This window comes from Dasypus novemcinctus, chromosome 6, assembly GCF_030445035.2.
Source record: "Dasypus novemcinctus isolate mDasNov1 chromosome 6, mDasNov1.1.hap2, whole genome shotgun sequence".
Classification (NCBI taxonomy): domain Eukaryota; kingdom Metazoa; phylum Chordata; class Mammalia; order Cingulata; family Dasypodidae; genus Dasypus; species Dasypus novemcinctus.
The window spans coordinates 110612854-110755975 of record NC_080678.1 but is presented as its reverse complement, the minus strand read 5'-3'; the positions used below and the strand labels follow the sequence as shown (position 1 = coordinate 110755975).

General features: G+C 52.4%; 1 protein-coding gene across 1 annotated transcript; it reads right to left on the bottom strand.

Annotated features, from left to right (window-relative positions):
* Positions 1–51360: 51360 nt before the first annotated feature.
* LOC131278787 (disks large homolog 5-like) lies at positions 51361–142287 on the bottom strand. Its single transcript, XM_058299247.2, is given in 33 exon segments — positions 51361–52001; positions 53481–53590; positions 54242–54351; positions 55363–55490; positions 55780–55926; positions 62801–62997; positions 63640–63810; positions 64624–64772; positions 65347–65530; positions 66095–66241; positions 66926–67059; positions 67430–67592; positions 71061–71211; positions 71515–71604; positions 72265–72377; positions 73631–73667; positions 73670–73771; positions 74169–74292; positions 75010–76023; positions 76829–76921; positions 80532–80635; positions 80952–81127; positions 83040–83167; positions 83469–83601; positions 86842–86967; positions 87798–87979; positions 92523–92844; positions 94151–94410; positions 106200–106383; positions 106945–107088; positions 109415–109574; positions 124462–124530; positions 142273–142287. Coding segments are annotated over 32 exon segments (5430 nt in total). The 5' UTR covers positions 124505–124530; positions 142273–142287; the 3' UTR covers positions 51361–51897.
* Positions 142288–143122: the final 835 nt, after the last annotated feature.

Below are 143122 nucleotides of genomic sequence, written 5' to 3'. Positions count from 1 at the left end.
AATCAGGTTTTATATCCTTGATTTTGTTCCCTTTTTTATTTCAGTAACTTTTGTTACTATCTTTATTATTTCCTTTAATATGCTTTCTTTGTTATTTCCTACTTTTATTACTTTCTGCTTGCTTTTGCTCTTCCTTTTCTAGTTTTTCAAGATGAAATCTTAGATCATTGATTTAAGATCTTCTTTTCTAATTAAATATTTAGTGCTATAATTTTCCTCTAAGCCCTCTAATAGAAGCTATAAATGCCCTCTGAACATTGCTTTAGCTGCATAGAGAAATTTTGATATTTGCATTCAATTTAAAATATTTTCTAAATTTCCTTGTGACTTCCTCTATGATACTTGGGTCATTTAGAAGTTTGTTCCTTAATTTTCAAATATTTGCGTATTTTCCTCATATCTTTTCCTTATTCATGTCTAGTTTAATTCTGTTGTGGTTAGAACATACTTCACATGCTTTTAATTCTTCTTACTTTGTTGAAGTTTGTTTTATGGTCTGGAATATGGTCCGTCTTAGTGAATGCACCATTGGCACTTGAAACAAATGTGTCTTCTTCTGTAATTGGGTGCTATGTTCTCTGTCAGGCCAGGTGAATTCACAGAATTGTTCATGTCTTCTACATCCTTATGAGGTTCTATGTAATTCTTTCAATCAGCAAGAGAAGAGTGTTGAGGTTCCAGCTACAATTTTGGATTGGTCTATTTCTTCTTTGCATTCTGTCACTTTTTGTTTCATATATTTTAAGTTTGTTCATTCCTGGAGTGTCTGGGCCTTTAACAGTCCTCCCTAAATTGGGTTGTTTTTGTTTCCCATCTGTTCTACTTTAATCACCCAAGAAGCACCCTTGAGTGTCACTTGCATTCCAGTCACACTTGTCCTTCATACTCCCCATTGTGCAGCAGCACCCTAATTTCCCCTTGATAATTAGAATCAGTTACATCAGGCAGCACAGAAATCCCCTTCATTGCCTGTCAGTTTAGTAGCATGAGGAGCCCAAAATGGCCTGGTGATATTCTCAACTTCCAGTTCAGTGTTGTCTCCTCTGATGGAAGCATTCTTCATTCTTCTTAGTTCTGCTTTGATTTCTTTCAACAGTGCTTATTTGTTTTGTAGTTTAAAAATGTAGTTCTTCAGAATGAATGATATAAGATATGAATGGATATGAAAGAAGTAGAAGGTTTGTGAAAGCTTCTTTAAGGTAGTGTCTTTTGTCCTATGATAAGATGGCCGGTGTTCATAAAATCAGGATGGAAAAATGTAGGACAAGAATTAAATGCATATGGAAAGTTGTAGATGGGTTAGCAGAAGGGAATTTTGCTTATTGCTAACTGTAATTCAATAAGCTTATTTAAAGGTGAAATTTGTCTTGAATTAATTAGTCTATGTGGTTATGGATGGTTATGGGAAGTTTGTAAAAGCATTTTCCAAACTAAAAGATTACAATGTAAAGGACTGATTTCAGGAAATCATTATTAAGTAGAAATCTAAGAGTTGATATTGATAGCAAAAATTAACTTTATAGCAAAAAACCTATCCTCAGTCTGTTCTAATATATGCTAAGATTTGTTTCCTAAGTGGTGTACTGATGCAAAACTAAAATTTGACTTTCTCTCTCTGTTAAAGTAACACAGTTTTCTTAAATGTCTGGTCTGTTTTGAGTGGATGGATATAAAACTCCTTTTGAGACTATCAGTGTATATATAACAAAGAATCGGTGCCTTATCAGAATGTCTTCATCGTATCCTTATTGGTTTTAAAATAGAGAGCCACTACTATTTTAGAAGTGGTCTTTTCTTACTATTTGATTAACTTATTTGTTACTGTGATAAGTAGAGGCCTGTTCGAATATAATGTTCTAAAACCCTTAAGGACTTCTTTAATTGCAAATTGTTATAGAAGAATTTGTTTTTCGCCTTGTAAAAAGTGAGGTGCTAAAATATAAACACGTAATAATGTGTAAAAACCCATACTACATTTACCACTCTGAAGTTTAGGGAATCACCCACATTGTTAAAAGTAATATATTCTTTTTTTAAAAATTTTTATTTTATTGAATTATATCATTCATACATGAACACACATAAACAATAAGTATATAGTAAAGATTGTGAACTTAAAAATAAACATACATAACATCACACAGGGTTCTCATATATCACCCCTCTACCAACTCCTTGCATTGGTGTGAAATGTTTGTTACAAACTATGCAAGAGCATTGTCAAAATATTACTACCAACTATATTCCTTATCTTACATTTGATGTATTTTTCCCCCAACCCATACTATTTTTCAAATGTACTTTTGTTACAGATATTGTGAACTTGCCAAACAATCATACAAATGTATAGATTTCCCATACAACTCCAAAACTTGGTGGAACATTTGTTACAGATTATGAGATAATATCAGACTATTACCACCAATCATGGTCCATAGCATACATTTGGCACACTTTTTCCATACACCTCTGTTATCAACACAGTATAGCTTGGCATTAATGTAAGAATATTATAGTATTGCTGTTAACCAGAGTCTATAGGTCACACCAATTGTAGTTTTCCCATGTTTCTCCATATTCCCCTCACCCTGCAATGGTGATGTACATCTTCTCTTGCTCACAGAAAAAGTAATATATTCTTATGGTGGGGATATTAATGTTCCAAAAAATTGGTAATATATTAAGTTGGTGGTAGCGAGAATATGATCTTGATTCCATAGGGCATCTTAAGTTTTCATAAATTTACAAAAATAAATTTCTTCCAGCACTTCTGAAGTTTCTTTGTGGTAAACAGTATCTTTCTAAAAGAGAAAACATGAAGAAGGAATTAAATGTGTAATTTCCTTGTATATTTGGGGAATATATAAAAAAACTCTTAAAGAATTTCAAAGTTCAAGCTGTCTGTTCTATCCTAATACTGATCTGTATGATATGATTTTTGGTTATACTTTTAGTTATTCTTAGAAAAATGTGATGCTGTGAGAACAACCAAAATCTCTTATCAGCTACACTCTTTTGCTATGATGCTTCTCGAATAGATCATGCAGTCACCCCGTCATAAACAAAAAGACCTTAATGGAAAAAGCAAGGCAGAAGTTTGTTATGTTTTTCCTATTGATTAACATAATCTTGGTAAAAGAGTAAAAGCAAGGTGAAACAAAACATCTACTATAAGTTGTAGTTTATGAAATCTAGAAATAGCTCAATTTAAGGATATTAAGGCCTAGATTGTAAGCTTTTATAGCAGTCACATTTATTCTTGAGCTCTGGTCTATGATTGGTATTTCTAAATCCTGAGATGTTTTGTTCTTTATGTATAACCTAATAGCTCCCCCAATTTTTTTAGCACCCATATGACATCAGGAACCCAGAGTTAAAGTTCACCAGCTCTAGAAGTGATAAAGAAGTAGCCCCATGGGTACATATACAAAAAGCACAGCATAGAGGAGCTGCCACAGGGTGGGCCTGGCTGAGGTATTAGGCATCCCTATTAATACCATACAAGTTCATATCGTACAAGATTGTGAGGCCTGTTCAATGTCAGCCACAAACAGTGCCTTACAGCAGGGGACATAGGGACATAGCCAGAAAGCCACACACTAAGAGGATGTTGTTGGGCTCTCTTGTACATTTAAACCAGGTCCCAGTGCCATGTACAGTGTCTCTCCATTTGAGTTATTGGCTAGATTGGTCACTAAGACCCCCAAAACAATAAAGGTATCTGCCACATTTGGTCATGCTCTGAAGTAGGTGGAAATATGTTGCTGCCTCAGGCTTCTGTGCCTCTGCCAGCCAGTGATGGCTTGATATCGCTAGAGTTACAATGGATACTTGTCTCCAGGTTGGCTCTGTTCATCGTGCCACAGGGTGCTGTGTGGCAGGCCAGTGGATCTGCAGACCAACAGTGCTGCACTGTGCTGGCTGTGTAAAGGATACACCTAGTGGAGCAATAATTGCCAGAGTAAATGGGTAGAACCTAAACAAATACAATTGGCATTATGGCCTGCTTCCATGGAGGGACAACATGTATAGTATTGCAAACCTGGAGCTTAGATCTATTAACTGCCACTCAGAGAAAAGCTTGTGCATTGATTAGTATTAAGTGCTGTACCTGGTGAATATGATAATAATAATATCTCCAATACTGGATCATATGCAAAATGATATTGAACATGTTAAAAATCTCAGAAAACTTGATTCATTTTGTGAGTGGTTGATGAACTTGCCTATGAGATGGAGAGTGGCTCTTTCAAGAACTGCCTTCGTTCTGCTTGCCGTGTGCTTGTCTTGCTGCTGTTTATGTTGTCTTTGTGGGTTTATGTCAAGAGCATCCTCTAAATTAATATGGATATTTTCTTCACCCATGCTCAGCAGGAAGTAACTACTGAAGATGGACCTTTGCCCATTCCCCTCAAATGGGGAATGCTTACAAATATTTCTTCTTAAGAATAAGAAGAGTATAATCACAAGACGGGACTTGATAGCTGGAACATGTGCTTATTGAAAATTTCTTTTCTTAGGCAGTAATGAAAAATTCCAAGACCCTCTCCAGATCTAGTTGAACTAGTTTTCTATTAACCTAATCATAGTAGTTTACATTTTGGTCTTAGTTCCTAGAAGGACAATAACCAGAACTTCCCAGTTCTACTTCCAGGAATGTCAGTAGTAAGATAACATCTCCGCAAAACCACAGAATGGTACCAGGAGCAACTTATTGCCCAGAAAATCTGCAACTGATGTGGGTTATGGGTGGGAGGCTCTTTGTCTCTTCTGAGATAACCTTAACCTGAGCTGTCTGTCCTGACCTGTGTGTGTGGGATGGTGAGAGGCTGCAGCCCTGCCCTTGGTAACCATGGCACTGACTCCAGTCCCAGGAAACAGTTTATCAATGCAAACTCTATAAACTTTAAATATTCAGGGAAAATGCAAACCAAATGTGCTAAAAGCTTATCTAGAATGTATGAAGTCCATGCTAAAAGCTTACCTAGGATGTGGAAGATACATATGCTAATTCAAACCTATTGAGCACTGAAACAAAGAATGATTTAGCCCTTCCTCTGTATAAAAGGAACTCAAAATTCTTGTTTGGGGCTTGGGTTTGAAACAGAAAGCTCCTGAATCTGGCTGGCCATCAATAAGTCATTTTTCCTTCTCAAAATCATTCCTGAGTCCTGGCCTTTCTGTACACAAATAATTGAACCTCTCACAACTGCTACAATACATCTTCCCTGGGATAAAAGGCTACAAACTAGGCATCAAACAGGAGATTTGCGTATAGGACATAACACAGGAGACCCTGCAAGCAAAATTCCAGAATCTTCACCCACATGGCAGGAATATATCATGTAATCATCGCTTGATGTCCCCTATTCCCCCTATAAAAACCCTAGACCCTTTCTCACTTTGAACTGGTTTTGGGCAGATCCCTTAATTCCTTGCTTGTGCATTTGGAATAAATCATCTCAGTGAGAAAAAAAATTATATATATTGTTCTTATACATATTTTGTTAGATTTATAGCTAAGTATTTTGTGATTTTTATGCTGTTGCAAATGGTACTTTAAAAAATTCAACTTTCAATTGTTCATTGCTAGTGTATAGAAATACATGATTGATATTGATGTGGGCTATGGGTGGGAAGCTGTGTCTCTTCGGAGATCAGCTGTCTGTCCTGACTTGTGGGTGTGGGACATAAGAGGCTGCAATCCTGCCCTTGGTAACCATGGCAATGACTCCAGTCCTGGGAGGCCATTTAGCAATGCAAACTCTATATACATACCAGTCAGTACAGGGAAACTCTGATGGCGGTGATGCCGAAACTTAAGGGAACTTGGACTTGGCCTCAAATGGGCAATATAATATAGCCTGTGCATAAATTCAGAATCATCTAATTCTGTATTCAAGTATGCCTAGTCTCTAGAAATCCAGTTAAGTGATATGGGCTTTGAATGTTCAGAAAGGATGTAAGACTGAATGTGTATTCAAGGTTGCATCTACACAGAATGTGGGCAAGATGCTAATTCAAGCTTACCTGAGGTGTGGGTGATATGTTAATTTGCCTGGTACTCAGGCAAAGACTTAGCTAACAAAGAAAGTAGTTTTCTTTGATAAAAGCACCGTTTGACTCCCCACCCTGTATAAAAGGAACTTGAAAATCTTGTTCAGGGCTCCGGTTTGAAACAGAAATGTCCCGAGTCCTGCTGGCAGTCAATAAATCATTTTTCCTTCTCAAAATCATTCCTGAGTCCTGGCCTTTCTATATGCAAATAATTGAACATCTCTCAACTTCTACAAGAGTATTGCATATTGTTCTTGTAACTTCAACTTTGTAAACTCATTCATTAATTCTAGGAATATTTTTGTATAATTTTTAGGATTTTCTAAGTAGGCACTCATGTTGTCTGTGATTAGAAATAATTTTATGTTTTTTCCTTTCCAGTATGTATACCTTTTATTTCTTGTTCTTGACTTAGTATGCTGTTGAATAGGAGTGGTGAGAATAAGTATTCCTTATTCCTGATTTTATAGGGAAAGCATTCCATTTTCATCATTGTCTGTTAGCTGTAGGCATTTTGTGAATGCCTTTTTGCATTGCTGCAAGTTTTATAAAGTGTGGCTGTTGAATTTTGTCAAATGCTTTTTTCTGTATCTATTGACATGATCATATATATTGACATGGTGATTTACTTTGATTTCAAATGTTGATACCCCACTTGGTCTTCAAAGATTACTATCATTTTTACATATTGCATGGCTTGACTTGCTAGTATTTGTTGAGGATTTTTGCATTTTTGATCATAATGGCTGTTGATCTGTAGTCTTCTTGTTTTTGTTAATATCTTTGCATTTTTTGTCAGGGTAATGTTGCCTCATAAAATTATTTGGGAAGTGTTCCTCCTATCTTCTGGAAGAGTTTGTATTATATTGAAATTATTTTTCCCTTAAATGTTTGGTAGAATTCACCAGTGAAGCCTTCTGGGTCTGGAGTTTGCTTGTGAGAAGAATTTAAAATACATATTCAGATGTATGCCTGTGGGTGTATAGATGTACATACTTATATATGTAAAGGCATGTTTATATATACACTTGTATTAATAAAATCTCCTATGGGTTCTGTTTCTCTGGAGAACTGTGGCTATACATTATGTGATTACCGTCTTCTTCACAACATGCCAAGGTAATACATGATGTTAGAAGTTAGCACAGAGGTTAACCATGATGTGTGTAGCAACTCAAGGGAATTATGAGGGGAGGGGCTTTTAGGGTACAAGTTATATATTGTTTTTTGATCTGGGTGCAGAATTGGTGAAAATTCATCAATGTAAACACTTATGTGTACTTTTCAAGTTTATTTATTTAGACAAATAAAATGTTTTTTTAAAATAAAAATTGCAGATTCAGTGTCTTTAATTCATATAGGACTATTCAAGTTATCTCTTCTTTAATGAGCTTTGCCAGTATACATCTTTACTTGAATTTTCTTATTAATGAAAGTTTTCAAATTTATGGGCATAGAACTGTTCATAATATTCCCTTGTTAATCTTTTAATTTCTGTAAGATCTGCATTCATGCTCTCTCTTTCATTCCTGACTTGGTAAAATATATCTTCTGTTTCTTGATTAATCTGGCTAGAGATTTATCACTTTTATTGATCTTTTCCAATTTTAGCTTCATTTATTTTTTTCTATTGTTTCAACTTTTTTGATTTCTGCACTTATTTTTATGATTTTCTTCCTTCTTACTTTGGGTTATATTTACTCTTTTCTTAATTTCTTAAGGTGAAAGCTTAGATCATTGATTCGAGTTCTTTCTTCTTTACTAACATAAGCATTTAATACAATGTCTTCCTCTAAGCACTCTTACCTGCAGCATCCTACAGATGTTGATGTTTTATTTTCATTCAATTAAAAATCTTTTCACACTTGCAATGATCAAAGTCAGAACAGTGTGAGCAACAAATTAAAGTAGTAGTGGATATTTATATAATAAGTATCCATGAATCCATAGTAATTAAGTAAATGACAGAATAAATTGATAAATGAAAAGACATATCTCCCATGCAGAAGAATTCCAAATAAATGATGTAGATACTCCACCATGGGAGGACAGATAGCATAACCCCCTTCCCTTAAGGGTGGGCTGTGCATGAAGACTTCCTCTCAGAGCACGTGTGAATGGGGGAGTAATGGAAACAAGAAAATGGTACTTCAAGCCAGGTGTTCAAGGTCAGCTCGACTGTCATAAATCATGCTGATAGTACATGCCCTGGATGTGATGTCTTGAAAATGGACTTTTTAACTCTGCAGTCTTCCTCTCCACAACCCATAATTCTAGTCTAATCATAAGAAAATCATCAGACAAATTCCATAGAGGGCCATCCTGCGATAAAACTGACCGGGACTCATCAGAACTGTCAAGGTTGTCGAAAACAAGGAAAGTCTGAGAAATTGTCAAAACCGAGAGGAGCCTATGGAGACACCAAAACTAAATGTAATGTTGGATCCTGGGTGGGATTCTGGGACAGATAAAAGGTAGTTGGTATAAAACTTAAGGAAATCTGAATAAAGAATGGATGTTAGTTAATAATAATGTGTCAGTGTTGGTTGACTAATTGTAACAAATATACCATACTAATGTAAGGTGTTCATTATAGTAGAAACCATGTGCATGTATGTGGTGGGACTCTCTGTACTGTGTGCTTAATTTTTCTGTATATGTAAAACTGTTCTAAAAAATAAAGTATGAATTTTAAAAATCTGTGTCTAATTCCTCTTGTGACTTTCTCTTTGATCCATGGGTTACTGAGAAGTATGTTTTTGCTTTCTGAATGCTTGAGGATTTTCTTTCAGTTATTGATTTTTATCTTAATTCCATATTGCCCGGGACCGTACTACGTTGCGACGGTTTGCTCGGTCGGTAGAGGTGGGGTCTGGCTGTGGACGAGGGGTCGGTCCAGCTTGGGACGAGGGGTCAGTCCCGCTTGGGATGAGGGGTCAGTCCCACTTGGGACGAGGGGTTGGCCCGGCAGCAGACGAGGGGTCGGTCTCACAGGGGTTGCGTGGTTCAGCTGATAGGGTCGCCTGGCGAAGCCGGCAACGAGGGGGTCGCCCGGCGAAGCCGGCGACGAACTGGGGACAAGGGAGGCCAGGCCCTTGTCGGGGGCTCTCAGGACTGGAGGGCGCACCGCAGAAGAACTACCGCGGAGACAAGGTAAACACGCAAGTCCACTTTATTGAGGGAGAGGCAACAGTTTTATAGGGGCTGGGGAAGGCTGATTGGTCGAAGCCATGCCCTGTTCTGATTGGTTGCCAGAGAAAGGTCAGTGGGCGGTACTGGATTGGGGAGGGGTGGTGATTAGGGATTGGCTGTTGCTGTTGCTGGGGGAAGTGGCAGGGTTTAGTGATTGGTGGCTGCTGTTGCTGGGGTAGAGGGCAGACTGGAGTTTCCCACCCACGCCTGGCTGTTGCTGCTGTCGGGGGGAGGGAAAAGGGCAGACTGGAATTTTCCGCCCTGTGCCTGTGCAGGGAGAAAGAAGAAGAAGGGTGCTGCCCCACAAGGCATCGTGTGGCGCCATCTGGGAGGAGGGGTGGCCGTGGAAGCATGGCTGCCGAGAAGGGGAGACCTGAGGGCACTCTGCGCCCATGCCGAGCTTCCTTCAGGGGTGGCGGTGGGCCTGACCAATCACCCTATTATGGGGGCAGCGGTTTGGAATAGGCCTACCGTGGCCGCCGCCCCTCGCCAGGCCAGCAAACCACACTTCAGCCCGAGGGGTGACCGCACTACGTGTTATTCTAGTACTTTCCAATTTGTTAAGGTTTGATTTTTGGCCAGAATATGGTCTATCTTGGTGATGGTTCTACATACACTTGTAAAAGAAATGTTATTCTACTGTTTTTGGAAGCAGTATTTTATAAGGATCAATTTATTCAAGTTGTTTGATAGTGTTGCTTAGTTGTTCTATATTCTTACTGATTTTCTTTGTACTTCTATTGGTTCCTGAAAGAAGAATATTGAAATCTTTAATTACAATTGTGTATTTTTTTGTTTCCTCTTTCAGATCTGTTTTTTGCTTCTGCATTTTCACACTCTGTTGCATGCTTACTCATTTAGGTTTGCTACATCTTTTTGTAACTTGATCTCTTTATCAGTATATAATGACCCTTTTATCCTCTTAATGTTCTTGTTCTGAAGTCTGCTTTTTCAGATATTAATGTAGCCACTCTGCTTTGGATTAATGTTAGCATGCTATATAGTCCCCGTCTCCTTCCCGCCCAGTATTGGCACCCGGTGCTGCCCCTCCTTCTCCCCTTCTCCGTCTTCCGCCTAGCCGTTATCTAGACAGCCCACACTTTCCCCTTCCCCTCCCTTGCTCCTAACCCCTTAGCCAGCTTACTGTCCAGTAACCGCCTACTGTCCAGTAACCGCCTACTGTCCAGTAACCGTCTACGCAAGCAACAGCACCCGCCGGCACCAATCAAGTCCCTTTACGTATCCCTAGACCCTATAAAACCATGTCCCCTTCTACAATAAAGACAGACTTGTGCCCAGACCTTGTCTCCGTGGTGTTCTTGCTTGCACCGCGCGTCCTCCGTGCCTGAGTGGAGAGAGCGAGGGCCCAACGGCTTTGTGCCGACCCCCCTCCTCTCCTTTGACCGTGAGGCAGCCCCCGTCCGGAGAGCCTGCCCGGCCATCCACGTCGACCCTCCCGGAGGCCCGCTGCTGCCCACATTTGGCACCCAACGTGGGTGGGGCCCACTCTGACGCCTACCCCCCACCCTTCGCTTAAGGTAGGGACTCTTCGGCGCCTTCCATTCAAACCAGAATGGGTGCTTCGCTCTCCTCCCATCAGGTCCCACAGGTTCGGGCCCTGGCTGCCCTCCTGGAAACTAACCAGGTTAGAGTTTCCGTCCACCAGCTTCAGCGCTACTGGGACTTACTTCTCCCGTTCAATCCCTGGCTCATCACCTGCCCGCTCTGGAGTCCTCAGACTTATGCCCGGCTAATCGAACGAGTAGCCTCAGCCATGGAACATGAGGGCCGGGTCTTTCCCCCCGGCCTCCTCCCTGCTCTTGTGGCCATTCGCGCTTGTTTGCAAGGCGTGCCCGCTCCCGAGGCCAAGGCCTTCCCGTGCGATACTGTGGATGAGTCAGGGGAAGGGCGCGGCCACCAAGACGGCGCTCCCGGTAACAACTCCGATGCCGAATTGCTCTCGGCTCAGTTGGAGGCCGTGCTTGAGCTTGACCCCCCTTGCGCCGCTGATTCTGACTCCGACCAGGATGGCGCACTTCCGCCTTCTTCCTCACAAAACAAAGAAAAGCCCACCCAAGAGGGCGCGCTCCCTCCTTCTTCCTCCCAAAAGAGGAAGAAGCCGCACTCCCCGCCCCTTCCTGCTTCTTCACGGAAGGACTATCCGCCGTTGTACCCTCCCTTTCCTGCCTCGGTGCCATCTTGCCCCTACCCGGAACCGGCATCATCTTGCCCTTACCCGGAACCGGAAGCGCTTCATCCGCCATCTTCTGATGACGACCTAGATGATGCGTACGAGCGCCCGCCATCTTATGTGCCGCCGAATAGACACCCCCTCCCGCGCTCTAATAATCTTCTCTTCGAGTGCCCCACTGCTCCAATCACTGATATGCATCCGCTAAATCCCAATCGTTCTCGAGCGAACCCCCAAATATGGGTTCCCTTCTCCCCAAAAGACGTGCAAACCCTCTGCAGCGCTATCCGAGAGGATGGTCTCACCAGCCCCCATGCTCAAGACCTCCTTGAACGTATGACCTTTGCCCGCTGTCTCCCCAATGACTGGATATCCCTCGCGAGAGGCATACTTCCCTCAGGGTAGTTTATTGACTGGTGCACACATTTTGCTGCCGAGAACGAAAAACAAATCGCCGAGAACGCCCGCGACAGCACCCGATATCCTGCCAACGCGTTCCTCGGACTGGGGCGCTACGCCATGCCACAGAGCTACGTCACCCTCCCTCAAGGCTTCTACATCCAGCTAAGGCAGTGTGCCCTCCGTGCCTTCTGCAACTGTGCCGCCTCCACGCCCGAGCCACTCACCAGACTTTTCCAGAAACCAGAGGAACCATTCTCCGACTTCATGGTGTGTGTCCAGGCTGCGGCCGAGCGCAAGGTCGTCGGCACGCAGGCCCAGACCTCCTTCATCAAGGACATTGTTCAGGAGGGCACAAACCCAATTTGCAAGGCGATCATCAGGCCGCTGAGAGACAAGTCCCTCCACGACTGGGTCCTCGCCTGCTCCGGAGTCAATGCCCAGGCCTCCGCCATGGCCCAGGCTGTCCTCGCTGCCGTCTCGGCCTCCAACGAATGCTTCCACTGTGGCAAACTCGGCCACATCGCTCGAGACTGCCCCAACAAGCCACGGCCGCCGCCGGACGTGCCCAACATAGGCCATCCACCACGGCCTCCTTCCACTCCGTGCCCGCGGTGCGGAAAAGGATACCACTGGGCCCGTGACTGCCGCGTCCCTAACTCCAGCCGCAAGCCTTTAAACGGCCATGGGGGCAGGCCTCAAGCCCGCAACAAAGAGGCCGCAACGACTCAGCACCCCTGCCCATGAAAGTACTCTGGTGTATTCCCATCGCACCCTCCACCAGGCCTCTTCTCTCTATTCAAGTCTCCGGCTGCTGGCTCACAGGGCTACTCGACACAGGAGCAGAAATTTCCTGCATCCCACTCGACCAGGCTGGGCACCTCCCTCTGACCAATGGCCCCCTAGTGGTGGGAGCCACCGGCCAAGCGCCCTCCCAGCAAGTTGCCCAGGACGTCGTCTGGAGAGACGCAGAAGGTCGACAGGGAACCTTCCGCCCCCTCGTTCTGAAGGAAATCTCGCAAGTTCTTTGGGGCCGTGATATCCTGCATCAGTCGGGAGCCATTCTCACTGCCACGCCACCGCAGCTGCCCCCCCAATAGTTTTGGCCATTGCTCACAATCAACCTCCAGCACCCGTTCCTCTGCAATGGGATACAGAGGAGCCCATTTGGGTGGAGCAATGGCCTTTCCCAATCCCTAAACTGGACATTCTTAAGGGGCTTGTCGATGAGCAGCTTCACGCGGGCCACATCGAGCCCTCCACCAGCCCATACAACTCGCCAATTTTCTTCATTCAAAAGAAGAACGGGAAGTCCCGTCTACTTCAAGACTTAAGAGAAATCAACAAACACATCAAGCCTATGGGATCGCCACAGCCCGGCCTCCCCCACCCTACCGCGGTTTGTTGCACCCTACCACCGGCATTGGTTTGTTGCAGTGAGAGATATTAAAGACTGCTTTTTCTCCATCCCGTTGCACCCGGACGACCGACCGAAATTCGCCTTCACGGTTCCTCAGACCAACCATCGGGAACCGGCACTGCGATACCACTGGCGCGTTCTGCCTCAGGGCATGCGAAACAGCCCTGCCATTTGCCAGATGTATGTACGCGAAGCCATCCAGCCACTCGTGAAGTACGCTAACATCATCCACTATATGGACGACTTGCTCGTGGCCCATCCCTCAGAGTCAGGCTTGCATGCAGTCCTGGAGCAACTGCTGCGCCACCTTCGAGACCTAGATCTCAAAGTCAATACACAGAAGCTAACGGTTCATCCACCCTACCAGTTCCTAGGGTTCTCCATCACTTCCACCGTTGCGCCCCAAACGCCACACATCAGAATTCCTGACCTGCTTACACTGCTCGAATTACAACTCTGCGGACAGATCAATTGGTTGCGCCCAGCGCTGCCGCTTACCACAGAGCAACTCCAGCCCCTGTACCGGCTACTCTGCTCCAACGCTCTGCCATCATCCGCACCCAGAAAGAGGATTTGCCTCACCAACGAGGCCAAAAATGCCCTGGCCCGGGTAAATAGAGCCATCGAACAGTGCCAACTCCAGCAACATGAGCCTGGGAAACCGTTGTTAGGCCTAGTCTTACCTACTCGGGGAACACCTACTGGCCTTCTTTGGCAAGACAGACCGCTCCTCTGGGTCCATATGGCAAAGAGCAAGCTCCGAAAGATTGGACCTCAAACCACCCTACTCGTTCAGCTCGCCACCGCCCTAGTCACACAAGCCACCCATCATTATGGGTGCCCACTTGACACCATTGTGTGGCCCTTCACTGCCGGGCAAGTCACCACCCTGCTACGCAGCTCCATTGATATGCAGACTCTTATGGAGCTTTATCATGGCAACTTCGATAACCACTTTCCACAGCATCGGTTACTGCAGGGCCTTCCCCTGCTAGAAATCACCGCCCCCGGCCATTTCCCTTTTCCGTCCAGCAAGCCTCTTCCAGATACCACCATCATCTTCACAGATGCCTCCAAGACTAAGTTTGCCGCCGTTGTCTTCGCACCCGGCGAGCACCAGCCACGTTCACATGTGCGCCTCCATCAATCCTCTGTGCAAGTGGCCGAACTGCGTGCTGTCATCTTAGCACTCCAAACCCATCCCCACTGTCCACTGAACATCTTTACAGACAGCCTCTACTGCCTACAAGTCTGCCAAGTCATCGCCTTTTCTGCGTTTTTTCTGCCCGACAACTCAGCGAGTGAAAGCATCAACGTTGCTCTCCTGGAACTTCAAGAGCTCATAGAGAACCGCCGACAGCCTTGGTTCATCGCTCACATCCACAGCCATTCCAGCCTTCCCGGGCCCCTGGCCCATGGCAACCACCTTGCTGATCAGGCCGTTCACCTGCTTCCAGCCGAGACCACCGTCGCAGTCGGAGACCTCATCAATCAGGCCAAGCTGCTGCACGCCAGATTTCACTTCTCAGCAGCTGGCCTCCACAAACTCTTTCCAGACCTCCCAATCCATACCTGCAAACACCTTGTGCGGTCATGCCGAACATGCGCTCCATTGCTGCCCTTGGGGCCGCTCCAACCGCAGGGAGTTAACCCTCGTGGGCTCCGCCCCAATTCCAGATGGCAACTGGACGTCACTCATGTCCCCCAGTTTGGCCGATGGAAATACCTCCACGTGGCCATCGACACCTTCTCCCATCTCTGCTACGCAACCGCGCTCACCGGAGAAACGGCCAAGCATGCCATCCAAGCGCTCAGAGAATCTATTCTTTTCATGGGCGTTCCATAGGACATCAAGACAGACAACGGACCTGCCTACCGGAGCGCCTCCTTTGCCGAATTCCTCAAACTCTACGACATCACCCATCACTTCGGCATTCCCTACAACCCGCAGGGACAAGGCCTAGTAGAGCGTGCTCACCAGTCTCTCAAAACCCTCATTCTCAAGACATCTGCCGACCAGCCGCGTCGCACCCCTCGCGACGTCGTCACAGAGGCCCTGATCCGACACAACCTGATGAACTTCAATGCCCAAGGCTTTTCACCGGTCCACATGCACTGGGGGCCTATCTTCTGGCCCACCCCTGCACCGCTTGTCCTCTGGCATGACCCACAGAACACCCAATGGCATGGACCTGCCCCTCTCTTAGCCCAAGGACGGGGATTCGCCTGCGTTTTCCCTGAATCAGAGCCGCAGCCCATCTGGGTCCCAGGATGTCTCATCAAGCCCCACACCACCAAGGCTTCCGCTAACGCTGACACCAATGATCCTCCTAAGGAGTTGCCTACCTAACTTGCCTCCTTCCCATCGCTGTTTTCTTTGTAGTTTTCTCTCTCTCTTTTGTCTCCACAGATGATTCGCCGCAACGCGGGTAGTTCCATTCTTCCCATTGCTCTCATCGTCATGCTTCCCTTCATCTCCCCGGCCATTGTTAACTCGGCCCATCAATGCTCCAATTGGACCCTCCAGTGCTGGCAAGAGGAAGCCTTCCTCATCATCAGAAAACTACTGCCCATGCCTGAATCCCCACCCCTCGCCGTTGGCCCCAATAAAGTCCTCAATCCCCCCGCCTTCCCCCCCTTCTAGCGGCACCCCCCCCTCGTCCATCACTCCCCAGCTATGGCCCCCCCTACCAAGTATTCCAGTCCCCTTCTCCCGTTAATCTATGCATCCTACTTATCTCTAAATACTTCTCAACCCAACCTCACCAAGAACTGTTGGCTCTGCCTCTCCCCCTCCCTTCCTATCTATGAGCCTGTCGCCGTTAACTTCACGTTCAACGAATCCACTTCAGTAGCCCCAGCCGAGTGCAACTGGAACACTTCCTCCGTCCCCCTAACCCTTCAATCTGTTTCCTCCACAGGACGCTGTGTTCATTCTCATCAAGGTTCCCACCCCTCCCTTAGTGCTTGCTCTAACTACTACTCTCCCAGCGCTTGGGCCAAGTTCTTAATCCCCCTTAACACCTCCCAATGGCTTTGCACCTCCACCGGGCTAACCCCCTGCCTCAATGTCGCCACCCTCAATGCTACCCATGAGACTTGCCTGCTCATCCTTCTCGCTCCTCGAGTCGTTTACCATTCTGACCACGAATTTTTCCGCTGCGTGCTGAGCAGACAAACCTCCCTCCACTTACAAAGGAGAGAGCCTGTCACCGCAGTCCTGACAGTCGCTACCCTTCTAGGTCTTACAGGGGCAGGCACAGGTATCGCCGCCCTCGCCACACAGTCCTCTGCCCTCTCCTCTCTCAGACAGGCCGTCGATGAAGATATCACCTACCTTCAAAATGCTGTAAAACATCTAAAAAAATTCTCTCAATTCTCTCTCTGAGGTAGTCCTCCAGAACCGCCGTGGCCTCGACCTCCTCCTCCTTAAGGAACGGGGTCTCTGTGCCGCCCTTGGAGAGGAGTGCTGCGTATACGCCAACTCCACCGGCTTAGTCAAGGACAACCTGAGAAAGGTCCAGGAGGGATTGTATAAGTGCCGCAAAGAGCGAGAAAATGCGAACTATTTTTCCAGTGTTCTCCATACCCTCCTCCCATACCTCCTTCCATTTTTAGGCCCACTCATCATCATCATCTTAGCCCTCACTGTAGGACCCTGGGCCGTCAAAAAAATAGTCCGCCTCGCCAAAGACCAAGCCAACGCAGTATTCAGCTCCTTTGTGCAGGTTCATTATCAACGCCTCGCCACTAAAGAGCCACCACCAAGCCACCCACCGTGCTCCTCCTGCCCCCACTGCAAACACCGAACCGCATGCCTGTAACCTCCTGTCTCCCTTTCCTCACTCATCTCCCTCCTTCTCCCCCAATCGGGCGAGGGGTTCAGGAACATCACGACCCTGTTTTGCTGGCAGAGCTCGGCGCGCGCCAGGTGCCGGCGTGCGCCGACCCCAGCAGCAGGCACATGCGTCCTGGCCAGACGCTGTGTCCTCTGCAGCTGAGAGCAGCTGGGAGGGCCCTCTGCTTCTCGCCGCCAGCCGGTCCTCATGGTCTCCCTCCTCCCCTCGTCTTACCCCAGTACCCCGCCCCATACTGCCCCTGCTGCCACCAGTTCACCTCCCCCGAAGCACATACTTTTAAACAAAAGGGAGCAATTGTCCCCGTCTCCTTCCCTCCCAGTATTGGCAGCCAGCGCTGCCCCTCCTTCTCCCCTTCTCCGTCTTCCACCTAGCCGTTATCTAGACAGCCCACACTTTCCCCTTCCCCTCCCTTGCTCCTAACCCCTTAGCCAGCTTACTGTCCAGTAACTGCCTACTGTCCAGTAACCGTCTAGGCAAGCAACAGCACCCGCCGGCACCAATCAAGTCCCTTTACGTATCCCTAGACCCTATAAAACCATGTCCCCTTCTACAATAAAGCAGACTTGTGCCCAGACCTTGTCTCCGTGGTGTTCTTGCTTGCACCGCGTGTCCCCCGTGCCTGAGCGGAGAGAGCGAGGGCCCAATGGCTTCATGCCGAACCCCCTCCTCTCCTTCAACCGTGAGGCAGCCCCTGTCCGGAGAGCCCGCCCGGCCATCCGCGTCGACCCTCCCAGAGGCCCGCCGCTGCCCACAGTTTATTTTCTGATTTTAGTATAGCCACCCTAACTCTCTTGGTTACTATATACATGGATTTTTTTTTCATCCTTTTATGTTCAACTTATTTGTGTCTTTGAAATTTAAGGTGTATTTCTTCTAAACAACATATAGTTCTATCTTGCTCTTGTATCCATTCTGCTAATCTCTGTTGACTGGAGAGTTTAATCCATTTGCATTCAAAGTAATGGCTGATAATGCAGGATGTAGTAAAGCCATTTTGTCATTTTTTTCTTGTACATCTTATACCTTTTTTGTCCCTCATTTCCCTGCTTCCTCTTTTGTGTATAGTTGATCTTTTGTATTGAAACTGCTTTTGTGTTGAAATTCTCTTCACATTACCTTTTTTGTATATTTAAAAAATATTTTCTTAGTGGTTACTATGAGTTTTATATTTACCATCCTAAGAATATAACAATGTAGTTTGAACTGATAAAAACTTCAAAACCATATGCAATCTCTGCTTCTCTACCCCTCTGTTCCCTCTTTTTAGTTCTTTTCACAAATTAGCTCTTTATATTATGTATTTCCAGTAACCTGAAATAGGATTATTTTTATGCCTTTGTAGTTTAGATTATGTGAGAAAAAAAAAGTAGAGTTACATAGCAAGAGTGTAGTAATCCATTATTGTTACCTTTGCTGGAGAACCTTTATTGGAGAACTTCGTTTCTTCCTAAGGCTTCAAGCTACTGCCTACCTTTCCTTTCAACCTGAAGACCTCCTTTTAAGATTTTTGCAGAGCAGATTTAGTAGTTTTTGAAATTCCTCAGCTTTTGTTTATCTGGGAATGTCTTACAGTAAGACTCATTTTTAAAGGTCAGTTTTGCTGGATATACATTTTGGGGCTTTATTTTTTTCTTTCAGCACTTCAAATCCTGCTTGCTCTTTCCCCTCATTTCTGATGGGAATTAGGTGCTAAATCTTATTGAGGATTCCCATGTATGTGATGAGTCACACCTCTCTTGCTACTTTCTGGATTTTCTCTTTCTCTTTGCCCTTGGACAGTTTAATAATAATGGGTCTCTGTGTGGATCTCTTTAAGTTTACCCTATTTGGAATTTATTGGTCTACTTGGATGTGTATATTCATGTCTTTCATCAAATTTGAGAAGCTTTTGGTTATTGTATTAGTCAGCCAAAGGGGTGCTTGCGGCGGCTTGCTCGGTCGGCAGAGGTGGGGTCTGGCTGCGGACGAGGGGTCGGTCCAGCTCTGGATGAGGGGTCGGTCCCGCTTGGGACGAGGGGTCGGTCAGGCAGGAGATGAGGGATCGGTCTCACAGGGGTCGCGCGGCTCGGCCGACGGGGTCGCCCGGCGAACCCGGCGACAAAGGGGTCACCCAGAGAAGCAGGCGACGAAGGGGTCGCCCGGAGAAGCAGGCGACGAACCGGGGACAAGGGAGGCCAGGCCCCGCCGGGGGCCCCCAGGACTGGAGGGCGCACGGCAGAAAAACCACCGCGGAGACAAGGCAAACACGCAAGTCCAACTTTATTGAGGGAAAGGCAACAGTTTTATAGGGGCTGGGGAAGGCTGATTGGTCGAAGCCACGCCCTGTTCTGATTGGTTGCCGGTGAAAGGTCAGTGGGCGGTACTGGATGGGGGAGGGGTGGTGGTTGGGGATTGGCTGTTGCTATTGCTGGGGGAAGGGGCAGGGTTTAGGGAATGGTGGCTGCTGTTGCTGGGGTGGAGGGCAGACTTGAGTTTTCCGCCCACCCTGGCTGTTGCTGCTGTCGGGGGAGGGGAAAAGGGCAGACTGGATTTTTCCACCCATGCCTGGCTGTTGTTGCTGTCGGGGGAGGGGAAAAGGGCAGACTGGAATTTTCCGCCCTGCGCCTGCGCAGGGAGAAAGAAGAAGAAGGGTGCTGCCCCACAGGCATCGTGTGGCGCCATCCGGGAGGAGGGGCAGCCGTGGAAGCATGGCTGCCGAGAAGGGGAGACCCGAGGGCACTCTGCGCCCATGCCGAGCTCCCTTCAGGGGTGGCGGTGAGTCCGACCAGCCACCCTATTATGGGGGCAGCGGCTTGGCCTGCCACGGCCGCTCCCCCGCCAGGCCAGCAAACCACACTTCAGCCCGAGGGGTGACCGCACCCAGGCAACAGAGGCACAAACCCACTTGCCTCTGACTCCCTCCCCACCACTGTCCAGGTTGAAGGCGTCCAGGGATGTGCAGGGCCGGCCTCCCTCGGCATCTTCGAGCCGTTTTACTTTGTTTTACTTTGTTTTACTTTGTTCCTCTCAATGGACCATCTCTTCTGTTTCTTTGTATGCTTTGTGATCTTTTGTCAAAGTCTGGGCTTTTAATTCCTTTGGCTTCTTGACTCTGGAATTCTACCAGATGTTAGGGTATATTGGCTGTGTGTTGAGATTCTTCTTCAATATCCAGCCCAGTTTATACTGAATCTACAGATCAGCTTATGGTGAAAAGTTAGATTCTTCACAGGGTTTCTAAGCATGCATCTTGCCCTGGCATGTTTGGGACCTTTCAAGAATTTTTCAGTATGTGCAACTGTTTTCTCTCTACAAAAGGATTTTCTCTTCTCCGGTTCTCCTCTTTGGGCCCTGGATTGTGCTGTTTGTATCAATTACAGTCTTTCACCCCAGGCACTGCAGTCATCTCAGCTCTGTTCCCCTGCTCTGCTCCTCCTTTCTGCACTGTTTCTCCATCCTTGGCAAATTCCATGTTAGGCAAAACAAACATGTGCTTTAAGTCAGTCTTCGAAGAAGCAGATTGGAGCTGATGTACAAAGACATATAATGTGTGTGTTTGGGTAAGAGAATCACCAGGCATCAGGGACCAGAACTTCAAGATGTGCAGGCTGCCAAACCATCAAGCCTAAGATGCTGGGCCAAGCCAACAGCTGGGGAGGGGCTCACAAGTGAAGGTGTTCTGCAGCTTTCCAACCAATTTTAGGCTTTCTTTTTCCTGATTCATTGTTTATTGAAAAGTTATCTATTGCCAGTCAATTTCCAGAATTCTGGGAAAGTTGTTTCTGACAGAGTCTGCCAGGTTTCCACTATTCTAGGAAGAGCCATTCACCAGGAACATCTTATTCCATTTTGCTGATGTCACCACCTCAAGTTTTGGGTTCTTATAAATAATTACTTTTTTTAAAGTTTATTATTATCTTTAATAATTTGGCATATTTCATGGATCTGACTCTACAGTTGATATTCAAAAGGATTTGGCAGTTGATAAATCATGCAGAAGTGAACAAAAATTTGATATTGTAGAGGAGCATCGTAGCGTGTTGAAAAAAAGAATTTTTTCACTCTAGCTCAAAGAATGTCAGAAGAAATCATAGTTTTATATGAGGAGCTTTGATTTAGGAGACTTATTTTTTTGGATTGAAGAGTTAAATTGCCTTTTAAATCATTAACCAATTTATCATAATATTGGGGGGTGAAATGCATGCTTTCAAAGGATCTAGAATTGTCATGTCTGCTTTGTTTAACAGAATATTTCCTCAGAAATACCAGAGGTGGCATTAAAAACAGGTAATCAGACCAATTTTTAAATATAAACCTAATTCTTGAGCTGCAATGCTTTTAAACTTCTCTTCCTTCACTAAGTAGGTTATGTCTCTTTTTAGAGCATAGTGTCCTTCTTTCTAGTAGATGAGGCCATTGTTGGCCTGTGGGAGGGTCTGGCTGAGTAGACTGATGTATGAACCCTGGACTTTCCCTTGCCAGCATGCGCAATTAAGGAACCCATGCTCCCATCAGTAAGAGGAGGCTGGAGGGACACACTGGGTATGCCTATGACCAGAACCACATGCATGCTGTCCATTCCCTTTCATTTATGGTTCCATAAGCATTTAGATGTCACTTTCAGGAGATAAGTTCAATAATATTGCAAAATGCAGATAAAATGAGGATGAGATTAGTTTTTGATTCAGAGAGATATTCAAAACAGGAATTACAAATAGACTCAGGTCTCCTGAGTACGGGGTCCTACACCTGAGCCATCCAATATGGGAGCCTCGAGCCACGTGTGGCTGCTGAGCACATGGCTGGCCCAAACTGAACTGTGAGTGCAAAGAATACACTGGGTAGGAAGGTTTGGTATGAACAAAACAATATAAACATCCCATTCACTTTTATATTGACTGTGTGGTGGTTTGCAGCTGTCTGTACACCCGGAAACATGTTCTTAAATCTGACCCCGTGGGTGTGGACCCAGTGTAATAGGGCTCTTTGATGAGGCTTCTTCAGTTGAGGTGTGGCCCAGCTCCCTCAGGACAGTCCTTAATCCTATTACTGGAGTTCAGAGAGGGAGCAAGAAGCTGAAATCAATGAAACCCAGAAGAGATGGGTGCCACCATGTGCCTTGCCATGTGACAGAGGTGCCAAGGATCACGGGCAGCTGGTCTTTTGGCGAAGAAAGTTTCACCCTGATGAGCCTTGGGTTGGACATCATCTTGGCTTCAAAACCATGAAGCAAAAATTCCCATTGTTCAAACTATGAGCCACTTCTTGAAATTTGCTTTGAGCAGCATAGGAAACTAAGACTGCATTTTGAAGGGAACGTATTTTGGACACAGTGGGTTAAATAAAACATTATTAAAAGTAATATCTGTTACTTTTAATAATAGAAAACTTAAATGCTGTGGCGGCTTGCATACGTGGCTCACATTCTATTACTGTTGGGTCATATGCAGTCCTGGGGGGTTGCAGACCCCCAGGGTGTCCCCACCACCCAGGCTGCCCTCCCCTCGAGTACCCCACCCTTTTGACATGCTGGATCCAATCACAGCCACCACCCACACTGCGCTGCATTTGCCATGCTTCTCACCGACCTTCTCCACCTGCCAAACACCCATGTGCTCCCAGGCTCAGAGGCCACGTGCTTGGGGAAGCCCCCAGCTCCATCTGGCCCCTCCCTGAGCCCTTTTTGACCCCCGCTGAATCACGCCTGACACCTCCTGACCTCTCACCTCCTCCCTGGCCTCTGTCCCCTCCTGACCTCTCAGCTCTTCCCTATCCTCAGGCACCCCATTCCTCTCTCCACATTATCAGCCCCACCTCCTCCCAGTCCTCAGGGGTGGACACTGTCCTGGGCATGTCCCCTTCCATCCCCAACCCCTGCCGGGCACACAGGACAGGGGACGGCTCAGCTCAGACAGCCTGAGGGAAGGCAGGGCCCAGTTCCCAGGAAGGGCGAGGCTGAGGGGGATTTGCCTGGCCCTCTGGGGGGCTGCAGGGAGTGAGGCTCAGCAGGATTGCAGGAGCCTGAGGCCTCCCTGTCCAGGTGGGCAGGGACAGGGGTCCCGGGAGGCCCGGCTGGGGCGTGGGTGGGAGCATGGAAGATGAAGGGACTGGAAAGGCCCCGAGTGCTCGGGCCTCACCCAGGCAGGGCCTCAGCCGGCTGTCTGGGCAGGGCCCTCAGGGGTCCATCCTGGGACCGCAGGATGGAGGAGGGGTCTGGGGAATGAGGGGCCATCTCCCCAGAGGTCGTCCCCAGGGAAGGGGAGGAGCAGGGGGGCTGCAGAGAGGACCCAGGGACATGTGAGACAGAGGAGAGCCGGGCCCTGCACCAGGATACTGCGGGCAAGGGCAGGGTGACCAGACGGCGACGACCACCCGGGACCCGGGTGTGACGGGTCTGGGACTGGGGCTGGGCGCTGAGCCGCATCCAGGGAGTCTCCGTGGGGAACAGGCCACGTCTCTGCTGGACAGCGCATGGACAGAAGGACAGAGCACCTCACCTTCAGGGCCTGGGGGCTCAGCCCAGCCCCGAGGCAGGGGGCCTGGAGAGCTGGGGAGCGCAGCACCCAGAAAGGCCATGATGTCCCCGGCACCTGCACCCCACCTCGCCCGGGGTGCGCTGCGGGAGGAGCCCGTGGGCCCCCAGCCCTGCTCCCCTCCTGCTGGGCGCACCTCTGCAGCCGCCTCCCGTGGGCCCGGGCCCAGGACGGCCGGGTCAGCTGTGGTGAGGTCCCCGCTGCCCACGCGGCCTCAGGCCCGAGAGGAGTGGCCGAGGGGAGGCGCGCGGCCCCGCAAGCTCCTGGGGAAACCTGCCCCCGCACGCCCCCCGCCTGGGCTGCCCTGGTGGGAGCCCCTGGCCACGGCCCTGAAGGCAGAGCCTCCTCCAGGCAGCCAGGGCAGCGGGGCGAGGCCCACAGCGTCCTGCCGGGTGACTCGGGGGGAGCGGAAGGCAGGCGTCGCCTCGTCCCTGCTCCTCCCACCCGCCCTGCCCCCTGTCGGGGTGTTTCCAGTCCTCTCTGCTCAGAGCTGCGCCAGCTCAAACATCGGAGAAGGAGGTTTTCAAGGAAAGGGTTCCTCTAGGGATTTTGCATCTTGCTGCATGGTCTTTAGGCCTCCCAGCCTGCATCCTGAAAACTGAACCAAAATTACGCGAGTCACCCATCACCTCCCCTCCTGGAGAAGCAGCCTGCAGGGGGCCTGCCGCCCCCGGGGGCGCCGCCATTTCCAAGGCCAGGGAGGTCCCGGGCGCCCTGGGAAGGGCCTTGCTGATGCCTCACCCCTAAGCCGGGTCTCCTGCTCCCGGGGGAGCAGGGTGCTCTGCGCGAGTTCAGAAGCCCCCGGCGCAGCTGGGCCTGCTGAAGGCTGGGGCAGAACAGAGTTGGGGTCCATGCCCTCCCCCAGCAGTCCACAGCCGCCTCCCCCTAAAGGCCTCATTTCCGGCCTCCCCCAGCCTGCCATCTGCCGGTGCCGGGAGCTGCTGCCCCGTCTCCCAGGACACGGCACAGGCGCCAAGGGCCCACCCCCAAGCAGGGGGCTCCTCGCACCTTCACCAACCTGTGGGATAGTCGTCTGGTGGTCAGAACCCCGGCCGGAAGGTTCTGGAATTGGCAGGTAGTCAAAATCTGGAATCCTGGCCTCGTGGTGTTTTATTTCTCTCCCACATAAAGATGGAAAGAAAGCCAGTTCTTGACTAAAATGGATCACTAAAATTCATCTGAAATCAAAATGTCTTATTCTAGTCTCATTGGCTCATTGTGGCAAATTTCAACATCTTAATTTAGCCGCTCATGCTGGAAGATAACTTATTGAGATGTGATTTCATTTTTCCAGGTACATATTTTCCCTCCTCTGTTCTGTGAAGTGAGCCACGCCCTCAGTTCTGCTCAGTACAGGCCTGCAGACAGCTTTGCAGAGACCACCACCACCAAGGCCTCGACCCTCTGGGAGGGGGAGGGGCAGGACAGAGGGCTCTGGGGACAGGGACAAAGAAGAGGAAGCCCAGGAGCTGCCTGCAGGTAGGAGAGTGTATTAGTCAGCCCAAGAGGTGCTGCCGCAAAATACCAGAAATGGGTTGGTTTATATAAAGGGTATTTATTTGGGGTAGGAGCTTGCAGATACCAGGCCATAAAGCCTAAGTTACTTCCCTCACCAAAGTATTTCCATGTGTGGGAGCAAGATGGCTGCTGACGTCTGCGAGGGCTCAGGCTTCCTGGGTTCCTCTGGGCTCAGCTCTTCTGTTTTCTCCACAAGGTCAGCTGTAGACCACGAGGCTCTCTAGACTTTGCCTCTCTCCACAAGGTCAGCTGTAGACTCTCAGGAAAATAGCTCAGTCTCTCTCCCTGGGGCTCCAGCTTCAGCATCAAACTCCAACATCAAAACTCCAATATTAAAAGGCCCCCCAACTCTGTCCTTTGCCACACCTTTTATCTGTGAGTCTCCACCCACCAAGGTTGCGGAGACTCAACACCCTAAAGACATGGCAAAATTAAAGCCCTAATCAAAACCCAATCATGCCCAAGTACAGATCAGACTACAAACGTAATCCAATATCTATTTTCAGAATTCATGACCATATCAAAGTGCTACAGAGAGGATGGGGTGGGGGGCTGCCTGAGGGTAGCAGAGGATGGGGAGTCCATCCGAGGCTCAGAGTTAGGTTAAATCCTTGGGGTGGGGCTGCTGGAGAACTTTCCAGGCACCAGAGAGACAGGGAAAAATTCAGTGATGATATGGTCCCACTGGAACCATAGGATTGGGATTCAGAGTGATTCAATTGGATAGAAGGGATTTATGGGATGTGAGCAGCGTATCCCAGAATTGGATTACAATTCACGCCTGCTGACGCGAGGCTTTGTGACAGTCTCACCTGCCGTCACTTAGCTGGGTGTGAAGGTGGCAAGGGCCCTCTGGTGCCGACAGGAGGGCAGGAGCCCCAGGCCCAGCGCCTGGTCCATAGCCACGGGGTGTGGGCATCGGTCACCCACAGTCTCCACAGCACCACGGGGCTGTCGCTGGCTGAGCAGCGTGGCCTGATTGTCCTCACGTGACGGTCACGGGGAGCAAACCCAGGCTTTGGCCGAGGGATGGGAGGGGGAGCAGGTGCCGTGGAAGGTGGAGGATGTGGGTTCCAGGCGTGAGGCAGGCACTCCGGAGGGTGTCGTGGGGGGACGTGGGCTGTGAGGAGAGCATGGGGGAGCTGGTTGGGAAAGGGGGACTGCGGGGACAGGGGAACAGGAAAGCAGAGAACCCGAGGGCTTGGGCGATGACGGGACCAGCTGGCCTGTGCGGCTTCCAGGACTCAGCTCCGCACGTCGCCTGTGGTCCTGCATGTCCCTGGAACTAGGGTGGCTGCAGGGGGCTTGGGAGCGGGGGCTGGGGCCTGGGGCTGCTTCCCATGGCCTGTGCGGTGAGCTCATGTGTGAGGAGCCTCACGAGGGAGCCTGGGGTTCAGCAAAGAATGTGGAGTCAGGCCCTGGGTCCCCAGGCAGGCACTGACCCCCTGGCCTGACCTTGGGCATGGGGACCTGCAGAGGGGCTGGGCCCACCTGGGGGCTCAGGGTCGGGCTTGCTGATCCCAGCAGAGGCTGAGCTTTGGCAAAGGGGCGCCATAAGCCTGGCGCCTGCCTGCAGAAAGGGGAAAATCAGCCTAACCATGGAAACGTGGTGAAATGTGTGACACGACGGTCGGTCAGGAAACCACCTCTAGGTGAGACAGAAGTCCTAGTCCTGTGTGTCCCCTGACTGCAAACACTGCGGTTTTGAGATCTGCTCTTTAAAAGGGCAAGGGATGACTGCAAGCCATGAGCGCCATCTTCTGGAGCCAACTGCACATCACAGGGGACTCCCCAACCCCCAGCCCCCACCTGGGCACCTGGGCATCTGGTGCTGAGGCAGGAAGGCGCTGGGGGGTGACCCTCAGCCCCAGGCCTTCTGGCCCTGCACCCTGGCTCAGGCTTCCCAGGCAATCTCTGAGACAACCCCCATCCAGGGCAGGGTCCCCCATCCCCAGTCTCCTGCCTCTTGTTGGTTTCCGGGTCCCAGGGAACACCTCCCAGGGCCGGTGCTACAGGAGCCAGAATCGGCTTCCTGTGGAGGCCCCACCCAGTGGGGTGGTGAGGTGGGGGGGCCAGTGGGGGGGTCCCAGACACAAGGAATCCTGTCCCTCGGGCTTGAGGGCCCCAGGTCACCTTTGGGCTCAGGAGCTGCCCTGCTGGTCATTCTTCCACAGGACGTCACTGGGGCCCCACCCCATCCCACCCACTCTCCTGCTCCCACCTGAGCCACCTGAGCCACCTGAGCTGAGCAGCGGGGTCCCCGTCCAGCCCCGCCCCCGGGCCCCTCATCTGGGGGTTGCTGGGAGCTGTGCAGAGCCTCGTCCACCCTCAGGACCACCGGGCTCCACTCCCCCCTCCTGGTGGTGGCTGCACAACGTGCCTGGGGCCACGGGGTCAAGCCTTACCGTTGCCAAAGCTCGGGGGTCTTTTCAGAGGTCACCTTTACCCCCAGTACCTCCCACTTCCTGAGGGGCTCCTGAGGTGTGGGCTGAGCGCTGACCCCCACTTCCTGCACGTGAGGGACAAACCGCCCTCGCCTCCCAGGCAGCACAGCCCTGTGGAGGCTGGGGCAGCAGGGGGGACTGCGGGGGGGCAGGTGCTGGGCAGGGGGCAGAGAGGAGCTCAGCGTGACCCCAGGGCTCAGCTTGCCATGAGGAGGCGCAGCTGTGGGAAGAGAAGCAGGAGGGGGAAGGGCACCCCAAGAGGACAGAGGCAGAGGCTCCCCAACATGTGCAGAGAACTCCGGGAGCGCCTGACAGTCCCCGGCGCCCCCTCCTAACTGCCCCTCCGCCTGTCTGGGCCCTGACAGCAGCTCTGTTGGAGTCACGTGACCAACAGGTCACCAGGAGGGACCCTGATGAGTAGGGGCACCGGGCAGCTGCCTGGGAGCCCCTCAGTCCTCCGTGCAGGGGTTGTGGTGGGGGGAAAGGGGTGCGGGCAGCACCCAGAGGGCAAGAGCCTGCAGGAGGAAACGCTGCTGGTTCCCAAGGCTTTCCAGCTTCTGGAGCCCTGGGCCTGGCTGCTGCCACGGCCTGGCCCTCAGGCCCCAGGCCTTCAGCCCCCAGGCCCTGCTGCCGGTCTCCGCCTGGCCCCCCAGGTCCCGCCCTTCAGCTCCACCCAGGACCCGCCCCCAGGCCAGAGACCCTGCCCCAGGCCCCGCCCCTCGGTTCAGTTCTAGGCCCGCCTAGGCCCCACCTCCAGTTCACTCCAGGCCACGCCCCTCGGTTCAGCCCCAGGCCCCGCCCCCTCAGCCCTGTCCTCTGCTCTGAGGTCGCTGCCTCTGCGCAGCCTGAGGCAGGTCAGTCCTGTGCTGCTAGAAGCGGCCTTTGGCAGGGCTGCTTTGATGTTTCCATGGAAACGCCCCTTGGACAGAGGCACTGAGGGACACCGCAGGCTGGGGGCATCTGGAAGTGGCCTGTGGAAAGTTGTGCAGGTTTCATGGTTCCCTGGAAGCTTCCATGTTAGGCGATAGAAACCCCCACATTCAAGATGCAGCCTTCCAAGCTCCTGAAGCCCCCCTCCCATGATGGGGGTTCCCCCTCCCCAGGCTGGTGTCAAAGTCCAGAGGGGCCTGGCCCTGCTCCCGTCCTTGGGGCTGCCCGGCTCACCTGGTTGTGGCCTGCTTGGGCCTCAGGCCCTGGGGCCTCTGGGAGGGCAAGTCCTGGTCACCACACAGCCCTGGGACCAGTGACCTGCTCAGGGTTCAGCCCTGGAGCCTCAGGCTGGTTCCCTCTGACACCTGACCTTGACCTCTGCCCTCTGTCCCTGTTGACCCTGCCCGTGTTTAGAGACACAGTGTCCCTTGGGATGAGCATCAACCTTGGTCCATGCTGGGAGGGGATGCTGACCCTAGGCCTCTCATTCCCCTGCCAGCCTGGGCCACCTGCCTGTCCCATGGATCAGAAGACAGAGGACAGCAGTGGCCCAGCTGCCACTGCCTCGCCTGGCCCAGGCTGCCCAGCATGGCACAGGCAGAAGCATCTGTGCACATTTGAGAAAAGCAGTTTCCTCTGCGAGTCCTGACCCCCACTCCATCTCCATTCTGGGCTAGGCCTCGATTTGGACATTTTCTCAGCCTCAAGCTGTAAGCTGACAAACTTCCATTGTCTAGGCCACCTGATTTCATGGTATCTGCTTTTTAGCAGCCTAGGAACCCAGAACAGATGTGGGTACCAGGAGAGAGGGGTGCCTCTATTGCAAATGCAAAAGAGTGGAAAGGGCTTTGGAATTGGGTTGGGCAGAGGTTGCAGGAATTGTGAGGTGCTTGAAAGATAAGCCTTAAATTTATTTGAAGAGCCTGTTGGTAGGAATATGAATGCAAAAGGTATTTCTGATGAGTCCTTAGAAAGAATGCATGTGTTATTGAAAATTGGAAGAAAGGTAGTTGTAGCAGTTTGATATGTTTATGAATTCCAATAATAGATATTGGATTATGTTTGTAATCTGGTCTGTACCTGGGTGTTATTGAGTTATGATAAGGGCTTTGATTGGGCCATGTCATTAGGGCTTTGTGTCCCCACCCATTGGTGGGTGGGGACTCACAGATAAAAGGCATGGCAAAGGACAGAGTTGAAGTTTTGATGTTAGAGTTTGATGCTGAAATCTTAAGCTGGAGTCCCAGGGAAAGAGACAGAACCCTCCACTTGATATTCTGCAGTTGACCTTGTGGAGAAAACAGAGGAGCTGAGCCCAGAGGAACCCAGGAAGCCTGAGCCCTCGCAGACATCGGCAGCCATCTTGCTCCCACATGTGGAAATAGACTTTGGTGAGGGAAGTAACTTATGCTTTATGGCCTGGTATCTGTAAGCTCCTACCCCAAATAAATATCCTTTATAAAAACCAACCAATTTCTTGTATTTTGCATCAGCAGCCCTTTGGCTGACTAATACAGCAGTCTTTGTTTTAAAATGGGAGAGAACTTGGCAATATTGAGTCCTGATGACAGACGGGAGAACTTAAGAGCTATGAACTTGAGGATATTTCCAAGCTAAGTGTGGGTGGAAGGTGCAGCCTGCTTCTCCTTGAACCTTATAATAAAACGTGAGAGGAAAGGGATAACTGGAAACTGAACTCTTGGGTACAGGAAAAAAAAAAAGAAATTGATGATTGGGAAAATTCTGAGCTTTGAGAAAGCAAGTCCCAGAAAATAGCGCTCCCTGTGAGGGTTTAGCTGAGCATGGAACCGGGCAGTGGTTTCCTTCCAAGTCAGGACTGGAAATGCGGCTCTCCAGGTCGGAGCTGGGAACGCCCTGCTGCCTGATGGCTGGGACCCCTGTGCAGCACGTGAAAACCAACAAGCTTCTGTGAGATCCCTATGAAAGGAACCCCTGCCAGCCTGGGCTGGAAGGGACAGAAAAGGACAGATGGAAGGAAAACCCCTTCAAGGGCAGAACATGGGAGGCTGAGGTCTGGACCACAGGCATCCACTGGGGCCCAGAGAAGGGGCCACCTGTGCATGTGGGAAGGGCGAGTGTGCCCACAGCTGGAGGCTGCGCCTTCCCCCCGTCGCTCAACCAGCGCTGCTGCCCCCAGTTGCTCAACCAGTGCTGCTCCTAACTCCTGAGTGGGCGGAGCCCCCACCCAGGATTGCGGAGGGTCTGGCCCCCAGCCCAGGGCTTGAGGGGGGGGACAGTGAATGGGCACTGCAGGAGCCCGGCCAGGCCAGCGCCTGAAGAGGAGGAGGCAGTCGGCGAGCCCGAGGCCCTGGCTCTGGAAGGCGGGGGTTCTCAGGGTGCAGGGGACCCCGGGCTGCGAGGCCACTGGGGCCCATGGCTCCAACCCCATCACCGCCCCTCCCTGGGCTGGTCTCGCCCCTGCCTGTGGAGGCCTCAGCAGGGAAGGCCCTGCGGGTAGGGTGGGCGTGGGTGGGGGACCCTCAGGACTCACCTTGCCACCAAGCCCTCAGGTTCCAATCCCCTGCTGCCCTCCCCATGGGGGCTGTTGGGCTGACAGGTGCAGTGCAGGGCCCAGGAGAAGCCCCTTCATCCGCGTTTCCACACAGGGCAGCCCCCGTCCCCCACCACCCCTTCCCTGGCAGGTGATTTGGGACGACAGCCACGTCACATCCTGCCGCCACCTCTCCACGGGGTCTGGCTCCAACTGTGCCTCCCCTCAGCATTGTTCCCAGAGCACATCCTGACACACTAATCACCCCCTGGCCTGCCTGCATCCCCGGGTCTCCTCTAGCTCAGGTAAGCCACCTGGAAGAGGTCAGCTAGCACAGGTGTGCTGACCTGGTCCACCAGGCCCCGTGGGTGTCACTGCCATAGCCCCTCCGCGTGGATGCCAGGGTGACACCAGGAGGCCGGCTCTGAGGTCCTCCTGCTCATGAGGGGTCTGTGCCAGAGCCTGGGGACTCTCCACGTGTCCCTCCTCCCTACCTGGGCTCACGGCTGGACTGAACCCCAGGGCCTGTGGTCAGGTGGGGCCACATCTGAGCTCACGTCAGGGCACGTGGCCAGGCAGGCCCCTGCCAGCCTCTCCAGCTCTTCCCCCTCCTGGGTGACGTTCCAATTGGCAGGGCCGCCACTGTCATTGGCCTCGAGTGATCGTGTGGTGGCTCAGCACCCACCGTGGCCAGGAGCCCCTCTGTCCTGTCGGGGTGAGGGAGTCCTCCCACATGGCATTTCATGAGTGGGGCTATTTGTTCCCACACCCATTCCAGCTCATTCTGACTCTGCAGGGTCTGCTTCATTTCTGCCTCTTGGGAAATGTGCATTTATTGCTCTGATTTAAAATAAGGAGGAAGAATTCCCCAGGAGAGTCCCCCTTTCACTCCTCTCAGACGTGGGCAGCTCAGAGGGAGGGCTTGGTTTCTCCAGCCCCGAGGACTCAGGCAGGGGGGGTCACAGAGGGCTGCACCCCTCCTCCCCCCACTAGGGTTGAGGGGCCCCCAATCAAGGCCCCAGCCAAGGGTCAGCTGAGGGGAGGGAGGGTGGGAGAGGGCCAGGGAGGGACTGTCCATGAAATCCTATTTTTCTGAAGCCTCATGTTCAGTTCTCAGCAGAAGCCGAGGTCTGAAGTCCCAGGTGTGGCCATCAGGGGGCCCGGTGACCTCACAGATGACCTCTGACCTAAGCCTGATGCTGCCGCTGTGTCCTCGTGTGCAGGGACAGGGAAGGCATGAGGGGCCACACCAAGCTCGTGTTGGTTATACTAAGAGCGCCCTCAGCCTCCACTGTAGGAGGACGTGGTGGCTTCAGCGGGACTGCGTGGAGTCTTTAGGAGGGACAGATCCATTTCTCCAGAGTCCAGAGCTCCAGGCATGGGCAGGGGTCTGCTCGGTTCACACAGGGTCAGGGGAGCACAGCAGCCAGCTGAGGCACACCAAGCCTTCGGGCACAGCCAGCTGAGGCACACCGAGCCTCGGGGACAGCCAGCTGAGGCACACCGAGCCTCGGGGCACAGCGAGCTCTGAGGCACACTGAGCCTTGGGGCACAGCCAGCACTGAGGCACACCGAGCCTCGGGGCACAGCCAGCTGAGGCACACCAGGCCTCAGGGCACCAATTATGGTCGATCCAATGTGTCTGCCAGAGAAGGAAGAGAGGTCTCTACGCTTCCAGGTGATTGCAACCCCCTTGCTATACTTTTCTTTTTTCAGTGCAAGTAGTTTGGGGGCTGATCCCAGGAACCACCTCAGGAAGGGGGGGTGGAGACGGGGATGAGAAGGAGGCAGAGAGCACAAGGCAGTGGGTCTCAGCGGATGACTGCTGTGGGTAGGACTGAGCCCAGGGGCTCTTAGGAGACAGTGTAGACCACTCGACCGAGTTTTCCCTGCAGAAGTGGATAGGACTGGGGCAGTGGCCCACCAGCTCCTGTGTCCCGTGTGTCTCACTGCAAGGGGCACTGACTCCCTGACATTTCCAGCACGCCCAGTGTGTGGACAGGGCAGGCTCAGGTGACTTGAAAAGCCCCCAGGTGAGACCTGCAGGTGCTGGCAGGTGGAAGTCTTGTTTTGGGGTTTGGGTACACAGTGGGGTGCTGAGGGGACATGGGGGGCAAAGCTACAGCATCTGCCACATCTTTACTGAGTGCTTACTGTGCGACGAGGCATCATCACGGTATAGCTCCCAATCCAGAAGATTAGAACCTAGTAAATTAGAGGCAGCGGGACACCCAGTGAAGCAGGAAGGGGACAGTTTAGTTACAGCGGGTTAGAGCAGGCTTCCGGAGGAAATGGCATCTGAATCTGAATGTTGAGAAGATCCAAAATCCAGACAACTTGGGGAGCAGCATTTTAGGTGCAGGACAACCAGCAAGGAAGGCCTGAGAGGACGGAGGCAATTGTAAAGATGAAAGGAGCTGATACCTTAGAGGACTCTCGGCTTTCCATACTTTTGATCCTAGTTCTGCCCCAGTCCCCCAGAGCCATAAATCCAAAGTCAGTCCTTGAGAGGCATCTGGAAGGGTTTGGACTCCCCCATCCAATTACCCCCACTCCTCAGAAGCCCTTTCACCTTAGACAAGGCCTTCAGCTCCGAGCCTTATTTTCCTCCTCTGCAAAATGGCAGGGACAACTGTGTCTACCTTGTAGGATTGGGATGCAGGTTGGGAGGCTCCCTTTCTCCCAGGCAGAGGAGAAGGGTTCCCAGTGCATGTTACTCTTGTACCCAGGTTGTTGAATTTGTTATTGGCTCTATTACTTTTTTTGTGAATTCTTTGGGATTGTCTATATAAAGGATCCTGTCATCTTGAACAGAGTTTTACTTCTTCCTTTTCTATTTGGATGACTTTTATTTCTTATTCTTGTCTAATTGCTCTGGCTAGAACTTCCAGTACAATGTTGAAGAACAGTAATGAATGCAGAAACCATTATCTTATTCCTGATCTCAGAGGGAAAGCTTTCTGTCTTTCATCATTGAGTAAGATATTAGCTATGGCATTTTCATAAATGCCCTTTAGAATGCCAAGGAAGTTCCCCTCTCTTATTTTTTTCTGAATGTCTTCATCACAAGCAGGTGTTGGATATTTTCAAATGTCTTTACTGTGTCAATTGAGATGACTGTGTATGTTTTTTTCTTTCATTCTATTAATGTGGTGAATTTGTTTGATTGTCTTCTGTTGAACTAGCCTTGTATTCCTGGGATAAATCCTACTTGGTCTTGGTGCAAAATAATTTTAATATGCTATTGGATTCATTTACTAATGTTTTGTTGATGGTTTTTGCATCCACATAAGGAAAATTAGCTCAGGGTGCCCCCACCTCCCACCTACTCCCCAGGCACTGAAGCCCCTCCCCGATGCTTCACGCTGCAGGCTGCAGGGACAGAGCACAGGACGCAGGCGCTGTGACCAAGGGCTGGCTCCACTGAAGCTCTCACCGGGTTAACTACTCCCCCCAGAACCTGGGTCCCTCCAAGTTCAGCCCCACAGTCTCGGGGTGGAGGCAGGACCCAGAGCCCTGATGGAAATTCAAGCTCCAGCTCCCACTCGTTAGCCCCCCAGCTCCCAGAGACAAGGCCAGACACCCCCAAATCCACCGTTGCCAGGCCTCGAGCCAGACCTGGCAGGGGGTGTTGGGGTCCTGGGTTGAAGGCAAAACCGCTGCTCCCACTCCCGTGCCTGAGCTCCGCTGCACCCGTGTGAGCCCCCGCCCTGCTGCCACCGGCCCTGCCGCCTGCTGAGCCCCCACGCTGCCCCTTGCAGGTGCCAGCTGTTGCGAGGGGAAGCCTGCTGCCCTTTCTCTCCAGCAGCTTCCAGGTGACAGGCCTGGCGACGGGAGGGGCCCCCACACTCGCAGACCCGCCACCAAAAGTCACTGCCGAGCAGGTCCCCGCTGGCCGCGCTCAGCAGGGGCCCACGGAGGTGGCCGGGGAGAGGGCTCCTGCCCAGTTCCCGGGTGGGCGCAGGGCTCAGGATTCCACCTCGGGGAGGAGGCAGCTGCCGGCTGATGAGCGGGCACACCTGCCAGGCTGGGAGGCCCTTCTCCCCCTGCGCTGAGCTGGGGCATCTGGACGTCGGGCTTGGCCATGTCTTTCCTCCACGCCTGAGCCACGCTTGTCGGGCTCCCCGTCCTCTGACGCTGTGACTTGCTGGTTTCAAATGGCCGCTCAGTTTGTTTTTTTTTTTTTTTTTAATATTTATTTATTATTATTTTTTTAATTACATTAAAAAAAATATATGAGGTCCCATTCAACCCCACCGCCCCCGCCCCCCACTCCCCCCACAGCAACACTCTCTCCCATCATCGTGATACATCCATTGCACCTGGTAAGTTCATCTCTGAGCATCACTGCACCCCATAGTCAATGGTCCACATCATAGCCCAGACTCTCTCACGTTCCATCCAGTGGGCCCTGGGGAGATGAGATGTGGAGGCGTTTTCGGGACGTGGAGTTGTCCTGGATAGTGCTTCACGGACAATTATGGCCGCTCAGTTTTGCGCGGCGGGGATGATGGCTATTTGCTTCTGTGTGACTTCCGTCTCGTGTGTTCCTGTAGTCCTCCCAGAGGTACCTGGCACAGAGTAAGGGCCATATAACTGTTATTATTCCTGCTGCTTCCTCAGGCCTCAGAGCTCTGCAGCCTCTCTCTTGCAACTCGAGAATCTCTGATGACGTGCTGTGCTTCAGCACCTGAAGACCAGAGACGCCCCTCCCCTCCCTTCATCCTCTTTTTTTTTTTAATTAATTTTTTATTGACTTTGTAATAATGTTACATTAAAAATTTATATGTGAGGTCCCATTCATCCCCATCCCCCCACCCCCCCTCTCCCCCCCCCAACAACACTCGTTTCCATCATCATGACACATCCATTGGATTTGGTAAGTACATCTTTGGGCACCTCTGCACCTCATAGACAATGGTCCACATCATGGCCCCCACTCTCCTCCATTCCATCCAGTGGGCCCTGTGAGGATTTACAATGTCCGGTGATTGCCCCTGAAGCACCATCCAGGGCAGCTCCATGTCCCAAAGACGCCTTCACCTCTCATCTCTTCCTGCCTTTCCCCATACCCATCAGCCATCATGTCCACTTTTCCCAATTCCGTGCCACCTCTTCTATGTGGACATTGGATTGGTTGTGTCCATTGCACCTCTATGTCAAGAGGAGGCTCAGATTCCACATGGATGCTGGATGCAATCCTCCCATTTTCAGTTGTAATCACTCTAGGCTCCATGGTGTGGTGATTGTCCTTCTTCAACTCCATCTTAGCTGAGTGTGGTAAGTCCAATAAATCAGATTGTAGGTGCTGGAGTCTGTTGAGGCTCAGGACCTGGCTATCACATTGTCGGTCCAGAGATTTAAATCCCCTAAATATATCTTAAACCCCAACGTTAACTGCACCTCCAGCACATTAGCATGAAAGACTTATGAAGGGAGATCCCATCTGAGTCCAGATTCATCACACATAAACACCATTTCCAAAGAGGGGCCATCTGCCCTGATAGTTAACCCCATCGGCCATGACCATAACTCTCATGGGTCTCTTTAGCCTTCAAAGGAACCATTATCTGGGGGTTGTATCTGCTTTATCTATCCTTTAAACCCATCGCTATATGCCATTCCCTAGTAAGGGACCATGACATTATATTGGGCCTCAAATTTCGGGGAGTTCTGGATCACAGAGTGTTTCAACAATGGCAAAGGAGGAATACTGGTATGGGATACCAATTACAGGTGATATATGGCTGACAGGGAGCTATGCAGAACATATGTCCAGGGTGCATGGTAATGATTGGATATACTCATGGTGGCAACAATTGGAAACCACAGCAGGGGGGGTACTGGGTTCCTGGCCAGTGGTGCTCTGTTGTGGTCCCTAGGGGAGCAGCGACAGTCTCCCAGGTACAGCGGTGGGGACCGGGAGGGAGTGAGGGTTCAACGGTGAGCCCCTGATGCTAATGACTATGCTTGTGAGCTGATAAACCTAAAATAAGAACAAGGCCTAGAGCAACATTGTGCCTGGGAATTTCCTCCTGTCAGCCTTCATGTTACTCAAATGTGGCCAGTCTCGAAGCCAAACTCAGCATGTAAATGCAATGCCTTCCCTCCAGCGTGGGGCATGACACCCGTGGATGAGCCTCCCTGGCAACGAGGGACCACTATTAAATACCAACTGATGATGCAACTGGAAAAGGACCTTATACGGAAGGTTCAATGCGGATCAGCAGAATATCCATGTCTACATAAAATACCATGACTTTAAAATGCTGTTTGACCTAAAGTAAGGGGGAAATGGAAAGGAGAAATGAGTTTATATGGCTACGAGTTTCTAAAAAAGAGTCTGGAGGCTGGCAGAAGGATTGCCCTCATGCACAACTGAGCAGAGTCAGAGAGACAGATAAAGCAGATACAACCCTTCATCCTCTTGTTTGCGCTGGGGTGAAAAGGTGGCGAGGGATGGGGGGCTGTGTCCTCTGGCCTCGAGAGGCTCAGGCTGGCCCTACGAACCCCGCAGGCCCCCTGGAAGTCGGGGAGGCAGGGAGACAACTTCTAAACAGATGCAGAAGCCCCTCAAGGGGCTCTGAGTCCTTGGGCCAACTCCCTTGGTCTCTGTAAGTCTCATTTTTTTTATCCCTACCTCGGAAGGCTGGAAGCATATAATCTCCCGTTTTCATCCCTTTAAGCTCTCACATTTTAGGATCTGCCTTATGCTGAAAGGTCTCTGAGTAACCTGTGGATTTTAGAATCCACAGAACCTAAATTCAGGGACTGTGGAAGATACCCGATAGATATGGGTTACTGTGGGAAGGCAAAATCTGAGTTAATCAAAATCAGCATCATAAAAGGGCTGGTTTTCCAGATAGCTAACCTTCACTTTTCTAAAGCACCAAAACTTGGAACTCATTACAAAGGAAGACAGCTTGAATGTTTTCAGCATCTACTCTCTCTCATCTAAACCCCCCTTAAGGGAAATTTTCAGAAAAACCAAGTTACAAACTGAATTTTAAAAAGCTGTAAGTGGAGAGAGAATACTGAGGTGCATATGGAAGGGGCTTGTGCGGGGCTGCTTGACACAACCCTGGGTACCCTGGTGCGGTCACCCCTCGGGCTGAAGAGTGGTTTGCTGGCCCGGCGGGGGAGCGGCCGTGGCAGGCCAAGCCGCTGCCCCCATAATAGGGTGGCTGGTCGGACCCACCGCCACCCCTGAAGGAAGCTCGGCATGGGCGCAGAGTGCCCTCAGGTCTCCCCTTCTCGGCAGCCATGCTTCCCCGGCCGCCCCTCCTCCCGGATGGCGCCACACGATGCCTGTGGGGCAGCACCCTTCTTCTTCTTTCTCCCTGCGCAGGCGCAGGGCAGAAAATTCCAGTCTGCCCTTTTCCCCTCCCCCGACAGCAGCAACAGCCAGGCGTGGGCGGGAAACTCCAGTCTGCCCTCTACCCCAGCAACAGCAGCCACCAATCCCTAAACCCTGCCCCTTCCCCCAGCAACAGCGACAGCCAATCCCTAATCACCACCCCTCCCCCATCCAGTACCGCCCACTGACCTTTCTCCAGCAACCAATCAGAACAGGGCGTGGCTTCGACCAATCAGCCTTCCCCAGCCCCTATAAAACTGTTGCCTCTCCCTCAATAAAGGGGACTTGCATGTTTACCTTGTCTCTGCGGTAGTTCTTCTGCCGTGCGCCCTCCAGTCCTGAGAGCCCCCGACAAGGGCCTGGCCTCCCTTGCCCCCAGTTCATCGCCTGCTTCCCCGGACGACCCCTTTGTCGCTGGCTTTGCCGGGCGACCCCGTCAGCCGAACCGCGCAACCCCTTGTGAGACCGATCCCTCGTCTGCTGCCGGACCGACCCCTCGTCCCAAGTGGGACCGACCCCTCGTCCCAAGCGGGACCGACCCCTTGTCCAGAGCTGAGCCGACCCCTCGTCCGCAGCCAGACCCCACTTCTACCGACCGAGCAAACCGTTGCAGCCTGGTATGCTCACTTCATGATTTATTGGTTGTACAGTTGTATTCCCTCCACCTCCATGGTTCCTTCATCTGTCTGCTCGCTGTGCCTGCTTTTGTCTGTTCTTTTTTTTTTTTGTCCCTGCTCCATGTGCCCACTTATCTTCTTTAGGAGACACTGGGAACTGAACCCGGGACCTCCCATGTGGGAGGCAGGTGCCCAACTGTTTGTGCCACATCCGCTCCCTACAGTTGTATTTCTATACATTACTATGCATATAATTCTTCCCAGTTATTAAAAGACTCAAAAGAGCAGCAAATAGGTTACTTGGGCAGTTTTGATAGCCATTGTTTGGTATAAAATACTTGGTGTGTGCAAAGTAGCACTGCTTGAAAGCCACTGACCTGGCCCCACCCTCGTTTAGCCAGCATGTCGTGGTGGACAGGCCTTCTTCAAGAGCACAGATGGACAGCCCCCAGCTCCTGCCCCAGTTGTGTCCAGGCAATGACTGGGCACTCGGAGGTAGCAGCACCGGCCGCTTCCTGCCGGACACCAGACTCTTCTAAAGAGCTATTTGTGCTCGTGGCCTCCCCATTGGCCTGGGTGCCATTTTCTCAGAACTGCGCTGCAATCGAGGCTCTTCCTAGTCTGTCTGTCCTTCCCTCTCTCTCCCTTTGCAGGAGCCTGATGTGGCTCCAGTGTCAAGCCTTCCTGGCTGTCTCTACCATTCACAGGCCATGCTCCCAATAAACCTCTCATATGTCTAATCCCATCTTGGCATCTTCTTCTCAGAGGACCTGAATGGACTCCTTTGTGAATATCAAGGTTTTTTCCTTATGCATATTTTTTTAAATTGAGACCATCCTGGTGTGTATTTTCATATAACATTTTGAGCATTTTCCATACTATTAAACATTCTTCAATATAGGCTTATAAAACTGGCTTAATATATGTTATGAATGCACCATTATTTATTCTTCCTATTTGGGACATTTAGATTTGTGGTGTACACATGTGCTTGAAGCTGCCCAGCATCCTCTGAACATGTTCCTCCATTTGGGAAGTTTCCCAAATTAACAGGCCTTGCCTCCCTACCTAGCAGCCCAAATTTGCTTTCCCAGACTCCCTTGCAGCTAGAGTGCAGAAACACGACTCTGCCAGACATGCCTGCAGGGACCCTGAGTAAGAAGGAGAGCAGTGAGCTGGGAGTGGGGTGGGGGTGGCTTTTGTTGATGATGGCAAACAGAGATGCGTGGCTTTCCAGGGCAGCAGTCCCTGTTTGTTCTTCATCCTTCAAAGTCACCATCTTATTGGTTGTCAGAAAGTAGCAGCCCCCTTTATAAAAAAAGAAAGTAAAATTTGAGGAGATAATTAAGGGTTCAAAGTGACCCAACCATTGTGAGCGAATCCAAACCAGTACTGAAGTCCTCTGACTCCTGACCAAGTGTCCTAAAATTATACACAAGGTGACTGATTAGTCTCTGGGAGGCTAAAAAGGCCAAAGAGGGGACACTAGAGGAGGCATCGGGTTTATGAGAATGGTTTGGCAACATGGTATTAAAAAAAAAGATCCCAGGGTTCTAGAAGCAACACGGTGCAGGCTTCAGACCTGTCTCTTCTCTTGGCTGTCTTTGGTCGAGGCACTGGCTCAGTTCCCTTTACCACCTCTCCATGGTTTCTTTGAGAATAAAATTAGATTATGCTTCTCATAGCAGAAAAGCTAAAAACCAACCAACCAACAAAAGCTAAGTCATTAATATAGAACTGACTAATGACAAATTCATCCAAACAAGAACCGTGCACAGTTGTTTAAAAGAAAGAGGTAGAGCCACATGCTCTGACACAGGAAAACCTCCATGGCTTTGGGTGGGGACGAAATTATCAAGTAGGTTAACTATGATTTTGGTAGGCAAAAATATGAGGGGAGGCGTTACATAAGTTTGTTTTTTTTCCCTTGCGTAGGCATAAAACTATAACAGTGATTACTTCACAATTGGAGCACAATAGACTCTTCCCTGAGCTTTACTATAAAACAGTCTAGTCTGATATTTTTTTGAAATGGAAACCTAGATCGAAAACTGACATTTTGCCAAGTCATATTTCCATTTTTGGCTGACCCATTTCAAAGGAAATGGCATTAGCCAGTCCATCTCTGAAGAGTTGAGCACGCATCACCACAACGTATTCCCCTACACAATTCCATAAGCACCCGAACATAGCAACCCCCTAGTATAACACCTAGTGTAGTACATAGTCAACTTCCCCCTCTTGTCCCCCGAACATCCTCTGCAACTTTTCTCTTGTATTTGGTTATTAGTCTTTCAGGACTTTTCCAGTCAGGTGCCACTGGTGAAGAGCTTGCGCCTGCACCCGCGTGCCCTCCAAGGGCCCACTGCATTCTGGGCGGGTCTCAGGAGGCAAGGAGACAGCTGCACTCGTGGCACCCTGCACACGGGGCAAAAGCTTCCTTCCACTCGACACACTCCATTTTTTTTATCCATACCACTGAAGAGACCAGGTCACTGGTTTGTAGAACCTGTATTTTAGATTTGCCTGATTGTTTCTTCATGGCATCTGTAGTATCCTGTTCTTCTATTTCCTTAATTTCCTGTAAACTGGCAGTTGGACTTAAAGGTCTGGTGAGGGCCAGGTGATGGATTTTTTGCGGGAACACATTGCCTCATCTGATGCCACCCCCCCCCCAGTGATTTCGTTATTACTGATGCGGGATGATCACAGGCAGGTGGAAAGCGCCAGACCGCTCACATTGTCAAAGATTAGGGCCTCCTTTACTTTTCATTTCAAACTCTGCTATACTGTTTGTGTTTTTGCCATGTGCCTATATTAATATTTGCCGTAAAAGGATGATTTCCTTTTTAATCAGAAGTTATTTTAATCTAGAATTTATTTTAACCTGAAATAAGTGCTCCCAAGGATGTAATTTTAAGTCGCGTTTTGAATACCTGGCTTGATAGATCAAAACAACCTTGTTTTAAAATGACAAGGTTTGGCCTTCTTCTCATTGTTCATTACATTTTGGTTGAATAAAAGAATAGTATAAATGAATACTGATCATTAAAAAATTTTTTAACCATGGGGAGATTTCTAGTATATGAAAGTCACCTAGTATGTGGCACACAGTAGGCGTCTTACAAACTAGAGTCCATTCCCTTGGCAGTGCATACCCCACAAGACGGCCACTCAGGTTACATTTGGTTACGACCAGGTGTCCTAACGCCACCCCCCACACACACACAGCCGTGGCGTTGCTGAGCTGCCGTCAACTTGTCCCAGTCCTCGGTGGCATCGGCGCCACCATCGTCCTCCTTTTGCGGCCATCATACAGCCTTTCCCTTTGAGAAGGAACACTTGGCGTCCCTTTCTCCAAGCCTCTTCCTGTCTCGAGGTCTCTCTGGCAGCTCCAGGTGCCAGCACAGCAGTGAACACAATGCTGGGGCAAAAGCCACCCCCAATATTTTGGGATTTTGTGTTATTGTGAAAAAATTAAAACACAGAACACCGAATGCTACCTCCGGGGTGGGAATTCATATTTGACTTGGCTTTGTACACACCAAGCAGCAAGAGGAGTGAAGAAACTGATTTTAAAATGTGTAACTTTCTGGGCTGCAGGGTGGAAGAGAATCCTCTTTCACTGCTCATTTTTCCACATCTTTTTTCACTTTTGCCGCAACCTCTGCCCCTTCCCCCACCTACCCCCCCCCAAACCCTTCAGGGAGGTCTGACCACGAAATCCTTCCAGAGAGAGGTGTCCTAAGCCAAGGCGCAAGCCCCTCTCAGCTTGCCTGCTGAAATCGTGAGGGCCTCGATTCACCTCGCCACCGCCCCCCCTGCCCGTGGCCGAGGGTGAAGAGAGACAGGACGGAGAAGGCCGCCCGCATGCCTGGGCCTGGGGAACCAGCGAGGCCTGCCGTGGAGAAGCCATGACAAAGAACTCCAGAAGCCTTTCCTCCCAGCACCTCCCACAGGGGCCACGGGCTGCCCCGGGACCCCCACAAGGGGACACGCACCTCCCCGCGGTCCCCTCCAGCTCTCCCTCATCTCTGCATTTTTAAGGACCAATTTCCCGAAGTAAGGAACCTGGCTTCTCATCTTCGAGGGTAGGCGCAAGAACACATACCTTCTAGATTCAACTCTGAGCGTTCTGGTTTAAAACAAATGAAGAGCCCCTCAAGCAGCAGCCTGCTGGAGGGTCCTGGGCATGGCCCGCGCAGTCCAAAGATTTAATACACTCACGGGAAAGTTACAAAAAAATGCAATTTTCAGGGAAAGTTACAAAAAATGCAATTTTCAAAAACGCACTGGTTTTATGAACAAGGAAATTGTTCAGAAGGCATCAACTATGTTGGTGAAAGTAAATGGTTAATATATACTTCAAACACAAAAATGTAAAACCATGTCACTGAACCTCAAGTTAAATAAATGTAAACTGGGGCAGAGGACTTGGCCCAGCAGTTAGGGCGTCCGTCTACCACATGGGAGGTCCGCGGTTCAAACCCCGGGCCTCCTTGACCCATGTGGAGCTGGCCCATGCGCAGTGCTGATGTGCAGGGGTGTCCCCCACGTAGGGGAGACCCACATGCAAGGAATGTGCCCCATAAGGAGAGCCGCCAGCACGAAAGAAAGTGCAGCCCCCCCAGGAATGGCGCCGCCCACACGGAGAGCTGACACAACAAGATGATGCAACAAAAAGCAACACAGATTCCTGGTGCCACTGATAAGGATAGAAGTGGTCACAGAGGCACACACGGCGAATGGACAAGGAGAACAGACAACCGGGGTGAGGAGGGGAAGGGGAGAGAAATAAATAAATCTTAAAAAAAAAATGTAAGCTTGCAAAATGCAAAAGTTAAACAATATTCTCTTTGTTCTAATTATTGAAGGTAATTTTCCAAAAAAGTTAGTTAAAAAACACACTGTCCCTTCCAGTCAAACATCTGACAATTTTAGTTTTATCATTTTTATATTTCCGTGGAGAACCAATACCAGCACACATTGTTGCTCAACTCAAAGCCGCTCTGGTTCTGTTCTTTAAAGAAAAAAAACTAAAAAGATCATTCCATGCTCACAGGGGCAGATGGACGTCAGCCGTGACTCCAGATGTGCTGGGGGAAGGAGGGACCCGGGCCCTTCATCCCACTGCTTGACGGCAGTCACAGAGTTCCCAGCATCTCTGTGCACCTTTACTTGTCTTAAATGGTGTGCATAAAAATAGCTAAGGTGGTTTACTTCCTCAGAGCAGCTGATGACTGCTGCTACGATTTTCTTGCAAGGATCAGCATCTGAGAGGGGCCAAAGAGGCCCACTCCAAAGCAAGCACATGTTTTCTCTCCTCCCTAAAGGTGCCAGGACATCACGAAAAGGGCTTAGGCAATCTACCCTGACTGCTCAAAGCCTTGGCGTGCTTGTCTGTGAACTCCTCACAGAAGCTTCTATGAGGATAAATTTAAATAAGTCCATCAACACAAAAACCACTTGATCCCAGTGCCTGTTTGTTGGGAACAGTGAAGTTGTTAAACCCAGGTGATGGCTGCTGGACATGGGCCTTGCCAGGATCCAGTGCCCAGGTCCTCAGGCGCCACGCTAGGGGGTGGTGGGGAGGCGCTGCGCAGTGTCGCTGGAGCCCCTCATCAGCAGACTCGGGGTAAGCGAGCATCCTGGATAACCTCGGTGAGCCCGATGCAACCAGGCAAAAGGCCTTCCACGCAGCAGAGGGATCCCCGGGAGGAAGAAATTCCACCCGGGGACAACGGCCTCGGCTGTGCTTGTGGGGCCCCACGTGGCTTGTGATCTTCCTTTTCTGACATCCTGCAGACAACAGCTTCGGCCAGCGCCCGAGAGCGCCACCCTGCCCGTGACCCTCCTCGCCTTGCCCGCCAACCCTCGGGGCTTAGGAGCAGCTTAGCCAGCACCCGCACTCACGCAGGCCAAGTCCTCGCAAGAAATCCACACGCATAGCTTATCTATGCTGTACAGGTTCTTACTGGTTCTCCTCCTCTGGTTGAACCTGACAGACACACCTTCCAACTGCAACAGGATGCTGCTGTTAAAAGAATGAGGCGTGCCTTCCAGCTCTGTCCAAGACCCCAGTAAACGATGAGCAAAGTAAATAATAAAGGAATATAAAGAAATACAAAACTTACTTCTGGGTTAAGGAAGCAGATTGATACATAAACTTAATTTTGTGCCTCCTAAAACTCTAAGAAAACACAGAAATACAGTAAAAGAACTGCTTTTAAAAAGACAAACCTAGAAATATGAAGACGGCTGGGGAGGCAATGACTGCAAAATCATTTCAGAAACTGAAAAGTAGATGGGCCAGTGATGAATTACTCAGCAGATCGGAGAATGCCAAATCCCAAGTCTGCAGAGGGCAAGGAACTGTTGCGTGGTTACTTCTAGAACTTGGGGGAAGAAATGAGGAAGAGCTGGGTGGGAAACAGACCCAGATTCCAAGCTACAGGGCTCCTGGCTCCCCCTCAACTGAGCAGAAGCATGGAGGGTTCTCCTTGGAGTGAGAGAGGCTTTCTGCAGTAGGGCGCCAGGCACAGCTGGCAGCGTGGGTACCACACTGAACAACAGGACTGTGACCGCACGCGCCCCACTGAGCGCTGACTGCAAAGCGCCCACTGGGCTCACAGAACGCTGCCAGCCTTATCCTCCAGTCAGGAGCGGAAAGACTCCTCTAGGGAATCTGACAAACTCCAGAAGAAAAACCTAGAAAGACCTTCACTGAGATTCCCCAACAAACAGTGCAGCCAGGTCCTTAGCGTGAAAGGCAGAGATGACAATCCTACCGTGCGTTCTGGAGCTTCCCTCTCTCATGCTTATCAACCAAGGCAACCCAGGAGTACCAGATACCTGAGGTTAAAGCTTCTAATAAAGAAACGAGCAATTAAGAAAGAAAACAACCTCGGAGGAATTAGAAATATGGTGGGAAGAGGAAGGAAACTAAACTATGCTCAGATGAGAACACGTCATAATTGAAACAATTACAAGATGCTAGAAAAATGGATATTCAGAAAATGAAAGAGTTCTTGGAAAATAAAAACGATAGCAAAACCAAAAAACCAACTGAAGGATTCAAAAGATGAAAAGTTGAGGGAATCTCTCTGAAAGAATACCGTAAAGACAAAACCTAGGGGACGGGAAAATGCGGGGACCAGTCCAGGGTCTCCAACACGAGCAATCAAAGCTCCAGATCCAGGGGCAGCTCCCCAGGGGTCGGTACCGAGGCCCTCGGGAGCCCGGGGGGGCCTGTGCGTCCTCTCCAGGGCTTCCCAATGCCCACGTACATATGTAGGCAATGGGAAACACTCGGCGCTGCCTTCTTCTCGGCCCAGAGCTTTCCCAGAAAACAGTCCTGGGAGTAATCACCTTTCCGTGGAGAAGGAATTTGGATCTGCGTTAACCTTTTGTCTTCACACATGATGCAGGCAACAGGAGTGTGACAAAGAAGAGCAAGAAGGGAAAATCAGAAATAGATGGTGAAAATTCCCAGTAAATTCTCAGGAAGTGGGGAGAAGTACCAGGCTGACAGCTGGCACCAAACCCGGAAGACAAACTAGCCAGTTTGGGGCAGGGCCTCAAGCCAGGATGTCCCGAGCTGCCTGCACCGTGGCCCCTGCAGCCTGGGTGTCTGCTTAGCACCAACGGTGAGGCGGTCGCAGCCCAGTTCTGGACTTCTATCACGTTGGCCTTGACAATGGGCTGATGAACTCCCTGCTCTCTAAATAAATCAGCTGCAGGTCCTCCTCTCCTCCCACAGGAGAAACCTACAGGGCAGTTGTAGCGGGTGTAAAAACAAACAAAAGCAGCCCACTCCCTCTGACCATCTTTCTGCCAGACAACCAGTACCTGGTCTGGGGACTGTGCTGGTACCCGCCCCAACAGTGGTGGCCTTTTGTTCCCAGGGCCCACTCAATCCCCCGCTCACTGACTTCTCCGTTAGCAGCTCTTGTCAATTACCAGGGAAGCTGAAGTCCACTGTGACCCCGAGATCCCCTCGCCTTCTCTGGCAGACTTCATCCAATGGTGCCAACTAGGGCATTGTCCCCACATAGCTGGGTTTGTGCCTGAAGCTCAGTTTTCAAAACTGAGCAATATACTGTTCCAAGATAGCTCCACAGGGGCGTAGATGATACCCCTAAGTCAGGGCGGGGCTTGCTTTGGTGGAGAAGGCGGGAGGGCTCCCGAGGCAGTGACAGTGTTCCACCCCCTCACCTAAGGTGTTGGGTGCCCCGTTTGTTTCCTTCTTCGTGCAACTGCCCATTTGGATTGTAAATGCTCTTCTGCACGCATGAGAATATCATTTGGGGGGGGATTCAGATCAAAAGGCATAGACCCATACTAGCAAGAACTGAAGGGGAAGGTCTGACAGCAAGAGGCCAGAGAGGAAATCCCAGAGGGTGCGAGCAGGTGAGCGAGCACGTGGACTAAATACGCTGAGGAAACCCGCGGGGAGCCAGGGCCAGCAAGCAGCAACACGGGTCCACCCTGCTCCCAGGATCCTCTTCGCATGCCCCTGCCCCGAGAGGACCGTCATTCCAGCGCCAGGCCCTGCTCCGACTTTGAATCCATGCTTGCTCTGGCCCCACCCTGCCCTGCCTACCTCTCTCCAGCCTTGACTCCCCTGGCCCAGGTGGCCCCCTGCCCTGTCAACCCCCAAGGAGGCGCAGCTCGGCTTCCCAGTGCCGATCTCCGGGCTGGTCGGTTGCCGTTTGGCCTCAGTCAGGCCTTCATCTTAGTGGCCGCTCCTCAGCGTTAGGTATGTGGGCGTCTCCTCCACCTCACAAGAAAAAGTCAGGTGAGTCAAGGCTGCCGGGGTTTTCCTCAGCCTCTGCAAGTCCACTGCTGCCTCCCCGTACCACAGAGTCATAGGTGTCTGCTCTGATCAGCAGAAGGCAGAGATGCGGAGGCGCCGTTCGTCCAAGGCCTCGTGGTTAGAGCCGATCATCAGCTCTGTCTCTCCGACTTCTTGGCTGGGCCCTTCTAGAATGATCTAGAATGACGGTGTTCACATGAGACACACACCAACTTGGGGCAGGGCCCATCTGGCTGTGGAACCAGCACCCACCAAGTGCAGTGTCTGGGGGGTTCAGAGACGAGCCTCTCACATGGGTGAGGTGAACCCCTCCTCTCAGCACTACCCGGCAGGGCCCCCGGCAAGGCCTCAGCGGGCCCAGGTGAACGACCTGTGATCTCAGTGATGTAACGGGCCCTCCATTTTAAACAGCTGAGCATCTTTCCCCTTGCAATTATAAAATAAAACCAAGTTCACTGCAGAAAATTTGGAAAATACAGAAGTCTAAATAAAATAAAATCTCATCCGCTGCTAAGGTTTTGGCATTGTAACCGAGCCCTTCCTAAACAAGTAGCCATGCCCCCTCCCCCTGCACTACCCCCCACCCCCTAGCCCCATTTGCTGGTGGGGGGGGGCTTAAAATCCGTGGAGCAGCTGCCCGCTCTGAGGTTGGCCCTGGGTCATGGCAGTGCAGGGCCAGGCCCCACGGCCGAGGACACCCGGGCAAATGCAGGGGCTGAGGATTTGCCCCAGCTCCCACCCACTCAAGAGCAGAGCCCAGCTCAGTTCTGTAGCTCCCGTAGCCCCCAGGGGGCCAAGGCTGCAGGTCCACAGCGGAGGGAGGGACGAGGGAGGTGCCAAAACCAAATCTTCCCCCATGGGCCCAGCCACCACGCCAGCAGTTGGTTTTTCTAGAACATTCTGCCCTCAAGCCCCTCCAAGCCCAAAGAGCAGGGAAGGCGGCCTCTGCTCTGCCTCAGGCCTCTGTCCATCTGAGGCCAGTGCTGGCCTCCCAGGGGCCTCCCCACCACCCCGGCGCAGGGGCTTTTGGGGCCAGGCGGCTGGAAGCCCTGCTGACCCTGCCTGGCAGGCTGGGCGTGGCCTGGGCCTGGTCCCCTGCAGATGAAGCGCTGACTGGACAGCAGGACCTTGGCATCCTGCAGGGCCCCCGAGCACTCAGCTTCACTGCCCCCTTTCCATTTTGCCCCCCCCGCCCCCCCAAGCCCACACCTGCAGGCCAGAGGGCAGGCTCTAAGGCCCCAAATCCGTTGCCTGGGGCAACGGTGGCCTCGGCCACCATGCCTATTCAATGCTGGACAGAGGGGAAGGATGACACAGGCTGAGGACGCAGGTCCGAGGGCCTCCTGATCGTCCTGAGCTGGGAAGAACGTCGCCCAGCAGCCACGCTCTGCAGAGGAAGGAAGCTGTGGCAAGTTTTAGGAAACCGGCGAAGCTGAGGGCGCAGGAAGGCACGAAACCAAGGGAAACACAGGTGTCTGCACACACAAGTTATAGAAATTGACCTTTATTTGTCGTACTAAAGTCTGTTTAACTTTTGATACAAAGTAACATTTTAGTACAGAAAATCCCAGTCTGCCAGAACAGTACCTGTCTGCTCCCACGTACCACCCTCAGCCCGAGGCAGCCCGAGGCTCCGAGAAACCACCCCCGAGGGGCCTGAAGGTAACACGGCGAGACCTAGTCTACAGTTTTTCTTAATTGTGTGAGCTAGAAAACTTGTACCTATAAAACAAAGGACAGCATTGAGGACTGAAACTTCTTTTTGAACAACTGTGCAAGAAAATATATCCCTTTAAAAAAAAAAAGTCAGTAATGGTTAAACTACAATCTAATGTCTAGAATTACAAAGAATAAAATGAAATCGGATTTCTTGCTAGGAAAATGAAATGTTAGGAACAGGATGAAAAGGCAGGGCACGCTCCCACAGAGCCCCGTACAGTACCTGGGAAAAGGACGCACAGCTTTAGGAGGACACCTCAACCCTTCCGCCCAAGACGCCCGGCATGGGCAGTGCAAGCCAGCCCCAAATGGAGACACCTCCATGGGGCCCGGTGCAGGCAGGGACGGCTGCCACCTAGACTGGAGAGGCCCTTGTTTCAGTTTTAGTTTCAGCATAGAATGCGCCAATGCACTCGCCACACTCTAGAATGTAATAGCTTATGAGGCACCCCGCAAAATCTCCACTGGTCAAGGCTGTCGCCAACTACAGAACCTAAAAAGGACCCTGCGGTCACCCCTCGGGCTGAAGTGTGCTTTGCTGGTCTGGCAGGGGAGCGGCCGTGGCAGGCCAAGCCGCTGCCACCATAATAGGGTGGCTGGTCGGACCCACCGCCACCCCTGAAGGGAGCTCGGCATGGGCGCAGAGTGCCCTCAGGTCTCCCCTTCTCGGCAGCCATGCTTCCGCAGCCGCCCCTCCTCCCAGATGGCGCCACACGATGCCTTGTGGGGCGGCACCCTTCTTCTTCCTTCTCCCTGCGCAGGCGCAGGGCAGAAAATTCCAGTCTGCCCTTTTCCCCTCCCCCGACAGCAGCAACAGCCAGGCGTGGGCAGAAAATTCCAGTCTGCCCTTTTCCCCTCCCCCAACAGCAGCAACAGCCAGGCGTGGGCGGAGAAATCCAGTCTGCCCTTTTCCCCTCCCCCGACAGCAGCAACAGCCAGGTGTGGGCGGAAAAATCCAGCCCGCCCTTTTCCCTTCCCCCGACAGCAGCAACAGCCAGGCGTGGGTGGAGAAATCCAGTCTGCCCTCCACCCCAGCAACAGCAGCCACCAATCCCTAAACCCTGCCCCTTCCCCCAGCAACAGCGACAGCCAATCCCTAACCACCAGCCCTCCCCCGTCCAGTACCGCCCACTGACCTTTCGCCGGCAACCAATCAGAACAGGGCGTGGCTTCGACCAATCAGCCTTCCCCAGCCCCTATAAAACTGTTGCCTCTCCCTCAGTAAAGTGGACTTGCGTGTTTACCTTGTCTCCACGGTGGTTCTTCTGCCGTGCGCCCTCCAGTCCTGAGAGCCCCCGACAAGGGCCTGGCCTCCCTTGTCCCCAGTTCGTCGCCTGCTTCTCCGGGCGACCCCTTCGTCGCCGGCTTCGCCGGGCGACCCCGTCAGCTGAACCGCGCAACCCCTTGTGAGACCGATCCCTCGTCTGCTGCCGGACCGACCCCTCGTCCCAAGTGGGACTGACCCCTCGTCCAGAGCTGGACCGACCCCTCGTCCGCAGCCAGACCCCACCTCTACCGACCGAGCAAGCCGCCGCAGGACCCAACGGTACACAGTGGCCCTAGCTGAACAGAACCTGTCACCGGGAGTCTACGAAGCTCCAAGGGACCAAATGCTTAAAGGATAAACCCAGATGGAGGAAAAAACGAGAGGCTGTGGAAGGCAGGAGAGGAGGAGAGAGGCGAGTTTACTGGACTGCTAAAGCAGTCTTCCCTCCCCAGGGGGGGACGCTGCCGCTGGCGAGGCGACTCCACAAAGGCACTGGATCTGCCACCTCAAATGGCCTGAGCACCTGCGGTCACGGGGCCCTCCCTGACAGGAGGAAGGCTGCCACAGCTCTGGTCCCACCGAGAACCTCCCGGAGCAAAGCAGCCGCTAGTGAGGTTCCAGAGTCGTTTCGCTGAAAGCAGGAAAAGAAACAGATGGGGCAGAAAGATGGAGGGGAGGCGGGGCAGGGGCTTGGCACCAACAACGTGAAGCCGTTCAAGTAAACAGAAACCGCCAAATACTTAGAAAAGGCTTGTAAACTTGTGATCTGGAAGGTTCTCTTTGCAGCATCTCTGATTGGCTGGAGAAAGAAAGGTTGGTGTTGAACCCCTCTGTCGAAAGTCTTTTGTGTGTTTTTGTTCAGTCGAGTCTTAAGCACACAGGTGCGAGGAGCGCGGTCCGCTGCCCAGGCCTGGATCCATTTGGCCGCCACCCTCCGTCACCTGGGCGGGAGCTTCCGGATCCTGTGCTCGTGGGAGCCTCCCCTTCACGCTCCCGTGCAGTTTTCTGGTTTTAGTCGCTAAAGAGAGCTGAGCCACGGGTTCACGCAGGCAGAACATGTGCAGTCTCTTCACAGGACGAGGTTTCCCTACAACGGGCAGGCTGGGATCCACAGGACTTTATTTTGTTCTTGATTGACCGTTGCCAGGATTTGCGTGCAGATGCTTGAGAGGGCTCCTCCCTGGACGACCCCTGCAAAAGAGCCCCCCAAACACACATTCAGCTCAGAGGGAGGGCCTGGGGTCTTAAGGCCCCTTTTGCTGCCTGCTCTGAGCTTCTGTGGCACCCCTGCCCCCCGCCCACCCCACTCTCCTCCACCAGGCAAGAAGGTGGGGAGGAGAAAGAATCATGAAAAAATAAATAAAAAGATAGAAGACAAAAAATAGAAGAGTGGAGCGCACATCAGTTCCGCATCCCCCCTGTCCCTCCAGCGGCATCTGGTCGGCTCTTCAGCAGGTGGCTGGAAACACAGGCTCCAACAAGGCTGGGCTGGGCTCCGGTTTATCCTGCAACCCAGGCGGCCAGGGCCTGGCCCCGCGCACACACTGCCCACCGCCCCAATAACTCCCCGGGCTGGGGGATCCCAGCACATGGAAAGCCGCTTAGGGGAGGAAGGGTGGGTGTTGTGTGGCCCAGTCGGTAGAGGGATTCTAAAGGGAACTAGGATGAGTTTAAGGGGTCAGGCTTCCAGGCCCAGAGAAGATTCCAGCAAAGCCAATGAAATGCATTCCACTCTGGCCCAGCTCTGCCCTGCAGGCTTCAACCACAGGTTCGGTGGACGTGGATCGGGGCGACGCACCTCCAAGCTGCGCAGAACAGCGCTGGCCACAAGCAGGCCCCGGCTGCCAGAGGTGAGAGTGGAAGCAGACAGTGTGCAGAAGCCGCCAGAGACGGGCAGGATAACTTTGTGTCAGTTGAATGCAATAAAAAAGAGAGCTCGCATTTTCCAAGTCTGGGGGATTTTTAAGGTTTGTCTCTAGTAATTTGCTTTTAACGTGTTTGACAAAAGGACTGGTCTGTGATGGACTATGGACTGGAAATTAAAACACACGGATGCACCCCTGACCACGGGGGGGGCAAAAGAAGGAAGCCCTGTTCTAGATCACAACCCACTCCACGATTCAAGTTCACTGCCCCTTTCTTCCCACGACCAAAACGTTAACCCCCTACGAGTGTCTGATTTTACTGAAGAGGCTGAAAACCAGGAAGGAAAAAGGCAGCAGGTAAGTTGGAGCCATGGTTTTTTTGTTTTGTTTCAGAGCCCAGAGATGGGTTTTCTTCACACAACCCCGTGGCCGAAACTGACCACTGGGGGGACAGACGACCACGGCGCACACGCTGCCTGCTCGCCAGGGAGTGCTCGGATCCGGGGCCGCAGGGACCCAGGAGCTGCGCTACGTGGTTCCCAGGCCCCGAGACGGACCCACGGCTGCCCACTAAGAAGGTGGGTGAGAAAGACCAGCTGGCGACCAGGTGCGCAGCTCAGAGAACTTTACATTTCCATCTTAAAACGCCCAGTGTCGCCCAGCGACGGAAACTCCAACACCTCAGCTGCGGTGAGAGGTGCCTGCAACCAGGCCCGGGAGGCGGCCCGTGAGCCCGGACTCCTCCTGCTCTCAGGAAAGACGCCCTGGAAGCCTCCGGCTCCTCCTCGCCGTGCCTGGCACCTACCTGTGAAGTACCTGCCATACTCCTGCTCGATCTTCTGCACCGTCTCAAACTGCTCTTTGGAATGCCTCTGAGTCACCTTGTCCCTCAGGTAGATGGGGTCCCTCTGCTCCCTGGTGGGACACTCAGCATAGGCTGAGCCTCTCCCCTCCAAGGCCCTCTTTTTCCTCTCCTCGTCCAGGGGAAGGGGCATCCCCCAGGCTGTGGGGCGCCCCAGGAGCACCTCAGAAAGCAGAGCAACAGCCCGCGGGTCCTGTCGGGGCTCTAGGCAGAGGGAACAGTGGGGGGCCCAGTGTGTGCACAGAGAGTGACAGCCAGCTGGCCCCCAATGCGTGGGAGCCCAGGAAGGTAAAAGGAGAAGCAGCCTTGGCGGGCTGAGGACACCCCGAGGAAACGGCACCTCAGCGAGAGCAGAGCCGGCCTGAGGCCGATCCGGGTCGGCCTGGCTCTGCCGGCCCTTTGTGTCCTCTGAGCCCCAAAGTGAGCAGAAGAGGAAAGGGGGGCGGAGAGGTGGGAAGGGGCTGTGCAGACAAAGCTGGGTGTGCGAAGGAACCGTGTGGCCCCTGAGCAGGGCTGAGGGGCTGCCTGGAGGAGGGGACACAGTTAAAGCGGCCTGGCTGAAATGGAACAGGGCCCACGAGGGGCACGGCCCCTCCCTTCCTCCTCCAAGCACCTCCTGCCTCTCCTTCGCTGCCCCCCGCAACCAGGGCCACCGGCCCCCAGCCCTCACCGTCCAGGCCGAGCCCTGGGGCAGCGGCACCTACTTGATCTGCTTTGCGCTCTTGTAGTGGGTGAAGATGACGATGGGGTAGATGTGCATGTTGTGCAGCCGCTCGATGGCGTGGGGCGCGACGTCCAGGAGGCAGTGCCAGTTCTGGGGGAGGAGGGAGCGTGAGTGCCACAGGCAGGGGCGAGGAGAGGGCGGCGCAGCCCAAATCCAGACTTCCTTCCCTGCCTTCGCCCAGGTGTGGGGAACTTCTGGGATCCCAACCACACCCCCAGCCCGGAGGCCTTATTTCTGCCAGACCCAACAAATGAAGAGCTGGAGCGTCCTGGAGGGGAGTGTGGCTTTGCATGGCTGTGACTGACATACGTTCCCTGGGTCCCCTGAGCCTCCAGGCTGAATGGGGGACAATGAAAGGCCACAGGCTTGTGCCTGGGCCGCCCGCCCCAAACACCCCTGAAGCTGCACCAAACACCCCTGAAGCTGCACCGGGGAGTCCCTTCTTCCGCCCCCACAGGGCAGTGTGCACTTAGAGCCGCAAGAGGCCAACTCCTTCAACAGGAGGAACCAACCCAAAGAGGTGGACTGGCCAGCCCCAGTCGCAGAGACTGAGAAGGACAAGTCCTAAGGGGACCCCGAGTCCCCTGCTCTGCCGGGGTCTTTCCAACACGCCTTGCAGAGCCACCAGTCTTTTTCTCGGGCTTCCCGACAAATGGACCTGAGGGCGTTCAAATGCATACAGAGCTAGATAGCAACGGTATGGAGGCAGGGCCCCCCAGGCGGCCGTGCTGGAAGCTGCGCACTGGCCTCCAGACGAGGCACACAAACCTAAGAGTCTGCTCACAGGTTCAGCAGAATCTGTTTCAGAATTCCCTGCAGGAGGCTCTTCCCTGGAGTTCAAAGCTCTCATCTACCTCCTCGGAGGGGGAGCGGCCACAAGCTTGCCCTGGCGCCAAGAGCCAACGAGGGCAGGCCGCAGGCAGGTGGATTCTGCCAGAGAGCATGTGGATGAGCTCCGTGAAGCTGTGGGAAGAGCTGGGGGTGGGGGCTCTAGAGACACGCAGGGCAGGGATGCACAGGCAAAGGGCCCTGACGCAGCCAGGGGCGCCCAATCCCGACACACAGTCAGGCCTCTTCCCCGCGGCCTAACGTGGGGGATACCTTTTCTGTGATTTCTTTTATTGAAGCCACCGTGGTGACGTCGAAATGCCCGCTTCTCCGCTTGTAGTCGACAAACAGGCAGTCTTTGACGCCCCGCTCGATGGCCTGCTGGGAGGCCTTCATCACCTCTGCAAGGCAGGCACGTGGCATCAGGACTCTGCACCCCAAGGCCCCTTCCAGGTACTGGGCACTGTTAGCCCTCACAGCCTCCCCCGGCCCCGAAGGGGCAACGAAGCCCGCTGTGCACCAGCGCTTCAGGGACACGCCACTGCCCTCACCCCGGGGGAGGCAGGGCCGGGGCCGCACACTGATCTGACCCAGTCTGTGGTCGCCTGTCCTCTAGGGAAGGCTCCGGAACAGCCTGCTCTGGCTGACTCAGGGACAGACGTGCCCGGCAGGCGAGGGGGCACCCCTTACCAAGGGGGCATCTGCAGAACTTACTGGGCGCCTCGTTCACCAGCATCTCCTTCACCACGTCCAGCAGAGGCCCCAGAACCAGGACGGGCCGCAGGGATGTGCACTCGACCTTCTGCACCCGCTGATAGGCCAGGCTGCTCGCCGGATCTGAAGGAGAGAAGGCGGGGGCATCACCAGGCTCCATCACTCCCCGATGGATCTGTGGGGTCCGTCACACGGATCCACAGCCCGGCTGGGGACCAACTCGTCCCTGCTGCCTGGGACTCTCCTGCAGGCAGGGGCAATGGGGCCCCTCTGTTGTTCCTGGAGACCAACACAGTTCTCTCCCCCACATGAACAGCCAAGTGTCCCCCGGTCCTTCAGCTCTCACATGCTTCCTTGTGTGCCCCGTGCCTGCTTTCCTTCCACCCAGTATCCAAGCTCCTCTTGAGATAAAGTCTGAGCTTAGCCAGGCCTGGTCATCGGGGTGTGAGCAGCTGCAGCTGCCACTTCCCAGCTCCCTCCCCATCGGCTGGGATGAAGGGTGCTGGAGCCAGCCCTGGCCAGAGCCAGCCCTGACCACCAAGGTGAAGACAGGCCTTTGGAAACGGCCGCAAGACAGAAGGGAACTGGGCCCCTGGACGGACCCCACAACACAGCGCCTCCCCCAGGCAACCCACCAGCTTGGACAGTTAGAGGTGACAGAAACAAGCTTCTCATCAAGTTTAAGACACGGTTGTTCGGTCTCAGTGAAGGCAGTTGAAGCAGCATACACTGCACCCTGCGTCCCACATAATGGACATAAAAGCCCTGGCAGGAGAATACTGTGCCTCAAAACCTGCAAGCATCTTCTTTGCATCCAGCTGGTTCAAGTCACCGCGTTGGCATCTCAGAAGTACAAAGAGTGCACAATAGAAAGCTCAGACTCTGCCTGGCACCAGGAGATAACCGATGTGAAGAGACAACACAAGAGCTGCTTAACAACACTAGGCAGCGGAACAAGGGCCTCCAGATAGCAGCAGGGGGTGGAACAAACGCTAGGGGTTGGAGTAGGGGATGAAGAGGCCACCAGAAGGCCCGGGAGTGGGCGGGATGACAGCTGGGCCCGAGGCGGAGCATGGAGGGATGTGCAGGGCGCCAGGTGAGGGCGAGGGCCAGCGCCAGGCTGAGCAGCAGGCAGGCCTGAGGGCGAGGCTGAGCAGGTCTCCCCGCTCCCTCAACCTGCCCCAAGCGTGGCTTTTTTGACTGCCAGTTGTCCACGCCCATCCATGTGGCTCTCTAAACAACCTAGTGTTCCACAGAAGGCCAGAGTCACAAGACAATCTGTTTTAAAAAAAAGTGAGGGAGGATGTGGTGGTCAAATAAGCTTGGGAAACGCCACACACATCACATTCACCACCTGAGAACCTCCACGCATTTGGGAAAATATCTAAGGAGTCCCCGGAAAAAGATCTTCCTCCAAGAAGAGACGAACATCTTCTTGCGTAAAGAAAAAAAAAAATTACAGATAAAGCTAAAGTCCTCTTTGATGCCCATTTCCCAATCCTGGTCCCCTACTGGCCTCTTCAGAGGTGACTAATATTATGGGATGGAAGCATATCCTTCCAGTCATTTTGTTATTCTCAAACGTTGATTTTTATATATTCATAAAACTATATATTGCTATTGCATGTGTTTGACAAAAATAGCATGATAATATATTCTGCAACTCTTTGACTTAGTGTTCTGTTTCTGGAATGCACCCAAGCTGATTCAGACATATCTCATTTACTCCTTTTGAGCTTCACGAATATGCATCCATTCCCCCGTTTCTGGACATTAAATCAGTATTTCCCTTAACTTACTTGAACAAGAACCATATTCTCTTAACTACTGTTAACACCCATTTAACAGATGCACGTTCCTCCCTGACTAATCCCCATCAGAAGTCCTCACAATTACAGAATCGTAGGGCTAGAGAGCATCTTTCCTATCACTGAATCTAACCAGGTAAGTTAGAGGCCCAAAGAACTGTGGGTGTTCCGAGGTCACAGCTAACCAGGGCAGAGCAGAGGGGTGGTCTCAGGGGCTCCGTCCGTACCGTAATGACCTCTTGAAAAGGAAGCACCAGTGCTCAGTGCATAGCCCTGAGACATGCCTGCACAGGTCCCTAAGGGGTCAGGGACAAGGCCAGCCCGTCCTCCGTGGCGGTGGACAGCCCATGATGGTGGGTGTGCAATCACGAGGAGGAGGCCTTCTGGGGACACACGCGGCAGCTGGAACCAATGAACTAAAGCAGGAATTCAAATGCCACATAAAAGAAGAAACACCTTTCTGGAGGCATCACAGAGCTGTTGAAGCAACCAGGAATTGAGATGCAAGATCCTGGGGAGAAGGGAACCCCGAAACAGTAAGCCTCCCTCCAACACAGCATTTGCAGTTTTTGGAGTATAAGCGAGAGGCAAAGAAGCCAGCAGAGCTGTTGGCAACCACCAAGCAGGTGAGATGAAATATAGTTTAGGATTGCCAAGGCAGCCAGGGCTTGAGGGGCCAGGATTCCAGAGAGAAGGGAGAGGCAAAGAACTAAGCCTGATATTCACCCGTTTTTTCTTAAAGTCATTTGCCAAATTCCTAAGCAGAGAAAAGAAGCTGAGAGTTTAAGAAAGTCACTAAATTGCAGAACTGAGGTCCCTGCAGTCTCATGGTGCTGAGGAGACAGAGTCAGGGAGTCAAGGACAGCTAGCAAGGAGGGGCCTAAATGACACCCCAGGCTCAGACGGGACCACTGAAGGGCCATGCCTAGATTTCAGGATGAACCTCCAACTGCACAAAAGCTGCAGCTCAGCCTCAGGTCCGTTCAGTGCCTGCCTGCAGCAAGGTGACCCGCCACTGCTCTGGAGGACAGGGCCCCAACAATTTCCTAAATGCTGACATTTCAGCCAAAGATGACCAGGTATTCCAGGAGAAAAAAGAAAGACAATAGGAGACTCACAGATAACCAGGAAGAATGATGACCCAGTCTTTAAAATTAATGTGATTGATACGTTTAAGAAAACAGATAACAAGAAGGAAAATTTCACCAGGGAATTAAAATCTACTAATGAAGAAGCAAATGAAAACGCTAGAATTAAAAGATGCAATTTATGAAATTAAGAACATACTGGACACAACAGAAGAGGAGATTAAGGAACTAAGAAAAAAGGCCAGTAGAAAACATACATACTGGAACATAGAGAGAAGAAAAGAGACAGAAAACGGAGAAAAAAACATGTCAAAGATAAACGGGCATGGTCAAAAGCACAAAGGAACAGGAGTAGAGCAGAAAGGTAGATAGTGGTTAAAGAACCATGATTTTATTTTATTTTTTTTAATGGTGGAAATAATTGAAAAGCCTAAAACCTAGGGCCATTCAAATAACCAACAATTATTTGAGTGACATTCTGCCAGGCACTGTCAGGGAGACCAACCTAGATCCTCATGACGTGAAATTAGGAAGCTCTGATGCTTATGAATGTGGGAAAGCACTGATGAAAACAGTAAATATTAAAAAGGATATTGAATTGTACACACATGTATATATGTAGTTATGTATGTATGTACAAGTGTGTTTAATACATTACAATAACTATGCAAAAAAAAAAAAAAACCTATGGAAAGAAGACACCACAGTAAGATATACGAAAATATTACAGATTTAAAAACAAAAAAGAAACAATGGCCAGAATTTTCCAAAACTGACCAAAGTGTCAAGCTACGGTATTCAAGAAAATGTTAAGAACTCCCCAAGCAGGATAATCATAAAGAAAACTGAAGACAAATCTTAAAAGCAATGGGGGGTTGGGGAGCAAAATATTACCTTCAACAATAAGGGTATGAAAAATGACTTCTCTCCAGAAACCAGAAACAGCAGGCTCTTCAAAACCATATTCAGGTCCTAATCCCCAGAACTTGTTACTATTACCTTATATGGCAAAAGAGGTGACGCAGTTAAGGATAGCAAGAGGAGGAGCTTACCTGGGTGAGCCCTAAATGCAATCACGGGTGTCCTTGTAAGCGGCAGATACACATGGCAGAGAAGATGGAGCAGAGGGAGAAAGATGCAGGTGCTGTGGTCACAGGCCAGGGAAGGCCAGCTGGCACCAGACCTGGAAGAGGCAAGGAAGGACCCGCCCCAGAGCCTCAGAGGGAGCCTGACTCTCCTAACACCGGATTTCAGTCCAGAGATGCTGAGTGGGACTTCTGGCCTCCGGGCTCTGAGAAAAGTGTGTATTGTTTTCAGCCACATGGTTTGTGGTAATTTTGTTATGATGGCCCAAGGGAAATGAATGTATCATGAAAGCCAGGAGACAGTCAATAACACCTTTAAACTGATTAAATAAAACACCTGTCCATCTAAAACTCTATACTGTCCCCAGTGAAAATCATCTTCAGAAATGATGGCAAAACGGACATTTTCAGACAAACTGAGAGACTTTATCAACAACAACAAACCTGTTCTAAAAGACATACTGAAGGGAGGTGTTCAGCAGAAAGAAAACAAAATCAGAAGTAAACACGTAACTGCAAGAAGGAATGAAGGGGGAAATGGACTTGGCCCAGTGGTTAGGGTGTCCATCTACCACATGGGAGGTCCGTGGTTCAAACACCAGGCCTCCTTGATCCATGTGGAGCTGGCCCATGTGCAGCGCTGATGAGCGCAAGGAGTGCCGCACCACGCAGGGGTGTGCCCCACGTAGGGGAGCCCCATGCACAAGGAGTGCGCCCCCTAAGGAGAGCCACCCAGCACGAAAAGAAAGTGCAGCCTGCCCAGGAATGGCACCACCCACACTTCCCCATGACGCTGACGACAACAGAAGGGGACAAAGAAACAAGACGCAGCAAATGGACACAGAGAACAGACAACAGGAGGGGGGGGATTAAATAAATAAATAAATCTTTAAAAAAAAAGAAGGAATGAAGGGTAATGGAAAGAGTAAGTATAAGTGAACAGTTGGCCGGCAAATCAATAATACTCTCTTGTGTTTAAAGTATACATAGAATTAAAATGCTAATATAAAAGGTGGGAAAGAGGTAAATGAAATTACAGTATTCTGATGATCTAGAATCTTTCCTTATAACTTATATCAGTAGTAAGTCAGTGATGCATGTTGTGTAGTCTACTGTAACCCCACAAAGGAATAAAATGAAAATGAATAACTTTAAAAACTAAGAGATGAGGAAAGGGGTGGGATGAAATAGCAAATATACTTGATTAATACAAAAAAAAAATAAGAAGGGAAAACAGGCAGGAAAAATAGAAAACAAATAGACAATAAATGTAAATCCAAATATATCAGTAATTACATTTCATGTAATGGATGAAATACTCTTATTGAGTGACCAGAACAATTACATGTATGTTCAGGCTGTGAAAACTCTCTATGTTGTTCATGTCTCAGTAAATGTATGTGCCCTTTTCTGTACATATATTTCAGTAGAATTTTTTAAAAAGATATATGGTCACAGTGGATTAAAAAAAAAATCCACATGCTACTTATAAGAGATATTTAAATATGAAGAGACAGGAAGAATTCAAAGTAAAAGGATGGGAAAAGATGACCCAGAAGAAAACTTGTATAACTGAATCAGACAAAATAGATTTCAATGCAAGAAACATGACAGACCTAAAGACATTTCATAATGATAAAAGGGTCAATTTACCAGAAAGATATGTATTAATTTAAAATGTACTTAATGACAATTTCAAAAATTATCATGCAAAACTGAAGGACTAAAAGGAAGATTTGACAAATGGCTGTTTTTCAAAGATATATACATATCTAGGACATACCCCAAATGCACTGGAGACGGTGCCTGCGAGAGGGAAGAAGGGGACAGGGGAGAGCAGGCAGCGAGGAATGAAGGAAAACCCAAATGAGGGAGAAGCGTAGCCCTAGCCCTAACTGAGGCGCTGGCAAACTTTTCCTGTGAAGGGCACGGGAGTATGCATTTCAGACAAACGGCAAAGCTGAGCGAGACTGGGGTAACAGTCCCTTTCACATTTTATATTTAAAAACATAAAAACCACCCTTAGCTCGCAGGCCACGGAAAAACAGGCAGGCAGACCTGGCCCCCGGGCTCTAGTCTTAACGGAGAGTAATGGGGAGCCCGGGACCCAGGGTGTGGGTAACTCCACTCTCTGAGCCCCAGGCCTCCATTTTAAACACAGAGGAGAAGGGACAGGAAAGGGAGGGAGGAAGGAAACCACCCCCCCTTCTGTTCCCGCCGGCCCCTGCACGCCTTTCCCCTGCCCGTTGTGCCCGCCCTGAGCCATGCCCACCATGCCCCATGCCCGTCCTGCCCCTGCCCGCCCTGCCCAGCTGGCACACATCCTAGGGCTACAGGCCAAAACCAGAGCAGCCTTGGGAAGGGCCTGCTTTACAGGACAAATGCACCCTACCCTCGAGGCCATCTGCCAGGGTCCACCTGACCTTCCCTGGTACTTGATGCCAAGGACCTGTGGAGATGGGTGGCCCTGGGTCACCACCAAGCAGCCTGAAATGCAGCCATTCTGGAAGGAACATCCCTGAGCAGAGACTGCTTTTGGCCTCCCCACTGCCCATCTTTGTCTCTCCCTTACTAATAGGGCTTCCTGTAACGTTGAGGCCACAATGCACCCAGCCAAATCCCTCTTTCCCCATGTCCCTGGCAGATGAGAGTGGTCAGTGAGACACAAGTGGAAGCCACAGCATGGGGCTGTGATTTAAAGAGAGTTGTCAAGCAGAGGTCCAGCCTCCTTTCTGCCACCTGAAACAAAGACATGATGACTAGAGCTGCAAGGACACACATGGTGACCACAGGGAAGCCCCAAGACGGGAGCCACACACTATGGGTGGCAAGCAAAATGATCATAGACTCTGAAAACTGCAGCGCCACCCAACCAACCCAGATGCCTGCCGCCAGCCTTCTTGCATTTGAAAGAAAAATAGACCCTGTGTTGCTTAAGCCACTGTCTTGAGGCTTAAGTGATAAACCTCAATCCAAATCCTGAGAGTCCACTGGAAAACCAAGTTTAGCCACTTGCCTTCAAAGAGTGGAATGGAGTCATTGGAAAAGGCGTCCAAGGCCAGAAGATCCCTCCCTTCTTTGGACCCACTGCGCTTGTGCTTATGTTTCCTTCAAAAGAAGGACCTGAGTGTGGTGGCTGACAGCGTCTTTGCAGCGTTGTTATCATCTTTGACTTCGGACATGCTGAGCCTCCTGGAGAATCCTTGGTCCATCCTGTGGCCACAGAGAATGGCAGCGCTAGGCAAGGCCACTGGGACCGTCTCCCTGCCCACACTGCTCAATGAGGAAGGTGAGAGCCGACACAGGGCCAGGGCCTCTTCCAGGGCTCCCCTTTGCAGGTTTCATAGCTACTTCACCCAGCCCACCACCGAGGACCCCTTCACGCACCTTTGCAGGGGGTTGCACAAACACCAGTGCTAGGGGCCAGCTCTTAGGAATTTCTACCACTTTCTACTCAGATCAGTGTCAAAGGAACTGCCACGAAAGCCCTCGCTTAATAGCATTTTCTTGAGCCTGTTTTTCTTCTTTTCTTTTTTTTTTCAGAAGGTACTAGGGATTGAACCTGGGACCTTGTACATGGGAAGCAGGTGCTCAAACCTCTATGCTACAGCTGTTCCCCAGCTTAACAGCGTTTAAAGTTATGCTTCCTGAGTCACCACTGTCTCTCTGCACAATTCTGATTTATGCCAGGGGCAGTTCCTTAGATAATTGATCTTGGCCAACCAGAGGTGGGAACGAGCAGCTTAGCCCTCCCCACAGCCCAGGCCCCTGCCCTTCATCCCTGGGACAGCTCCATGGCTGGCAGCCCACTCTGCCCCTGCCCGAACCCCCGGCCCGGGGCTGGAGAAGACGTACACATATTTGCTGGGAATCTGCCCGCGCTGGATCTTCTGGGCGTTCTCGTCCATCTGCCAGGCCATCCAGTAGCCAAACGTGCCCTGGGGCAAGGTGTCATCAATATAGAGGATGTCATCCTTCTTAAAGCTCAGCTCATGCTCCACCTCTGCCAGCCGGTCGTACAGGGCCCTGGGTGGGTTGAGGACGCGATCAGGGGGAGCTGCACCCTGAAGGAGCCGCCCCCCAAGACTGCTCTCCTGCACTGTGCTTCCCCCAGACCAAAAAGTCATTCCAGAAACTGGAGCTGGGCCTTCCCACTCTGCAGCGGCTCCCCGAAGGCGGGCGCCCGTGCTCTGCACAGGAGGACGAAGGTGGTGCCTTGCCCTAGAACTAGGGCAGCACCATCTCCCTCAGACTGAGAACTTCTGGCCAAGACCTGAGTCCCTACCCTCCCCTTCCAAATGGGTCTTCTTGCATGCCTTCCCTCCTGAAGGCAAGGGCCACGGTTCCTACAGACTAGAGACCCCGCAAGATGGAAATAGGCCATGGAGACAGGGAAATGCACCACATGGTACTTCACGATCAGTGGTTCTTAATTTTGGGGGGGCTCTCAGATCTGAGGGATCATGAAGAAAGCTAAAAGTCCCTCCCAGGAAATGCTTAATCCTGTGCCTGCACCCACACCATGTCACAAGGCACCCCAACGTCCACATGCACACTGCTGGGCAAGACAGGAAGAGGAGTGCAGACCAGAGGGAAAGGGGGATCTGTGGCCTCCAAACCCCCCAGGCCCTAAACCCCAAATAAGGAAGCCCACCTGCTCCTCAAAGCCCGCAAGGGTGTTTCGAAGTCACGAGCACCGTGCTGTGACTTGTAGATCAGGCGGTCAAGTAACAGCTAACACGGCCCTACCCTTAGGAGGCAGGAAGCACAGGGGCACTGACGAGGAACGGAGCGCCACTGGAGGCCCCTCCACTGGCCCCGACCCCCCAGGCCCAGCACCTGATGTAGAAGCTGTCGCCAGGCAGGCCCTTGATCCTGGTGAACTCCTCGGGCCGGTACTGCACCTTCAGGTGGACGCTGTCCTTGGGCTTCAGCATCTCCATGTAGACCTCCTCCACCGTCTTGCTCCGGATGTCCAGGGAGCCGTACTGCCCGGGGATGAGGGGGATTGGGGTCAGAAGGGCAGAAACCAGGGGGCGGCCTGGACAGCCGGGAAAGGCCAGTGTGGCGAAGAGGCAGAGAACCGACATCCCCCTACCTGGGAGCCCCCCTGCCTCCCCTCTGGAGGAAGGGCTGAATCCTTGGGGTCTCCCCCAGTGCCCAGGAAAAGCCACGTTCAAGTCCCCGTGCAAGTATGAGATATTCAAAATACAGCACTCCCTCTCGTATGCACTTGAACCTTTAAATATCTATGCACCAACTCTCCCATCAAAAGGGGACCCTGTGCAGGGGAGGTACAACTCTCCCCGTCAAATCTGAGGCTGCTGCGCACAAGAGCAGATCATCTTCCCCTGGACCCCCGCAGCCAGGCTGGGGGGCTCTGCCCACAGCTTCGCAGAGGCCTCCCCGGCTTCCCAGGGGTCTACCCAGAGGGTCTATGCAGCACCCTGGGTTTATGAGGGTTTAAAATAAAATCACCCAGGGGTCACCCGGCATCAAGTCTGCACTGTCTGTCCCCGGGGCCATCTGAGACAGACCCCCAGGGTGCAGCTAAGGACTCACCTCGAGGAGGAGGTCCCCTGGCACGAGGCCGTCGGGACCCCTGGCAGGGCTGTCATCCTCCACCTCGGCCACGAACACCCCGTGCAGGTTCCCGCCACATAAGTGCACCCCGAGCTCCAGCTGGGACTTTTTGATGAAGATGACTCGCGGCTCTGGGGTCTTCTTGTTGGCATCTCCCACCATCCTTTCGGGAAGAAAATCAAAGTTGCTCGATCACGCACAGACGGGGAGGCGGGCACGGGCAAGTCAGAACTGCGGCTGATCCGGACCCGGGCTCTACTTGCCTCACGGTCTCCCGCCTCCCCCTGCCACCCTCCTGCAGCCTTTCAACTGCACCACTGAGCCTGTGCCCAGGACCACCGCCCTCTAAACCAGGCGCTCCCTGGGGGTGAAACTGCTCTGACGGCCCCAACCCCGAGCCTGATAAACAAGTGAGGGATAAAAGGAAAAGAGAGAGGAGAGGTGGGGCAGAGAGGGAGTCAATGGGAAAATGAGAAAAAAGAAGGGGGGGAGGAAAAGAGCAGCTATGGCATGCACCTCCCCGCCCCTACCAACACCAAAGACCCGGTGTGTGGCTGGGGTGGCTGGGGTGGCTGGCAGCCGGTGGGGACGCAGCAGCTGGGGGGTGGGGAGGGCTGGCAGCAGCCCCCATGCCCATGCGCTCTGAGGAAGAGCTGGGGCTCACAAGGACCCCCCGCCTGGCTGCCCGCACAAAGGGAGGGCTCCCAGCCCGTGCCGGCTGGCTGACCTGGAGCTGGGCGCACTCTGCTTGCACGGGGGCGTGCCAGGGCCCTCGTTCTGCTCCATCAGGGGATCGATGGCAGAGGCGTGCTCCGGGGTGGTGGCACCGTTTCCCTGGAGCGCGGAGTGGGTGCTCGCAGGGTCCAGGTGGGAACTGGAGCGAGGAGGGGCAGGGAGAATGAGGGGCAGCCGCCCAGAGCCACACCCCTCCAGTGACAACGCGGGTCCTAAGGGGGGACGGGGTCCACGTGGGTCCTACCCCGAAGCCCAAGGAGATGCAGGTGCCTCGTAGCTTGGACGCACATGGCCGGTCCCCTGCAGGAGGTGCCGGTCCACCTCTCCCCTACCTGTCCAGGGCCCGCTATGTCCTCAACCCCGAGGTCCTCTCAGACAACTTCTGGACTGATGCCTGTGGCACCCTGGTGACACATGAATTCTCTGTCCCTTTTCCTTGGCTCATGTCTCGACCCCCCACTAAGCTGCAACGTGCTAGGCTACTGGAACCCTGTCTCCCCCTTCTCTCACCTGCCCCATGGCCCACAGCCCGGGGTAAGACACAGGCAGGGGCGCAGGGTCTGCTCAGGACAGAGTGTGCCTGAGAATCCTGCCCTGGGCTTCAGCCTCTGGCTACCCAGCGCGACCCTGGCCCACAGTTAACTCGCCCAGTGTCAGGAGGAGACAAGTCCCTTTAAATGTCTCTCTCATCCAAAATCTAGGCTGGTCAACTCTCCTCCTCCCAGGAGCGGGAGGCCCAGGAGATGCAGCTGGTAGCCCTGCTCTCCAGCAGCTCGCCGTCCCGCCCACTCCCCAGCCCACAGTCCAGGGCCTCCGGCCTCACCTGGAGCGTGAGTGGCTGCCCAGCTGGTGCATGTGTGGGTTGTACTGGGCCAGGATGGTGACAGTGTCACACTGCTGCCCAATGATGAGCCGGGTCTGCTGCTCCGTGGCACTCTGCAGGTTTATGCCATTGAACTGGGGAGACACCCACAAAGGGCTGGGGACGGGATGTGGGGGGTGGGCTGGGCAACAGGGACGTGGGGGGTGAGCTGGGGGATGGGCACATGGATGTGGGGGGAGAGCTGGGGGACAGGCACATGGGGGGCGGGCTGGGGGACGGGCACTTGGGGTGCAGGCTGGGGGATGGGGATGGGGATAGGGACGTGGATGTGGGGTGCAGGCTGGAGGATGGGGACAGGGATGTGGGGGGTGGGCTGGCAGATGGGGAGGAGAGGAGGCCGAGGAGGAAAGGAGGGTGAGGAGGAGAGGAGGCCGAGGAGGAGAGGAGGGTGAGGAGGAGGAGAATGCTGCCACGAACATGCTATGGAGGGCAGCCCTCTCTCACCTCAAGTAACTGATCTCCGTACTCCAGGCTGGCCTGGTGGGCGATGCTTCCCCCGGTCACCTTGGAGACGTAGATCCTGCCCTTCTCACCACTCACGATGGAGACCCCCAGAGGCTCCAGGCCCTTGTGCACCTTGACGTGGCGTGGCTCCTCCACGTAAGGCCTTGGAAGAGAGCCAGCAGTTTGGGGGACTCAGATCCAAAGAGTTCTGGGGAAGGGTCTGTGCTCAGGCATGCAACTGGGCTATGCAGAAGAGGCCAGGGAGCGCGGGTGCTCCTGGGGTGACACAGCCGGGTGGAGGAGTGGCTACTCCAACTCTCTCATGACAAATGATGCACGTTCCTGCTACCTCATGTAATGTGAACATGGCAGCAATGGACACCAAAGCACCCCATCCCAGAGACACGAGAACGGTCCATGTGAACTATAAACACTGATACGTGCAGGGGAAAACCCTGAGATTCTCCACGTGAGCCGAGCTGCCTCACACAGCATGCAATTTACAAACTCCAGCAGGGTCCCAAGAACCCCCTCCTGGGAAAAGAGATGGCTTCTGGGGTGACATTCCCTTGAGGAAAGACAGTATAAAATATCAGTTTTTATATTTATTGGCTACCCAGGGTGATGCAAATTGATCATGGCCCCCTTTGGACGGCTTGGGTTTGCAGCGGCAGTCGGCATGGAAGCCATGGAAAGACCATGCACTTGCTGCGCCCCCGGGGAGCCGCCCCCCGCGCCACGGGCCACGGGGGAGAAGGACCTGGGCCCGGCAGCCACAGGCAGTCTCAGAAGAGGTCTGTGGTGGTACAGACATTTGGAAGGCGCAAAAGGTTGACAGAGAACAGAAGGAACGCTCCGAGGAGGAAGCTGGCACAGCCGCCCAGCGAGAAAAGACGACCGTGTGGGGCTGACCGCTCCCCCAGGACCGGGACCGCACACAGCCGAGGCTCCACTCTCCAGGGCCTGGAAACCCCTCTCCTCCTCTTCCCAGGACAAGCTGAGGCAGGCAGCAGGCCTGACCCCCTCTTTGGAGCCCCTCTAGAGCACAAGGTTGGAGACCCTGAGCCCCCCCAACTCCACGAGCTCAGCGGGCTCAGGTGGGTCCCCGCCGCCCACAGCCAAGCCCTCGCAGGAGAGCTGAGATTACACCTCTGCCGGCACGGCCCTTCCCCCGGTGCCCTGCAGCGCTTCCCTCGGCCTCCCCAGCTCAGACCAGGCCTGGTCCATGGCCAGGTCCTCTCCATGACTCAACCTGCATCCAAACGCAGACGGTTTAGAGGTGCAAGACCTCAGAGAGCAGGTGCCCCCAAGAGGAGGTGCTCCAGCCGGGGACGCCACAGTCCTCCCTTAACACGCCGCCCTCTGTGCCACTTCTAACCAGTACCCTTTCCTCAAAAGAGAAAAGGACAACTGTAAAATAACAGCCATTCAACAGAAGCCATGGAGCCATCACAACTGACGTATCGATCACAACAACTCCTCTGGAAAGACGAACAGGACACACTGGGAAACGAGAAGGCAGGTCCGTACAGCACAATTCCACTTCCACAAATGTGCACGTGCAAACTTACATGTATGCACACGCATGACGACATCACAGAAGACCACTGACATGTTAACAAAGTGGACCTCTAAGTGAGGGCATGTGTGGTGATTTTGCTTGTTAATCTTCTGATTTTAATTTTTTAACATAAGCACAATTAATTTTTCTCAGGATAATGAGGTTGCATTTTTGTGAGTGGTTAAAACACTATTTCCTTGAAATCTTGTTCAATTTTTTAAGGTTCCTTTTAAATAGGTTTATGAAGTATACTTCATGTGACAAGGAGCTTAGAGTAAGTAAAAGATGTGACTATATATAACAAATAAATAATGAAACAGGAATAAAATACACAGACATACACATCACAAACAGTTAGCAGTTATCAAATCTCTGGTTGATGAGATTAGTTTTTTCCTTCTCTCAGGAAAAAAAGGATTATTTTAAATAAGTAAAGTGTTCTCTACTCTGATGACTTGTGTTTTTGTCCAGTTTTCTATGAGTAGTTATATGACAGTATGCTTCAAAATCAGGGGTAAAAAGGATTTTTTTAGGAGGTACCAGAGACTGAACCCAGGACCTTACACATGGGAAGCGGGTGAGCTACATCCGCTCCCCAGGATTATTTTTCACACGTGTTGTCTGTTCTGGTTGCTCGTGTTATCACATTTCTCTGATGAGGCCGTAAGCTCACAACACTTGTGTCCTTCCCAGTGGAGTCCCCAGCTCTCTGCACGGCACAGGGAGCGAAGGGATTACTGGACTGCGACATGACGAAACCCCCTCTACTTCTAAGGACGCACTGACTTCAGGGGAAGGTCTTGGTCTCGCAATGACCAGAGCCGGGGTCGAGAACCTCCAGCCCCGGCCCCATGCCTGCAGGCCGTGTCCCTGTGTGCACACATGGGAAATCCCCGTGGGTGAGGACCGGCCCTCCCCGTGGACTCACACTGTCCCCTAACGGGCCAGGCGCTGGTGAACGGGGACACACCCCTCTCCCAGGCTCTCGGGCTGTTTGACAAGGTCACGCTTTCAAGTCAAACACGAGATTTTCTTAACGGAGCCGCCCTCCCCGACCCTGCCGGCAAAGGTCACTTTTGAGGCTCACGGCTACGGAGGGTCTTCAGCTTTTTGGTCTCGCCTGGACAAGGGCAGCTGTGTTCTTTTTTACGTGATTAAATAAAGGCAAGTTCAAGTTTAATGAGATGGCCTAAAGACCCACACTCTGGACAGGACCTTCTAAATGTAAACACGATCCACCAAATCCCATTTGGAGGAACGACAGAGGGGGACGAGGTGTGTGTGGGCAGCGTGTCTGGAGGGGAGTACGGACTCATAGACGGGGTGGCCTCGGACAGACATGAGGCCTACAGTGAACCTAAGAGCGAAGCAGGGACTGGCCTGCACTTAAAATTGAAACCACGCTGGCTTAGCTGTACATTTAGGCTTTATATTCTTTCTTTGCCCCTTTATGTATATTTCACAATAAAAGGTAGAAATAATAATAACCAAGAGCTATAGCTGTTCTGGGACCAAAGAACAAGGCAAAGAGTGAATCCCAACGCCCACTGCTAAGACGTGACACAGACAAAACACTACAACTTCCCAGCCTCAGTTTTCTCATTTGCAAAATGGGGCTAATGACAATCATAACAACGTCACTCACACTGGGGTTAGTCTGAGGCTCTCACGACTTAATGCACTCACGGTGTTTACACAGAGCGACAGCGGCGGCCGTGGAGCCACCCTCAGGCTCGTGTCCAGCACCCTCCCCGCAGGCCCACCGCGCCCCGCGGCACTCCGTGGAAGGAGCCCACCCTGTTCCTTGCCTTGTCACCTACACGTGCCCACCCCTGGGGGCACAGCAGGCTGGGCTACGGCTCCCACATCCCAAGGCCCCGTGGGTGGCACTAGGGACGCACCAGAGCAAGACACGACCGAGCACCAGCGGAACCCAAACCCAGGTGGCCCAGTCCTGGGATCAAATAACAACGGACCCCGCCAACCCCTGCTGTGTGCGCCCACGAGCCCCCGTTGTGGGATGCACCACCCACCAGTGTGGCCATGACACGGAGCCCAGGCAGTCCTCACCGGTCCTTCCTGCGCTCCCCAAGGGATGCGGGGTTGACTGTGATCCTTGGCAGCGTGGAGGCCGAGGCCTGGGACTGGCTGCAAGAGGACAGGGTGTCAATGTTCAGGGGCAACCGAGGCGGCGTGCTGCACTCAGAATGTGACAGGGAACCTGCAAGAGAGCATGGGAGCTCGTGGGCCACCATCATCTCCGGGGGCCCCGGCTGCCACGGCCAGGAGGAGGACGTGTCCCCGCCGCTGTGCGCCGCGGGGCCTGACTGCACCACGGGGCCTCCGCAGGGCCTGACTGCGCCGCAGGGCCTGGGTCCATCCCAAGTCGCCAAGCCCAGGGCTGACTCGGCAAACGCTGATCAACGGAAGCAGGTGCAAGTTATCAGCTGTACCCAGACACTCAACAGTGAGGAGAAAGGGAAAGAGCAGGGCTGGCACGGAGGGGGCTGCGAGAGGCGCCTACCTCGATCAGAGCCCATGACAGACCGGGGGTATCGGGGCGTCGACGGGATTTTAATGCGTTCCGCCTTGTACTGCAAGTTACTCGAAGACCCTAGAGTTCCAAGGGGACGAAACTTTAGTCCTACGATTAAACACCAGCCCTCACCACCAATTTGGAAGACCAGAGAGATGTACAATCACAACAAAAACTCTGAGCTGAGCCTTGCCATTCACCCCCTAGAGGTCTAAACAAGAGGAGATGGAGAAAGATAGGCGCTGAGCCCCTGTCCTTGAACAAGCCACACAGCCGACGGCCACTCCAGACAGGACCGCACAGGCAGGGACAGTGACCCAAGCCATGCAGCGGCCGCTCCGTCTTCTCTCCCCAACACCGTGAACCACCCCCTCAGGGTGTCTAGGGGGGACCTGCGAGACCCTACGTGGGGCTACGGTCCCCACAAGTGGACAGCAGAATGCCTCCCCCAGGTCGCGTGCAAGCTTGGGCGCCCAGAGCGAGGCTCCCTGGCCGCGGGATTCCTCTGGAGCTACTGCAGCAGGAAGGCAGCAGGGTCACTGAAGGAAGCGAAGAGACACGGGGAGCGGCTCTGAGCGGGGCGGGGTGGGACCGGCCCGCAGGGCTGCGTGGAATTGAGCCGGCCTCCACGGGGGGCGGGCGGAGGCAGCAGGGAGCAGGCCACCAGGAGGCTCTGCCCACAGGGAAGGGGGAGGTAAGCGAGGGTGGGGGCCAGGCGACCGTGGCCGGCGCGGTTACTGAGGCGGGCGCTGGAGGGCAGCGAGTTGGAGCCGTGGGAGGCCCTCATCTCAGGGTCGTCGCTGCAGACCCAGGGGCTCAGGTCCAGGCTCAGACGTCCTTGGTGCTGGACACTGGAGAGAACGAGAGGGGCGAGGGGGCTCAGGGAGGAAGACCTGAGCGGGGCGCCCGGGGAAGACGTGCGCGCGACGGGCGTCACCGACACCCCCTGGGCTGGCAGAGGGCGGCCCGCGGCCCTGGGACTCTGCTGCTCACGGGCAAACTGCTCCCGGGCAGAGGGCCCCTCAAGCAGCACAGAGGGCCACACAGCCGGAGCCGCCAGCCAAGTGCACTTCAGCCAGGGCTCCCGTGAAAAAGGGACTTCCGTATGGGAAAAGAGGGGCTCCCGAAGCCGGTGGGCTCAGGCGGCTGGAACCACTCCTCCGAGGATGTGGGCCAGGAGAGGCTGGCCCGGAGAGGGGGCTCTGTGCCTTGTTCAGAGGGCATGGCAGGTCACAGAAGGGGGGCTGGCCTGAGCCCAACCCAGGGACGGCTTCTTCCAGCTGTGCAGAGAGGACGCCTCTTGCTTATGCCCTCCCTCCCACAGACCCCACCAGACTTGGGACAAAATCCAAACCTTTGCTTTCAGGCCCCTATGACCTGTGACCCCCTCCTGAGCCACTGTCCCCCACCACACTCCAATCACTCTGCCCCCCAAGCCAGTGCACTGCCTGCTACCCCCCACCCTCAGCCCAGGCACCTACCTCTCTGCTCCCCTGGGGCGCTCCCCAATCTTGGGACAGCCAGCCTCCCCTCCCGCCTCGCAGTCACTGCAGCACCCCCCCATCAGGCGGCCCACCCTGCCTTCGAGTCACAGTCCAGCCTGTTGCCATGTTTTCCCGTCTCCAGAGCCACCACCCTGCCTGCCTCCCCACACGTGAACACAGAGCACTGCCGGGCCAGCAAGCTCATCCTTCAGTGCCCCGCTGCATCCCCTTGAAACTAGAACAGTCTGTGGCATCTAGGAGGTGCTCAGTAAATACTTGTCAAATAACTAGATGAATGAGCCCAAGAGTGGCCTCCACCCAGCCCCCTCCTATGCGGCCATCTCCTCCTCCACGACAGGGTCAGTGCTGGCACTTAGGGCACAAACACGCTGTGGACACAAAGCCAGACCTGTAGGGAGGTCTGGGCCTCTGTGGGGTTCAAGAGCTTTACAGACCCTGTGCTGGTGGAGGGAGGGGCCACCTTTAAAGCTCACCTTCCAGGGGACCCCAGGCTGCTCTAAGCCCCTTCCTGGCCAAACTGCCCACGAGCTCTGGGTGCCCGGCAGCCCGGGTAGGCTTGGACAGCAGGGGAGCCAGGGAGGCATGGGGGGTTCGCATACCTGGGGTGCAAACCCTGGGGGCCCAGCTCTCTGGGGACGGGGAGCTGCAGGGGCCGAGCCTGTGGCTGTGCACGGTGTAGATGGGGTTCCTCAGGATGGAGCTCACAGCGGTGCTCGGTGTCACGCTCCGGGGGATGGTGCCTGGAAAGGGTCTGGGTGAGAACCACTGCCCCAGAGCCTCCCATCGGCCCCGTACCCGGCCCCTGGCCCTGAGCACCACCAAGAAGCTGCAGAGTAATTTGGGGAAAGGACTCACAAGTCCAAAAGGGCGCCAGCTGCCAATCCGCTACCCAGCAAAGAGCTACCTGCCTTTCTCCACCAGTAAAACGGACAAACCCACTTTAATGCTTCCACATCCCGGCTCGGATGGGGGATAAAGTGCCTTGAGAAACGACTGTCACCGATGCCAGACAAAACATCACAGGCAGGGACCACCTCCAGTTCTTCAGGCTGTAAGCCAACGCCCCCCACCCTCCCAAGTCTGGGCAGACCCATGCGACCACACGGACCTCTGCCCCCACCCATCTCATCAACTCACCCACAGACGCCCTGCTGGGGTAGAGCAGGGGGTTGCCGTGCCGACCGGAATGGCCTGGAGAGTAAGGGGACCACTCCGGGAGCTCCGGGGAGAGGTCACCACCTGCCGGGACACACTTCTGATCCTGAGGAAACAAAGGCAAGAGGCGACTGCTGGAAGCAGGCAGCGACGTGGGCGCGCCTGAAAGCTGACGTCTGCTCGGGAGCTCCTCCCGACACCAAGGCGCTGCTCGTTCACGTTGTGCAGACATTAGCGGAAAGGCAAGAGCTTCCCTTAAAACCAATTCAGAAGAAAACCAGAGACAGAATCCCTGTTCTTTCAAATAAAGAGGGCTTATGTGTAGAAATGGTGAGAACACGGGTGCTTCCAACACACAGTCACAACCCGGCTTGCACCGTGTCGTGCTTCCTGTCCGCCAGGAGCGGCACAGCTTCCCTGAATGCTGCCCGCCACCTGTGGCATTCTCTTCCTTCTGGAAACGACTACAGCACACACCAAAACAACCACACTATCCCAGGCTGGCTGAACAGGTACGCCAGCCTGTCTCCCTAAACCTTTCAAGGCAAGTCTGCGCCACCGTGTTTTCTCGCAGATGCTCAAAAGCTGTTTGAATAAGCAAATCAAATGCTACTCCTAAGAAAGGGCTCCTCTTTTAGCTCCGCATTCCCACCTCCCATTGGGGCTGCTTCCCCCCTCCACCTCCTCCACTCCTTTCCCTCCCCTCGGGCGAAGGAGCCAGGGCTAAGCAAGCTTGGGGACCTGGTGCAGGACGCCTTGGTGTGGCTCTCGACTGCTATGACCCCCCATTCCCACCAGGCCCCACTCCCAGGCAGAGCTCTACCTCCAGGAACGGAGCGGGAATGACCACCGGGGCAAGTTTGGGCCAAAAACTGGGAGCAGACTTGGGTCTGTGGCGCTTCTGGCCCAGCTCGTCAGCCTTCTGGGAGGTGAGGTCCTCGTCACAGGACTTCTTGGCCGGCAGGTAGGAGGAGTCCCCGTCACCTTCAGGGTAGTAGCTGGAGGCGATGCGGACCTTCGCCTTACGAGGGGGCGAAGTGCACGTGGGCTCCCCGGGGTCCGCGCCAGGGGGCAGGGCCGCCGGGAGGCTGGTGGATGGGGAGCTGCCCACCAGAGTGGCCTCTGACTCGGAGCTGGTCTCCAGTCTGTGCTGAAACTTCATGGAGTCGCTCCTCCTGGGAGGTTTTGGGGGTGTCAGGGGCCCCACTCTCTTGGAGGCCTGGGGAGAGTGAGCAGGGACGGGGAGAAGGTAGTCTATCTTGGGGGGTGTCTGGGGGCATTTGAACGTGTTCGGGTCAAAGATGAACTTTCTTTGCTTTGGCTTCTTGTACACAGAGAGCTTCTCGGGCTCCACCACGGAGCTGAGCATGGCCTTGGGCCACGTCCCGCCACTGTTGGAGCTCTTGGACTGTGCCTTATCCAGGGGGGCCTCGGACATCCCACAAGGGCCCGCCTCTGTCTCAAAGGGCAGCAGGGGCCGCCAGCTGCACACATCCACCAGCCCATAGCCACGCTCCCCGGAGAGGTCCGAGCGGAAGGAACTGGGGCTACGCTCCGCGGTGCCTGGGCAGGCCTGCGGGGAGCCCGGGAAGGGCCCCCCAGGGAACGGCTTGTGCAGGAAGGAGCCGCTGCCCCCAGGGGGGCCTGGCTCCTTCCTGTCCTCCAGCCTGTCCACGGAGAAGATATCTGTCTGTGTGGAGTTGTTGTGCTGCATCAAGTTCTGTTTATTGTAAGCCTGGACCTCGGGGCCCTGCGCTTGGAAACTCAACATCTTATCCGAGTCCTTGATATTTTCAAAGATGTTCTGGCCGTTCCATGAGGAGCTCTGAGGGAACACCTAAAGCAGAGGAGTGAGAGCAAGGGAGATGAGACTGCAGGACCTGAAATGGGCCATCCAAAGACCTAGAGGGGCTGATGCACACACCTGCATACACACTCACACACCCCTGTCTCCCTCTGGCAGGTGCGGCTTGCACCTGCAGTTCTCAGTCCTGGCCCCTTGGAACTCACATGAGCCACATGGTTCCTTTGAATCTGAGCACTTTCTGAATTTACCTGTACAACATCCTACACATTTTTTAAAAAATTATTAAACATAAAAGCAAAATTGCAGTGTTAAAAATACATAGCTCTTATCGAAACAGACAAGTAATTTTGTTCTATTATAAATTTTGCCAACTATGTAGAAAAATTAATAGGAAAGTACAATGAGCACCCATAAACCTACCATCTGGATTCAACATTTTACCAAGTTGTTTTTTCCTGTCTGAAAGGAAGTTGCAGATATGACATTTTACTCCAAACAACTTCAGCACATACCTCTCAAAATAAGGCTATTCCCTTACACAAGAAAATAATTCACTATTATCATCTGAATAACTAGATATTATTATATGATAACATCATATTAGATGGTATTCAAATATACCCTACTGCCCCCAAAATATACTTTTGTATATAAATATACAGTTATAGCTGCTTTTTGTTTTAAGCCAGGATCCCATCAGGGCTCACGCACGCCCTACATGTTGTGAAACAAGCTTCCGGCAATGCTGAGAAGTAGAGCTGGGGTCCGCAGAGCTGAGGCTTTGTCTGTGTCCCAGACAATGAGAGCAGAGCCAGGCACAGGGAGGGAGCCTCACCTTTAGGAGAGAGAGGGTCAAGGAGTCCTGGCAGCTCCGCAGCAGAGATTCACATTCGTTCAGAGACTTGTTGTCCAGTGCAATGCCATTGATCTAGGACCAAACAGAGAGCCCATCAAGCTCACCCGCAGGGCGGCCCCGGGCAGACCCCAGGCAGGGGCATGGCCCGGCTGCCATCCTAGGGGAGCAGGCCTGGTTCTGTAAGGCCACACCTTCTGGAGTGGGCAGATGAGAGAAAGCCGCTCAGTGGTAAGACACAAGGAGCCAGGCACAAGGAGCCAGGCAAAGGCTTCTGAGGCCAGTGAAACACACACCCTTAAAGTTACTCCAGGGAAAAATGCCTGTCCGTCTGGGGCCAGAGCCCCAAAGACCTTAGGGGGTCATTTCTGTCCCACCACTTCCTGCTGCGTGATGCTGGATGCAGCTCAGAGCTTCCAAGTCCCATTCCTTCATATTAAAAAATGGAAAATAAACTCAAACCCCTCCCAGAGGCAGTGAGGAGACTGGAAACACGGTTGCAAAAGACTTTGTAAACCGAAAGGAGCCACGTGAAATGAAGGCTCATCTCTCAACCCTTGTCCCTGAATCTCTGCCAACAGCCCTCCAGGCATGTCCAGACCTATTTTTTTTTTTTTTTGAGGTCCTGGAGCTGGGGATTGAACTCAGGACCTCAGGTGTGGGAAGCCGGTGCCTAACCACCGAACCAGACTGGTTCTCCTGAGTGCTTTGTTTGTTATTTTGCCCAGGGACCAAGCCCAGGACCTCCCTGGGCTTGTATGAGAAGCAGGTGCTCAACTGCTTGAGCCACATCCACTCCCCCGATCTTTTTAAAAAGGGCATGTACAATGTGTGAATGGTTAAACAAACCGTGGTACTTTCATGCCATCAATTAACACTCGGCAATAAAAAGGAACAAACAGCCGATACACAGAGTACCCTGGATGGCTCTCAAAGGCATGAGCCTGAGCGGAAGGAGCCAATCTCAGAAGGTCACATACTGCAGTTCAACTGTACAACATTTTCAAAATGGCAAAATCACAGAGATGGAAACCAGATGAGTGGTTGCCAGGTTTAGGAATGGTGGGAGGGGAGGGCTGGCTGTTACTACAAAGGGTCAACTCGAGGGCGAGCTTTGTGCAGATGAACAGTTGTGTGTCTTGACTACACTCGTGGTTCCATGCAACCACACGTGCTGGAATGGCACAGAACCACACATACACATCGTACAGCTGTCCACTCCCTGGTCGAGATGTTCTAGTTGTGTAAGATGTAGCCCTGGAGGGAGAATGGGTAAAGGATACATGGGAGCTCTCTAGGTTCTCTTTGCAATTTCCTGTGACTCTATAATTATTTCAAAATCAAGTTAAAAAAAAGTATATGGAGGGTGATTATCAAAGTGGAGGATTAATTTGGTTATTGCTCTCCTTGTAACTTTTCCACGACTTAACATTTTTCACAATGGTCGTTTTAATATGCTTTTAAACCCCAGCTCAAAAGAAAATCTGAGAAAAACTGGCAAAGATGTGAAGCAGGGAGCTCTCTCATACACTGCAGGTGGGACTGAAAAGGCCAGGAGTGGGAAGATCCTATCAACTGCTAAATGCACAGGGCTCCTGGCCGAGCAGTAACACCAGGAATTTACCCCATCGTACACTTTCCAGGACAGCCTGGAGCCCTCTCCAGCAGTACTTGTAAAGACAAAGATGTCTTCAAAGGAATGCAGAGTGCTGCAGGCACTATAGAAAACAGTAAAGAGATTTCTCAAAGAGTTAAACAATGAATTACCATGACTCTACAACTGCTCTCCTAGGTATACACCTAAAAGACCTGACAACAGGGACACAAACAGATACTTAGACACATGTTCACAGCAGCATTACTCACACTGTTAGCCAAAAGTAGAAGCAACGCAAGTATCCATCAGCAGAGCAATGGGTAAACAAATGTGGTCTAGACATACAATGGAATATCCTTCAGCCATAAGAAGGAATGAAGTTCTGACTCATGCTACAACATGGGTGAACCTTGAAGACATCATGTTGAGTGAAATAAGCCAGACACAAAAGGACAGATATTGCAGGATTCCTCTTATATGAAATATCTAGAATAAGCAAATTCCGATGAACAGAAAGTAGATTACAGGTCACCAGGGCTGGGGAGTTGTCTCAAGCGGACACAGAGTTTCTGTTTGGGGTGAGGGGGGAAAAGTCTTGGTAGTGATGGTGGTGATGGCAGCACAACATTGTGAATATGATTAATGCCACTGACATGTACTTAAAAATATTAAAATGGGAAATCTTATATATGTTACCAACATATATATTTAATTTTTAGGGAAAAAAATGTCCTAATGACCATCAGGAAGAGACTGGTTCCACAGCTTGTGCTGCTGCCGTCAAGGAACAGCATGAAGTTAGCAAAACGGGGAGGCAGACCGGGACATGCAAGTGTGCAAGGACCTCCAAGCCACGCCGCTAGAAACTAAAAGCAAGGCTGACACCTGAGCATGCTCTGATCCCATCTGGATGAAAAGGCAGAGTAGGAAATACCCATGTTTTAAATATTTCTGCAAGAAAACCCAATCAACTGTTAACAGTGGCTGCCGTGGGAGGTTGCCGAGGGAGGTTGGTAGATGCAGAGTCTGGAACTGGAGGAAGAGTTATTTTCACTGCCAGCACTATGACTGGAATTTTGTGGGTATATCATGAAAAAGTTTAAGACATTTTCAAGTTCAGAAAGTGAGTTTAAAATATTAAATGTGCATGCCCTATGACTCAGAGTAGAGTCGCCAGAGAGAGAATCATGTACCCAAAGCAGCTATGCACACAGGTGACGTTTGGTGTAGAACTGTGCGCAATTGCAAAAACTGGAAATGATGCCTATGTCACCGGCAAGGGAGGGGGCTTTACATTACACATAATCCAACAGAACATCACTGAGGGGATAGAAATGAGACTCGATATGGAAAGACAGCCACAATGTAGAGGGCAAATTGTAGAGTAACACAGTATGAGCTCACGTACTCAGAAAGAAACACACACCCACCAGAGCCCTGTACGTGCACACGTGGGTTTGTATAAGCACTTAGGGTCTGGGGGCACATCCAGCAAGTGGGGGCAGAGATTAGCTCTGGGAGCAGGACTGAAGGAAAGAGCCGGACCACTTTTCACTGTATGCATGTATCTATCACTTGAAGATTTTACAGCAAGTCTTACTTTGACAATAAAAAAATGAAAGAAATAAAGGATATAATGTTTAGTATGAAAGATCCAAAAAGTTACACACCAATGACATCAACTTGTGAAAAAAAAGTTCTCCTAAATGTACATTCATGCATAGAATACAGGCTGCAGGGAAATTCATAAAAATGTTAAGGAAGCTTTTCTACAGGTGGTAGCTATACAAGTGACTTTTATTTCCTCCGTTTTCTGTATTTCTTAAGTTTCTAAAATAAATAGAAACACATCATCAAGACATCAGGATCAAAAATCTTTTTTTTTTAGAGGTACTGGGGATTGAACCTGGGACCATGGCAAGCAGGAGCTCAAACCACTGAGCTATACCCGCTCCCCCCAAAATTATTTTTAAATGTTCACACAGAGCAATGCCCAAGAACATTTCTTTCTCAAACCTTCCAACTGTAATTCAACTGTCTGTCTGCAGCGGGTCACCCTGGCCCTAACCTCGTCCCAGCAAGACTTGCCACCACAATCCTGTCTCCCACTGCAAGAGACCCTTCCTTGGCAGCAGGGCTCCCAGGTACCACGGCGGCGGCGTACACTCCATTCTCCAGGCTGACGCCGCTGTCTGCAAGCACAAGGCAGACCGCGGTCACCGCCTGGCCCAGCCAGTCATGGTCCTGCCTCATCTTTGCTAACCAGACATCAAAAAGGGGGGTGCTGTCCGACTGCACCCTGCCCGAGCCGGCACCCTGCCCAGGTCAGGCCCCGGATGCAATGCACATCTGGTGAACTGAATCAAGCATGCAAAGGGAGACCAGCAAGACCAGAAGGGGAAGGCGCGTGGGCAGCGCTGGAATGACATCCACGCCTTGCCCCTGCAACGAGACCCATCACCTGCCTGAAAGGAGGTGGCACCCTGCCCCCTCTGCCGGCCCCTGTACCTTCGTGTCCACTTATGTTGATGTGCAGTGGCGTGACCACCTTCCCACCCAGGGACTTATGCCACCGCACCACCATGTTGATGGCCCCCCCTCCGTTGAGGAGCGCCTTGACCGCCTGCTTCTTGTCCTTGTTGATGAGATCCACATCGTTAATTCGCAGCAGCCAGTCATTGACCCTGAGGAGGGGCAAAGCCAGGTCAGCAACTTCGCTCACGCCGGACCAGCTGTGCCTGTTTGGAAAGCGGGGACCCCCTGTACGTCCAGAAAGATTTCCTCTTCCCAGCACGTAATGGCTAAACTATTAGGTTGGTGCAAAAGTAATTGCAATTTTGCATTGCTGAAATTTGCCATTTGATACTGGAATACATTCTTAAGTAACTGTGGTTATGTTATACATCATTTTAATGTACATTTCTAGTTTTATGGTTTTTTGCTAATGACATTACTTGCTGTTTATTTTGTATTTATTTTGACTATGGAAATGATGTTAGAAAAAAAAATTCAAGTGATTTTCTTACTTGAGTTCAGAATTGGTTGTAAGGCAGCAAAGACAACTCACAACATGAACACCACACTTGGCCCAGCAACTGCTAACGAACATACAGTGCAGTGTTGGTTCAAGAAGTTTTGCAAAGGAGATGAGAACCTTGAAGATGAGGAGCATAGTGGCTGGCCACTGGAAGTTGACAACAACCATTTGAAGGCAATCGTCAAAGCTGATCCTCTTACAACTATAAGAGAAGTTGCCAAAGAACTCAATGTTGACCGTTCTATAGTTGTTCAGCATTTGAAGCAAATTGGAAAGGTGAAAAAGCTTGATAAGTGGTGCCTCAAGAGCTAACCGAAATTCAAAAAAATCATCAAAGTGTCATCTTCTCCTTTTCTACGCAACAATAAGGAACCATTTCTCGATGGGATTGTGATGTGCAACGAAACGTGGATTATATATGACAACCAGGAATGACCAGCTCAGTGGTTGGACCAAGAAGCTCCAAAGCACTTCCCAAAGCCTAATTTGCACCACAAAAGGTCATGGTCACTGTTGGTTGGTCTGCTGCCGGTCTATCAACCACAGCTTTCTGAATCCCAGCGAAACCATAACATCTGAGAAGTATGCTCAGCAAATCGATGAGATGCACTAAGACTGCAATGCCTACAGCCAGCACTGGTCAACAGAAAGGGCCCAAGTCTTCTCCATGACAATACCCAACCACACGTCGCACAGCCAATGCTTCAAAAGGGAAAGAACTGGGCTACTAAGTTTTGCCTCGTCCGCCATATTCATCTGACCTCTCACCAACTGACCACCACTTCTTGAAGCATCTTGACAACTTTTTGCAGGGAAAATGCTTCCACAACCAGCAGGATGCAGAAAATGCTTTCCAAGAGTTCATCAAATCCCGAAGTAAGGATTTTTATGCTACAGGAATAAACAAACTTATTTCTCATTGGCAAAAAAGTGTTGATTGTAATGGTTCCTATTTTGAGTAATAAAGATGTGTTTGAACCTAGTTATAATGATTTAAAATTCATGGTCTGAATCACAATTACTTTTGCACCAACCTAACAGCAGACTTAGAGCTGGGCTGCCTGGACTGAGTTCCACCCAACCTTGAGTGACCTTCCGCAAGTGACGTAGGCCCTCTGTGCCTCAGTGTCCTCATCTGTAAAAGGGGAGTAATAAAGCATCTTCCTCATAGGATGGTAAAGATTAATGAATTTATTTATATACATGGAGCAAACAGTAAGGACTGTGGAAGCACACAGTATTTTCAGTCATTCCTATTCCAAGGCATGAGCAGGCATGCCCTACGCTTTTACTCATTCCACCGAGACCTTTCCTAGTCAGAGGAGCAAGCGGCAGCACCTTGGTGACAGGGGGAAAGCAGAGGCAGAGGCAACTGAGAGGCAGGGAGGTTCCTATAAGAACAAAATTAGCAGCCGCGCCTGCAGGCCTTGGACGGACGCCCCGCAGGCACACGGGTTTAGTCGCTGTCTGGCGCTCTCGGGGCCCGCTGGGAGATGGCCCCTTGCATTGGGTTGGAGGGGACCCCTTCCCTCCAGGGCCTGGGGCTCCTCGGCTCTTACCTTAACCTGCCATCAGCACCACTCCCTTTGTCCACTTTAGTGACAAATATGCCGCAGTCCCCCGGGAAGCAGGGCTCGTTCACGCCTCCTGCCATTTCAAACCCGAGTGCCTTCAAATCCACATCCTCCTGTCAAAGCAGCAGCAGCACACTTGACCGAGCACCAAGGAGGAAGGTTTGGCTCTCAAACCCCCAAGTCCCCTCACCGTGCCTGACGGAGCCCGGGCCCCCGGCTGGAAACCTGCGAACAGCTGCCCCGCCTGTCAGCCACTGCAGACAGACACACGTCCTCGTGGCACCACCTCCCCCCTACTCTCTGCTCCTCTCTCTGCCTTCCGCGTGCATGCTGGCATCTGCCATGTGACACAGGGGACCGACGTGCTGCCACCCAGCTTGGGGGCCACACTCACACTCCCCAAAGGCAACTCACCGTCTCCCTCTCAAACTCTACCACTTCCGTTTCCCACTCCATGGAATCCGTGTCGATGGCCGAGTCGTGGGAGCTGTGGGCCATCAGCTGTCGGAACCGGGCCTCCTTCTCTAACTGGGATTCCATCTGCTCCCTGCGGAGAGGGTCATGGGGAAGCTCTCTGGGCGGGGAAGCACCCAGCCTGTCCCAGCTCCCAGCCCAAACCGAATGCACTCCTTTCCCCCTCCCCTCACACTGGCTTCCCAATCAATCTGGAGGGTCAGTCATGGCCCCTTCAGTCTCAGTGGGTTTTCACGGTGGTTGGTTACTGTGTTTTTTTAAGGAAGACTCAAATCCTTTACAAATTGATCTATACATTCGATGCATTTCCTACCAAAATTCCACCAAGATTTTTTCTTGTAGACATGAATGAGACTATCTAATATTTATACAGAAGAGAAAAGGAACTAAAATAACCAAAACAATTTTGAAAAGTGTGGCAGTTTGATATTACTGAGGAATTCCAAAAAGAAATACTGATTATGTTTGTAAACTGGTCTGTTCCTCTGGGCTAGTGATACCCTTAAATTGTGTTGAATTTAGGTTTCACTTTTACTTGATTAAATTATGATTAGGGCTTGGATTGGGCCAGTAGGATGTGGGGGCAGACTCACAGAAAACAACAAGGCAGAGGAGGCAGTTAAGAGTTTTGGATGCTGGAGCCCTGGGAAGTAAACACACAGGAGAGGAACAGAGAGGAATAGATACGGTAGAGACCCCAGGAAGAGAGAGAGCCTGACGGTCCATAGCTGACCTTGTGGAAGGAAGAGAGCAGCTGAGACTGGAGAGAGAGATGGGACTTATACCAGCGATACTGGAGGAAACTGGGACATGGAGCCTTGATGGGGGGAAGGAGGTGGAACTCGAAGACGAGGCAGCCATCGTGCTCCACCATGTGGCAACTTTGGTGAGGGAAGTACCTTACGCTTTATGGCCTGGTGACTGTAAGCTTCTACCCCAAATAAATACCCTTTTAAAAGCCAATATATTTCTGGTACTTTGTCTCAACACCACTTTGGCTAATACAAAAAGGAAGAATAAATTGCGGACTCACTACCTGACTTCAAAACATATTATATACTACATTGATTGGGACTGTGTGGTACTGACACAGATCAATGGTATGAAATAGAGAGCCTAGAAACAGACCCTCGCAAGCAAAGGGCAACGGATTTTTAACAATGTGGATGAAACCAACGCCAGTAGTGGAAGGATGGTCCGTTCAACAAACAGTGCTGGAGCACCTGAACACCACAGGCAAAAAAGTAATGATCTAAACCTCAAAACTTCTATGAATTAACTCAAAATGGATCATGGGTTCAATTTTTAATTTAATTTTGTAGATTTAAATGTAAAATTTAAAACCACAAAACTCTGAGAAGGACATATAGGAGAAAATTTTCAAGACTTGGGCTAGGGGAAGATAAAAAGGACTTTCGTGAAATTAAAAACTTCAGCTCTGCAAAAAGCCATGAAAAAGATGACAAAAGACTCAATATCCTGATGACTTGCATGTGATGCCCCTTCTTCCTAAAACCCAAACCCCCTTTCCGGGTTCATCGGTGTGACCCTTCAGCCCCAGGGACGCTCTTTTGTAACCTGCTCGATTCCTGCTCAAGTGTGCCCTCCCCCAAGCCCACAGCTCTGGCCGGCCCGAGGTCTTTCTGGCCATCTCCAAAGGCTGCTTGGCCTTCCTGGGACACCGCCAGTCCCCACCCCAGACCAGGTGAAGGGTGCTTCCACCAAGGTCCCACAGCCCTCGGCCAGCGCTCTGCATTTAATGCGTGCTGCACTCGCCCCCGCTGTCATCTGATCGGGTGCACACCTGTGCTCCCACAGGCTGGGGGCTTCCTCGGGAACAGCACTGACCCCTCGTCAGCATCACGGGTTAGAGAACTTAGGAGCTTAGCAGAGAGAAGGTACAAATCCAAGTATGCCAAAGGAACAAATGGAAGATGCTTGAAAGTTCCCGGCATCTCTGGTGCAATTAAAATGCAAAACCTTCTCCCAGGTTCAAGCTCCAGAGGTTCCAGGATTTAACTTAATTTAGATCCATTGCTCATGAGAGCCAAGGCAGGCGCCTGGCAGGGGGAGCTGGACACTTAGGTTCCAAACGCCTGAGACTTTTCTTAGAGCACTCAAACCCTGGAGATTCTGGTTTGATTTTTCAAAATAAATATTAGGTTTTACTGAATGGAGGAGGAAGCACTGTCAACTCCCTCAAAGGCCACCACTCAAGTGTGTGCAGGCTTGTACACTCACACAACACACCAGCTCTTACCTCCCCTTCCCCACACTATCAGCATAGGAAAACTTCCAATGTACAGAGAACCACTGCTTCTCAAGTTCAAGTTCTCTATTACACTGATGGGTATCGGGCTCTGCCACTTTCTACGGTTAAAGTGTGATCTTTCTTTTATCAACCACTGCTAAAGGCCACCATGCCTTAAATGGCTCTCCTGGGAGCAAGCTGGAACCACAGGGAGGATGTCTGATACCCCAAAGATTCTCCTCTAAATGGACAGCCTCATAACACAAGCAGAGTGGACGGATGAGCCTGAGATATGCTGCCTTGGAAACACTGACTCACAGTCATGACTATTTTCATTGTTGACATATTTGTTTCTCTAACGGCCCCATCTGTCCAGCTCCTCCTAGGGACTTTGCTGGCTCAGCACTGTCTGCCCACGGCTGTCCAGAGGGCCTGGCCCATACCGAGGACATCCTCAACCAACATCACAGAATGAATGAATGGCTGGCAAGTCCCCAGGCAGACTGCCCGGACAGACTACATTGCAAGGCTTTCCTCCTTTGTGCCTTCACACATGGATCCTGCTGATGGAGGGGTTGGGGACACGTTCCGCAGCACTCTAAAGAATTTCTAGTGAGGGACGCAGATGTGGCTCAAGCAACTGAGCTCCTGTCTACCACATGGGAGGTCCCTGGTTCGGTTCCTGGTGACTCCTAAAGAAGACAAGCTGAAGTGATGGGTAGGTGCAACAGGGTGACACAACAAGGGACACAAGAAGAAAAACACAATGAGAGAGACACAACAAAGCAGGGAACAGAGGTGGCTCAAGCGATGAGGTGCCACCCTCCCACACCGGAGGTCCTGGGTTCAGTTCCCAGTGCCTCCTGAAGAAACAAGGAAGACAAATGGACACAGCGAGTGCAAACAATGAGGGGATGGGGAGCAATAAATCTTTTTAAAAAAAGGCGGCACTTAGACCTGCCCTACGGACTGACGGAGCGGGGCAGAGAGAAGAACATGGTGCCCAGGCTGCATGCGGGGAAAAGCCCTTGCCTCATCCCCAAGGCGCCCACCCCAGCGTACTTGAGCTCCTTGAGCTCCCAGCTGATGTCATTCTTCTGCTTGCGCGTGTCGTCCAGGCTGCGCAGGGCCTCGGCCAGCTCGCTCACCGCCTGGTCCCGCTCCCGCCGCAGGTTGTCACACAGCATCCTGGCAGAGAGGGGGCAGCGGGCAAGGTCAGCACAAGAGGCATGGAAAGCTTGAGGGCCTGCGATGGACACTCCTAGATACACAGAAGGAGGCTGGGGAGCCAGGGGGTGATCATCCAGGCCGGGCCCATCATGAGACAGAGGGGACAGGGAGGACCCCCGAGCAAGCAGCATCAGGTTCCAGGCTCTTCCCACTGTTTCCCCCTCAACGTGCCTGGAGTTACAGACCACCCTCCTCCCCGCCCCACCCTCCTGCAGATGCTCACTCCCACCTGGCTCAAGACCCACCTGGGAGGTCTCTTCCATGAGCCCCCCTGCCCACCTGGCAGCCTGTGCTGCAGAGCCCATGTGTCTAGGAGCTTTCTGGAGCCACCCCCCAACCCACAGCCAGGCAGGAGCCCCAGGCTCACACCTCTGCAGGTCTGAGCCCCTCCAGGGCACAGGCCAGGCATGGCATGGCTCTACTAAAGCAAACTGTGGCTTTGAGGACCCTAGGACTACCTCAGCTGTTCCAGAGAGGAGGTGGGCATGGGCAGCCTTGGCAACATGGGAGCCTGGGCTCTGTGCCACTTCTGGAACCGCCTGATGCTGCTGTGCCCAGGGGCTGGTCCCCACCTTTCCATGGCCCCAAACCCCACACCCGGGCCCTGAGCAAGGACTGCACCCGGAGAAACCACGGAGAGGGTCAGAGCAGGGTCAGAGCGGGAGCAGACAGGGAGCCCACCACCCCTTCCCCACCCCCGCCGGGGCCTCCCTGGCCACACCCTCCAGCCCACACTGCGCACTAAGGGGCTCCCAACCGGCAGGGTCCCCGGGGGGGGCGGTGCCTACCGGATGCTGTCGTGCTCTGCCACGATCTTGTCTTGCTCCTGGAAGGCCCAGTCCCGCCGGCACTTGGCCACATCTGCCTCCTGGAGGGCTTCCTTCAGCTCCTGGCACAGAGCCTTGCACTGCTTTCGAAGGATTTCAACCTCGTTGGCTCTCCTGGCATCCATTGTCACTGTGTCTTTGATCTGGGGGAGGTGAGGGGACAAGCAGAGGGGACTTTTGTGGGGCTTTCTGGCTCCTACCAGGATCAGGGCTGGAGCCGAAGCTCTAGGTTTGGGGGAGGCGCGGATCACAGCCACAGCCAAAGCCAACAGCCGCTCCTTCTCCTGGGCCCGCAACCCCCATGTCCACAGCCACGGCTCGGGCTCCCGATGAGGGGCCCAGTCCACGCCCGGCTCAGCGGAGGCCCCGGCTGAGGGCTTTGTCAGAGGCCCTGGCCAGCCCCTAACTGGCTTCTATCTGCAAGAGCGTGCTACATCTCTCTAAAGGGCTGGCAACAAAACATCATGGGGCGAGGCTGCACTGCCCACATGCTCCAGGCAGGAAAAGAATGCTTGCCCCACCTTCTGTGTCTGCCATACTGGTTTTTATAATCTGGCAGACTGCATTATTTTTAAAGGCTAAAACTCCAGGAATTTTTGCTGAAGAACTGTTTATCTCAGCTTGCTTAAAAAGCTGAAATATGAAGCATCTGCATCTTGGCACCTCCTCAAAGAATTGCATGCTCTACTAAAATCTCAAATTGAACTTTTATAAGCACTCATGTAGAAAGCTCTCTCTATGCTTCTACAAACCTTAAGAAGGGGAAAAGGTGAAATGACAAAGCAAGTGTCTAGTGCAAAAACCATCTCTGCTTCGAGCTCAACGGCAAGCCGCGTATGACCATGACATTCATTTCCACATGGGCCATCTCCACCTCTGCATAAGGCCAAGGAAGACAAATGAAGAGCGTACCCAGCTACCTCTCCATGGAAGAGAAGAGAACCGCCTCTGCTGAAAACAAATTCAAAAAGACCTCGGGTCCTCACCAAGACACCAGGACGAAGGAGACAGGGGAAGATCCTAGGCGTCACCCTGGAGCTGCCCCCACCTCTCAAGCAGCATCGGAAAGGGCTGGGGCAACTGCACCACAAATACGCCGGAAATCAGCAAGGCCTCTGACCCACTCTGCTCAGACCTCACATTTCACAAGATCAATTTCAATCACTTTACTTTCCATTTTCCGCAGTTCTCTTCACTCTTATGCAGTGTTCAGTTTGCTATTTTGAAAGGAAACCCTTATTTGTATTACTCTTATGTCAAGTGTTATAATAAGCAACACGTTCAGCAATCACACTCTTAAAACCTGCCGTTTTACTCAATGCTCAGGATTCATCGAGTTCAGGATCTGAGAGGTCTTAGTACCTAGTTCCACTCTGGTACGGAGCCATCTCACTTTGCTGTCCAGAGGTGGAGACCCCAAGGGGAGGTGGCTTTCCCCCTTCCCCTCTCCCTCCCCCTGGGCCCCTCAGCCCTGTGGGTCCCAGAAGTGAATTCACCCAAAAAGACTATTTCCTTGTAAGCAGCACAGCAGCTCTGCACCTGGGTCTGTGGAGGGGGGCACGAAGGCGGTAACTCATAAGGAGCGCTGCAATTCGGGAGCTGAGAGGCCCCGAGAGGGCCCTCTGTGGGAGCCTGGTTTGCTGCCGAGGAACCTCAGGATCCGAGAGGCCCCCAAGGCCCCCGCTGGTGGGAGCGCTGAGCCCGGACCCCGGCCTTCCAACTCTCACTCCAGAGTTCCTCCCTCTACACCATGCACCCCCCAAGGTCTCTCCCCACAGCCCCTGGGCGGGGCTGGGGCCCCAGGTTGGGGAAGAACATGCTGGCTTTCCCACCACTCGTGGGGCCCAGGCCTGAGGCCAATTCAAAAGGCCCCCGGGCTGCAGCCCAGCCCCCCAGACGCTCCTCTCAGAGTCCCGTCTCCTGCTGCCTTCCCTGCCCCTGAATAGCTCCAAAACTCCTTCCTGCTCCTTTCCTCTCCCGCACTGCTCAGGCTCTCTCCACCACAGCTGAGCTCCGCTCCTAAAGGGGCACTGCGGTTGCCCGGGCGATGGGGGGGCAGGGACGCAGCAGCCACTGTGCCAGGCAGCCACGCCATCCTTTCTGTGAGCTGGGGGCTCGGTCAGAGGGGCCTGACCTGGGAAGCGACCCAGCACCTGGGGAGAACTTGTGACCAATGGCAGTGCCCACCCCACCCCCCACTGCCCCAGGCAGCACCTTGGTCCACCAGAGGGCCACAAGCCCCAACTGGACCAGGTCAGCTGATGGCCAGAGGCTGGGGGCATGGTCCAGGACAGGCCCACGCAGCAGCTGGGAAGCAGAAGGGAAGGCAGAGGGATCTGGTGTCCAGAGCTGACCCGACACCCAGAGCAGACCCAGATTCTGGAGAGGACCTGGCGTCCACAATGGGCCTGGCGCCCAGAGCAGAGCTGGTCCCAGGGCTGGGCAAAGGCCTTGACTGGTCTCCGGACCTCCCGGGCCCCTCCTGCCCATTCAAGAGAAAGGCATGGGAAGGGGAGTGGACCAAGGGAAGGAAAGCAGAAGGGAAGGAGGGAAGAGAGGTGCAGAGAGAAGGGCAGAGACTGCCAGGGAAGCCTGAATCGCACCAGAGACAAAAAGCAGCTGATTCTGAGATCTGGGGGGCAGGTCACCATGGCAGAGGTCCTGGACAGGGCACTGTGGTGAGGCATGGAAAGCAGGGAGGTGTGCCCAGGGAGAGGGTCAGACCCAGGACGGCCCAGGCCACAGGGTGAAGTGGCGCATCTGGAGGCCAGGCAAAGTGCAGAAGGGAGCCGAGCATTTCAGCCCTGGAAGCCCTTGGCTGCGGGGGAAGGGAGAGGCTCTCCTCTCCCGCCTGCCGATTTGGAACAGAGCCTAGAAAAGATTCCAGCTCAGCTGGCCGGCAGGCTCCATGCTCAGCCAAGACCCCCCCCCACAGTCCAGGAAGCGCACTCTGTTCTCGAGTGCACTGGGCAAGCAGCCGGCGGCAGTGAGCTCGTTCCTGGAGCTAGCACCCAGGGCAAGGCGGGCATTGATCTGCCCACACTCCCTGTGCTTTCAGACTTCCTCAAAGGGCACAACTCCTCCAGCGGCAGGCGCCCCCCAGGCAGCCCCGCCGCCCCACTGCGCGTCACCTGCGCGATCCACTTTTCTGCGTCTGCTCTTCCTTGACCCTTTTGTTTACTTACTGACTCAGTCATTTTCAGTTTTCTTCCTAGTCATTTTGTTTCCCTTTCTGATATGGACAATATCCACTCACCCCCACCCCCAAAATTAAGTACTTAAATCCCAGAAGGGGAAAATGAGTTGATAGTTTTCCTGGGACCATTACTGAGTTCTAATGCATTAACTTTGCTTATTAGAAATTCCTTCAACATCTTTTCAAAAAATCCATCAACATAAAAGGTATACCCTATTGTGTTTCAACCACCAGCTAGAGAAGTCTCAGTCCTTTTGAATGAAATTGCCATTATGTGACCCTCTTTTACCTACAAAAACATGATTTCCTATGGTTCAACCTGATATACACAGGGCAGTAAGCTTCCGATGAGAATAATACTAACCTTAATAATAAAAGTAGAGTCAAGTTGTTCCTAAGTCTCATGGGGCCCACTCTACGTGCTTTTTCTACATTCAACCATTTGATCGTCACAGCCCTGGGAGGCAGCTGCCACTGTCTTCCCCACTTGGCAGGTGAAGAAGCCAAAGCATAGAGCGGCCCCCGGCTGCGGAGGTCCCCTGCAAGCACAAGGCTGTGTCCCTCGCATGCCCGCGGTCCCTGGCACCCCTGGCATCCCCGGCACAGGAAGAAAGCCTCGTGGGGCCCTGGACGCCTCTCAGGCACCAGCCCTGCGCCATGCTTGGTAGAGGGGAGGGGTCTGGCTGTGACCACCCAGTGCCCACCTCCCCCTGCCAAGCTGCCCCACCCATAACACCTTGCTTCTTGTTTCTCACAGACCAACCTTAAAACCTACATTCTGACTGAGCTGCCAAGGAAAGCAGCAACGTGGAGAGGCATAAACAGATGGTTTTGATGGGGAGAACATTCACTACGATCAAGTTCAGCAGCACACAGCAGAGCTGAAAGATGTAAAAGGGAAGCTCAAATACGGGGGGAGCTCCTGCTGGACACAGATGGCCTTGGGGTCAGCAGTGACCATGAGGAAGGCCTGGGGTGACCAGGTAGGAAGTCTTCAAAAACTCCACACTGAAGGCACAGGATTCCAGCAGAGTGGCCCAATGCTGGTGCTAATGAGCAAGCCTTCCCTTGACCCTGGAGGTAAGGCCCCCAGGGAGCAAGGCTTGAGGAGAAGGGTCTTGGGGTCAACCCAGGATAACATCTTCCCGGAAGAACGCTGACCACCCCTTTAATAAGCAAATGCCCACGACTGAGGGAACACTTCCAGACCCATCGACAGCTTTGGGGACTTGGTTGGCATCTTTCTCCTTCACGAGCAAGCCCTTGCTCTAGCCCCTGACTTTTCAAGATTATCTACTACTGCTTCACCATGGGTCTGGGAGTGAGGGTGCCTGGGCAGCGTCCGAAACTCAGCCAGCGTTTCGGGCGAAAATGAGCAGGCCTTCGTGCCAACTCGGAAGGCAGCTTCTGACCGGCCACTGTGCCCACTGCAGCCCCCTCCTCCCTGGCTGCTTTAGAAGATGCTGGACGGCCACCGTCCCCCTGCCTACCTGTCACAGTGCCTCCATCTCCTCGCTGGCCGCCTTCTTCTCAGATGTGCTGCTCTTGAGCTTGGACTCGGCCAGCTCCACCTCGGTCTGCAGCTTGTCCAGCTCAGAGATGACCTGGTCCCGCTCGCTCATGATGAGCTTGTACTCGCTGTACACTGCATCCCGCTCCTCCTTGTACTTCTCCGACTCCTTGGCGGTCTTTGCCTGCGTGGTCCGCAGCTCCACCAGCTCTGACTGCAGCAGCTCCATCTCCCACTGCAGGTCCTTGTTCTGGGTCTGAACACTGGTGGCCTTGTTCAGCTCGTGGTGGATTGCCTTGAACCTAGGGGAGTGGTGCCCAGGGCACCGGGGAGGGGCGGGGGGCCTGCCCAGGCAGCTGCTAGGCCGAGGCCACTGTGCTGGACCGCCTTTCTCCCACACCCCCGACAAAGGAAAGTTATGGAGTCCTGGTGTCCGTGAACCTAGAATCTTTCTCAGCCTTTAACAAATACCAGAAGCTGAGCTGAGGATTTTACGCCTCCCGTTTTACTAGAAATAACACCTTATATCTTCCACAGCCAAGCCATGTTCTTTAAAAAATAAAAATAAAGGCTGCAGCAGCCCAGCACACGGGAGCTCAAAGCAGCTTGGATCTAAGTTGAGTCTGACCACCACGTTTTCACAGACACTAAGGCCTCAAGTCAGTCAGCACAGAGACCACAGCTCCAGCCAGCCCCGTGCAAGGCAGCCCTGCAAGTCAGGGCCTGCAGCGCGAGACTGGCATTCTCAAAGGCTGTTCCTCGAAACCCCAATCCTGCACAGGGTCCCACTAAACATGCTGGGTGCTCTGGAGGCTTATGTTTGGGAACACTGCATCCTGTGCCCCACTCTTGGCAAGTCACATTGTGCAATACCAGAGTAAAAGGCCCCAAGAGGTCCTGATGTAAAGAAACCTGTCTGCAATTCAATCCAGCAATTTCCAAACCTATTTATCAAGAGAAAACGTCTACTTAAGAAGCCCAGGAAGACTGCTGAGAATTGGCGTTGTGCAGGAACGTTCCTTACGAAACACTATTTGGAGGAAGGGAGCACACCCCTGAAGAAGATCATATTCCTTAATTTAAAAATAAAACTTTGGAAGGAACAATGCCTAAGACAAGTCGCTGTCCTATTTTCTGGGTGGGTAACTGACACAGATGGAAACGCTTGTGGTGAAACCTGGATGAACTGCATGCTTTGTTGATATGTATCAATAAAATAGATTTGCTTTTTTTTTAAAAAAAAGATTTACCAGCATTAGAAGAAAGAAAGAGAGAGAGAGAAGGGAGGGAGGGAGGAAGGGAAGAAAAGGAAAGAAAAGGAAAAAAGCAAGCTCAGAGCACTCGGAGCTACTCAGGGGAGAGGAAGGAGCCACAATTCATGAGACTTACTGGGTGTCAAAAACAACGCTTCCTGGAGACCAGGAGCCTGTGCTGGTTTTAATCCCGGAAGGCGCTGGGAGCCTCGCAGATAACCACCAGCCCAGAGGTTAGCCCCCTTCCCCCCCACGCCCAGGGGAGTTCAAGCAGCTCCCCCGCCCTTCTCAGAGAAGGTGGGGTGGGTGCAGGCTCTGCCCGCCCATGCCCCGCTCCCAGCCCCCCGGCTCCTACCTCCTCAAGGAGAGGGCGCACTGGTGCTGCAGCTGGATGGCGGTGTCCCTCTGCTGGGTCAGCATGTCCGTCTGCTTCAGCAGCTGCTGGTTCTCCCCCTCCAGCTGCTCCAGGAGGTTCAGTTCTGAGCTGTGGATGGCCACCTTCTCACTGAACCTCTTCCGCAGGGCGTCGTAGTCCTTCTTGACCCCCTCCAGCTTGTCCATGGCCGTGTTGTACAGCTTGTTGAGAATCTCCAAGGACCTGCTGTGCTTCAGCACCTGGAGACAGAGACTGCCGGGCTCACCCAGGGCCTGTGGAGGCTGGGGGGCTGTGCCCAGAGCACAGCACACCCACACTTCTATCTGGGAGGGGAGGCCCCACCCTCTAGCCTGGGGGAATCTGGCTGTCTCATTCACAGGCCCTGCCATCACATGAGGCTGATTCATTCAGATTTATTCATTCACAAATCTCTATTAAGTACTGTGCAGAAAACCATAAACATTGCAGACCTAAGCCTGTGTTTAAGGACAGAAATCCAGAAAAAGGCCTGTTTGCAAGGCTGGCCCTTGGCTGGTATCTAGGAACTTGAAGGGTAAACAGTTCCCTGCAGTGATATAAAACCTTCCCTAAATGATCAAATTGGCTCATGGTGCCTAAACTGTACAAATAACATGTTACACTCTGAGCACCTGCTCTTCTTCTGGGAGTCACATACTTAGTCAACAGAAAGCCCTCATGACTTTTAGATCAAGCAACACCTTGTACCCAGGTCTGGCAAAGTTCCAGTAACTACAAAGTATTGCCCTTATTCATGGGAAATAACTCAAAACTTCGAAAAGAAAGACTTCAAATATTCAATTACCAAACATTCCCTAAACCAGGTGAGAACCCGATTAGCTCCAATCTGGTTTACTGTGCAGCCCCGGCACTGCAGTTATTCCCAAAGTAGCCCACAAGGGGGCAGTCCTTTGCAGACCAGCCAAATGCTCTCCAGATTTGTCTCACAAGCTTCACTGAGAAAATGATTTAAAAGGCCATCTGGAGGTGAATGAACACAAACCTGGTAGAGCCCAATTTCACATGTCTGGGACAGAATTTGGAGTCTATATGATGGTTTGGCATCTCTGCATTGTAAGTCCTTCAAATACCCCAGCCTTGAATTTAAACACTGACAGTCCAGGGACAATTCAGGGCCGAGTAAATCACAAGTTCACAGTGAGCAAGGGCACGCAGGGACAAGCCCAGGGATAAGGAGATGACAGAATCTCAGGGTCACAGGGGACCCCGAGGGGCCACTTCCACCAGTGTTATAACCACGCTCACGCACAGGCAGACTGCACAAGAACGCCTGGCTTACTCTGAGCTGAAATCCACCTCCTCTAACTTCAAAGCCTGTTCTTCTACCCCTGGAATCATATAGAACAAACCTTTCTCCACAGGACAGTAGCCGAAGAGGTGCTCGCGTGCCCACACGCTCTGCAACCTCTTGCCATAGGCAGGTGCGCCGGGGCCGCCTCTGCGCATCACCATCGACAGCCTCTGGAGAAATCGGGGGAATCACCGCCTCAGCGCAGACCAGGAAATTTGAAAATTTGAAAAGCTATCCTAGTAGTCCAGACTTTTTCCTTTACACCGTTAGAAGACAGTCTTCTTAGGAGCTAGTTTCCCACACACTGAGTCGCAGTCAACGGTGAGACATACATAAACGCACACACAACTGCAGCCAAACATTCAGCCTGCCAGCCCAAGGGCGGTGGAGGTCCGAGGGAGAGCATTTACACCCAGCCTGGGATCCTACCGTCCTTCTCGTCCCAGGCAGGCAGCGGTCTCCAGAGATGACTCCCCAGGCCCGAGCTCCCGACAGTCTGCCTGGGAGGACGGGGTGGGAGTGGCGGGAGGGAAGGACCAAGCCCCGCGTTCCGCTCTATCCACGCCGCACGACAGCCGTGGCAGGAGCGGCTCCAGAAGGCAAGCAGAGCAAGAAGAGAACGCACCTGGGGCTGCACTCAAGGCGGGTCAAAACGCTCATTATCTGCGCTTCTCCCCAGACGTGTCCTTCAGGGACCAAGAAACCCCTTTGCCCCTCCCTCTGGGCCCATGACAGGGCATTAGCCTGTGGTTCCTGGGAAAAGATAGTCAACTTTCAGGAATTACAGAAGAAAAATACTGTATTTTAAAGACAGGGGCCAGGGCAAGAAACAGAAGAGAGAAGGCTCCAGGGGCCTTATGAATTTCTCAAATAAACTGGCAGAGCCTATAAAAAGAGAAAATGTGCTTTGCCTTGAACCCAGCAATTTTATCTCTAAGAGTCAAACCTAAGAAAATGTGGAAAAAAGAATGAGGGCAGACGTAAGCATGTCCCGGGAAAGATTATTTGCAATAGGATGAAAGTGCAAACAACCAAGGTGCTTAACACACGGAGAACAGGGTTAGGCCATCCCTGACAACGAAACCACGGAACACTTGGCTGGGAGTTCCGAACTGAAAGAAAACTACAAGGAAACCCACGGTATATTGTTGGGTTAGGAGAAAAGGCAGGTTGCAGGAAATGAAAATAAATGCTGTGCATATGTTAAGTATGACACAGAAAAGTATCTACGAAATTAGATGTCAGGGGTGACCGGAGGAGTCCCCTTTCAGGAGGGAACCTGGGGCTGCAGTAGGGGTTGGTAACTGCATGGCTGTTGAACAGGGTGTTGGTTATTTCGTTCATGGCCTGTTTGACCAAAGAAGACGTACAATTTCAGTAAAGAAAACAGACAGGCACACATCCTGTACCTGCTTCCCCAGCCAAGGCTCGGCAGCCCCTGCCCTGGTCACTGGGGCATCCCCAAGACAGCCAAGAAGAACCCAAAATGCCGCAGTCCCCTGTCCACATCTGGGCCGCGGCACTCCCCATCCCCTCCGCGCACTCAGAGGGCAAAGCGCCCATCTGCCCAAGAGGGAACGGGCCCGGACCCAGGCCCACGAAGCCCCACCCACCAGGGCAGCCTCACTTCCTGTGAGATAAACCGTACCGAGGGCAGGAGGGCCCCACAAATCCCTCAAGCAAACACACAAGTCAAACAGCACCTTTTACCCAGCAAGGGCCTCTTCACGTTGACAAGGCGTGGGAGGAAGCGAGCCACAAAACCGCCTTGTCCCTGGAGACCGACCTTTGCCCCCCAGGCCCCGCAGGGCACAAACCTGGGGCCTGCTGCCCTGGCGGAGGGGGCACGGGCAGCCCCGGCAGCTGGACACAGTCCCCGCAGTGGCCAGGCCACTCCTCCCCCAGCTGCCAAGGTGGCGGCACTTGCCCGGTGACAGCCAGTGCCATGAAGGACCTGCGGAGCCTGGAGCATGGGCATTTAGTCCTGCCCCGCGGGACAAGCCTTCAGGAAAAAGAAACCAGGGGATGGGCAAAGGGGCCGACAGAAAACACCCCCACTTTATTTGGGAGGAGGGGGACAGGACAGGGAAGGAGGCGAAGAGAATGGAGATGCAACTCTCAGTCTGGCTGCCTGTCAAAGCCATGTACCTCCGGAAGAAAGAGTCAGATTTGGAGGCAAAGAAGTTTTATGCTTCATGAGGGCAGATTTTTTTGTGTGTGTGATGGAGTCTTTCTGAGATCTAATTCACCCTTTTAATGTAAAACTTCAGTTGGTGTTTAGTATCTTTATGAGGTTGTGCAATCACCACTGCCACACAATTCCAGAATATTTCCATCACCGCAAAAATAAATCCTGTACCCATGAAGCAGGGGCTCTGTGGTCCTCCTCCCCTCAGCTCCTGGAAACCGCTCATCTGTGTTGAGTCTCGACGGATTTACCTCTTCTGGACATTTCATGGAAAGGAATCCTGCAATACGTGACCGTCTGTGTCTGGTGGCTTTCATTCAAAATAATGGTTTCCAGGCTCATGCACATTGCAGCGTGCACCAGAACGTCATTCTGTTTCTGGCTGAATAGTACGCTGTTGTACGGGTAGACCACATTCTCCTCATCCATCCATCCGTCAGTGGACGTTTGTGTTGTTTCCACCCTGCGGCTACAGTGACCGATGCTGCCATGAACGTTTGTTCACAGTTTTGTGTGGACAAGTTCTCGGTTACCTTGGTTTTATACCTAGGAGTGGGTCGCTGCGTCACCAGGTAACACCCATGCTAACTTTCTTTTTTTAAAGATTTATTTTATTTATTTATTTCTCTCCCCTTCCCCCCCACCCTGGTTGTCTGTTCTCTTTGTCTATTTGCTGCATGTTCTTTGTCCGCTTCTGTTATTGTCTATTGTCTATTTGCTGCGTGTTCTTTGTCCGCTTCTGTTATTGATGGGAATCTGTGTTTCTTTTTGTTGCTTCATCTTGTTGTGTCAGCTCTCCGTGTGTGGCTCTATTCCTGGGCAGGCTGCACTTTCTTTCGCGCTGGGTGGCTCTCCTTACGGGGTGCACTCCTTGCACGTGGGGCTCCCCTACATGGGGGACACCCCTGCGTGGCAGGGCACTCCTTGCGCACATCAGCACTGCACATTGCCCAGCTCCACACGGGTCAAGGAGGCCTGGGGTTTGAACCGCGGACCTCCCATGTGGCAGACGGACGCCCTAACCACTGGGCCAAGTCCGCCACCCCATGCTAACTTTTTGAGGACATGCCAAACTGCCATCTAATGGTCCCACTAGCAATGTATAAGGGTTCCAATTTCTCCACATCCAGATCTGAAAGGCCCAGGATAATAACAGCAAACATCACCGAGCGCTTCAGACATGCCAGGCCCCTGGTGCTGTGCTCTGCATGCAGGCCTCCTTTAATCTCCTCAGCAACCATGAGATGAACTCAGCCAAAAGCCCACTCTGCCACTTCCCAGCAAGGCTAGAAAGGTAGAGCTGCAAACTCTCTCGAAATGATGAATCCCCCAAAGAAAAGGCAAAAGGTTATCTGATAATTAAGGTAAGCAAACTCACAGAGACAGACTCTAGATGTAAGTTATGAGGGGACGGGGTACGGTAAGAAAATGAGGAGTGAATGCTTAGATTGCCCTGAAGTTCTGTTTGGATTGATGGTAAAGTTTTGGTAATAGACAGTGGTGCTGGTAGCACAATGCTGTGAACATAATTAACAGCCCTGAAATATATATTTGAAGGTGGCTAAAAGAGGATTTTTTAGGTTGTATACACGGAACTAGAATAAAAATTGAGAGAAAAAAAAAAAAAAAAGATGACCTGAGCCAAGGTCAGAGCAGGCAATGGCCAGGAAAAAAGGAGAAGCAAAGGGTGAAGTCAGGGAGGGCCGCCCACCCCTCAGACCAGGAGTCACCCCTCGCAGTAGAGAGAGGCACGAGGCCTCGGCTGGGGCTCCGTGACCGACTGCCAGGCAGCTCCCGCTCACACCGGGAGCACGGGGGCAGGCCGGCCCGGATCGGCCAGAGCTTCCGACAGGTGAGGCCCACAGTCCTACATGGCTGCTCCGGGAAGCTCGGTGCACAGGCAGGGCAGGCGCACGGGCGCTGGCCTCAAGGCGGCACTTCCTGTCAGCGGCACCTGCCTCCTCTCATCCTTGCAGCAATGCTCCAGGAGCATCGCCCCTCCCTCCTGGGACTTTTACCAGGACAGGGGAAAGGAAGGCGAGGGTGCTGCGGAAGCCACTCTGGGGTCATGTGCCGGGTCAGCCATGGAGGTGGCATGGGGACCACGTGGTCCATGGCGCTCCCCATGGGGCCCGGGGCCTCTGGCTGCTGTCCTGGCCTGCACCAAACTCCACTTCCTGGGAGCCTTTCCTCTTGCCAAGAACCAGCCAAGGCCTACAGCTAAGTACCAGCCCCCACCCCAGACTCAGGCCTGACCCTGGCCGGCCATATCCCCCAGCAGGGAGCTCATGGGAGGGATGCAGGGGCATCTCACAGCAAGGCCCTCCCAGGGCCCATCAGCCAGCCTGTCCCATATGCCACACAGGACCTCAGGAGTTATCAGCCAAACAAAATAAACCACGGAAGCAAATTTTTAAATAGAATATAGCGTATAATGGGAAAATACTGAAAATAGCCCTAGGTGTAGTCAATAGGAGACTGGCTGAATCATTTAAGTACTTCCATGGAATGCAATACTCTATATAGAAGTTAAAAACAATGAGGTAGCCTTGTACCAAAATAGAAAGAAGTACATGACCTATTAAGCAAAGAAAAAAAAATTCTGGCCAGAAATTGTATCGTATGATGCCATTTCTGTAAAATAAATGGAGACAGAAGGGGTTGTGTGTGTGTGCAGATAAAAGTCTCAAACCTTCCACTGGTAGTAGGCTAAGGACACAAATGGCAGTTATTTCTGTGTAGTGAGAATATGGGAAGAATTCTGCTTTTAATTTTTGACATTCCTATATCACCTGATTCTTTCATTATTCAGTACAAAATGTTTATTAATTTTGCAATTGGAAAAAATAACCATAGCATAAAAAAAGAAAAAAGCCCCGAGCCCCGCTTTCTGAAGAATTGGACCTGAAAGCCATTAGGTGTGGCAGAGCAAGGCAGGCACCCTGGAGGGGAGGCGCCCTGAGGGGGCTCAGGGCCTTAGTGGGATGGGGAGGGGTCCCCGTGGAGGTGAGGCCCGGAGCAGGAGGGCCCAAGAAGGGCAAGATGGGCCTGGCATGGGGGAGGGGACAGAGGGGCTGGAGACAGGTTACAGAGGTGGACACTGATCAAAGTTAATAGCTCAAAGAATAACAGGCACCAGGTTTCTCATCATGTGAGGACCGGGGTAAAAAAAAAAAGGGGGGGGGGAAATGGGAGAAACCAGGCCAACCCCGTGGTGTCAGTGTAAACTCATGGTGATAATCAATCGAGATGCAAATGTGTGTGCATACACATGTATGCATATACAGATATTCCCTACTTCTATCCACTGAGAAGGCCTAGGAGCAGTGACACCCCAATACCTATGAGCATAGCTGGCATTCAGATCTTGCCCCTAACTACCGTTCTCCACTAAAAGGAATGAAGGCTCCTTGGAGAAATGGCTAATTTCCAGGGCTAGGGCAGGAGATGTATAAAACAAGCCTGGAGCATCTTGTACCAGAGAGCAAGGAAGTGCTCAAATAATGATAGAAAATGTCAAAAAAAAAAAAAAAGACATAAGTGCAAGGCCAAAGGGGGGGGTTCCCACTGGCCTCAACAGATTATAGCCTAGTGACTAAAACAGGAAACCAGAGATGGATAGGTAAATGGATACACAGATGGAGGGATGGAGGACAGGTAATTGAAAATCTGATGACAAATGGGATATCTGCAGTTTCAATGGACAGCCCTAAAAACACTTCTGAATCACGAAGAGGAACTTTACAGTGGAGAAGCTTGGAGACATCGCCGCAGTCAAGTGATTCTAGTGACCAGTATGAGGAGCGGATCAGAGGGCAGCATTTCCCACCGGCAGGATACAAGAGAAGAAGGCAGGATCCCTTCTGTGACACTCCTACCAAAAATACACTAACCGATTCTAACCATGAGGATCAGAGAACTCTACATTGAGAGCCACCCTACAAAATAACTGGCCTCACGCCCGGGTCAAGAGGATGGGGTGAGGCATGCCAGGGCTCCACCCCGACACAAACTCTGAATAACCTACAAGAACTGGCAGAAACATCTTTCTCAAACAAAGCTCAAGAAAACGGTTAGACAACAGTACCAGGACGAGAACCGAATCAAGAAAAAAAGCTACCTACAAAGTGTTGGCTCTCGTGGCACCCTGGCCGGCCCCTCACCCACCCCTCATGGCTGGGCACGGGGTCAGCAGCGCTCCCAGGGTGGGTCCCTGACCCTGGATGCAGAGGGAGCAAAAGAACCCTCGTGCATATCCTGGCAGCATGCACGTCCGGCCCAGCCTGCCTGGCGGTGGCCTGAGGGACTCGCTGCCCCAGAGCGTGCCCTGCCATGGAGGGCAGCTTGCCCAGCTCTCCTGCAAAAGGCAGAAGGCAGCCGGGGGGTGGCAGGCTGTCAAGCCATGCTGCCTGGGGCAAGGGATTGCTGGCTGGAGGACACAGAGGGCCGTGCTGTGAGGAAACTGCCTCCTAGGAAAGAGGGACATTCCTATGTGTGTAAACGGGAATTCCTGGGGCCACAGAGCAAGCCCAGGGAAGACCTAACCTGCAGAAAGGGCTCTGAAGGAGAGCACAGGTCAATTTGCAAAGACTGGGAACAGTGCATTCTTTCTCCTTTTTTAGCTCTTAGGCTAGCTGTTTACTAGCTTAAGGAACAAACACCTCAGACTCTAAATTCCAGCGATAACACATTTAAAAAAATCATTTAAAATATTGAAACATCCAGCTTTTAATGAAAGATTACAAAACATACAAAGAAAAGGAAGTGATGGGCCAGGCAAAGGAGATGATTAAAGCATTTGAAATTACCCAGGAGGAGGGGCCAGACCTGGGACATAACAAAGACTCAAAAAAAAAAAAAAAAACTCTAAATATGTTGAAAGAGCTAAAGGAAAACATGGACAACAAACTAAAGGAAATCAGGGAAATGACAGATGAATGCAGAATAGCAAGAGATGGAAAATATGAAGGGAGTGGATGTGGCTCCAGCGGTTAAGCACCCACCTCACACCCAGGTTCGGTTCAGGTGTCTCCTAAAAAAAAAAACAAGCAAAACAAACGGAAAAGTCAACCCAGGGAAGCCAATATGGCTCAGTGGGTGGACACCCACTTCCCATATACAGGGTCCTGGGATCAATCCCCAGCCCCCATATCTTTAAAAAAAAAAATTATGAAAAGGAATGAAACAGAGCTGAAGACAAGAGTAACAGAAAAATTTAAATTCCTTTAGGTTCGGTTCAACAACAGATAGGGGCTAGGAAGAATCAGGTAAACTTCAAGATAAGACAGTTGAAATCATCCAGTCTGAGGAAAGACAAAAGAATGAAGAAAAGTGAACAGAGCCAGAGGGAACCTGTGAGACACCATCAAGCACTGTGGGAGTCCCGGGAGAAGAAGGAAAGAAAGGGGCAAAGAGAAAATTCAAAGAAATGATAGCTGAAAACTTCCCAAATTTAACAAAAGACATGAATAACATAACAGCAATATAACAAAAGATATCCAAGATGCTCAAGGAACCCAAAATAGGATAAACCCAAATAGACACACAGTACAGTACCTTTTAATCAAACAGTGCAATACCAAAGATTAAGAGAGAATTCTAAAAGCCCTGAAAAAATGTGTCTCATAAAGAAGCGTCAGTAAGATTAAGTGCCTATTTCTCATGGAAAACCATGGAGGCAAGAAGGCAGTGAGGTAACATATTTAAAGTGCTGAATGCAAACAATTATCAACCAAATTAAAACATTTCCAAATAAACAAAAGCTGAGGGAGTTTGTCTACCACTAGACCAGCCCTACAAGAGAGACTAAAAGAGTTTTGAAGGTAGAAAGGAAAGGACACTAGACAATAAATCGAAGCCACATGAAAAGCATCTCCAGTTAGGGTAATAGCTGGAGTATATATAAATACTAGCACCCTTGTGTTTTTGGTTTGTAACTCCACTTCTCACTTCCTACAGAATCTAAAAGTCAGATGCATAAAATGTCATGAGAAATCAGTGATTTTTTATAAACAAAGTATATAAACCTGTAATTTACAAGAACTACCTGAAATAGTTGGTACATACCATTGAAGTTAAGTTGGTCTCTACACAAACAAGAAAGTTTAGGATAGTGGACTTGGCCCAATGGATAGGGCATCCGCCTACCACATGGGAGGTCCGTGGTTCAAACCCTGGGCCTCCTTGACCCGTGTGGAGCTGGCCCATGCGCAGTGCTGATGTGCGCAAGGAGTGCCGTGCCATGCAGGGGTGTCCCCCGAGTAGGGGAGCCCCACGTGCAAGTAGTGCACTCCATAAGGAGAGCTGCCCAGCATGAAAGAAAGTGCAGCCTGTCCAAGAATGGCGCTGCACACACGGAGAGCTGAAACAACAAGATGATGCAACAAAGAGACACAGATTCCCAGTGCTGCTGATAAGGATAGAAGCCGACACAGAGAGCAGACAACTGGGGGCAGGGTGGGGAGAGAAATAAATAAAAAAATAAATCTACAACAAAAAAAGAAAGTTATAGACTTAAAACTATTTATAGGATGTTTACACTTAAGCTCCATGGTAACTACAAAAAAAAATCAGTGAACCGCAGTCTCACAGAGATGGACATTACAATATGGGTAGTCAGGGGTGGGGAAGGAGGGGACAAGGGGAATGGGGAATTAACACATAACAGGCACAGGGTTTCTGTTTGGGAAGACAGGAATGGCAGGTGGTAAGGGCACCACAACAGGGAAAATGCGAGTAATCCCACTGAGTGGTTGAGATGGAAACATTTGCTATATGTGTGTGTGTGCATATATTCACACACACACACACAAAAAGAGCAACTGAAGAGACAAAGACAATTAAATGCAATACGTGATCTTATACAATAGGAGAAAAGGCTCAAAAGCAAATTTTGGGGACATATGAAAAAATTAGAATATAGACTGTAAGCTTTATATCAATGTTAAATTTCTTGAACTTGAAAACTGCACTTAAGGTGATTACATAAATGAATATTCTTGTTCTTAGGAAATGTGCATGGCACTATTAAGTGTTCAAGCAGCATGATGTATATAAACAATAAACAAATGTTAGAAAATGGACTGATAGATGAGTATAAGATAGACAGACGGACGGGTAAGTTGCTGCATAGATAGAAGGAGAATGATAAAATGTTAAAATTAGTGCACCTGGATATTGGGGCATAGGGTTATTTTGAAATTCTCTATATGGCCTTTATTTTATTTCTGTAACTCTCTTGTATATTTGAAAGTATTTCAAAATTAAAAGTTTAAAAAATAATAATTGGCCTGTAAGCTTCAAAAGTCAAGGTGACAAAGGTCAAGGGAAGCCTGAGGCACCGTTCCCAATTGAAGGAGACTAAAGAGACAGAAGACGTACATTTTATGCTACAGACAATCTGAACTTGACCCTTTTCCCAAAAAAGACAGGACTGAGACAACTGGCAAAACGTGCACAGGGTCTGATGATTGGTGGTACTGATGTATCGTGCTAACTTCCTGGGGCTCGTGGTTGTGTTGCTGTCACACGGGAGAATACCCCTGTCTGCAGGCAACACGCGGTAGAACCTGTGGAGGGGATCCTACTCTTGAATGAGGCAGGGGCAAAAAAGGTTCTTTGAACCATACCTGCAAATACTCTGTAAGTCTATAATAGCTTCAAAATTTAAATGTAAAATATGTTCACATGAAAAGAAAGCAAAGAATACAATGTCATACTAAATTATTGGACGAGTTCTGACTGTTACCCATTAGTTTATAAGCAAAACCCAACAGCCCTGCTTTAACTCTCGAGGGTCCACAAATGCCCTCTGGTGGGGACGGGGCGCTCTGCTGCACCGCATCCTGGGTTGCGGTGCTCAGAGCCTCTGCCTCGCCCGGGGAACGCCTTCCGACCCCAAACATCCACAGCATCTACAGACCCACAGCACGTCATGGGCCCTGTCCAGATACCTGGGCAGTTGCAGACTGTGCGCTAGGAGAGGAAGACCCCGCCCAATGCCACTCATGGCAAGCCCATGTTCTGACGGGCCTGCCGCTCATGCCGGCCCATCGGAGTGAATCAAGAGCTGAACTGAGGGAGGGAACTGGCTGGGACTGGAGAGAGCCCCAGAGCAGAGGCCACACTCCCAGCCACAATAACGACAACAACCGCTCCACCTCATATCCGTGCAGTATTAAAATTTCCAAGCTCCTTTCCATCCATAATCTCACCTGATCCATACAAAGGAAATAAGATACAGAAACCCGACCCCCCAGATTAAGTCAAGCCCATGTTAGGCCACATCACACCATACACCTCCTGCTCAGCAGCCCCTGCAACACCCGGTGTGTGTTATGAGATTCATACTCCTCCTCTCCCCCCGCTGGATGGCAGCCTCCAGGAGAGCGTGGGCTGTTTGCTCACGGATATCCCAGGACCTCACAGGAGGCACACACCCCGGGGGCACTGGGGAGAGGGAGGGAGGGAGCCAGCCCTGCTCTGCCCCCCACCACCCGGCCCGGCGCTACCTGCTGCTGCTGGGCCCGGGGGTCGCCGTTCTCCTTCTGGTCCTCTTCGTGGAGCCGCTTCATGTCCTCCCACGACTGCTGCAGCAGGTTCCACTCACGCAGCAGCTGCCCGTTCTCCCTCCTCAGCATGTCCATGTCGTCCTTCAGCTGCATCTGGTCACTCAGGAGCCGGCTGTGGAGTATGCTGAAAAGCCCACGCAGTGAGCCCCAGCCGGCCTCCTACCCCATCCCGAGGCCTTGCCCCTCCAGGTCCCAACACTCCCAAAACACCCAATGGGAGCCGGCACGGCCAGGCCAGCAGCGCTTGGAGGCAGACCCAAGCCCAGTACCGGCCACGTTCCAGGAAGACCCAAACCACTTGTTGAAAACCCGACATCAGAAATGGCAAATGTACAAAGACCAAGGAAAGGAGATAAGCCCTTAGCTGGTACGGACCCAGCACCTCCCAGTTCTGAGGTCCGGGAAAACATCAGGAGGGGGAAGGCAAATACCCTCAAAGGGGCGCCAGGAGCCAAAGAAGTCCGTGCCACGTGCCCATCTGCCCGTCCTGCAGCCACATGCTGCGGCAAAGCCCGGGCAGCAACTGGACGGGGTCTGCCTGGCCCACTGTCTAAGGCAGGTCCAAGGGCACACGTCCACTCACTGAAGGCAGGATGCTTGCTAAGTGGGAGAAGAGGATCAGGACCAGAACCCCAGCTCCACATCCAGAGACCGGCGGGAGCCCTGGCCGGGCAGGTCCACTCACTGGTAGAAGTCGGTCTCCTTGGCCACCTCCTCGCACCTCTTCAAGGCATTGGTGTGCTGGTTCTGGAGGCTCTGCAGGTCCGACATGGCCCGCACACACTGGATCTTCAGCCTCTCGTAGTTGGGATTCAGCCTGTGGTAGGGCCTGGCCCAGACCAAACAGCCCAATGAACAGAGTCCCTGAGATTTGCACTGACAATGAAGGTCTCTCAGCCAGGAGGCATGTGGACTCCTACATGAAGCTCTCCTGGATTACCCCAGTCCAGTGGTCCCCAAATACTGGTCTCCTATGTACCAGCATCCCCTGGGGGCTTGAGAGACCCAGAGGTCTCAGCCTCCCCCAGATCAACAAAATCAGAATCCCTAGGATGGAGGGAGCCTCGGTTGTCTGAGCTCCCTGCATGTGTCTGAGAAGGTGGCGCCTCATCCCCTAGGAGCTCGCAGCAGACCATGCAACCAGCCAGTATGCACAGTGGGTCCATCTGGAAACCTGGGAGGGGACCCTTGCATTCCCACGATGGGGTGAAGTTTCCTCCTTTTAACCAGTGTGTTTCAATCTCGGATACTCATTAAAATACCAATGCCCAGGCCGATGGCATCGGCATATCTGAGGCTGGACCCAGGGGTCAAGAGCTTTTTAAAGCTCCCCAGGTGATTCCAACATGCAGCCAAAGTTGAGAACTATGGCCAGGTGCAGAGGTGCTAAAAGTGTGCTTCCCAGGGCGTCAGCATCCGGACCTCCTGGGGACTCCTTAGAGATGTGAAGTATCAGGCCCAGCCCTGGACCTAAGGATCAGTGGCTCTGGGGGAGGGCGTGGGAAGAGGATGACTAGACCAGAAGCCCATGAGTCATCAACAAACCCTCGGTGATTGTGCTGCATGCTCAGGTTTGAAAACCCCTGCTCTAGAAAGTCAACTAACTTTTCCTGTAAAGGTGCAGAAGTTAAATATTTTAGGCTTTGTGAGCCATACAGTCTCTGCTGCAGCTACTCAGCTCTGCCTTCGCAGCATGAAAGCAGCCGGAGACATTACACCAACAAATGAGTGTGGCTGTCTTCCAATAAAACTCTTTAAAAAGCCCAGGCAGTGGGCCTGATTCGTCCTGCAGGCCATAGTCTGCCTGCTCCTGCTCTAGAGCATCCTTAACTTCACTCATCCTGCCTTTGTGACAGCTGACATAGGGGCATATTCTCATAAAAAACAGTTTCAAGAACCAGGCTTTGTAGCCCTGACATCATCCCAGAGGAACCTCCCTTGGGAGGAGGCACACACCTGTGATGGTCCTAAAGGAAAGCAGTTAAATCACTCCCTCTGTCCTCAAGACTCCTGCCAGCCACTCTGGACCCGTGTTCCTTCCCCTCCTCCTCCACGAAGCCCTCCTGGATCATGCAGGTGCATAAGGACACTTCCTCTGCCCTGCTCTGTGGCCGCCCTTCCCTCGATCTACCTCTGGTCCCAAAGAAAGAGGGGGATGAGGATTTTCTTCCAAACAAGAAACCAGGTGGAATACACCCTTCCTAACACCACGCATGGCAACGGGAGGATAAACGTGCTCACAAGTCACACAGCGAGCCACTCGACGTGAGGCCAGCTGGGGTCTTCTGGGAGGCAGCAGCACACACAGACACACAGACAGACGGACCCACCAAGGGTGGGTGGCAATGGCCGACTGTGCCTACGAGGGCAGGGGCTTCACGCAGCCCCTGAGGGATACACAGGGGACGCACTCTCTCGGGGCGGGAAGGCAGAACCAGAGAGCAGAGTGGGGAGCCCAGGGCCATGCAACAGACAGCAGGGCCACCAAGCGAGCACCACGAGGGACAGGAGGGGGCTGAGGGCTGTGCCCCAGCACTCCTGTCACCACACACACATCCACAGCCATTGGGGCCTCTCCACGCATATGACAGGATGGACAGATGGACACGGTAAGCACAGCCATTGGGGCCTCTCCACACATATGACAGGAGGACAGATGGACACGGTAAGCACAGCCATCGGGGCCTCTCCACGCATATGACAGGATGGACATATGGACACAATAAGCACAGCCATCAGGGCCTCTCCACGTGCAAGACAGGACGGACAGATGGACACAATAAGCACGGTCATCAGGGGCCTCTCCGCGTGCATGACAGGACAGATGGATGCATGTGTGTACACACAAGCACACCTCTCACACAAATGCACCCCCGTAAGGGGTCTCTCCAAACGTGGCAGGACAGACAGACAGACAGCTGGATCCGTGCCCTCCCCTGGATTCCTGAGTGTCGGCTTAGATTTGGAGGAAGCCTGCATCCCCTGGGCCTGCAGGCAGCACCTCTGGGTGACTCTCCAGATGTGAGGTGGGGCCCGGGGACGCCAGGAGCACAGCCAGACCCTGGGAGCTGGCTAAGCGCTTGGGGACAACGGCACCTGCGTCAGGACGGCAACCCTCGCGCATTGGGCCTGAAGAGGAGACCAGTCGCAACTACCTTTTGTCACAGGTGGTCCCGTGGGAGGCAAAAGCCAGGCGCTTCCGCAGCTCGTTCCTCTCTCGGGTCATGAGGCGCAGTTGAATAGAGAGGTTTTCCACCTTCTCGTTGGCTTGCCGGTCGGCGAGGAGCGGTGGGGATGGCGCCTTCCCAGTGGTGCCTGGGGGAGGGCAGCGATAAGGGCAACTCGTATTTAGACTGTGCTCCCCAAGTGCTGGGCAGGGTTCTGAGCTCCTGCTCCTGCTCAGCCAACCCGGCAGGGCGGGCACTCCAGGTCCCCTTCACAGACGCGAACGCTGAGCCTCGAGCCCGGGCAGACGGGCTCCACCACCCACACACCCACCCACATCCGCTCCTACACTCTTATAGGACCAGGGCCTTGGCTCAGGACCCTGACAACACCCCTCAACCCCCAATCTGGCTTTGAGCCTTCCAGGGGGATGCTGGCTTGCCCCCATCCCTGGATCCTTACCTGGTCTGGAAACACCAGCTGTCATCCACCCCTGCCCACGGATTTAGCCCGGCAGGAGAAACTGCACAGGCCTCGGACCCAGCCCGAAGACAAAGGCGCCCAGGGCCCCGCAAAGCCCCCACAGACTGGGGCAGCTTCCTCCCCCACCAGTGCTGGACACCATGCCCTACACAAGCTCCCTTTTCCAATCCTTCCAGCTGCCTGCTGGACCTGTCCAACTGGCCACAGGTGTGCAGGCTGGGAGGAGGCAGCCAGGGAGAGCAGCCCACAGTCCAGGTAAGTGGGTGAGGCAGGAAAGCCCTGGGGCCTCCAGCTCTCCAGCCCACAACAGGTCCTGATAAGCTGCCCCCAGGACCAAAAATGTCCTGAAGGGAGTCCCACGCCTCACGCTCTTACTAAGGAACAGCAGCCAACACCAGCACATCTCACAAGCTACAACTCTGGTTCTAGGAGGAAAGCAATCCATCCATCCAGGAAGAAAGCGCCTCACGCAAATGTCCTAGAGAAGTGAGACAGCACAGCGGGTTATTCTCAGCTCTGTAAAGCACGTTCTCCTGATATCAGCCATCCCGTTTTATGGCTGTGATCCATGGTTGACTCACCCCACGGGAGACAACATTTGTCCCCCTGGTGGAGCTGCAGAGCGGGCAAAGGGCAATCACTGCATCTTCCAACTCTCTGTGCCGTCCTGAATCACACGTCCCCTTCCCCCTCACCTGCCTAATCCCTTGGAGGTCAAAAAATCCTCAGCTGATCGGTTGTCCACCTTCAGGAGCTCCCGGGAGGGAGCGAGTTCAACGCTGGGGTTGGGTCAGCTGGGTACGAGATGGGGGCCTCAAGCTCCCAGCTCAGTGCTTTTCAAAACTGGATCCCGTGCGTCCTGAAAGGTCTGTTATTTTAACCCCGACACACCCTAGCCACCAGGATTCCTGCTGTCCAGCACAGACCTCTCTCAAAGTGGGGTCCAGAATCAGCATTTTTCGTAAGCACGGCCCTTCTCCAACGTGGTTCTACTCTACAGCTTGAGAAGCCCGCCCTTGCTTCTCCCCTCAAAGACCCTGGCTCCATACCCCTGTCCCCAGCAGAGGTAACAGGCTAGTTACAGCTCTGAGGGGGCTGCAGAGCTGCCTCCCCTTCTAGCAAATGAAATCACTGTGGTGGGCGTGAGCCAGGGCCAGTGCCCCCGCCAAGTCTTCTGGTTTGCAGCAACTTGCTTGACTTTCGGACAAACAGGGCTTTCTTTGGACACGTCTGAGGCCCCTGCTAGAGGTGCTTACTATTCACCCTCTAGCCAATTCGGGGCAGTGGTGGGGGCGGATCATCAATGGAAGATCGACAAACCCAAGACAATGGGCTGGAAAGACTCTCAACGAGCACCCAGCGAAAGGGAGCTTCCACGTCCAGTCATGGCTAGCCCCCCAGAACAGCCCAGAGAGATGACTTCTCCTGAGTGCTTACTATGTCCCTGGCATTAATTGGATCTTCACAACAGGTAGGTGCTATTGTCATCATTCCCATTTCGCAGGTGAGAAAACTGAGGCACTACAAGGTTAGGTAGACAGAGCCAGTGGGGGCACTGGGAGGTGAGCTGAGGCACCCTGGATTCAGGGCACATGCTCCTCAGTCATCGATAACATTTCATGCCCAGCCGTTTCTGAAGTGCTCTTCACACATTATGCCATTTAATCCCCATGAAGTAGAGGCCGCTGTTATCTCCATTTTATAGATAAGGAAACAAAACCTTACCAGGGTACAGAGCCATGGCAGAGTTGGGATTTGAAGCCCTCTCTGTCTGACCCCAGAGCCCAAGATTAATCTAAAAGTTTGCAAACTTTTTGACCCTAGGACCTCTTTACGCTCCTAAAAATCAAGGAGGACTCAAAGAACCTTGGTTCATAAGGGTTCAATCTATCCATATACACCAGATTAGAAATTAAAACTAAGAAAAAAAACTTCTAAATTTATTAATTTTAAAATAACAAAAAAGTATTAATATTGTTAGGAAAAATGAAATACATTTTCCATAACAAAACAAAAACCGTAGTAAGGCGTGACATATTCCATTTTCATTGAGTTCTTTACTAGGGGACGGCTGGATTCTGCCAGGGCCGCACCATCACACAGCGCGCTGTAACCTGTGAACGCGCCACTCCACCTTCGTGGGAGGACAGCGGGAAGAGCAAACGCCGTCCCAGCGTCATCGTGAAAACAATTTTGACCTCACAGACTCCCTGAAGGCGCCTCAGGGACGCAAGGTCAAAAACCAGGAAACATGAACCCTCCAGCCTCACAACTGAAAAGGACCAGCTGCCCGCAGCCTGCCCGGGGAGCTGAGCGTGTGATCCCCGCTGTACAAAGGAGCGACAGGAAGGAAGCCAGGGCGAAGGCGGGACCGCGACGCCCTCCCAGGGCGCGGGGGCGAGGCGGCGTGCTCTGCGGCTGCGCGGACCCCCGGTGGGGGTGCGGACCGCGAAGAACGCGGCTGCAGCTTATGGCCGGAGGGACCGCGTGAGCTGAAGGCACGCAGCGTGGGCGCATCACCCCCAACACCCACGCCAGGGCGTGCTACGGTCACCCCTTGAGGAACCATTACACAGCCGGGAAAACAGCAGGCCGCGCAGGCTCGGGGCCAAGGGCTCCACCAACTGCCCACCCAGCGGCGTGGGGTCCTGGGGGCTTCACCCAGCAAGCGGCCCTCTCGACTCAGCCGACGGCGCTGCCTCCTGTCCTTTCACAATAATGGGGAGAGAGAGGGCAGACGAGGGGCACGAGGAAACTTCGAGAAGAATCCCAGAATGAGGCAAGCCAGGAAGTTCCAAAATAACAGCAAGTGTTGCGGGAAACCCTCTCCATTCCCATTCAAATTTAAAAAAAAAAAAAAAAAAAAAAAAAAAGCTTTTGGCTTTTTACTTCCATTTCAGAGTTCAAAGACATTTTGAAATCGGCACAGTCTTTGCATCATCCCCCATGTGGCCACTGAGACCCTTGGAAAACGCTAATGCAAAGTGTTAATAATGGTGGGGGAAGGTGTCTACAGGAACCCTCTTTTCTGCATGACTTTTCTGTAAAACCTACAACTTCTCTAACTAAAAAAGAAATTTATGTTTAAAAAAAAAATAAAGACCGACCTCCAGAATGAGGGGCTTACTATCACAGCAAAGTCCATTCTCTCTCTCCCTGTCTTAGTTTTCTAGGGCTTTCGTAAGCACTTCCCACAAACTGCATGGCTTAAACAACAGAAAGTTCACGTTTCTAAAGGCTACAAGTCTGAGGTCAAGGTGCCGCAGGGCCAGGCGTCCTCTGAGCTCCGCAGGGCTCTGGTGGTGGCCGTACTGCATGATGCTCTGTGGCTTGTGGTAAAACTCAAATCACCACCTTCATCACACAGCTGTCTTCTCTCCGCATGTTTCCTGTCTGTGGATTACGACCCGCTCTGATCCCGTTTGGCCTCATCTTAAATAACATCTTCAAAGATCTTACTTACAAATAAGTTTACATTCACAAGATCTGGGTAAGACTCAAATGAGTCTATTTGAGGGACACAGTTAAATCCATAACACTCCCCATAAAACGATTCTCTGTACTGACCCACCCTAGTTCTACCCGAGGGTCACAGGGTACATCACAATGCCTCGTCTACAGAGCAGACCTATTGTCCTTTTGAAGACAATGATCATGATCCTATACCAGACACTCTTATCAAAATGGGTAAAATAAAGAAGAGACAACACGAAATGCCGGCAAAAGTGGGAAACGTAGTAAAATTGCGTGTTTAACTTTATAAGCTCATTGTTGGTGAGAAAACAAGATGACACAACCACTTTTGAAAGCAGTTTAGCAAGAGCTTATAAAGTTAAACACGCACTTACTACAGCAAACAGCAATCCTACTTCTGGGTAATTTACGTGAGAGAAATGAAAAGTTATGTTCTCACAAAAACCAGCCTGGGTGGGAAGCGGATGTGGCTCAACTGATACAGCTTCCACCTACCACATGGGAGGACCTGGGTTTGATCTCTGGGGCCTCCTGGTGAAAAAGAAGATGAGAAAGTGTGCCTGCATAGCAAGCCGTGCCCACACAAGTGCCTGCATGGTGAGCCAGTGCCCGCACAAATACCCACACGAGTGCCTGCGTGGTGAGCCAGTGCCCGCACAAATACCCACACGAGTGCCTGCGTGGTGAGCCAGTGCCCGGCAAGTGAGTCACGCAGCAAGATGATGATGCATCAAAAGAGAGACAAGAAGAGAGTCAAGGTGAAATGCAGCAGAAACCAGGAACTGAGGTGGCACAATTGACAGGAAACCTCTCTCCCCATCAGAGGTCTCCAGGATTGAATCTCAGTGAATCCTAGGAGAGAAAATGAGAAGACAACACAGACAGCAAAAACAGCAGGGCAGGAAGAGGGGAAGGGGGGTAAATAAATAAATAAATCTTTAAAAACAACAATAACAACAACAAAAACCCAGCCTAGGGGGAGCAAATGTGGCTTGAGCAGTTGAGCACCCACCTCCCACATGGGAGGTCTAGGGTTCAGTTCCCAGTGCCTCCTGGTGGGGAGGGGGAACAAAAAACAAGGGAAACATGTGGCTCAAGCGACTGGGCTCTTGTCTACCATATGGGAGGTCCTGGATTCGATTCCCAGGGCCTCCTGGTGAAGACAAGCTGGCCCACACCATGGACACGGAGAGCTGACGGCCCACACTGTGGAGAGCTGGCACTGCAAGATGATATAACAACAAAAAAAGGGAGACTCAGAGGAAAGACCGAGACACAGCAGACCAGGAAGATTAGGTGGCGCAAGCAACTGAATGCCTCTCAACCACATGGGAGGTCCCAGGATTGGATCCTGGTACCTCCAAAAGAGAAAGAGGAGAAGAAAAGCAGACATGGAAGAACACACAGAGGATGGACACAGAGAACAGACAGCGAACACAAACAACAATGGGGGGGGGACACGCACAAACAAACAACAAGCAAAGCAAACAAATGACAAAACGAAAACCAACTCAGAGGAGCCAACGTGGCTCAGTAGTTGAGTGCCGGCTTCCCACATAGGAGGTCTGGGGTTCAATCCCCGACCCCAATACCTCAAAAACAAACAAACAAACAAACAAAACCAGTCTGCCTTTGGTGATAGCAGCAGTGTATGGACAAACAACTGTGCTATATCCATACAATGGACTTCTACTCAGCAATAAAAAAGGAATGAATTACTAGTATGCACAGCAGTATGGGTGAAACTCGAATGCATTATGGTAAGTGCAAGAAGCCAGACTCCAACAGCTGTGTACTATGTAATACCATTATGACATTCTGGAAAGGCAACAACTATAGGGATGGGAAACTAAAGGAACTGGGTGGAGGGAAGCGCTGACTACAAAGCTGCAGGAGGGAAGTTTTCAGTTGATAGGAGAGTTCTGTATCTTAATTATGTCGGTGGTTACACGACTGTGCATCTGTCAAAACTCACTGAAATTTATTTTTTAAAAGGGTAAATTTTACTGTATTCAATGATACCTCAATAAACCTGGTTTTTTTGTTTTTAATTAAAAGTAAGACAGCGTGGTGCCCTGGACTGAAGCCATCATCCCAGGAGTGGGGTGACTGGTGAAGAGCTGAGGCTTGTCACCCTCCCTCTGCCAGTGAATGCAGTTACAGTAACCGTTAAAAAAAAAAGCACAGTGAAATAAAAACGAACACCAAGTCAACCGTCAACAAAAACCTCCAATGCCTTTCCCACAGCTCCTCTGTACGATCCTGGTGCAGATCTTCTTTTGGATTCAAATGTAAAACTGTCACCTGTCCCTCATTTAAACCCTTCCTCTTCCTAAGTCAGGAATTCACTCAAGAAGGCAGATTTTACTTTTCCTTGGAATGTCCACGACAGGATTCAGAAGGTAGGGGCTTGGACTGCAGAGGCCTGAAAAGGGGTGCTGGGAGCCGGCACAGCCCCTGGACTGTGGACCAGGGGCAGAGGAGCAGAGGCCCTGCGCCCATCACTGGACCTCTCCTCTGGCCACTCTGTGATGCAGCTCCCCACTGATGCCAAGGCCCAGGCTCGGGCTCTCTGTCCTTGGTCCCCTGGTCACCACTCTCCAGCCTCCTTGGTCTTATTGACAGCTGGGCAGGTCCCAACTTTGCTTCAGAACCCTGTGGGCCTGTGGTGCTAGGAACCGGGGAGAACACTGTCACAGGCGCTCAGGCTGGTGCAGGGGAAGCTTCTGGACCTCCGCCAGGCACTGGCTATCAGGGAGAAGCAAAACAGCCCCACAACTGGTCATCAGAGGCACCACGGAGCCGAGCCAACCCACCCTCACCTGCAGCCGGGAGAGCCAGCGCCACCCGAGGCCTAGGCCCGATTCCTGCAGCGAGGTCAGCTCCGCTCAGAGAACTTCCAGGACCTCCCTCAGACCTACTGAACCCGAAACCCTGGGGCAGAGCCTGGTGGCGGGGACGGGGCGGGGGGGTTGGCAAGCCCTCCAGGGAGTCTGGCTTCTGATGCCCGCTAAATTTTGGAACCGTGTCTGTAGCCAGGGTGCATTTAACGGCCAGCGTGGGCTTTGCTTTCCCTTGTTTTACCAGCTGTCCAGTAGCCACACCTGAAGGAAACCCCAGGGACGAAATGCAGGGCTATCCTCCAACCCCCCAACTACAGAAATGGAAGGGGGCTTCCTCCTTTGCCAGTACACAACTCTAGCTCAGCTTCCTCCTGGGACTCAGAAAGACAGGAGCCAAGGCGAAGGAGGTGACAATTCCAACACAGCAGCTGCAGCTGTGCCTAGCTCTCAGTGGTCCTTCCAGACACAGTACTTGTTCTAGAATCCTTGCTTCAGGGTCTGCTTCTGCAGCAGTGGCCTATTGCTTCCCCATCACTCCCTCGTCTAGAGCACCATCCCTGAAAGGCCCAATTCAAGTGCCAGCTCCTCCACAAAGGTCTCTGATTCAGAACAAACGACTCCACCCCCTGGGCTATTTCCTTCTGTTTTACACAGGGCAGAATGGCCACTTATCTCTCTGCCTCCCTGGCTGGATGTGAAGAGTAGGGACCATGCTAAGGAATGAAGAGAAAGCAGGCTTTCCAGAAGGGGGAAGGAAGGGCAAGAGGGCACAGAGAGCCAGAGAGCAGCCCCTGTCCCCTGATGATTTATCGCTACCTTCCCCTACCAACCAGAAGCCACACTTTCAAGGAATCTCCACAGGGACACAAGGGCAATCCTCCGCTCCTTCTCTTGCCAACCAGCCAGGAGATCTCTGTTTAATAAAACATCTCTCCCATTACCTCCATTTGCATGGAATTTAAGGCGTGCTTTACAAATGCTGCCCAAGAATGTCTCTTCTTAAAACCTCCCCGGTCATCGAAGAAGAGAAATGAAAGGCAACTCAGAAAATTAGGTCAGGATGAATAGGGAGAAAGAAATACCAATTGCCTGAAACGAGCGTGCATTCCCTGGGCAGACTGCACCAGCTACCCACACGGCAGGGTTGGAGCCAGGCTACAATAATGGGCCAGATGGCATGGGGGAAGCCACGTGCTGAGCGGAAGAATGTCTGAAAAGACCTCAGCAGGGAGACACTGCAACCTCCCAGGCTGTTAGCAAAGGTGTGAGGAGTCGGTAGTGGAGTCCACGTGGAGAAGCGAAACAGGAGAGAGTACCTGACGACCTAACGCCAAGCAGGTGGACTTACCAGGTGTGAGTTATGGGGGGAAACGCTACACCCCAGGCTCCCCCTACCAATACTCTCCTATGCCGAGTATAATCTGCCAGACTTTTCCCAAATGTTCTTTTTAGAGAGATGAAAGTGGGAAAGTAGAGGTGGTCTTATTTTAGAAACTTGCTCCTGCCTTTATTTTCACAGAGACCAAGCACATGGAAACAACCAGGCTCCATCTAAATGCTCCGTGCCCTCCTGCCAAGGGTGGTGGCGGGCTCCCAAAGGCTGGCAAGGGAAGAGCTGTCTCCTCTCACCGAGGTGGGCTGAGCCAGGAGGAATTTCCCAGGAGGTGCTGGAGCCCATCACCCATTCTGCCCCAAGCCCACCGCCAGCATCCGGGACCTTGCCAGGGCTGGGTGAGGCCAGAGCGAGCCTCGGCATCATGTGGAGGGCTCCGAGAGCAGCCCCGGCCAGGCCCCACCCTGAGTTTCCGACCCAGCAGGTGTGGGGTGAAGCTGAAGAGCTGGTTTTCTCACGAGCGCCTGCACGGTCCAGGGGCCACACTCTGTGAGCCACCGGCTCAGGCACAGTGGGAAGAGAGGCATATCTGTGCAACGGGCCTTCTGGGGAAGGAGACCCAAGAGGACACAGCCGTCTTCTTCCTAGGGACCATCTGTGCTGGGGAAGGGAGTCTATGTCCATGCTAAGACAGTCACCACTAGCCACAGGCGGCTACTGAACACTGGAAATGTGGCTGGGAGATGTGACTTCATTTTAATCAATTTAAATTTGAATAGCCACGTCTTTCAGCTCTGAACAGGATGCTGGAGCTGCTGCCGCAGACACCCTGCCATCAGCGTGACGCTCCCACGAAGGAGAGGGCAGAGCCAAGAGGGCCACGTGCCGCAGCGGGCCCACCTTGGGGCTGCACCTCTCTCGTTTAGGACGTGCGTGTGTCCCTGTTGCAGCCATGGGCCTCCTGGCCAATACAGCCGAGAGCACCTTTAAGGCAGCCTGTGGAGAGACGTTGCTGCACACCCAGAGGACAAGGGCAACGGGAAAGAGAAGAGCGAGGAAACCAAAACGTGGCTCCCTGGGAACCTAGGAGCGTTTGTTCCGGCTGGAAGGGGTGACGAGTGCTTTCTGCGTTAAAGGCCTGGGCACAGGCGGGGAAGCTGCCCCTGCTCCAGAGGGTCCATCAGAGGGTTGCACCCTGCCTGCCTGTGGCCGGTGGCATCGCTGACCCCTCCACCCCAGGCGCGGAGCCAGCCTCACACGGGATAACACCGGCCAGCGGACTGCCCACACGAGGCCTCTCCCAGGGCATGCAAAGGGCCAGCCACACAGAAAACATCTTCCCACTCATGCCTCAAATTCCCCCATTAGTAATAATTGCTATGGGTTAAGCAATTCCTCTGTCTGGAAGCCTTTTTTAAATTTCAAAGGCTCCTAGGAAAGGTAATACTTTAAACCTTAAATGTCGAGGGGAATGAATTTGTCAGATCATTGTTACTCGTTCCCAAGGGAGAAATGAGGCACCATAAATTCACAGGTTTTTTTGTTTATTATTATTATTATTGAAAAAATGAAAATGCTCTAATGATGATTGAAGTGATGAGTGCACAACTATGTGATTATACTAAATACTGCAGATGGTACACTTTGGATAAACTCTATGCTTTATTAATATATATCAATAGAATTGATTAGGTTACAAAAAAAAAAAAACCACAGGGAGCCGAGCAGAGGTGAGGCAAGAGGGTTTACCCAGTTCAATTTTCTAGAAGCCCCCACCTTACCCTCTGTTGACCCTGATGCCCCACCCCCATGCCCTTCCTCAAGGGGCAGTCCCATGTTCAAAATGCCAACCACCCCACATTCACTCGATGAGTCTAAAGACATCCAAAGCAGGCAGAACAACAAAAATGAGCATGCCACAGCCGAGAACAGGCCCCTGGCTGCTCAACAGGATGAGAGCACCCTGTTGGTCCTCTCTTCCCCTCACCACAATGGCCCCACTTACTGTAATCACTAATTAACCATCTCCCCCATGCACCCCAAGATCTATGTGTGCAATGAGGGACCAGTCCTTCCCATTCTCCACCAAACTCCAGAGCCTACTCTGGCTCATGGGAGGTCTTCAGTAAATAGGGGTCAGATTCACCTATGAAAGCTCTGCCTGTGGCTAATTCTGGAATCTCAGGCATGAGGCTTCCCTGCCCTGGATGTCAACTTCCGCCTCTGTCGATATAAGGAGGAAAGAAATAATTGGACCATGACCTCTGCAAGCCCTTCTGGCTCCACAACTCCAGCACTCACCACTGAGGCGGCACCCAGCAGACTGGAGCCACAGAACCCACGCTGGGGGTGCTAGAGGATGTCACCCAGGAACCCTATTGCAGAGGTGGTGTGAAAGACAAGAAAAGAGACACCGCCTTCCTGCCCATGTGTCGGTAGTGATGCGAGAGCACGGCCGACCTCACCTTAGGGGTCTCTGAAACCCAGGATCAGAAAGACACATCCAGTTCAGCATGGATGGCTGTCCCTGGCCCCAAGGTCACACGCTGTCCAGGGGGCTGCTACTGCTTACAGTGGAGTCTCAAAAGGCAAACAGTCTCACGGATACTGGTTGCTGAGGGAAACAGGCTCCCTGAGAGGGTCAACATCCTGAAGGGTGCGGCGGCTTGCTCGGTCGGTAGAGGTGGGGTCTGGCTGCAGACGAGGGGTCGGTCCGGTTCTGGATGAGGGGTCGGTCCCGCTTGGGACGAGGGGTCGGTCCCACCTGGGACGAGGGGTCGGTCCGGCAGCAGACGAGGGATCGGTCTCACAAGGGGTTGCACGGTTCGGCTGACGGGGTCGCCCGGCGAAGCCGGCGACGAAGGGGTCGCCCGGCGAAGCCGGCAACAAAGGGGTCGCCCGGAGAAGCAGGCGACGAAGGGGTCGCCCGGAGAAGCAGGCGACGAACTGAGGACAAGGGAGGCCAGGCCCTTGTCGGGGGCTCTCAGGACTGGAGGGCGCACGGCAGAAGAACCACCGTGGAGACAAGGTAAACACGCAAGTCCAACTTTATTGAGGGAGAGGCAACAGTTTTATAGGGGCTGGGGAAGGCTGATTGGTCGAAGCCACGCCCTGTTCTGATTGGTCGCCAGCGAAAGGTCAGTGGGCGGTACTGGACGGGGGAGGGGTGGTGGTTAGGGATTGGTTGTCGCTGTTGCTGGGGGAAGGGGCAGGGTTTAGGGATTGGTGGCTGCTGTTGCTGGGGTGGAGGGCAGACTGGATTTTTCTGCCCAGGCCTGGCTGTTGCTGCTGTCGGGGGAGGGGAAAAGGGCGGGCTGGATTTTTCCACCCACGCCTGGCTGTTACTGCTGTCGGGGGAGGGGAAAAGGGCAGACTGGAAGGGCAGGGAGAAAGAAGAAGAAGGGTGCCGCCCTACAGGCATCGTGTGGCGCCATCCGGGAGGAGGGGCAGCCGCGGAAGCATGGCTGCCGAGAAGGGGAAACCCGAGGGCACTCTGCGCCCATGCCGAGCTCCCTTCAGGGGTGGCGGTGAGTCCGACCAGCCACCCTATTATGGGGGCAGTGGCTTGGCCTGCCGCGGCTGCTCCCCCGCCAGGCCAGCAAACCACACTTCAGCCCGAGGGGTGACCACATTTCCCCCTTCTTTTCAAATAAGGACCAGGATGGCAGCAGCAACAAGTAGCTGAGGCCCAAGAGGCAGTAAGCAATGAGAGAAGCGGGGCTGAAGAGGGAGGTGAGTATGACGGGGATATAAATGTACAATTTAGGGGGTGGTATCTTGCCGTTGCAAGCAAGGGTGGCCAATGTCCAATTCTTGTTGATCTCGGCGGCTATAAGATCCATCTGTTGTTAAAAGTCCAGGATGACAGTGCGTTACAGGGAGTTGATCTCTTCTTGGCGGCGAAGAGCGGTAGAGGCAGACTGTGTGATGGTCTGGAGGATCGCAGCGGTGAGGACAAGTCGCGTCAGGGCACCAGCGACGGTGGTGGCGGCAGCGTCGGGAGTGGTGGAGACGTAGGCGAGGACAACAAGAAGGCCAAAGTCTTCACGGGCGCGAGAGAGGCCGATGTTAATGGGGCGGGCCGACATGGGGCGGCCCAATCTGCAATGCAGTAGGGGTTCAAGCGAAAAAAGGAGGGGGGCGGGGGACGAGAAAGGATGCTTTGGATGGCTGAGAAGAGGAGTGAGGTCGAGACAGGAGGAAGCTCCGCAGAAGTATGGGGAGGCAAAAGCAGAAACGTTATTAGATGTTAGAAAGCAGGCCGCAGGCCGGGGAAAGTGGGTTGCGGGCCGTTTAGCGGGGCTGGAGCTGCTTGAGAGCGATGGCGGCATGGGGGGCCACGGTTACAGAAGACTTGGGGCTGTTTCAGAGAGATCTTACACCGGTGAGTGTCTAGGAGACCAGCGAGGGCCCGAACTTGTGGGGCTTGCTTAGCAGATAGGATGTTACCCATTGCTAATGGCCTTTTGGAGCCGATAAGAAAAGGGGCCCTTACCTTGAGAGTGTGGCAATGGGAGCCGAGGTGCGCGGTGAGACGAGGGGTCGGAGCCGGTGGGGCTCCAACGGTGGTCGCAGGCCAAGAGAAGGCCCCGACGAGGGGAGGGCGGGACGACGAGCAGTGGAGCAAGGCAAAGGGGAGCAAGCGTGGAGGGGAGGAGGCAGAGGTGAAGGCAGGGGTGGAGGTGCTCAGGCACGCGCTCCTGAGAGTTTTATTGGCGCCTCTTAATCATAGCGGGTCGGTATAAGCCCCCGACATGGAAGGAGAAAGCCATCCAGCGATTCTCCCAGACCGCCGTGGATCATATGAGGTCACCAAGGTTCAGGAGCAGCAATGCAGAGCGAAAAGATAGGGGTGAGAAGAGAGGAGGGCGTAGAGCTGTGGTAGGGTTACTTCAGACGTGCAAGCGCGTGCTCCCGAGAAATCTAAGGCTCCTCTTAATCATAGCGGGTCGGTATAAGCCCCCGACATGGAAGGAGAAAGCCATCCAGCGATTCTCTCAGACCGCCGTGGATCATATGAGGTAGCCAAGGCTCAGGTAGCAGCAATGTTGCACGAGAGAAGTCCCAAGGTGAGAAGAGAGGAGGGGGTAGGGCTGTGGTAGGATTACTTCAGACGTGCAAGCACACGCTCCCGAGAAATCCAAGGCTCCTCTTAATCATAGCGGGTCGGTATAAGCCCCCGACATGGAAGGAGAAAGCCATCCAGCGATTCTCCCAGACCGCCGTGGATCATATGAGGTAGCCAAGGCTCAGGTAGCAGCAATGTTGCACGAGAGAAGTCCCAAGGTGAGAAGAGAGGAGGGGGGGGCCGCCAGTTTTATGGAGTGAGGCTGTGGTGGAGTTGCCTTGCCCCACGTTGTGCTGTGGTGGGGTTGCTTTGCCCCACGTTGGGCGCCAACTGCGGCGGCTTGCTCGGTCGGTAGAGGTGGGGTCTGGCTGCGGACGAGGGGTCGGTCCAGCTCTGGACGAGGGGTCGGTCCCGCTTGGGACAAGGGGTCGGTCCCACTTGGGACGAGGGGTCGGTCCGGCAGCAAACGAGGGATCGGTCTCACAAGGGGTTGCGCGGTTCGGCTGACGGGGTCGCCCGGCGAAGCCGGCGACGAAGGGGTCGCCCGGAGAAGCAGGCGACGAAGGGGTCGCCCGGAGAAGCAGGCGACGAAAGGGTTGCCCGGAGAAGCAGGCGATGAACTGGGGACAAGGGAGGCCAGGCTCTTGTCGGGGGCTCTCAAGACTGGAGGGCGCACGGCAGAAGAACCACCGCGGAGACATGGTAAACACGCAAGTCCAACTTTATTGAGGGAGAGGCAACAGTTTTATAGGGGCTGGGGAAGGCTGATTGGTCGAAGCCACGCCCTGTTCTGATTGGTCGCCGGCTAAAAGTCAGTGGGCGGTACTAGATGGGGGAGGGGTGGTAGTTAGGGATTAGTTGTCGCTGTTGCTGGGGGAAGGGGCAGGGTTTAGGGATTAGTGGCTGCTGTTGCTGGGGTGGAGGGCAGACTGGATTTTTCCGCCCAGGCCTGGCTGTTGCTGCTGTCGGGGGAGGGGAAAAGGGCTGGCTAGATTTTTCCACCCACGCCTGGCTGTTGCTGCTGTCGAGGGAGGGGAAAAAGGCAGACTAGAATTTTCCGCCCTGCGCCTGCGCAGGGAGAAAGAAGAAGAAAAGTGCCGCCCCACAGGCATCGTGTGGCGCCATCCGGGAAGAGGGGCGGCTGCGGAAGCATGGCTGCCGAGAAGGGGAGACCCGAGGGCACTCTGCGCCCATGCCGAGCTCCCTTCAGGGGTGGCGGTGAGTCCGACCAGCCACCCTATTATGGGGGCAGCGGCTTGGCCTGCCGCAGCTGCTCCCCCGCCAGGCCAGCAAATCACACTTCAGCCCGAGGAGTGACCACAGAAGGGGTGGGGGGGGTAATGGCAACACACGTGCCTCCCCCTGCACCCCCTTCCTTTCTAACACCTGAACCAGAGTCCTGCCCTTCTCCATGATATGGCAGGGACAGATGCAGGGCATTAAATATCCTGCCATAACCACTGGGAGGACTGGGAGTGTGTGAACTGCAATGTACACTGAAGTCCATGCAGTGTAGCAGGGCTCCAAAATGTAATCAAGTGCAGAGAAGGTGCCGTGCTGATGGGAGAGGTTCTGATGTGGGAGGAGTGGGGGGGGTAATATGGGAACCTCTTACATTTTTTAATTTAACATTTGTGTGATCTATGTATCTTTAAAAAAGAAAAGATTAAAAAAAAAAGAGGACTAAGTGCTGATAGGAGGAAGAGAATGGAAATGATGGGAGAGGATAGTCCTGAGGGATGTGACAAGTGAGGGCCAGAATCCAGCCCAGGAGCCGGGGGCTGTAGCCCACACCCAGACCCCACCCGCCTGGCCACCTCCCGGCGGGGTACTCACCCACACTGCTGAGGGAGCTGCTGCTCTCCGAGTCCGAAGGCATGATGGACAGGATGCTGTAGGTGGAGCCTGAGGGCAGAAGGAAGACAGATGGTTACCAGCCCCGGAGGAGCTGCTCGCCTCACCCAGACAGAACTGCCAGACCAACTGGGCCTCAGTCAACACCAGGCCATGACGACCAACGCCGGGACTAGAACTCAGGAACCAAGAGCCAGGCAGGGGGAAGCGGGTGTGGCTCAAGAGGCTGGGTGCCCGCCTACCACATGGGAAGTCCCGGGTTCGGTTCCCAGTGCCTCCTAAAGAAGACACAGAGCAGACAACAAGTGCAAATGATGGGGTTGGGGGGTGGGGAGAAATATATAAGTAAAATAAATCTTAAAAGAAAATAAAAATAAAGAGCCGGGCAGAGAAGGGGCAGTCCACCTAGCCCTCCACTGCACCTCTCTGCAACATTCTGGCTCAGGGGAGCAGCTCAAGGGGCAGAGTGGCAACTGGGAGTCACTGCACTGGCTTCCTGCTGGGACATCTGGGGAAAGGCTTAGCCAGGGTACAACAGGCCCCAGGGATTTCCTGCAGATTGTTATCAACGTGATTCTGGCAGAGGCAGCAGGGCATCAATTAAGCATCAACCGAACTATTTGTTCTGCTATGTCCTAGCTGTCCTTAATAATTTAGTCAGTGTCTTCTTCCTGATTAAACATTACTCATAAACTTATGAGCAATTACACCATCACCAAAGCCAGGGAGTAACACAGGCTTTCCTTTTTCCTTTTTTTAAGTCTTGGTTGACAATGTTAACTCCTGATCTCTGGACACAATTAATTTGAATTCAGATATTTTCAAAGCCAAGATGTTGTCCTCCTGGCATCTGGGGGAAAAACAAACCTTGGATCTGGAATCCCCATTTCTGAACCCACAACTCAAGTCTACCTAAAGAAGCTAAGTCAGGCCCAGCAAGTCACTTCAGTTTTCTGGGACTCTAATTATTAATGATTTTAGAAACAAATGGTGTGCTTTGCTTATCAAGACTACAAATGTGGGAAGCAGATTTCGCTCAACTGATAGAGCGTCCGCCTACCATATGGGAGGTCCAGGGTTCAAACCCAGGGCCTCCTGACCTGTGTGGTGAGCTGGCCCATGCACAGTGCTGATGTGCACAAGGAGTGCCATGCCATAGGGGAGCCCCCCACCCAAGGAGTGCACCCTGCAAGGAGAGCCACCCCACATGAGAAAAGCGCAGCCTGCCCAGAACTGGTGCCATGCACACGGAGAGCTGATGCAACAAGATGACACAACAAAAGAGACACAGAAGAACACACAGTGAATGGACACAGAGAGCAGATTGGGGGGGGAGGGGGAGAGAAATAAATAAAAATACATCTTAAAAAAAAAAGACTGCCAGTGACAGAAAATTAAGAGGGAGGGAAAATCAACTCCAATTCTTAACTGGGAGTTGGGGGTGGAGCACAACATGCAGAGATTATGGATCAAATAAAATAGGCTGATGAGAGGAATGCAGTGTTTTATACTTGGAATCAAAAGAACTATGCAGTGAAGAGTTGTGCACCATGGCACTGGGAGGGCAAGCCAGAGGTGGCTTTTTGCAGTGGAGTCTTTGAACAAGCCTTAGGGTATTGGTAACAAAAAGCTGCCAAGAAGGAATAAATTCTTGGGCTCAGGAACAGAAACGTGGAGGCCAGATTTAAGGGGTTCTCTTCCACCTCCACTCTGGACTAGCCACCCTACACCTGGACATCCTCAGAAGGGGAGGAAGATGCTGAGGAGATGGGGCAGAAATAGCCAGGGGGACTCAAAGACTTGTACAGGGGGGCAGGAGACCCCAAGGGGGGAATGGAAAGACCACACGTGTAAGCCGAGTGGGAGGGGCACCTGAACATAAAGGTGTGCAGGTGAGCGGGCACGTGTGCCCATCAGAAAAAGAGACGAAAGGGGAGGGAAAAAGAGAAAGCAAGGAAAAAGAAGGATTTAGGCAATGGGGAGAACAAGGACAGTGGCCAGGAATGACCGCAGCCTCTTTAGCACACTTTCTGGGTTTAAGCTCTGAAGAACCTGAGGGTGTTTAGACTGGATGGAAGGGAACAGGGAGGTGTTCTAATCCAAACAGGACTGTCGGAAGGGATTAAATGCATCCTATATGGCCTTCAGCAACAGAACTGGGAACAGAGGTTGATGCTGGAGGAAGCTGCAGCTCTCCACAAGCTAGGACATGCACCGACACGCTTCCTGCTCCAGGGGCCTCCAGTTTCTTGGGGTGAAATCCCCTTGGGTACCCATGTTCGCAGCAGGCCCGGCGCTCACTGGGCTTGTGCTTATCACCCAGGATGTGTCCAGCTCCAAAGGGAGATGGACCCAGAAAACCCTGATCCATCCTGAACTTCTACGATCTCACTGAAAACTGAATGAGGGGAGCCGACGTGGCTCAAGCAGCCGAGCACCTGCTTCCACATGGGAGGTCCCGGGTTCGCTTCCAGTGCCTCCTAAAAACAGCAAGCAAACAAAAAACCAACTCAGGGGCTGGGATGTGGCTCGGTGGCTGAGCACCCTCTTCCCACAGACGAGGTCCTGGGTTCAGTCCCTAGCCCCAGGACCTCAAAAAACAAAACAAAACCGTATTCAAGGCTCAGCCTCCCATATTTAAAGTCAACCCACCCCGCTACAGCTTTCCTGTCCATTCACACCTCCACATTTTGGTCTCAGCAAAACAATGCGCAACATGATGTTTTCCAAAGTCTCTCTCTTCCCATTCCATAAATATTAATTGTTGCTTACAGATCTGTGAAACCAAGTCAAATTTCATGTTAGGCAAATCCACTGGTATCTTTCAAGATCAAGAACCCAATGCAAGGTCTATCTCCTAAACTCAATCGCCATTTTTAAATTTTTATTTCTTAAGCAGTACTGGGGATTGAACCTTGGAACTCCTGCATGGGAAGCAGGCACTCAACCACTGAGCCACATCTGCTCCCCATTTTTTCTTTTAATGGGAGTAAGGGAGCTAGCTGGGTGGCTTTTTTTTTTTTTTTTTTTCGGTAAAACGCCTCCTAAGAAAAGCCGGCACAGATGGGCGCAAACATTCTGCTCGGAGGCCTCTGCTACGCCCAATCCTCCTTGCGACGCTGCAGCCTGCTCTCCACTCATTTTCAAGGTTGGCATCAACGGCGCCCCACCTTCCACTCAGGTGCCCCCCTGTTCACCCCCCCATGGTGCATTCCACTGTTAATTAACGTGGCAGATGCCGCCTCCCTTGGCGGGGGGAGTCCCCCGGCCAACCCCGACATGTTCTGTCCCTCTGCCCGGTCCCCCAGTCCTGACCCGGGGAAGGGTGACATCTCTCTGCATCTCTGGGCATCACCTCCCCCCCCAAGTCAGCTGGCAGGGCTCCTAGGAGCCGGGGGCGGGGGGCAGGAGCGATTGTAATTGGAAAGAGCCCAGATTTTACAATGTTCTCAGCGCCTCGGACGTCATGAGGGTGGGGGGAGCCCGAAGACGCTGTTGTCTTGGTCACACCTTGTCTCTGCCCCTATTGTTGTCTTAAAAGCCTGTGTGGTCAGGGCTGTCGGGAACAGGCAAAGACAGACCCTCCTGGAGTCACGCCGCGTCCTTCCAGGCTGTTGTCCCGGGAATTTCACAATCAAATCCGGAGGCCGATGCGAGTCCCGTCCACTCCCACGCTTCCCTGCCCAGTGGCCCTCAGGGTCCGCCACTGCCCAGTCCAGTCTCCACCCCAACCCACCCTATAACCTGAGGCAGCTCCAGACGTGGGCCGCAGGGAGAAACGGGAGATGATGAGCACTCCCCAGCGCACGGAGAGGCCCGGGCTACCCAGGAAGCAGAAGCAGCCCCCTCCCGTCCCCCACCCCCCCACAGAGCCCGGACGGGTTCAGGAGGCTCAGAGGCTCCTGCAGCGCCCCAAGCCCAAGCCTGTGCAGAAGTCCCCAGGGGACCCAGAGAAATCAGTAGGATGAGAGCGATCTGGAAGCATTTCCAGAAAAGAAAAGGCTGAGGCCACGCTTCAGTGGGTCAGAGTGATAGATCTGCAAGTTTGCCATCAGAGGACTTATCCCGGGACCTCGTCAAAGGACAGTTTCCCACTCCAATGGGGGTGGGGCCTGAGGGTCTGCACTTCTAACAGGCTCCCAGGAGATGTGGTCTGGACAGGGGCCCTCGCACTTGCAGGAGATGGGCAGATGGGGTGCCAGTGCGAGTGGTGGCAGAGCCCTGGGGGGGAGGCCGACTGGGTCTGGGGACCCCCAGGACTACAGGCCTGGCCCCTGGGCAGTGTCTGCATCCTTCCCAAGGCCGGGCCTGGCCTCTGCGAATTCTGTTTACTCTGTGACTCAGGCCCTCAGGTCACAGGGACCACTTCAAAAGCACTTCCAGTAAAATCATCCGAGCGAAAAAAGAGAACACCCCAGCCCTAGGGCCCGAGCCTGCAGGGCCCAAGAGAGTTGGGGGTGCCCTCTATGCAACCCTTCATTCACCTGCAGCTTGCAAAGGTGGGGGGTGACGGACGACACACCACGACGACCACGACACACTCTTCTTCCACCCGGCAATGAAGCCCTTCACCCGGGACTCGTCCGCCTCAGCCTTGAACACCAGGCGGAGCTCTTCCCGTTCTGCCTGCCCAGCCTTCCAAGGAAAGGCTCACTGGCCGCGGGACCCCGCCCACTCCGTCCCCCTCCCCAGCACCTCGGGACAGGGGAAGCGGTGCTCCCGGGGGCTCTGGGCTCCCTGAAGGCAGAGCAGGGGGTGCTGCCCGTGCACTCCCAGGCCCCCCCTTTGCCCACCTCCAGATCACACCCTGAGGGACCCACCACCCCACACTCATGGGTGTCGGTCAGGATCCCGACACACGCCCTGAGCCCTGAGAGGCACCGGGCTAGGTTTCAGTAGAAGACAAGCCCGGGGCCCAGAAGCCTTGGGGGCTACTCGCCTGCTGTGAGACTCTACGGAAATCCCTGCCCCTCTCTGGGTCCGTAAACCGAGGCAGCACACTGCCGTGATGAGAACATGGATGCCAGAGCCAGCCTGCCTGAGGTCACCTCTCAACTCTGCCATTTACCAGCTGTGTGCCCTTAGGTAAAGTGACTTAGCCTCTCTGTGCCCACCATTTGCTTATCTGTAAAATGGGATCATAGCAGGACTTACCTCATGGAGATGTTGTGAGGTCATCTGAGTTAATAAATAAAAGGCGCCTGACACAGCAGCTGGCATGGACAGCAGTCCAAGGGTATGCTCCTGTTTTTATCTTCAAAGGAGACCACTAAGTGCCAGGACTGAGCTGAGCACGTCACATGCACTGTCTCATTTCATTCCCCTAACAATCCTGTGGTTATCATGATCATCATTTTACAAAGGGGGAAACTAAGGGTTAGAAAAATGGAGCCACTTGCTTAATAAGGGTCATGGTACAGCTAATAAGGGGACAACAAGGAAACAAAGCCAGGCAATCTGGCCCCAGTGCCTGTGCTCTTAGCCCCTGTATACAGTACTTCTGCCTGGCTCTAGAAATGCAAATGCAGTCAGGGAGGACTTCCTGGAGGAAGGGGTCTGGAGTGAGTGGTCCCTGGGGGCTGGTGGACTTGGATAAGTACAAGAGAAGCCAGATCAGCTTGAAGCCAGACAAGCAGCAGAACCTGCACCCTGTGCAAGTGAGAAGCCTCCAGGCCCAGGGCCGCCCAGAATAGATGCTCCAGGGGCGGGGGTCCTTGTTGCCTCCCCGCCCTCCTCCCCCCTCTAAGGCATTCTGAGCTGAGCAAGAAATGAGACTGAAAAGGGGAGGGGGGTCAGCCCTCCCTGGAGAATCACTCAACTCAGTGCTGCAGAGATAAGGCGGTGGGAGGGGGAGCTGTCCGCTCATCACCCGGTACAGAGCCCCCTTTCTGCTTCCGAGGTCCCCGAGGTGCTGGGAGGGCGCCTTCAGCTGCTAAGAAGCCTCCCTGCAGGCCTGTGCCCAGGGCCCTGCGGCTCCCCTGGGGGCCTCAGACTCCCGCACTGTAACAGCTCAGTCAAGGCTGCGGGCCCCGAGACCCAGACTTGAAGGCTGCCAGCCCCCAGCATTCCAGGAGAGGTGACCGAGGGATGGGGGACCGAGGGATGGGGGACTGAGGCCCCGCGAGCAGCTGCACTGCACATGCACGTGCCCACCTTGGGTGGGGGGGAAACACTGTTCTCCTGACATGCCCCGAAGAAGTGGGTAACAGAGGACCCTGGCTACCTCTGGGTCAGACAAAGATTCACCCAACCGGGCACCTTTCAAAGTATCAGGTTCATAAGTTAAAGACCTAAAATTGGTTTTCCCCAGCTGAGATGCAGCTGCAGTGTCCTTGACAAAGTTTTAAACAAGAATATTCAGGGAGAAGATGTGGTTCAACCAATTGGGCACCTCCCTCCCACAAGGGAGGTCCCGGGTTCATTTCCTGGTGCCTCCTAAAAAGAACACGAGCACTCAACGAACAGACACAGAGAGCAGACAGCGACGTAGAAACCACTGGAGGTTAGGGGGTGGGTAGAGAAATAAATAAATAAAATAAATCTTTAAAGAAAAAATAATCAAACTGCTGACGTACCCGAGTAATGATGCTCATTTCCCCCTTTTTGAGTCATTGTAAGGACAGCAGTCTGTCTTTCAAGGGTGAATGGGAGTATCCATTTCCCAGGTAACCGGAGAGTTAAAGCTGAGAGCGTGCACAGAAAATCTGTAGGGGGCAGCACGACCAGGAAGCACGCCTGCTGGGCTCCAAGCTCATAGTTTAAACCCTTCTCCCACAACTCTGGGGACCACCTATAAAGTAACAGGCTGAACGAGCAGATTCTGAGAAACTCTCAGCTGTCAATTTTGCCCCCTTACCTGCTCAGAAGGCAAAAATAAGAAAACAGAGGGAAAGCAAAGCATACACAGCCATAAGTAATCATTTGACACTATTAAAATAAAGGCCTTCTCTCACTAACTTTTGTTTCTTTTTTTTTCTGGCATATGAAGAAGGAAAGATGGAAGTCTTGAATTTTGGAAGAAAAAAAATAGCAGTCAGGAAGCTTGCTTTCCCTTGTCAGCTAAGCAAAGGTTCCTGGAGGTTTTTGGAAAGGCCTATGTCTGATGAAAGTCACCTTCCTTGGTTCCTCTCCTTTTTAGAGCCTCGGGATGGAGGCAGGAGAGGGAGAAGGGAACCGGGCAGGGGGGTGAGGGGGGGGGAGGTTTCCAAGACCTTCAACTTGGCCCCAGGGCCTGAGGTGAGAACACCTCTCCATCCTGCCTCTCCATCACTGAACACAAGTCCTGCTTCCTGCTGTCATCTGGCCAGCCACGAGACAGTGTGCCACCCAGGAGGCCCAGCAGGAGGGCCCTCAGCAGGGTCTGGGGAGCTGGGCCACAGCGCACACCCCAGAGGCTGGAGGATGGACTGGGACCAGCTCCAGGAGCCCCCACCACCATGCAAGGATCATCAGGGCACACGGTCATGATCAACGGATGCGGCCCAGCCTGACCTGCACCCCAGAGGTGGGCACAGAGGCACCAGCCACAGCATCTGCAGCAACAGCAGCAGCAAGCTCCCCTCTTCTCTGCCTGCTCCACACAGCGAGTGTCCCCGGCATGAGGACAAAACCGAGAGGGCACAGGGAGCCTGAGCAGCCACTGCCTCTGCCCTGGAATAAACCTCTGAGAGCACGAGAGGACACGCGGGCAGGAAGCAGCTCCTGGAAAGGCACAGCACTGGCTCCCTCCAGCTCCAGCGCCCCAGCAGTGCTCCATGTCCCCTTCTCAGCAAGACACAGAAGAGGCAGCTGCCTCCCTCGCACACTGCACCGCCCCGCGTCCCCCACAGAGCACACCAACCACCTCGGGCACAGGCACAGGCTCCGGGGCCAGATGGCCCAGCTCAAACCCGCCACCTTCCAGCTGTGCAACTGGGGCAAGGTGCTTCAGCTTTCTGGCTGTTTCCTCATCTGTACAAAAGGAAGGAGAGCGGTGGGCTCTGGGGACTCAGTTATGCCGCAACAAGGAGAGACAGGAAGAGCCTTAGATTGGGCACGAGGCAAAAGGGCCATAAAGCCTGCCTCTCCCCGGTAACCTGGCTCTCCTGGCCACCTAGGTATGGCAGGGCACAGCCTCGCCTCTGCGGTGTAGACTGTGAGCTGCTACTAGCTAGTCTTGGCAGATGACCACCAGCCTTCCCTAGAACATGGGGCAGCTTTATGGCTCAAGCTGCTTGAGCCCCTGAGGTACCTCCTATTACCCCACCCCCAGGACCTGACGGCTCTCCTCCAAATGGGTGTCCCCCCCGCTGCACACCAGCCTCTCGATGTCTGAGTGCAGCCCTGTGCCTCTGCTTTCTTCTCCTTTAGGGAAAGGGGGCCCCCGCACCCCTGCCACCATTCCGCCAGCCGTGGCCAATTCCCAGCCATCCCCCTTCTCCCCTCTTGAGCTCCCAATTCCACCATTCCATGAGAACAAATACGGGTGTCCACCATGAGCTTGGCATAGCACCAGGCCCTGCATCTGCTTTCTCACCCAGTCCTCACAGCCATGTGCACGTGGCCTCAGGCAAGGAGCCGGAGGCACCAGAAGAAGTGCCCGTGCTCTGGACAGGACACTGCCCCCGGGACTCAGATGCCCCCGAGTATTGACCAGATGCTCACTGAACACCATTCCAGGTACTCGGGATGCAGCAAAGAACAAGACGGACAAAGTCTCCGCCCTCATGGAGCTCACGTTGGCGGGAGGCGGGTGGTCAGCAAAGTAAACCAATCAACAAATATAAACTGTATCAGGTGATAATTGCTATGGAGAAAAATGCAGCAGGGTGCCTGCTGTAGGGAGGAGAGGTGGCTGTTTTGTCCAAGGGTCAGGGAAGCCGCTCTAAGAAAGCCACATTTAAGCAGAGACCTTAGGAAAATGCGGAGTAGGAAGCAGATGTGGCTAAAGTGATTGGGTTCCGTCTATCAAACAGAAGGTCCAGGGTTCGAGTCCCAGGTCCTCCCGGTGAAGGTGAGCTCGCCTGAGTGGAGTGCTGGCCCATGTGGGGGGCTGGTGCAGCAAGATGACACAACAAAAAGAGAGACAGAGAAGAGACAGTAAGAGATGCACAGACCAGGGAGCTGAGGTGGCACAAGACACAGAGCACCTCTCTCTCACTGCAGAAGGTCCCTGGATCGGTTCCCAGTGCCATCTAAAGAGAAGACAAGCAGACACAGAAGAACACATAGCGAATGGACACAGAAAGCAAATGCAAGCACAAAACAATGAAGGGGGGCGGGGTATAGAAATAAATAAATAAATCTTAAGGGGAAAAAAGAAAATGCAGAATGCTGGAGAAATGTCCTTTCAGGCAGAGGGAAAGCAAGTGCAAAGTCTGGGGCAAGACTGTGCTTGATGAGTTCCAGAAACAGCAAGGAGGCCGGTAGATCTGGGTGGAGTGCAGAAGTGAGAGGGGCAGCAGAAGCTGGCTCCTGCAGGGCCTGTCCACCCCAGGGAGGATACTGGGTTTTATCCCAAATGAGATGGGAAACCTTGGGAAGGTCCTGAGTGGAAGACAGACACAGTCTGCCTTACATTACCTTAAGATCACCAGACACTGCGCTGAACACCGTCCACAGGTCGGGAAGGTGGAAACCAGTTAGGGAGCAACTGCAGCATCCAGGAGAGCGACACTGGTGCTCAGACCAGGCTGGCAGGAGTGAGCTGGAGCAAAGTGGCTGGTGGGCAGGGATATTCTGGACGGGGAATAAATGGGGAAACCTGTCAGAGAACAGGCAGGAGGGGCAAAAACAAGGCGCTAGCGTGTGGCCAGGCTGCGTCTGAGATGTCTACAGACTCACGAGCGGAGCCACGAGGGAGGCCCTGGGATGGACCAGTCTGAAGTTCAGGGGAGGGGTGAGCATCAGAGAAATAAGCTGGGAATTATGTCAGAATACGCTTAGTATATGAAAGTGATTAAAATGGGGAATTTAGGTTGTGTGTATGTTAACAGAGTAAATAAATAAATAAATAAATAAAAGAACTGTATAGCACAAAGAGTGAACCCTAATGTAAACCATGGACTATAATTAACAGTAGCATTGTAATAATATTGATTTACCAGTTGTAACAAAGGTACCACACTCATGCAAAATATTAATGAGAGGGACAGGCATGATTATATGGAAACTTGGAACTTTGTGCATGATTCTTCTGTAAACCTATAACTGCTTTAATTGAAAAAAAAAGAGTGAAAAAAAGAAAGAAAAAGGCAACAAGAGTTGATGGGATCACCTAAGGAGGATAGAGGAGGATAGAGGAGAGGTCCAAGGACCAAAGCCTCAACATTTGAGGGTGGGGGATAAGAGGAACCAACAAAGACGACAGAGGAGGAGTGGACAGTGGCGTAGGAGGAAAGTCACAAGTCCAAGTAAAGACACTGAACACAACAGCATGTACTCTTGATGCTTAGAGTGACCTGCTATGCCCAGGCTGCTTAATAGCGAAGGTGCGAAAGATAAGCCACTCACTCCTGACCCAAACTGTACCTGCAGTCCACCTATCTCCTGAATTTGCATAGCAAGGAGACTGGTGGAGGTGAATCAGAGACCTCTTTAGGGAGAGCCTACAAGGTACACTGGGCATCTTACATGTTATGGCTCAAGGCTTGAAGTTACACTCCCAACTCCTAGTAGCTGCTAACACTGAGTACTTATTGCAGAAAAGGCACTATTTATATGGATAATTTCAGTGAATCCTACCAGACACATACTATTATCAGCAAATCTTCTAGATGGTGAAATGTAGGCTCAGGGGGAATAAACAACTTGCCCCATGGCCACAAAGCTAGTAAGTGAGTCCAGATTCAAACATGACCCATCCACTGACCCTATCCTAACTCACCAGTCCCCTGCCCCAGTGGACAGCACAGGACGAGAGCAGCCATCCCCCTGCTCCATGAGGACACTCAGGAGAGCACCTGAGAGCTACCAACTGCTGGATCACTGACAAGGGGGGTGCTGCCAGGAAGTGGCCTGGGGGCCATCTTTCAACTCTGCAGCCAAGGTTATCCTTTCCAACAGTGGGAAGGAAGGAAGAAGCAGGAGAAATGGGTTTCTGACTCCCTGCTGCACATCCTCAGCCGCAAGCCTTCTCCTCTGGTCCTGGCTTTGGTCCCCACTGCTTGACCCTGTCACTCATCCCACCATCAACTTCTCCAGGGCCACCCAGGAAAGACCAGTCCAATCTCTGAAACAAGCTAGAGAAATATCTCTGGGTTAGAAGGCAGCAGGCAATGGAATGGGCCAATGGGGTTTCGAGAACCTGTTCATGACACCAGTGCCTGGACTAGAAGGCAAAAGAAGTGCAAGAGGCCTCTGTGGAAGACGGTTTGGTGGTACCTCAAGAAGGTGAATATAGAGCTGCCATATGATCCAGCAATCTTGTTACTAGGAGGATATTCAGAAGAACTGAAAGCAAGGACACAAACTGACATTTGTACACCTATGTTCAGAGCAGCATTATTCACAATTGTTTAAATATGGAAACAAACTGAGTGTCCATCAAGCAGTGAATGAATAAACAAAATGTGTATATACATACAATGGAATACTATTCAGCTGTAGGAAGAAACAAAGTTGGGATGCATATGGCAACATGCATGAACCTAGAGGATGTTAAGTTGAGTGAAATAAGCCAGACACAAAAGGACCAATATTGCATGGTCTCACTAACATGAACTAAATACAATGAGTAAACTCATAGAGGTGAACTCTAGAGTATGGGTTATAGGAAACAGAAGATGGGTTTAGAATGAATGGGAGCTGATGCTTAATGTATGCAGCATTATTAAAATGAACAGAATTGATGGCAACACTTAACAGAGAGTTTAACTACCACGGCTGATTTATAAATGTGATTGGGGCTGAAAGGGGTACTATGTGGAAGTAAATGCCAATTGAATAGAAACCAGACAGTAATCCAGGGCATGTATAACAGTGATTTCAGTGGTAGATGAAGATTGTGTTTGACAGCATAAATATAAAAATGCTCTTCTTTTATATAGTGCTAAGAATATGGTGAAATGCTGGAAAATTACAACTAATGTAATTTGTGGACAATAGTTAACAGTAATATTATAATATTTTGCAGCAACGGCAAGATATTTCAATACTAAGGGACACAATAGGGGAGATAAGAGGCTATGAGATTTTTCCTTTTGGAGTAATGAAAATGTTCTAAAATTGACTGAAGTGATGACAGCACAGTTCTGATGAAAACGAGAGCCACTGAGTGTGCACTTTGAATGGACTGTACAGAGTATGGGACTGTATCACACAGTGAATTCTGTGGTAGATGACAGACCTTGATTAACAGGACAAATATGAGAACATTTTCTCCTGAATGATTAACAAATATAATATTAATACAGGGTGTTGATAATTGATTAGGATGGAGGGAAAATATACCAAGTGTAAGATAGGGGCTATATTAGCAGTAATATTTTGACGATGCTCTTTCACAGTCTATAACGAATGTTTCACAGCAATGCAAAGTGCTGGGGGTGAGGAGATGCAAAGGAGCCTTGTATGAGGACATGCATGTTTGTTTTGTCAATTCACAAATGCTACTGTGCATTTATGGTTTATGTGTGTTCATATATAAATGATATACTTAAATACATTTTATTTTAAAAACTGCAAAAGGTGACTCTCCCCACTGTCTCCTTCATGCCACACCACCCCTCCAAGTGGTCACTTTCCATTCATCTCAGATCAGGGGAAGCCAGGGAGCAGCTGGAGGGAATGGAGACCCTGGGAACAGCTCAAGTCCCAAGGCCTGAGCTGGAAGGTGGGGGCAGGACATGACACGCCAGGTGCAGTCAAAGGTCAGGGTTCATTCAAGGAGGTGCCAAAAGGTCACTCATGGGTGATTTCAGTCCACAAAGGTGGAGGAGGGGGAGATACAAAGGAAAGGTCGTGTCTTCATCAGCAACCCTTCTTATCCCAATACCGGCAACGCCAGTGATGGGCTGCTCGGTTCCTTGCCACCTTCCTCGTAGACTTTGTGGGGCACCTTGAAAAGTCCTCCAAGCCTGGGCCCCCAGGAGCAGCAAGGCCTGGCAAATCCCTCCCCTACCACAGTATTCCTGCTGAATTTGAACATTTCAGGACCCCTGCACCAGGTGGGGGAGGCACAAAGTAACTGTACAGTGGTGACAGGACAGGCCAGGGGACAGATGCACCTGGGCTCTCCCTGGCTTAGCCACCTACCAATCCGGGGACCACGGACATGAGCGTCAGTTTCCTCATCTCTCCACGGAGGCTAAACAGTCTTTTTTTTTTTTAATTTTTATTTTATTGACTTTGTAATAATATTACATTAAAAATATACATGTGAGGTCCCATTCAACCCCACCCCCTCACCCCACCTCTCCCCCCCCCAGCAACACTCCCTCTCATCATCATGACACATCCATTGGATTTAAACAGTCTTTATCTGCATTTCAGGGGGGTTGTGCCCAGGAAATGTGATAACAGATGCCACAGTGCTTTGTGACTGGAAAGGAACTCCTGACGAATGTTACAGCTAACATGTGCAGGTGTCCCGAGTATCACCCTCTCCCAGAGGGCACTGTGTGCCTTTTCCAGTCCCTTTGCTCCTCTACTTTCACCATTAGCCAATTTGCTTCCAGAAGCTACTCCTCATTTCCTCTACTCATATTTAAAACACACACACAAACAAGAAGGAAAATAAACACAAAAACAAGAGTTTTACATCCTCTCTCTCTCTGTTACCTACTGCTCATTCCAAATCCTTGAGCCCTGAGGGTACCTCAAGCCCCACCCAGTTTTGCACAATCCTACGGTGAATTTGCTTCCTACAGGCCAGTGCCCCAGCTCCTCAGTCTTGGAATTCAAGAATGCCAGAGGCTTTTGAGCACAGGACGGAGCCAGCAGGGGTGACCTCCAGCAGCCAGGAGCTGAAAAGACTGCTCTCTGCTTCCACAGGAACAGGGGAACAGTTGGGATGTTCTGGCAAGAGCTCCCCTGAATCCCCGGTCTCGGGGGAGTTGAGGAGGGAAGGCACAAGAGATTGTGCAGAGGTGGGGGAGTGAGGTCACGGAGACACTGGGTGGGGAGTACAGGAGGGTGCTGGGGTTTCTGGTTGGGGCGTCCACTTCATAGGGGCAGGGCACCCAAAAGGGAAGAGCTACCTAGGCAAGAGGAGAGAGTGTGAGACACGCCAGGTGGCAGGCACTGAAGAACGCCTCCACGAGGGCGGTCAGCTGACGCAGGAACTGGAGGCTGGGCCGGGGAGGGCGTCCCCAGCCAGCACAGCCTATTTGGGGGTCATCCCAGGGAGCCTGCAGGGTGAGTGGCAAGCCCAGAGCCATGGCCTGACCACGTGAAGTCCTTGGATAAAGAGAGTGGAGGGGAGAAGTGGGAGGGGAGGGGAGGAATGGAGGAGGGGGAGGGAGGGAAGGGCCTGCTCCAGGACTTAGGAAACACTCGTGAGAGAAGTGCGGTTCTAGGCATACACAGGGCAGAACCTGGGAAATATCACCTATGAGGACAGGAGAAGCAAGAAGGCTTTCTGGAAAAGACACAAAGGAGACACAAATTGGACACTCAGGGAGGCAGGAGCGGTGTTCCACAGGGGGAAGGAGGCACTGGCCTGCCACGGGGAATGTGGAGGGTGGATGTGAAAAGAAAGGAAACCAAGTCTTTGATTTGGTCGTTTGGGGGCCAGGCAGCAGCAGTAAATACAGAGCAGGAGGCCACACTGAGGCCCTGCGGGGAAGGGGCCCCCAGTGGATGGATTCATTCCTGAGGTCTGCTCTGGGCCAGAAGAGGAAGCTCCTGGGCCCACCACGGGGGGTTCGAAGAGCAGATATGCCTCCCAGAGCTCCACTTCACAGGGCTTACTTCTTAGCAGGCTTACTAATACCAACTGCTGACGTGCATTAAACTCCAAAACCCAATCTGCTTCTCTAACATTCTTGAAGTGGCTGGGATTGGAAGAGCCTTCAGGGAAAACTGAAAGGACCATTCTCCTCCTCCATCTAGTCTTTCTTTAAGGCCCCTGGGTCTTTCCGGGAGGCCTAAGGCAGATGGCTTTCCAACCCAAGAGGAGTCTTAGGATACTAGAGAGGGTCCGCTCCCGAAACCACGGGCATCTGTCACGTTTTCCAAAAAGGACAGCTGCACACACGCACATGCAGAAACCCACTTCCATATGAAATGTACACCAAAAGCAGGGCTGAGGAGTTCCTAGAGTGGACTCTGGCCTGCAGACCCATGGCACCAGCCCACTCAATGAGGCAGTGTTCATGCGGGTAACCTGCTGGCCGGGTCCTCCCCGCACCAAAGAAAGATGAACCACCACGAGTATTCTCCTCGGTCAAATCCAGGAACAAAGCTCTCTGTCGTGTTCCGGTTTACAGCTACATTTCCGTGAGTCCAAGCACTCACATTTACCTTCAACTTGACTGCAATTTTATATTCACTCCAATGCTCAGAAAACAGACCCACTATCACTCTTGTCTGAGCTGCAGAGAGGAGCCCCTCCCCAAGGCAAAATCTGGGCACGCACTGCAGTCTCTCAATTGCCACAAGTCAACCACAGGAAATGGGGGAGGAGATCAGAGAAGTGTTTCACATGTACAAAAGGATGTGGGTTATCCTTCACACTGGCCTCCCTCAAGAGAAAACGTTGATTTGAGTAAAAAGAGAAAATATTTCACTATTTTGTGCATAGGGCATAAACCAAAATTTCTTATCCCCCCAAAACCAAGGAGTACACCAAATGACAGCAAAATGCACCAACCCCAAAGATGTGAGCTTCCTTTTTCCCCACCCCCCCCACTATACCGAGTGCAGATGCCCTGCCTGGCTCACTGCTGGATCACTGTGCTTGCTCTCTCTAGCTACTGCACCAGCTCAGTAAGGAGTGCAGAGGAAGTTTGGATCCAGGCTTTCTTTTTTTTTTTTTAAAGATTTATTTTTTATTCATTTCTCCCTGCCACTCCCATCCCCAGTTGTCTGCTCTCTGTGTCCATTCACTGTGTGCTCTTCTGTGACTGCTTCTATCCTTATCAGCAGCACCCGGAATCTGTCTCTTTTTGTTGCATCATCTTGCTGAGTCAGCTCTCCCTTGTGTGTGACGCCATTCCTGGGCAGGCTGCACTTTCTGTCGCACTGGGCGGCTCTCCCTATGGGGTGCACTCCCTGCACATGGGGCTCCCCTATGTGGGGGACACCCCTGCATGGCAGGGCACTCCTTGTGTGCATCAGCACTGCACATGGGCCAGCTCCACATGGGTCAAGGAGGCCAGACCTCCCATGTGGTAGGCAGATGCCCCATCCACTGGGCCAAGTCTGCCTCCCCAGGCTTTCTTTTAAACTTCAGCCTCCTTAGAGCTTAAGGAGGTCCATATCCCTGACATTTCACAGATGTCCAGAGGAGGACAACTTAAGCTAGGTCACACAGCAAAGGTGGTGACAGCACCAAGAACTCCCAGTCCACAAGCCAACCTACAATTCTGCCGGAAGGGGCTGAAGGCAGAAGACGCCAGCACCTGCAGTTAAAGCAGCTGTGCAGCGTGGCCCAAAGCAGCCCGAGGGCGTCCTCACTAAGCTTTCTCTGCCTGCTGTGGGACTCGAGGGGGAGGGACAGTCAGTCAGTTTGGCTTCTGGCCATCAGCCCCCAAACCTGGCCCCTCATCAGAATCATCCAACTGCTCTTTGAAAATGCCAAGTCCGGGGCCCTTTCCTACATCCAAGAATCAGCACATCCAGGAGTGCAGCCTGGGAATCCGGCTTCTGAAGGTGCTCTCCAGGCGATGCTGATGGGCCGCCCAGTTTGGGAGTCCCCGTCCTGGCTGCACATGCCCCACAGCTACCCATGACCTCAGGGCCTCCTAAAACCCTACACTGCCCCTGGGTCCCCCAAGACCACCCTCAGAGGCCACCCATGCCACAACTCGGGCCCTGTATCCGATGAAAACCAATCCAGACTTTGCCCACAGTGAGAGCAGGAGACTCTAGCCATGAAAATCATTAACTTACTTAAAACTCCCAGCACTCCGGCACAGGAAATATTGAGAGTACCCTTTTTACAGACACAAACCTGAGGTTCAGAGACCTTCAGGTAGACTTGAAACAAGATGTATCCACCTCCAGAGCCCAGCACCCTTAAATGCCACTAAGGCCTAACGCCTCCTCCCCGCCATCCTCAACGGCACCTCCTGCCCACAGCACGTAGACTGCTCTGCCTTCCCCATTCTGGAACCCCCGGCAAATAACTGAAGGAACCCCAGGCTTTCTACCATGTATATTTCTGGAATATTTTTCTGTCTTCTCTTTTTTAAATGAACATTGCATTGCTCTGGCAATAAAAATTTAAGAAAAAGTTAACAAGATTATGGGATTCTATAGAATCTCCTTCCCATAGGCAAGTAAATGATTAAAAGGGATATCTTTTAAAAGAATCTTCAGAAGAAAACAGAGGGAAAAAAAATACAGGCAGCCCTTGCCAGTGTACCATCAGCAAAGATGAGATAAGGAGCTCATGGGGCAGAAGAAAGACTGACACAGCCAGTGAGCCCAGCCAAGCCATCTCCAGAAAATATCTATTTTTACAAGGACATTTCAGAAAAGCAAAGAGGAGACCTGAGGGGCAGACCGGCAGGCTCCAAAGTGCTTGAAACAGCAGCAGCAGTGGAGGCAGCCACCCATGGCCGACTGGCCACTTTCATCTGAAAAATCCAGATCTGGTGGTAGACAGACCATCGGCGTCCAGCCCGACAGAGCCCCAACTTTCCTACTTACCACAGCCTGCCGGCGGCCTGCTTCCTCACTTAAATGGAAACCATCAGGCGTGGCTTTGTGCAAACATGCAAGTTTTCCTCTGGGGCAAACATTCTGAGTCTACGAACTGTTCTTGCACTTTCCAAGCTTCTCAGTCTTCAGTGACAGCATCAAAGAGGAGAGAGGAGGGTGAGGTGGGCACCAGAGAGCAAAGCAAACACGAAGCACAGGGAGATCCAAATGGGTTTCAGGCAGGAAAATGCAGTAGGAGTCTGCCAGCTCGGCTGCTCCCGGGCGAGGGTCAGCAGCGCCCTCCTCTCCCAGCGCCCCACCGGCCAGTCCCATCTGTAGTAGAGAGACTTCCCTCCATGGGACTGAGAGGTCTGGGAGAGGGAAATGATGGGAAAGTGAGTGCAAAAAAAAATAAAAGTTGTTTCAAGGTGAGAGGAAGGGCAATAAGACACTGATGACCAGAAGTCCGATAGGCAATCTACAGGAATAGGGTTAGAGACGATGGTGGCTAAAAACAGTATTACTATTTCATCAGGCAGAGCTTTTGGACCGTTTTTGGTAATGCCATTGATTCTTCTGGAACCACTTTTAAGGGTCAGCCACTTTTTCATTCTAAGGTCATCCATTTAAGCCTCTTAAAATGGTCTCAAAAGATAGACAGGTACGCGCCCAAATCTGCCTTAACACAGTCACCACACGTCGAGCAAATGGAAATCCGAGGCAAGGGCCTCTGAGAGACTGTCCCAACCCCTGTTATAATACATACTCCTCTCTAGCTTTACGCATTAAACCTAATCAAACCACGTCGATTATGGAGCTCCTTTGAGGTGGATGGTGTGTGCAACACGTCACGTGTTTT